The sequence below is a fragment of the Pimephales promelas genome, chromosome 20, assembly GCF_988280905.1.
Source record: "Pimephales promelas chromosome 20, fPimPro1.hap1.1, whole genome shotgun sequence".
NCBI classification, from domain to species: domain Eukaryota; kingdom Metazoa; phylum Chordata; class Actinopteri; order Cypriniformes; family Leuciscidae; genus Pimephales; species Pimephales promelas.
Genome location: NC_142788.1, coordinates 19,097,833 through 19,242,011, shown reverse-complemented (window position 1 = coordinate 19,242,011; position 144,179 = coordinate 19,097,833). Strand labels below are relative to the sequence as shown.

General features: G+C 39.0%; 4 protein-coding genes across 19 annotated transcripts; 2 read left to right on the top strand and 2 right to left on the bottom strand.

Moving 5' to 3' along the window:
- Positions 1–26,553: 26,553 nt before the first annotated feature.
- perm1a (PPARGC1 and ESRR induced regulator, muscle 1a) lies at positions 26,554–59,821 on the top strand. Of its 15 annotated transcripts, none has more exons than XM_089124409.1 (13): positions 45,129–45,480; positions 46,585–46,703; positions 46,811–46,966; positions 47,314–47,376; positions 47,549–47,581; positions 48,457–48,500; positions 48,658–48,713; positions 49,177–49,252; positions 49,356–49,499; positions 53,792–53,928; positions 54,823–58,290; positions 58,987–59,100; positions 59,373–59,821. In XM_089124409.1, exons 11-13 carry the CDS (start codon positions 54,855–54,857, stop codon positions 59,477–59,479), a joined length of 3,657 nt encoding a protein of 1,218 aa, XP_088980535.1. In that variant the 5' UTR covers positions 45,129–45,480; positions 46,585–46,703; positions 46,811–46,966; positions 47,314–47,376; positions 47,549–47,581; positions 48,457–48,500; positions 48,658–48,713; positions 49,177–49,252; positions 49,356–49,499; positions 53,792–53,928; positions 54,823–54,854; the 3' UTR covers positions 59,480–59,821. The 15 variants fall into 15 exon arrangements, with proteins under 15 accessions (XP_039507489.2, XP_088980541.1, XP_088980543.1 ...); XM_089124419.1 differs by having other exon boundaries at positions 49,177–49,264; positions 49,392–49,499; XM_089124408.1 differs by having other exon boundaries at positions 49,177–49,264.
- A 1,622-nt stretch (positions 59,822–61,443) lies between these two features.
- Positions 61,444–75,337, bottom strand: plekhn1 (pleckstrin homology domain containing N1). The gene is made up of 16 exons (XM_039651398.2): positions 75,085–75,337; positions 73,345–73,435; positions 72,368–72,529; positions 71,386–71,466; positions 70,061–70,151; positions 68,726–68,859; positions 68,247–68,399; positions 67,286–67,366; positions 67,096–67,171; positions 66,831–66,976; positions 66,590–66,736; positions 64,657–64,905; positions 64,372–64,533; positions 63,806–64,027; positions 63,163–63,223; positions 61,444–62,229 (listed from the first exon to the last, which is right to left on the bottom strand). Exons 1-16 carry the CDS (start codon positions 75,156–75,158, stop codon positions 62,048–62,050), a joined length of 2,112 nt encoding a protein of 703 aa, XP_039507332.2. The 5' UTR covers positions 75,159–75,337; the 3' UTR covers positions 61,444–62,047.
- A 6,307-nt stretch (positions 75,338–81,644) lies between these two features.
- klhl17 (kelch-like family member 17) lies at positions 81,645–101,407 on the bottom strand. Of its 2 annotated transcripts, none has more exons than XM_039652710.2 (12): positions 101,213–101,407; positions 96,895–97,156; positions 93,708–93,829; positions 92,989–93,210; positions 88,606–88,722; positions 88,214–88,427; positions 87,990–88,134; positions 87,137–87,304; positions 85,677–85,765; positions 84,797–84,870; positions 84,518–84,699; positions 81,645–83,942 (listed from the first exon to the last, which is right to left on the bottom strand). In XM_039652710.2, exons 2-12 carry the CDS (start codon positions 97,106–97,108, stop codon positions 83,714–83,716), a joined length of 1,776 nt encoding a protein of 591 aa, XP_039508644.1. In that variant the 5' UTR covers positions 97,109–97,156; positions 101,213–101,407; the 3' UTR covers positions 81,645–83,713. The 2 variants fall into 2 exon arrangements, with proteins under 2 accessions (XP_039508644.1, XP_039508645.1); XM_039652711.2 differs by lacking the exon at positions 101,213–101,407 and adding an exon at positions 100,058–100,210.
- Positions 101,408–101,781: 374 nt separating this feature from the next.
- On the top strand, positions 101,782–130,573 carry noc2l (NOC2-like nucleolar associated transcriptional repressor). The gene is made up of 19 exons (XM_089124295.1): positions 101,782–101,863; positions 102,914–103,042; positions 103,861–104,062; positions 104,189–104,308; positions 105,406–105,520; positions 105,611–105,704; positions 105,793–105,871; positions 105,967–106,077; positions 106,201–106,314; positions 106,790–106,978; positions 107,243–107,382; positions 108,199–108,310; positions 112,098–112,211; positions 114,643–114,744; positions 115,332–115,475; positions 122,321–122,434; positions 123,351–123,480; positions 128,192–128,287; positions 128,430–130,573. The coding sequence occupies exons 1-19, from the start codon at positions 101,844–101,846 to the stop codon at positions 128,558–128,560; spliced, it is 2,256 nt and encodes a 751-aa protein (XP_088980421.1). The 5' UTR covers positions 101,782–101,843; the 3' UTR covers positions 128,561–130,573.
- The last annotated feature ends 13,606 nt before the right edge of the window (positions 130,574–144,179 follow it).

Below are 144,179 nucleotides of genomic sequence, written 5' to 3'. Positions count from 1 at the left end.
AAAAACAAAAACAAAACAAAAAACTCATTGTAATCAAACAAACCATTAAATAATTGTTGCAACTTTATACATTGCACAAGCAAAATCTGTTCCTCATTTGTGATCCAGAAAATGCCTTGCTCAAATATCGGCCACTCCATTTAATCAGGTCATATCTGACAGTCCGCTGTGTGCAAACTACCTTCCTGTGCGTCTGGAGAAATGCTTTGAAACGCTCCTCATTTGGGATTGTGTAGATGCGACCCTAAGGGGAAGCGGAGCACAGCTGTATTACAAAGCTGCTGCAATTAGGGAAAAACTTTGGGTCAATGAAAGCACTGGTTTTGTTTGGCTTGTTCCTTACATTCAATGGCATCTATAGAAGCATCAAAGAAAAGAGCCCAATTACTGCACTGAGCGTTTTGATTTTGCTTTTCATTCGCTGTAATTAGGAGGCAGCTTTAAAATATTTAACCTACTAGATTAATTTTCTTGTTTAATGTATCATTAGGCCAAATGGAATGGTCTACCCATGAGCTCTATGGCTTAGTATAATAGACGAGATTGTTTAAAGCGGAACTGTCTGTTGCTCAGCGTTTGTTATGTATAGTTAGTGTGTTTTGCTTTGTTATATATTTTCCAAAGAAGTGGAAATAATTTAGGGACCAGACCTTCCATTCTGTAATTCCTGGTATGTGCAAGAGACCTTACCAAAAACACATGCCCTTTAGTTTGGCATGGTCTCTTATATTTACAACGTTGTTTTTTTGTTTTGTTTTTTCAGTCTTCATATTCAGTCTGTTCATCTGAATCAAAGAACATCCACATATGATCAAATAGAATCACCTGAAGGTTTGATTCAGCACTGTATATTTTTATGCCTAAACATCTGAATGTTTCTTCAACTATGGGTATTTTTGGACCTTTAGACTTCTAGAAAACACACATAAAGCATCATTTTCACACTCTTATAGCTGAATTTCTCTGTAATGTCCCACAATGGTCATACATGCACCACATGAGAATGTCTGTCATCATATCACAAGTTATAAAATTAAGAATTTTGTGTTGAAAAGGACATTTTTTTTTTTACAAGAGTGAGAGATTTTCAGAGAGTGGTTTGAAGCTTGTTGATGCAAAGGTTGTTGATGCTGCTTGAGAATGAGAAATTTATAGTTAAGTTAATGCTAGTTCCACTATTTTGCTCTTCCTTGCCTTTAAAGTATTAAAGCTTTAAATATTGCACTTGCCAGTATTAAAGTTGTTTTGGAATGACCTTTAATGGATGCCTGGTGTGATTCTCCTTGTGACGCTTATAAATGAAAGAAAAACCTTTTGTCACCTGCTGAGACAAAAGTGCCCAGAATCCAGGAAACACCCAACTGCACAGAAATATCCCAAGACACAGACTTCTATCTTCATAGTAAATCCCGCTTGTTGACACTTTCTGTTATCTGTCTATAAAGTCCCTGGTGGAGTTTGAGATGCAAAGCAGTTGCTGAGGGTGCTTCTGATATTGGCGAAGGGTAGATTCGTGGGAAGGATCTGTGTGTGAAATGTTAACATCTCACAAGTGGCCGATCCTGGTGGTCACCACATTAATAATATGCTACTACACTGCTGGCATCCGACCCAAGGATACATTCCTGCTGTAATGGGCAGCAGCTGGACCGGGGTTTCCGGGAGGACAGCTGGGCACTGGCAGACACAGAGGGACACCCCGACCTTCCCGACCTCTCTACTGACTGTGTGTCTCATCCAAGATTTGCAGCTATTGCAATACTCTGCACTTTGTCTCATACCCATTCCACCCTGTCTTATAATTGCATGCTATTACATTCACTATTATACATAATTGTAGATATGAAAGCATATTTTCTTGGCTTATGAACTGCCTTCTTCCGGAAGCCGTGTTTTAACTCTTTTGTCAAGTCCCAAAGTAGCAACATATGGTGCTATTACAGAGCACTGAACACACATTTCAACGTGCTGCTTTGCTGCTTAACAGCTCTCTGGGGACACAAAAGGTCATTCAGCTAAAGTCCTGCGATTACACTCTAATGAGTAAACTCTCAATGGGGACGGCTTATTAGGACATTTCGGAAAGCTGTCGGCATGCAGCTAAAGAGGAGGGTTGTTTGTATTACTTAAATAGTCCTTTTTGCTACTATAAACATGTAGCCTACAAGTATTAGAAGTGAAGTTTGGAACGAGACCGTTATTGTTAGCAGTGTTTGCTAATTTTTATTTGCAAACTATTATTGTTTCTTATTATTCTTGTTTTTCTTCAACCAAAAACTTTTGAAACATTGAGCTATCCATATGAATGGAAAATCAAATAATAGCACAATCTTAAATTTTATGATAACCAGACGCGATGCCATAATACAACGAGCAATAAAAGTAATTACGTCATTGGATATGTTGGGGTTTTTTGTTCATTCAAAGATACAGCAATATTCTTTAACTACTTCTAAATGAAAAAATATAGAATATTATATTATTATTAGGCCAATATCCGATTCCAGTGTGAACAGATCATGGTCGTTCACGGTCTACCTTTCACAACTTTCTTGATAACTTTGGGTATGTAAAATCTTGGAAGTGACTCCCATGGGCGCAGAATCTACAGTGTCAATGTTAATGTCGATCTACGGTGACATAAAATTTAAATGAATTCCGATATCATATTTCCGATACTGTTCAGACTGCATTCGCATTGCAAAAGATCTGACCTGGGGTGCGTTTCCCCAAAGCATCGTTAGCCAACTATGGTCGCAAGTTCCGTCGTTACCAATAGAGTTCAATGGAAATTGCGACCATAGTTGGCTAACGATGCTTTCGGGAAACGCACCCCTGTATTGGATTTAGGACCACATTTGGAAGGCTACATTCAGACTGTCACTCCAAATTCGTTGCTGCAGCCATGTAATTACACCCTAGCAACACCCTAGCAACCCCACATAGCACCCTAGCAAAACCACAACAAAAGCCAAAGCCACCAGAACATTGTGAAAACATTGACTTTTTACAAACTCCATCCTCCTGGTGATGATTTTGCGCGGTCTGTTTTACATCTAGTTTTACATGGACTTCTACACATACAGTACAAGCATGTCTCTTTAAAAGCACCTCAGCAAGCTGCGGTTTTGCGAAGTGACCTTGACATGGCATCACATTTAACTTCCACTAGACGGGAAGGGACTATATTTTGAAAAAGCACCTTCATTCTGACACATGGACCTCAGTCTTGGCCGATGACCAGCGACCGAGCAGCATTGGCAGAGGGACCGTGAGAAACAGGGGGGCGACACCCAAATGTCAGCACAGCTGCAGAACTGCTGAGCATAAAAGCCTAATTACAGAAATATGCAGCCGGAGGCCTCTCGACAGTGAAAACAGAGCGGCGTTTGACTGGACGCTGCCAGAGAGTGGTAGTGTAACGTGTCGTCCGATCAGTGACGTGAGATTTACTGTGCGCAAGAAGCTCCAGGATTCCACAGCTGCCGTATGACATCAACCCGCTCGTGCGTGGGTGTGTTTGTGCCGTTAGGGTTCTTTTCTCCCAAAGTTCAACCTGAGAAGAAAAAAATTCAATAATTATAGGCATAATTAAAGCTAAAAAAACTAGCTAGTCCCGAGTGACAGTGGCAACATTTGCAGCCAGGATACTCAATTGTTCAAGGGATGATATTACTTTAGTCTAACTTTAGTAATGTTGCTGTTTGAGCATAAACAACATCTGGAAAGTTACAACGTTCAAAGTTCAAAGCAAAGGAAGATATTGGCTTTTAAAGAAAGCCTCAAATTTACATAAACCCCGCCCCCGCTGTCCATGTTGAGAGGAGAAAGAGTTGTTGTAATAGAGCACATTTGTGAGACTGCTCAAGCTATCAGATCATCTTTTCACATGATAGTCATGTCACTTCTTCTTGAGTCTCTCCATCATTTTCCAACTCTAGTGTAAACAAAAAAGGCAGAACAGTTTCTGACATTGTAGTGCTTGTGTGCGTGAGGTACAGTAATCAACGCACTACAACTGAAGAAAACACATGCAAATAGCATAACACCTGCGAATTAAGAAAAATTCTTTATCAGTTTCACACGGCTCTGCTCCAAATACTCACAACACAACCAAATACAGAAACGTGCTGCAAACGTTCACAACACAACCAAATACAGAAACGCGCTGCAGATAGCACAGACCACAACGGAAATGTTTCCAGGGGACCCCAATAAGTGACGAACCCGGCTGGGACATGCTTGCATAGATATAGATATCTATGCATGCTTGCAGTTTCGTAGGGCAGACGGCATAGCCCTTGATGTGGGGTCTTAACGAGAGACAACTTCATTTCCTCATTATTTTCACCTGGGGTGTTCCCATGACAATGCAGCAGGGTGTCCATCAGCTGTTCTTACAACAGAAATTTTGTATTATTGCGGTCAAAATTAATGTTGCAAATAAATATAGCCTACATTTTAAACAAAAACGCTTTTAAAATGCGTTATATCTGTGTGTGACTAAAATGTGCCTTCTCATCTTTGGACCCTGCATTACCTAACATTATTGTGAAACTTATTTAAACATAGCATGACAAAATTTGTACAATGTAACTGATGTATTAAAACCCTCACGTTCTTTTTCTTTTATTTATTCAAAACAATTATTTATTCAGCCATAGACTGTAAAAAAATATGGACGTAGTGTCCGTGACGTCACCTGTAGTTTTCTGAAGAATGTTTTTGAAGCCTAAAGTGGGCGGGGCCGGCCGTCGCCATCTTGGCACCTCTCCTCACTACCGGATAAAATAAAATGGGCAAAGAGCAGAGGCGGGACGTGTGTGGAGCTGAGGTGCTAATGCTATATGCTACTGGCCTTGCGCTAAAGTGACCCTACCCACCCCCCACCCCTTCACAAGCAAAAAAAGAACAAGCCCAAACCATGAATAAATAGTTCTCAGTTATCAGCTGCTTTTCCTGTTAGCCCATATAACCAATTTCACGCCCGCTCCTATCAAACTTGCTTAGTTGTGTTTTTGGCTACCCGCCAACTTCTGACTTACAAATGATCAGATTGTCATACTCAGTGCTTTGCATTTTCCCCATAGGGGTCTGACTTTGAATTGCACACATTATGCTTAGGTCATGCCATCTTCAGATTTCTTCTTATTTATGTACTTTTTAACCAGAGAGTTGTTAGTTGTGACTGAAAACAAAACCTGAATTGAACAAACAAAAAAACAGCAGGTTGATGCTGAATAATAGCCATCAAAATTATACAAATATACCAGGTTAATAGCTTTTTTTTTACTTGTTGCTAATGTTGTTTTAAGGCATATAGGGTTGGTGAATAGGGTTAATGAAAAATTAGCTAATAGATTTCATATCACTATACTTCTTCAGTTGATTGACTACATTAAGAATTGAAAAAATTTGTTGTATTACACGTTTACTGAAACTTCATATTTAAATATGCAAATTAGACATTATCCAATTAAATATTTGAGTCATATTAGAGTTTTTACAGTTGGCATTTTTGATATCTCTTTTTATATAAATCTGAAAATACTGTCAACAGCCTGAAAAATGTTACCAATGAAATGTTTTATAAAATCAGGCTAATGATGAACAAACAGAATATAAATTAACCTTGAGCACATCTCTAGCCGGAGCTGGCCCGCTTTGGCCCAAGGTATTCGACGGGCCAGAAATCCTGGCCATTGGCCCTGAGTAAGCCCTGATCAAGCCCCAGAAGTGACAGTGGAAACGCGACTGGCCCTGGCACGCACTAGCACGGCTCGGCCCTGGCTCGGCCCAGTGGAAACGCGGCTAATTACCTTACCTTTCTGGGCCTTGAAAGTGGTAGTTGCGTAGACTGTCAATAGAGGTACAGAACGCTCTCAGATTTCATGAAAAAGATTTTTTTGTGTGTTTGTTCTAAAGACAAAAGTCTGATGGGGTTGGAACGACAAGAGGGCGAGTAAATGACTTTTGAGTAAACTAACCCTTTAAAGAATTTACGGCTGCATTCTTTTTTTACTTTTGTCTACTTTTTTTTAGTATCTTATTTCATATAAGGATGATTTAAAGTTCATTTTGGGGTGAAAAAGCACTTCAAAATGTGCAAACAGATAGTGTGTTGGTGTATGTGAGAGAAATAGGAAGGCAGTCTGCAGCATGCTTACGTGCACCCGAATTCTGGATTCGTGTTTGCACGTCATATCTTTGACAGACAAGTTTAAAGAGAGGCAGGAGGCAGCGTCTGTGGTCAGGAGGTGGGCAGAGGAGAGTTAAACAGTAAGCGAGGGAGAGGAGGGAGAGATGGAGCGTGTGAGACAGAATAAGAAAAGGGAAAAAGAGCCTGTACTTGAGCCTTTCAAGGTGTGTTATTTGTTCAAGGCTGTCCAAACATTTACAGAGTGCTGGCAGCCTAGGAATGCAGAGGCAGGGCCGAGGCGGGCGAGCTTCAGCCGTGGGAAACCGCTGCTCTCCTCAACCTCTGCCGGCTCCTTCCCCCTCGGGCAGAGTGTCAACATACCCGGTGCCAGAGATTTGTGAGACTGATAGTGACAAGTCCCGTCAGCAGCCTTACGCATACACACACACACCCATAAGCACACGCACACACGCTTCCAGCGGCACACAGGCGAGCTTTCCGCCTTGCTCTCGCGCTGACACACTTTAACAGTCAGATGAGGAAGCCTCAGGCACCCACAGACGAACACACACACTTAAAAACACGCAGCCCACACTCAAATACAAAGACCCAGTGTTTTTTTCCTCTCTCTCATCCTTCAAAGATAGTCATGTTGACACATTTTTACAATGCACTTTTCCGTAACCATCTGGATTGGTTAACAATTCACATACAATACATGCAAATCGTATGATCAAGGGCAAACTCGAGGGTTTGAGATTTCGGCTATTTTTCATCCACTCCAGCTCATGTCATGGCGAGGTCATATTAAGGAGATATTATTATAGGATTGAATGCTGCGCATCCATTGCTCTCTGTCATTTAGTTAATGGCCCAGCACATTGTGTTTTGTGTGAGGTATATAGTGGGATGGGTGTGGTTGGGACACAGCAGCTGACAGTGAATGGTGATAAAGCTCTTCAGACTGCAGTAAACACTCTCACATGCTGCCTGAGCAGGAGTGTCCACTATGCATCTCATGAGTGTTTGTATTGTATGATACTATGTGTGATTGTGAACAAAAAAAACATTTTAAACCAGATATCTCTGTAATGGATGGATGGATTACCCAATTGGTGAATAGATTTTTTTTTAAGCATAAAGCTCATTGAGAATTTCAATAAGAAATAAAAACTTTAATAAAACTGCAATTTTACTACTCGAATAAATGTCTTGTTGTCAGCATTTGGTTGCAAACAGGCGAGGAAACAGATCTAAATGCCGCAGTATCATATTTACTAATAAAAACTCATAAAAAATCATGATGACATAAACTGACGATGAACTGAAAGAAAAGCAGAGCTTAAATACACAAAACAAACTAATAAACGAAAATGAATCACAGGTGCGCAAAGTAGTCAAACAATGAAAAACCATAGAAGCTAACTGAAAACTAGGACGCAAAACTAAAACACATGACAAATTCACCCAAAACAGAAACAAACCCAAGATAATCCCTTACAATTGCTTAAGAAGTTTTCCTTTTTCTTTTTTGTATGGCTTGATGGTGGAAACAACTGATAGAATTAGATGGTTTCCTCATAACCCCCATTTTACCATACATACGTCAATGTTACCACATCTGAGGGCTTCAGATGGTCACCACCTCAGATCAAAGTCCATAACTTGCAAAGATAGCCACAATCAGTAGAGTCAAAGTATTGCAGTTCAAAGGAGTCTTCAAATGGTTAAATATTTGTCTACTTCATGTCATCAAGTTAAATGAGTGGCAGCAATTCCATACGTGCAACTTTTTGTTAAGCATGAGAAACATGTCTGATCGAAACCCAAAGCAGGAAGCTTGTGGTGTCTGATGGCTCGGGACAGGGTGAATGTCACGCTGCCGGCTGGAGCAAAGGTGACTGAAGACTATAAAATCGGTTTCAAATTCAACATCATATTATTAATTTAATCAGATGACTGGCCAAATCACTATATAAAAGGAGGTCATTACTGAAGATTTGAAGAACACATACTAACAAAGTTATTGTGTTACCATTATAGTATTGTTGTGCTTAGTTGCATTATATCCAGTATTTCCTGGGTTATGTAGTGTTTGTTGTAGAGTGACAGAAGGAACAATATGAGGTGAAACTTGTTTTAACTTTCCCACCTCACAGTCTATACATGTACGTTGCTCCTCTTGTCTCCGGGCTGCAGACACCTGCCTACATTGCTGGGGAGGTCAGGTTACAACGATGAGGCAAGATCTAGCCAATCGGCTCCTGTGAGAACGCCGAGCGAAGGTGGTGGGAACTCTCCTCCCTTCTTTCTCTTTCTCTCGCTCTCTTCCTCTATCTTCGCTGTGACGGCTTTCCACGGCCTTACCTGGGAAACTCACACAAGTTAAGGGAGGGGCCAGCAACCCAATGAATACAAAACCAAACCTTTTACCAACAGGTGAGTTACAGAAGTCAAGTGTGTTCAATTTACTCCTTTTTTTTTCCTTCCCCTTATTTCATTCATGGCATTGGGCTTTACATCAGCCCATCTTGGCACTATTCAGAAAAGAAAGAAAAGAGAGAAACAAAATAGAGCCAAAGTGTGGGAACTTTTCCTCCTTCCTTTATTCCAGTCTGAGTGGTTTCATTGTTGTTAACCCTGTAAATGCTGGTTGGAGTGCACCTGTGGCATCAGCACAACAACATTGTGGCATAGGCTATTCTCATGTGAACATATATGTAAATATCTGAGTCCAGGCTTTCTTAAAAAAAATATTTCTTGCTTTCTTAAGGAGTCAATACTGATTAAAAAGATTCCAGCATGAGAATTGAGGTTATGAGTATGACATCACTAAAAATATTCATTAATCAGGCCATTAAACGTTAAATATTTTTTCAGATGAATAGTACTCTTTGTTATTTGCAAAATGTTGATTTCTCAAGGCATCACAGAATGGTTAGAGCTTCATTCATGCACTGCAAGAACTGATTTAGATCACTGGGGTAGATCCAACACTGCCACCCTTAGGTCATAGAAAGTATCATGATATATGGTAATGTTTGATCCTCTTAGACCAAAAAAAAAAAACATTACATTTTCATCTGTTTGCTGGGTGTGTCCTAAGTGGCCTCTGCAATGTCTCAAAGCTAATTGTTACTGATACACATGACAAACATAATTAATAGACCCGGTAGCATGTATAGTAAAAACAGACATTGCACATAATATGAGAACTAAATCATGCCATCATGTGTACGTGTCTGGTGTGCATGCAGTTTGAAACGTATGTGTATGTGTAAGTGTGTGCACGCTGGCTTGGGTTGAGAATGAATGGAAAAGGCAAGCAAATAGGCTATACATGACACCTTAGTGTGAAGATCCCTCCTCATTGACTATAGATTTTACAACACTTCTCTTTCTCTCTATTGCCCACGTGTATCTCGCTGCCTATAAATGTGGATAGGCCGGACATTGTAGCCTACTACTTTTAAATTGTCTGCACTAAAGCAGGGCTTTGTTCGAGGAGCCTTTCTCTTGGTCTTAAAATTCAGTAATTTTGTCAAGTAGCTCAGCTATTTCAGTTCATTACTTTGCCCTACCAGTTAGTCTTTTTTTTTTTTTTTTTTTTTACTTTTGCTTTTTTGGCTTAAAATGTTTTTAACTTTTGATACTTTTCTAACAAACTTCATCATGCTTCCTGACTACAGTATGATCTGTGAATGCATCGTTGCATCATATAGTCACTGAAGAATTGTTAGGAATGTGTGTTGTGCTGGCAGTTAAAGAAGAGCATTAAGGCTGGAGGGGGTGTGGACCAAAGTGCTGTTGAGAGACTCAGTGAAACATCGAGAGCGTTTACATGCAAAACAATGCACTGATAACCATCAAAAAACAGTTAATAAAAGAACTGACAATGCAGTTCTCTCTAGAAGAGGTAACGAGTATTGCGTACGTTAGCTTATGCTACGGGAAAGATTCATCTTTTCGTGATATTGAAGCCAAAAATGTATCCTAATTTTTGTATTCATTGTCAGACTTAGAGCAGGCTTTCTACCGTGCTCCTAGGTTTCCCAGCGGGAACTGCAGCAGCCTGCCACTGAGACCGACATGACGTCACGTCCAATGAAGGGCGCTCGCGCCTTCACAGCGTCATAGGCTGTCAGTATGGGTGTGGCTTAGCGTATATATGCAGGGCTCGGAGGCTGTTTCCCTGGTTTTCATCGACTGAAGCGAAAGTCGCTCAGGTTACACTAGAGAGAACCGAGGTTACGTTAGGTAACCGATACGTTCTCTTACGAGAGGTTCTCTCGTATTGCTTAAGTTAGCTTACGTTACGGGAACCCTTTTGTCAATGCCATGCACGCCAAGCATCCACTCCCCGAGTCGGGGATCAAGATAAGTGGAAAATTGGGGGCCACCATAGCGGGCCGACACATGTAAACTCACCTAAAGGATTATTAGGAACACCAAACTGATACTGTGTTTGACGCCCTTTCGCCTTCAGAACTGCCTTAATTCTATGTGGCATTGATTCAACAAGGTGCTGAAAGAAATATTGGCCCATATTGATAGGATAGCATCTTGCAGTTGATGGAGATTTGTGGGATGCACATCCAGGGCACAAAGCTCCCGTTCCACCACATCCCAAAGATGCTCTATTGAGTTGAGATCTGATGATTATGGGGTCAATTTTTGTGCAATGAACTCATTGTCATGTTCAAGAAACCAATTTGAAATGATTCAAGCTTTGTGACGTGGTGCATTATCCTGCTGAAAGTAGCCATCAGAGGATGGGTAGTGGCCATAAAGGGATGGACATGGTCAGAAACAATGCTCAGGTAGGCCGTGGCATTTAAACGATTCCCAATTGGCACTAAGGGGCCTAAAGTGTGCCAAGAAAACATCTCCCACACCATTATACCACCACCACCAGCCTGCACAGTGGTGACAAGGCATGATGGATCCATGTTCTCATTCTGTTTACACCAAATTCCGACTCTACCATCTGAATGTCTCTAACAGAAATCGAGACTCATCAGACCAGGCAAGATTTGTCCAGTCTTCAACTGTCCAATTCTGGTGAGCTCTTCCAAATTGTAGCCTCTTTTTCCTATTTGTAGTGGAGATGAGTGGTACCCGGTGGGGTCTTCTGCTGTTGGAGCCCATCCACCTCAAGGTTGTGTGTGTTGCTGCACACCTCGGTTGTAACAAGTGGTAATTTCAGTCAAAGTCGCTCTTCTCATCGCCCATTCTCCTCTGAACTCTAGCATCAACAAGGCATTTTCTCCCACAGGACTGCCACATACTGGATGTTTTTCCCTTTTCACAACATTCTTTGTAAACCCTAGAAATGGTTGTGCGTGAAAATCCCAGTAACTGAGCAGATTGTGAAATACTCAGACCGGCCCGTCTGGTACCAACAACCATGCCACGCTCAAAAATGCTTAAATATTAAATATTGCGCAAAAAATAAATAAATAATGCAGTGCTTGCAAACTCTATGCTTGAAATCCATTCAGCACAATCCTCTTGTCTTGTTCGTTAATATTGTCAGGCTCTGTCAAGAGGCGTGACCTTTCCTGAACACACGCTATGCGCTGCCAATCACAACATACTGGACATTTTTTTAACAATCAATATTCTAGTACACCCCAAAAGCAAAACCAAGACTTTTTTAAAAGAGTATACTCGTACCCCTTTAAGCAGGCTACAGCACAACCATTTTTAACATTGATAATAATAAGAAATGTTTCTTGAGCACCAAATCAGCATATTAGAGTGATTTCTGAAGGATAGTGTGACAATGAAGACTGGAGTAATGATGCTGAAAAGAGAGAGATGCAAAAACCTGCTATGTGTCGATTATTACTGGGCATGTAAACATATTGTGCAGTTGACTGACAAGCTCAAATCTTTGTGTGGTTGCTGTAAGAACACCCAGACACTTGCCAAACTGGATTTGGCTGATGTCACTTGTAAGTCTCTCTTAAAAAGCACTACCTACACAAAGGTGTGTCCACCTTTGACAGACATGCTAATGATAAAAATTACAGTGATGTAATCTTAGGACTATAGTTCAAAGACACTAACTGATTTATATTTCTGCGTCGGACCTACGCCGGAGCCTCTAAGATATAGACTACACTTTGGTTTTCATTTATACTTGTGCATCGTTGTCCACATTGACGCGCAATTACATGTGCAGAGGGAGCTTAGCAGGCCAATCACAGCGCTTACGGGATTGTTGTTACATTTTTGGAGAGGTGCATGTCAGGGTACGCGCACAGACTACGACGTAGCTATGGCGTGAGTTTGACGGAGAAGTATAAATTAGCCTTTATGCTGGATGAATTCAGTAGCAAAGCAAATTGTCCAATCAGTCACAGTCGTCCACGGAGACAAACCCTCAAGACACGTCATGATTGGGACTTTCTCTTAAATACATGTTAGTTACCAAAATTTGTTGTTTCTGACCAGGGTGGGAAACCAGAGCAGTGCTGCTCAATGAACAGTGTCCAGTCACTGATCCCCGTCCCCCGAGTGCAACGCAGGATCAATTCCACCAATACGGATCTGTTCTCTCCACGCCGCTGGACAGCCCTCTTCGCTCTCCATCCAGACTCATTTACATGTTGTTATTGTCCACCTTCTGCAACGTAATCTGATCGCTTCTACAGCACACACAAAACCAACATGAGACACAGGCCCTGCTTCCCATTGTGAGGCCTTATTTCCCATGAACCATGGACAAAGGTGAGAGAGGAAGGCAAGGAGAGAGCAGAACCGACGTGAGAGAGCAGGTGGTGCCAAACCCGACTCTGTGTCTGAGGTTACTGAACCCAAACCTGTAGCCAGAGCAGCAGAGATCAAAGTAATGTATGCTTTAGTGTTCTGCATGTCTCTGCTTTGCAATACAATGTTTGATGTCTTTGTAGTTAGAACTTAAGGCTCCAAATAAGGATCAGGGTCCAAAAGACAGACAGACAACAGGTGATCAACTGTTTCGATACATTTATAAAACCAGTATACACGTCAAGACAGTTAGTCTTATAGACCTCTTTTGTACTGACGTCACAATTACGTCACGGTGTTGTTGGAGGCAAAACCAAGAGAAAACTTGATGCAGCCAATACAAACCAGCACTGATTCAGCTACATAATAAGGAGCTTAGAATATTATTATTATAATTCAATGTCATCTTGTTGTTTTGTTGAGTACAAGATTCGACAGAGGACAGGCTCCAATTTGAAATTTGATCACCTAATGTTTTCTAAACAATTTGCAGTGTCTGGAATTTTTTTTCTAGAAAATATTCACATCATTACAATTGCACTGTAATGTCACTCTTTACATGGTCGTCTTCTTGACTAGGCAGAGCTTCGGATCGTACCCCAGTCTTGTACGTGACCATTCAGCTTATAGGCATCTAAGATTTATATGCCCTCAGTTTCTCTTTATGCTTGGTTTCTCTATCAGGTTGGTGTAGATATCAGGTCACTCAACCGAGGCAGTTAACGTTAATCTTGTCAGATTGTCCATCCATTGAGTGAGCGTGTACGGGTCGGCCAATCTGGTTCCGTCTGTCAAAATTAACTTTTGCAAATAACAATTGTGGTCCTGGTATGGAGAGTGAGTGATCTTATGCATTAAAATAAAATCAGATTTTCTCCACTCATTGTTAAAAACCTATCAAAAAGCAGCGATGGGAATCGTTCTGCCACCACCGAAGCTCCGCCCACAAAAGTTTTCTTGATTTACCGTGAGAATCCGAAAAATCTTTATTTGTTGTAACAGTAACTCAGCAATTTCTCCTCAATACAACATATTTTAAATTTAACTGCATGCAATTTAGTAACACAAATCATCATAGCAACCACAGAGCGAACACACAGAGTAATGTTAACATCATTCAACTCACTCAAATGTATTTATGATTTTTTTGACCAAGTAAAACAGCGCTGCATTAACCCACAATCTTAATTCATCAAATCAAGTGACCTGTGTGAGTTGTAATTCAGCATTACACATAAAATAATATGAATTTAAGTGATCAAATCTAACTATAAAATTTTACTTTTAAAATTTCAGCTTTAATTGAAATAGAGACAAACAACATAACAAAAGAAGCAGCAGCAGGCCACTACGGTATAACCATAATAAAAACCGTAATGTAAAATGTCCCAAGACTGGTTCTCTGTTACCCTTTATTGCAATCATTCCTTCCTATATCCTTCCGGAGCTCCTCCGTGGGACTCGAGGCCAGTGTGTTGCGCAGGTTTCTCTCATTGGCATTCACTCCAATGGCCTTGTTCCGTTCTCGACCCTGCAATGCTTTATACCACAGTAATGTTAATAAAACTTGAAAACATTATCTTATCTATGAAATTGATTTGAGGTGAAGACGACAACTCCCATGATTCCACATTCATTCATGGTGTCAAGTTACACATTTGTTGTAGTTTTAAACAAGCAATCCTTTAGCAGCAAAACATACTGTGCCTTTAAATTATATATATTAATTTATTTTATATGTGATCTTTATATATATATATATATATATATATATATATATATATACTGTACACATAGCCTACATATTATACACAGACCACTGAAAGGAGAGTATGTATGGTTAAGATGACCTCAGTGCACCAGCTGCCCATGTAAATGTTATTTGTTTGTGGAGGCCAGTGTGAGTAAATATTGTAATGGTGATATGGTGCAGTTTATACAGAGGTCCTTGCCCAACACCTGAAGTGTGAGAGACCTAATTGCACACAGCCATTAATAACAACAACATGTGAACAGAGTCTGAGATGTTTCCCTTTAAGGTGCGAGGGTCCTCAATTATCCCATTAGCAGCTAATGTTGTATCTGGTTAAGTTAATGTCTGTCTACAACCTGCTAATAGATCATTGTAAAACAACTGTTTCCAATGGAAGACGGTAAGATGGTAGTGTACTTCAAAATACTGACAAAATCTACTTTTAGCAGATATTTTAAATAAAATTGAACACTTCATTTATTGAGATGTAACAAATGATCTTATACTGTAAGTTAGAACTGTAAGATCTATTTTACGGAATATTAAAACTCCAGATATTTCAATTTTAAATGTTTGATCTTTCCCTTACAGAAAAATGAAACCAAAACATTGATGCACTTCCCTCCTGGAACCACTTGCAACAAATTAGCAAATCATGGCTGTTTGTCACAGACTGTTTTATAGGAAATACATGAACAGACACACAAAAAGGAAAACCGTGTTTGTCATGAAAATGAATTTGGTCTCAATAAATTTGAGGATGAAAATTATTGAAGTACAAAAAGAACAAGAGTTCTTTGTATCGAGATCTAAAAGGGGAAAAACACTTAGTTATCAGTGTTTTTTTCAATCTCAATTCTCATCAAAATTAAACTATTTTCTTCCTCTCTTCAAGAAAAAGTCTTCTAGATGTGACAAAGGCTACCTATGCCATAAAAGAGCAGAGCAGACAAATAAAAGAGCAGAATGTGGTGAAAGCAAATAAAGGAGGAGGTGGAGCGGGAACAGTTTTACTGCTGCGTGTTTAATTGAAGTCATTGATGGGAGAGTGGCACGTTCCCTCGGGGTCGTGAGGAGAAAGGGCAGCTCAAAGCGAGAGGAAGGGGCTGGACTGCTGTAAAACAGCTGCTTTTTCACAATGTCATCCATTTCCAGTAGAAAGTTATATTGTAGAGTCAGATTTTCGTGGTAATAAAGGGGTCTGCTGGGCATTTTGCAGCCATGATGTCCACGTAAACACTAGTTGATTTCAAAACACAAGCAGACACACACCACAAATGGTTAAAATCAACAGGAGCTCTAGATTTTCTTTAAAACAATTTTTTATTTCAAATGGACCCTGGAAGGTTTTTTTTTACCAAATCATGGAAAACGAAGGATCATTCTGCCAATCCAACACTTATCATGATTGAAGATGTTGAAATAAGTCAACATAGGCTATACCTCTTTTGAAGAAGAGGAATAAATGAGTGAAATAATGTGATAAATGGAAACTCCGGCAAGTTTGTAAGTTGTTGTTTATGTTGGATTTTTGTAGTCAAACATGTCATTTGGATTGAATGGAAGTAAAAACATGGCTGTCACTTTGAAGAAATGCTCTGTTTGGTCATTTGTCCATTCAGTATGTGGGAAGAGTATCAGAATATAATGAAGCACTGCACCTTAAATAACATTGTCTATGCAACATTGTGGTTTGCATTTAAAGTATCTGTAATGTCTTAACCATAACCTGCCTGATCATTAATCTGCAGTCTTGTGAATCTTAGTCCATTGACTTTCGCTGTCAAGAAATGTGACATTAGTAATTCAACTGCTTGGCCTTCACATCAAGATTTAAAAGAACTTCAGACTGTTGTGTCTGGAATCTCTTCTGTCCACTGAATGACTTTTCCCATAGAAACCTACATGGGTACATCGGTCTTGGAAATTTTTTATTTTTTTTAAAAAATTTAGATTTAGACCTAGACTTTCAATCTTAAAATATGAAAATCCATTATAAAAATCTTTTAAAAAATCATTGTAAATTACATCCACCTATTTATGAATGACAATTAAGAGAATGTATAGAAGAAGAAGAAATTAGCAAGGTAAACATCAGTGTCAACTTATATGCAAAATATGTGAAAATATTTTTTTTGTGTGTGTATTTGGGATAAATAAAATGCTAGCTATGAATCTTTAGTAAGACAAAAGAGTTGGGAATGTTTTTCACATATTATTATTAATAATTATTTTTTTATTAATTATTAAAGCTGTTTAAAATGTAATTTATATCACTGTAATGAGCACCACTCAGTGTGGTTAAACAACGTGAAATCCAAAATACTTCATTTGAAATACGGGGTGTAAATATTTATATAAAACATTAATAAATAAAACAAATACATTTATTAAAAAATAAAATATTTATTTAAAAAATACCTTAATATTTACACCACATGTCAAATATACATATAGAGACAATTCTTCACTGTTGGACATTTTTAGTGGACAAATGAAATAAACCTGTGAGAGCATCAAAATTGCATTTTTAGAGGGTTCTTTTCCCCTCGGGTTCAAAAGTGCCAACATACCAACACACCGTTTGTTGCTAATGTGTTAAATGTAAATTTATCCTACATTTCAAACAAAGCTCTTTTTCAGAAAAAAAGCTCCATTTTCAGACCCTAATGTTGTCCGACCTCAGACAGGGAGAGTGATTCTAAAGATGCATTCTCCTGACAGCAGGATGATTACAGTTTGTTTTCTTTATCTTACCTTTTTTGTCATTTTAAAGTCTCTGTACGTCCTGCTGTTTCGCCATTTTAAGGCCAAACTTTAATCTCTATATCTATGTTTTGTTCTGTCCCCTCCTGCTGGAGACTGAGCTGAGACAAAGCGTTATTTACACTAATGGCCCAATGGGCCTTTCACTGCAGAAACAAACAGCGCTGGGGAAAGTGAATGGAACTTAACATTTTGACATTTTTCCACATGCTCTCAAAACCAATATTGACCTAGCTCCCCTGCAAGGTGGGCTTTAGTCCAAGGACTTGGCATTAAAATCAAACCTATGAATCTCAAGCAGCAGGCAGCAAGTCAAGGGGAGAGCCCAACAATGTCCTGCCCAGGATGGGGTTCTCCTGCTGGGAAGGCAGAGTGGACACTGTCCTGGGCTCAAGCTGATACACAGAAACAGCCACAATGAAAGGCTTCGTGCCACCCCCCCAGTTTAATGATTCCGTCTGCGAAGGCCGATTGTAGCCGAACCGCAGACCCCGCTGGTGCCCGATGCAGACAACAGGAAAGGGACAGCGGGGGAACCCGTAAGTGTAGTACCACCCCGTAGCAGGCAGTGCTTCTCAAAGGCCACATTACAATCAATTAGGGCCCTAATGAGCAGGATTTGGACTTGTAACCTGTGGCTTAGAGTCAGTATTTAACAGAATCTCAGCGGCACAGCTGGATAGCGCATCCATACGCTCAGAAATAGCTTCGACTAGAAGAGTAACGCAGTGGGGAAGTGCGACGTGTGTGGAGGTGTCTGCTTCTGCTCAGGAAAACACACAAACACGTAGACTCTCTCCTCTAAATGGAGAATACACTAATGGCAAGGAGAACAAAAGGAGCAAATCTCACTCGATAAGATACATTCGACACAGCTCTTGGTGAATGTACTAGATGTCAGGCATCGAGGTGACACATGGGTAATGTGAAGAGAGCAAGCAGAGAGCCTCGAGGCCACAAGTTTACAACATTTACATACATAGCCAACAGCCGTTTCAACAGGTTTGAGCTCACAGGGGGTCCGACAGAGAGAGTGTTGTGTATTTAGGGGTAACGTGGCCCCAGGGCCTCCACAGTAGGACTGCACGGGAGGGCTCTCAAATCGCAAGGTCCTCCGCATCTGAGGGGGGGGGGACATCTCCCCCTGTTGTCGGCAGGGGGCAGAGGGCAAAAGGAGGACGATAAATTGAATCGTGTTATTGTTGGCCTTTTACCAGCTTTTAATTAATGCATTTACATTTACCTCACACAGTCAGATTATGCTTAACCCAACATTACAGCGAAAGGTTATACACATTTAAAAAAATGCTGGCTCAACACATCTTTGGGTCAAATATGGATAAACTCAATCTAGCTTTTAGAGAGCATGCTTATAGATCATTTTGATAAGACAACTTGTACTGCTATTCTGACAACTTATTCAGTGTGTGCATTCATGTTCATATTTTGACATCAAAACTGGAAAAAAAGATCAAAATTGCAACTGAAATATATTTTCGTTTTCTTGCATTGTCAGGTTATTATGAGCTGATAGTTATCAGGTTTTTGTTGTACATGTAAACACACTCGCTGATAAGATAGTAAAGAGAGGGCTGGAAATTGAGTGGGATTGGGTTCAGGAAAGACTCAAACTCATATTGCCTGCATGATGTATGCAAAAGATCTGCTAGAACCAACACAACAGAGTGCACTCGGGGGGCTCCCGCAATATATAAATATCTTAAATTAACGTATTTTATATGTTTAGGCTACAGAACGTTTGAGCAACAAACAAAATGGTTAACAGGCGCAGGGTTGGATATTCCCAATGTTTTTATTTGGCTGCAAGGGAAAGCACCTTCATTTTTGGCTTCAGCGACAAATGCAACGAGATGTGGTCTGATAAGTCTGATAATGTCATATGGCACTGGAACAAAACAAAATCTTACAGAAGAGGCACTAAAAATCTGTGTAGTCCTCTACCAGCGGGCTTTTTTCGTATTCTTGGCTGAAATGGGACTATCTTGAGCAGACCTCTACTGCATGAGTGCCAGAACTCATAGAGGACATCAGTGAACAATTGACCATATTTAAAGCAGTATTTTGATTATATAGAACATTTTCTATATTGACTGACCTCTAAAAGAAAGAACATCTTGTAACAATAAGATGTTTAAAGTTCGCACAACACGTTGATCTCAATAATGGAGGTGATCAATAAACCATGATAAATGTAAAAAGATCTTGAGATAAGAGACCACCACACAACAAAACGACAGCAGTATATGTACACTACAACCACAGGTGTATCTCATTTCTTCCTCATCATCAACAAAAAACTGTTCATGGACACCAGACAGGAGCAGCTGAAGTGTTGCCTGACTCCTGAGAGTAATCAAAGTATAGCACATGAAGGGGTTTTTTAATCAAATGGAGTGCACCAACCCCCCCTCTAAGTGTTCACCTCAGCAACCCCACCCCAACAGTCAGAATTAAAGTATTTAATGTGATTTCGCTGTGTGAACCTCATAATGCATTAAAGGCCTAAATGTCTTGAAGTCCTGCTCCTGCCTCTCTTATCATATTGGCCTCAGTGGGAGCTTGGAGAGGGAGTGTAGGAGCCGAGGTTTATTTTGAGTTTCCCATTGTTTAGGCAGGCCCGTGTTGTTCTTGGTGGCTAAGAGTGAAACTTCATTCCCAGCATGCAGCTCACCCTGTTTGATTAAAACTGAGACTATCATGGAAAGCTAACAGCTTGTGTTTTCAACCGACTGTCGCTCTCATCTCTTTGAAGCTTAAGCAAAGTCATATTTTGCACGTTTTATCTCAGCGCATGACTTTTTTTGACCACGCTGCCACTGAAAAGATCAAAATTAACAGTCAGAAAGTCCAAGATTGTCCGGACGATGAAAAGTAGGTTTGTACCTCTACAAAAATCATTATTGGCACTTCTAATCCTTCAGACGTAAAAAACGACAGTCCGAAGAGAACTTCTGAGAGCTACGGATAGCCGTTGGACGTTTTGCACAAAGGTCACTTTGCTCTAAATGCGCCTGCCAATCACAGAGCAGAGGCTGAGAACTTGCAGTGTTTGCAATGTGACTGCGATGACATCATGGGGATCGCTGTTGAGGAGCTGTGGACCTTGGGAGCTGTTTGCTGTCTGGCAGGTGTTTCTTTCTCTTTATTTTACCTCTTTTTTATTTTTTTCTTCTCATGCGATGAATGAGAGTGTAAATATCACTTCAAAGAGCAGGGCAGCTCCACATTGAGCTGTGGGAGAGAGGGGCAGGGAGCTCCTGCGGAGAGGTATAAAAAAGTTCTTGTCTCTTGTTGGCAAGGTACACCATAGATTAGCGGCTCGGAGGGCTGTGTCGGCTTTTATTCGCCATCATAAGTCTGGAACACCCCAGTGTGATAACCTTGAGAAGTTTCGAGACATGTATTGAAGTATATTTAAGTCTCTTTCGATCAGTGTGATGTTAGTCGCCTTTAAAGGGCTAAAAAAAATGCGTAAAGCCCTGTCTGACCTTTGACCTATCCCCTTTCCCCGTGCCTCATTAAACAAGGCAACACATCGGTTGCAACTACTTTTTATCCTACTGTTATGGCAACATTCAAGCAAATAAGCTCCAACCTCTTGCCTCAGACCGTGTCGTCATACATAAGGGCTATTACCCTTCAGAGAGCAGCACTTCTCCAGAAAGGGGTCCCGTCAGCAGCACTTGCTTGGAATCCACCTTACCTTATTGTTCAGAGAATAGGGCTGCCGGACAAAAATTCTTCTATGCTCTTAATGAGAAAGAATGAACTGACTCATTGGTTATGTTAATGTAGTTGTTTTCACCTCCAAATCTTATCTACAGCCTCGCTGGTCTCATTTAGCCCTGAGTAATTTGACAGCACTGGTGAAGAATGTTGCCATTCAACAAGTGAACTAAGCTTCAGGACTCTTCAAAAACTTCATTTACACTTACAAACAAACTCACAATTGAAACAAATTACAGCTAATAGAACATGTAAAGTGTAAGGAGGGTATTTAGAAAATAGTTACATGCAAGAATATCAGGGTCTCTAAAAGTCGTGAAAAAGTCTAAAAATATTCTTGGAATATTGTAGTATTTATAAATATTTTAGATAAATTACTGGGCTAACAACTAAATCGTGCATGGTTATGTCTGAATTCGAAATGATGTACTTAAACTATGTCCTTAAAGACACACAATCACAACAGAATATTCTTTTTTCATTTATATTTTACAAAACCGTTGGTTATTTTTTAGCATAGTGAGGTCAGATTGGATAGCCAGTGATATCTTTCTAAACAGGTACATTTATTAACAATAATGTGATGTCTATGTGGCACAATGCAGTCAGATTTGCTAAAGTGAGAACATCAAATAAGAACTAATTTATACAACTAGAAAGTGCATATGACATACATTACTGTAAACATCCCTTCACCAAAACAAATTGGTCTAAATTGACTTTTTTAGCCAATTTGTCAATTTTTCCAAGACCATGTTATAGCCTAAAATACTCTTTTGCTCAACAATTGTCATATCTGTGTCTTTTTTAAATGATTTTTCCTAAGCAATTTAAAGGAAAACATAAGACAAAGTCAATAATGAACTCAATAAAACCATTCACTGGGTTAGGCGGATGTCACCAGTGAGTAATTAGTGATGTTACCTAAATGAGAGAGAATTGCTGATCCAAATCAGGAGGACACAATCAGACTCCTCTTGAGAAGGAAACGTTTGTAAACTTTGGGGCCATTTACTTGACAAATAAGATAAGATTTAGCCCTAACTCCTCCGAGACACTGCACTCCTGTAGGTCCCATTCTAAGGACTGGAGTGGGGAGGGTGAGTGCTGGTAATTCAGCCATTTAATTGGATGTTAAACACTCAACCTTCTGTAATGATCCCGTCATAGCAATTACAAGTTTGGAAAGTTCTACCCTCTAACTTGTCCCTTTGGTCAGGCTCCAGCAAAGGCATTTTTCAAACAGCATCGGCCGCCAAAAATATTTCAAACTATATAAATGATAAAAGGCGTGTCTACTATGATTTATTGGAAGCCCACAAGAACAAACACCATCTCAGTTGCTATTCAGGCCCCAGCCTGAAGCCTGGCATACTGAAGGGGGAAGTCCAGGGAAAACACCAGACCTCACTCCTCTCAGCAGCAAGCTATTACTCTGTCTGTCCAGCCAATCCGTGAGCCACATAGTAAGGGAGTGTATACCGAGAGAGGGAATAGGAGTGAGTCCAGACGTGTCCTCCCCAGGCCGAGCTAGGTGTGTTTGCGGTGAGAGAGCGGATGCCCTGTGATTTACTGTCTGATCCTGACTGCAGTCCAGCCTTGACGTCATCCCCTCTCAACTCCTGCAGAGCCGAGCACACAGGGGCACGAAACACTCCCTAAAGCAGTAATGTCTCAACATTCTGCTCGCCTGGATGCTCTGCCAGGACTCTACTGTACACGCTCAGTGGGCTGGAGAGAACAGAAGAGGCAGTGTACGAGCCATGGAGCGTGGGCCGAAGACACACCCAGATGAGTCTAAGAATGGGATTTAAGTGTGTGTGTGGAGGTATGTAACAGATGATGTCATTCAAAGCATTATGGCTTATAACTGCGAAAGCACAATAAGAGCACTACTTCTAAAAATTTCATCTCAACAACAGGGAAACACATCAGTGATTTTGAATGCACATCAATCCGCAAAGCTGTGTCGCAGAGTTCTGAGAAAAATTTAATGACTTAAAGGATTAGTTCACTTTTCAAAAAACTTTTGCTGATAATTTACTCATCCCCATGTCATCCAAGATGTCCAAGTCTTTCTTTCTTCAGTCGAAAAGAAATTAAGGTTTTTAATGAAAACGTTCCAGGATTTTTCTCCACATAATGGACTTCAGTGGGAACCAGACGGTTCAAGTTCCAAAAGAAACTTTCAGTACAAACTGCAAACTTGTTCAAAGGGCTTTAACCGATTCCAGACGATAAATAAGGGTCTTATCAAGTGAAACGATCGCTCATTTTTTTTTAAAATAACAAATTTAAAGTTTTATAAGATCAAACGCTCGCCTTGCTCTGTTCTGTGGTGCATGTTCGTGACCCGTCCTGTTCAAACTCGTTCAACAAAATGAACAAATCTTTTTCCGAATCAATTTGTTCGTTTCTTTCGCCGAATGAACCAAATGACTCGGGAAAAGATTTGTTCATTTTGATGAATGAATTTTGACATCTAAGAGGTCATCATATTAAGAATATCCTGTAAGTTTCAGAACTGAAAACGTCCTTGTTAGTCCAATAAAAGCTTTTATTGACACCAGGCTCAGCAAACGACTCGTTTTTCAAAGTGGGGAACTATGACGTCAAAGAGGATAAAACACCACCCTCGCAGAAGAAGATCAACGCCTACTTCAAATACGGCCGGTTTAGCCCCGCCCACCGATTCGCGCATTACACGCATAGCTAAATAACATAGGCCTACCTCGTGATGACAAACCGGATCGACATTGTCCGTCTGTTCGCTTCATTTCACTGAGGATTGTTTTGTAAACAAGACTGGATTTGCAGACCGATTAAGAGTAAAGAACGGTCCTGTGCCGTCTACGTATATTGGATCTGACAGGAATTGTGCAACACACAGACTCTGGGTCGAACATGTATGGGCGAATCATTCCGGTTGCCATTTTACAACATTGGACGTTTTCAAAACAATTTTCCCCACGTGCACCGACGAGTAAGTTGAAACTCATTATAATATGCAAAACTGTTATCCACTCACAGCAGTGGGCGTTTACTTCCAAGTCTTCAGTGCGAGACGCCCATAAAAAAAGCGTTTTTCAGCTAGGCTCAAAAATAGGGTAGAAAATAGCTTATTCATTTTGATGTTTTTGAATGCAAAAACCAAGCGAATGTCATAAGTTGACCTCAGACAACAATATAATAAAATTGAAAAAGCCAGTTCATGACCCATTTAATTCTTCATGGCACAAATTTAACAATGTGCTGGAAACATTCCTCGGAGATTTTGGTCCATATTGGCATGATGGCATCATTGAGTTTCTGTAGATTTGCTGGTTGCACATCATTCTCCCATTCCACTCTCTATTGGATTGAGATCTGGTGACTGTGGAGACCATTTGAGTATAGTGAAGTCAATGTAATGTTTAAGAAACCAGTTTGAGATAATTTGCATTATCCTACTGTAAGTAGCCATCAGAGATCACACAATGGGTACATGTGGTCATAAAGAGATGGACATGATCAACAACAATACTGGGATAGGCTGTGGCATTTGAATGACACTCAATCAAGGGGCCCAAAGTGTGGCAAGAAAATCCCCCGCACACATTACACCACCAGCAGCAGCCTGAACCAGTGATACAAGGCAGGATGGATCTGAATTTCTGTCATGTCTTTTCCATAACTTGTGATGAACGAACTATTTGGACCAGAAAACTCAAGAGGTGAACTAATCATTTCTGTTTCTGCAAAACAATGGCACAAAAAAAAAACTGCATCTGCAAAATCTGGGCCTAATAATAAGTACATCCTTTACCAATCTTGAATTTCTATCTGCTATTTGTATACCAAGCAATATCTTTCATCAGTGCTATTCAACACTCACAGAGGTCATTGTTTCTCTGTCCAGGGCTGATTGGGTTGTGAGGAGTAATAGCTACAGACCTGAGAGGTCAGAGGGCAACCCAGTCCATTCACAGCGTGGCTAAATGAATGAGTAGTGACAGCCTTGCTCTTGTTATCAGCCATGATGAGTGACGGGGTGAGTGAAGAGGGCTGTGTGTCCAGCGCTGGTTTGTATAGGTCTGTAGGCATGCAGCATGTCAATGCTAGGGCTGGCTAGAGCCTTGCCCCGCCGGTTCCTATTGTTTAGTGGGCACTGATAACCCAGGCGACCTCAGAGAAGCAGGTTGAGCCATCAGTCTGTGTGTGGTAGAAGGGCCTGTCAGACCTTTGTCATCAGATCACTCATTAACAAACACTTCCACCAGCGGAGAATGGATCTGTGATCAGTCCTGGTATGTTTAACTTAGAGCAAACACCCAGGCCGTGCAGGAGGTTGAGAGGATGCAGAGCGTCAGTGTGGAAGGATTTTAATCACATTTCCTGTCAGACCTGACATCTTGTGACAAATGGAGATGATCTTTCAGTCAGACATAATTTAAGATTAATTGACACTGTTATCCTAACTGCTGAGTAATTTTCCTATGTACTTTATCCAAAATAATGATTTGCACCAAAAGCTGCAGTCCTTAATATGAATGAAGGGGATATTACACACACAGTCATCCAAAATCTTTGTAACAGGATCGGACAATGGAGGAGGGTTATTAAACTAAAAATAAGACTCATCCTATTCCTGCCTGTATGACCTTTAATGCTTCAGAAATTACTCATCTTCAAGAGGAAGGCTGTGGTCTGAGACCCTTCCTTGAAGCCTCCCTCAGGCCTGGAAGAGGGGGGCACATGCCTGCCCTCTGCTGAGTGAGATAGGCCTACTGCTCATTGTGGATCACAGCCAGACTTATGAGTCAGAGAAAATCTGTATTTATCTTTTGTATTCTGTACTTAATGTAAAGACATAGCGCTTTGTGTAAAAACATTACTGATAACTATATGATTATGTGTCTTGCAGAATGTTGCCTTGAAAGAAGGAAACATTAAACTGTCATTAATCAAGGCCTACCGGAGTGATAATAAAATATAAAATTAGTTTATTTGATGTAAAAATAAATAAATAATGCAATTCAGTGTAATTGAAATAAAAGTTAATAAACTAAATGGCATAGATTCCTACATAAAATGCATAGGCTACCTGGTGATAATAACAAGAAATTAAGTTAGATAAAATGTGTAACGTTGCCTACATGGTGGTATTATTTACACGCATTACAAAAGATACAGGAAAAATGTGAAATATAGTGAACATTTAACGATCGTCTTTATCCTCTGATGTAAGATTATTCTCGGCTGCCACCTTGTGGCCAACAGTGAACATTAGGCCAAGGCCTATTTACCGGGGAATAGATTATCAAGTAATGTTGATGTTTATCAAGTAAAGTTTTATGTTGAGTGAGTTACGTGTGCGCTTAGTCGGAACCTGACACTCGTGTCGCAAATCTAGTCAATCAACAAGTGAACCTATTACTGAGAAGCTTAAATGAGCAGTTTCGATCCTTTAAGGGCATTCAACCTTCTGTAAATAATGGGATTGAGTAAAGCACGGCTGAGGTAGTCTTCAGTGTGCCTGGTGACCGCTATCACAGCGAGCTCAGGTGCTTCACGAGACAATGCGCATTTGTTGTCATCTGCTCCCGCGTGCATGGATGAGTTCCGAGCACCGGCCCGTCAAATTCCCTCATTGTCTACAGTCAGTAAATACTTTCTAGTGCCCCCGGCTCACAGGTAAAGATAACGACAGGACAAAGTGGGGCACGTTCTCACAATACAGTACCTATGTTGACAGAATCTGTCGACATGTACGCTAACGTTTTTAGGTCAGCTAACAGGGAATGACGAGCATGCCTGAGGTAATTTCTTATTTCTTCTAGATAGAAGATTGTGTTCGTTGATTGTGTAAAATAATATTTACTCGCACAAACAATTGTATTTGAAGACATGAATTATGCAGGCAAGTAGCCATTTGTACATTACTTTTGGTTTTGGCAAGCAAGTTGTTTGCTGCTTGGTGACTTTAATAGCCCACATGGAAAGAAACTATATGAGGATATGCACATATATGAAACCTATATGCAGTTTATATGCACATATATGCTGCATATATACAGCATATATGCACATATATGATAATATACAGTGCCCTCCACAATTATTGGCACCCCTGTTTAAGATGTGGTCGAGGACTTTTAAAAATTCTCCCTTTTTTTTAAACAACATAGAACCCAAATGCAAAAAAAGAGAAAAACCCAACCTTTTATTTAAGTACATTACTTTGGTGGTAAAAAAAAAATGTAAAAATTTAGAAAAATAAAAACTTCAAATCATGTGTCCCACAATTATTGGCACCCCTAACAATTCCGCTGAAAAATGTAATTGATTTTTAAAAAATATATATTTTCTGTAGTTGCTAATGTTGGTCAGGATATCTAGGAACTTTTAATTAGTAATTCATGACTTCCTATTTCCCTGGGGTATAAATATGACATGACACAGAGGCCTAATTCTCTTACCCATTTGTCAACATGGCAAAGACAAGAGAACACACCATTCAAGTAAGGCAGATGTGTGTTGACCTTTATAAGTCAGGCAATGGCTACAAGAAAATAGCCACTCACCTTATCTTGCCCGTATCTAAAGTTAGAGGAATCATTAAGAAGTTTAAAACAACTGGAACAGTGACAAACAAGGCTGAAAGAGGTCCCAAGTTTATCTTACCACAATGCACTGTGAGGAGGATGCTAAGAAAAGTAAAAAAAAGTCCTAAGCTCACTGTCACAGAATTGCATCAAATAGTGGCATCTTGGGGTCACAAAATCTCCAAAACAACCATCAGACGCTCTCTACATGCCAACAAGATGTTTGGGAGGCATGCTAGGAAAAAGCCTTTTCTCACTAACACTGACAAACGTAAACGTCTGGAGTTTGCCAAGCGGCACTGGGACTTCATCTGGGATCGTGTGCTTTGGTCGGATGAGACTAAGATTGAGCTTTTTGGCAACAAACACTCTAAGTGGATCTGGTGTAAAACAAAAGATGTGTATGCCGAAAAGTACCTCATGCCCACCGTGAAGTATGGTGGAGGATCTGTGATGCTGTGGGCCTGTTTCTCTTCCAAAGGCCCTGGGAACCTTGTTAGGGTGCATGGCATTATGAACGCTTTGAAATACTAGGACATTTTAAATAAAAACCTGATGGCCTCTGCCAGAAAGCTGAAGATGGGTCGTCATTGGGTCTTTCAGCAGGATAATGATCCAAAACGTGTAGCAAAATCTACACAAAAATGGTTCAGTCACAAACTCAAGGTCCTCCCATGGCCATCTCAGTCCCCAGACCTCAATCCAATCGAAAACCTGTGGGGTGAGCTAAAGAGGAGAGTGCACAAGAGAGGGCCCAGGATTCTGGATGATCTAGAAAGATTTTTCAAAGAAGAATGGTCAAAGATCCCTCTCTCTGTGTTCTCCAATCTTGTGAGATGTTATAGGAGGAGATTAAGTGCTGTCTTGTTGGCAAAAGGGGGTTGTACAAACTATTAACATCAGGGGTGCCAATAATTGTGGGACACATGATTTGAAGTTTTTATTTTTTTAAATTTTACATTTTTTTTTTTTACCACCAAAGTAATGTACTTAAATAAAAGGTTGGATTTTTATCTTTTTTTGCATTTGGATTCTATGTTGTTTAAAAAAAAGGGAGAATTTTTAAAAGTCCTCGACCACATCTTAAACAGGGGTGCCAATAATTGTGGAGGGCACTGTATATGCTGCATATGTGTGTACATATGACACATATAGGCAATTTTAGGTGCATATATGCACATATATGATAAGATATATGCTGCATATGAATGTATATATGGCACATATAGGCAATTTTAGGTGCATATATGTGCATATACAGGCCATAGGTCTCCTGCATTGCTTCTTTATATCCACATATAAGTGCTATATAGACCATTTCACAAGATGTAAACAACACTGGTCCAGAAGCACTTCCTGTTTCAGTTTGTAACTGTTTTCTTTATTTCACATGTAAAGAAAACATCTTAAAGATCTTTGTTTAACTTTTTGATTCAGTTTTAAATGTTCTGTTGGTTGTATTTTATCCCAGCTTTTATGTAGTGTTAAAAAACTGAAACAGGAAGTGCTTCTGGACCAGTGTTGTTTACATCTTGTGAAATGGTCTATACAAGAGTATCCTATACTGTAGCTCATGGCAGGATCTGGTCATTTGTAGCTCATCCACTCTAAACAATGCTGGGTTGTTTGAACCCAAATTTGTGTGAAATATGGACGAACCCAAATGTTTGGTTAAAAATGTAATTTCAAATTTTAACCCAAATTCAACTTTCACTTTCACTTTTTCAACTGTAAATTTTTTTAATTGCATTTTTAACCCAACATTTGGGTTTGTCCATGTTTGACCCAAAGCATTTTTAGAGTGTATATGTCACTATATTGCTAAAATAAATAAATACATATTTATATACATATCAGAATGATATATAATTTCAACTGGACTGTTATGCAATTTTTTTCTATGTGACAGTTGCCAAAGTGATCTCACTTTGGCAACTGTCATTTATGATGCCTATAGCTCATATTTTCTATTATCAAGGCAATACCTAAGAACTACTAAAAAATTAAATTATGCAAGAACGTATGTGTGCAAACACGTGAAATTGTTATCATATGTAATTGGCATTTTATGGAATTTAACTATGGCAATTAAGTGAGAGGAGATGGAAAGCTATGATGTATTATTACAAGGTCAATTCTTTCTTGTATGACTTAGTGGAAAAGAAGGAAATGTATAACAAAAGGGTTTGTTGTTTTTTCATTTTACCAAAAAGCCCTTTTTCCAATTTCAAGTCACTTTCCCATACACATACACACATTCACAGATACATCCACCAAATGCAATGCAAATTGCAATGATTTCTGTATTGTCTGAATGCAGTTTTTTTTTTCTGGCTGAAAGGTACAGTCAAAATGTAGCAAAAAAAAAAAAAAAAGTGAATAGAACGTACATTCAAATAATCATCATCATCCCACCATCTATCCCACCATCCCATCATCTATCTGAGCAATTCACAGTGGTTAATAAATTCGAATGCTGCTGCACTGCCGATTGGCCACTACAGCGCCCCGTAGTTGATGACGTCAGTCGCCTAACGCTTGACGTTATCCGTATCCGATGAGATGAAGTCAAGTTTGTTGTATGTATATTATGTGGCTATATGCATATGTGCTGTATTGTTTTCATTATTTCTCCTATGTGCGATTTGTATATTGTTGTAATTTAATTGTATTTTTGATACCTTGGCATTAATAAAAAAAATAAAAAAAAAAAGTTTCGCGCCGGAAGATAGCGGCTGGGAGTAAAGCCTTGTTTATACTCGACGCGTCCGCAAGAGCGCGAAGGGCGCGAGCCAAAAATGACGTCATTGCGGTGTGGCCGGTCGTGCGCGTGGGGTCCGCGAGACCCCATTGCGCCTGGCGGTGTGCACGGCATTTTTTGTAACTTTGCGCGCGGCGCCGCATCCGAAGATGGACGACTACGAGCCGAATCTGGCCGAACTGGTATTATCTGTACCAGCATGTTTATGATCCTTCTATACACAGAGACATTTGCATTGATGGGCGACCATACCATCTCATTTTGTGAACAGGAACACATTTGCATTAAGCACCTAGTTTGCACTTGTCTAAAGTAATTGGTTACATCTACAAAATAAGCCTACAATAGCAGAATTAAGCCCTGCTGGTAAATTAAGGTTTAAACACTCTCCAATAAGGCTTCAGTTGTTTAATTAGTTTACATGCAGTGAAAGTAGGCTACAATAAACCTACTGCATTTACTCTTTTATGAATTAGCAATTGGCTTTATGTCCAGCTGCACTACTTCCTGAACTTCAGCCAGCTCCTTGTTTCCTGTCTGCCATAATTGGCCAAATTGATTAATTCAGGTGTGTCTGATTATTGTTGCCATGACTACTGAGGTCAAGCACACCTGAATTAATCAATTTGACCAATAATGGCAAACAGGAAACAAGGAGCTGGCTGAAGTTCAGGAAGTAGTGCAGCTGGGCATAAAGCCCATTAATACTACTAATAAACAGCAAACTACTTCTTCACTGCTGATTCCTGGTGGTATAGAGGAGAATTACTCCGAGTTCGCCCCCTGTCGATTCACAGAATAGCACAACGGCGAGCGCGTCAAGTATAAATGGCTCGTCCGTTTGGAGAGGTGCGCGCGCAGGCAGCGGAGACTCGCGCTCTTGCGGACGCGTCGAGTATAAACAAGGCTTAAAAATCAGTAGGGTTCAATCTTCAACTGGCTGGCAGGAGCCGCCACTGGCAGGTCATGTGACCTGTCAGTGGCTGGCTGGCGGCTGCCAGTGGCTGGCTGGCATGTTACGTGACCTGTCTGTGACTGCTAGTTGTCTGTCAGTCTGCCTTTGGCAAGTTTCAGAAACCATTGATTTTTGACAGTTTTTTGTGTTCCTCCCTTTATAGCTCATTTATTATGAATCTGTTGATATGAATAATGTTCTTTATTTATGATTGCTATTTTGTGGACTGTTATTCCAATTTAACCAGTCAATTGGCCATGATCAGACTGGCAGCTTACAGACGCTCATCATCACGTCATCCAGTCAGCCGCGGCTGAGACTGCGAGTCTAACGTTATATTCGCTGATCAGCGCGGCTGACTGGATGAGCGTCTGTAAGCTGGCAGTCAGATCACGGCCATTTGACTGGCTTAATCGGGACAACAGTACCCAAAACACCAATCATACACAAGAATAAAAGCATGACATTATATTCATAATAAGAAAACAATTTATTTACTTTTAGTGAGAGTGTCAGGCAACGCGTTAGACTGTCTAAGCCTCGGCTGACTGGATGAGCGTCTGCAAGCTGCCAGTCTGATCACGGCCATTTGACTGGTTTAATCGGGATAACAGTACCCAAAACACCAATCATACACAATAATAAAGGCATGACATTATATTCATAATAAGAAAACAATTTATTTCCTTTTAGCGAGAGTGTCAGGCAACGCGTTATATTCGCTGATCACCCGCGGCTGACTGGATGAGCGTCCAGCAAGCGTCTGCGCTGCCAGTCGGATCGCGGCCATTTGACTGGTTTAATCGGTACAACAGTACCCAAAACACCAATCATACATAAGAATAAATGCATGACATTATATTCATAATAAGAAAACAATGTATTTTCTTGTAGAAAACAATGTATTTCCTTGTAGCGAGAGTGTCAGGCGACGCGTTAGACTCGCAGTCTCAGCCGTGGCTGACTGGATGAGCGTCTGTAAGCTGCCAGTCTGATCATGGCCATTTGACTGGTTTAATCGGGACAACAGTACCCAAAACACCAATCATACACAAGAATAAAAGCATGTACAGTGAGGACGGGTATCTCATGAAACCCCTGTAAACACACACACAGGTATCTGATGCACATGTACAGTTAGGACGGGTATCTCATGAAACCCCTGTAAACACAAACACAGGTATCTGATGCACATGTACAGTTAGGACGGATATCACATGAAACCCCTGTAAACACACACACAGGTATCTGATGCACATGTACAGTTAGGACGGATATCGCATGAAACCCCTGTAAACACACACACAGGTATCTGATGCACATGTACAGTTAGGACGGATATCGCATGAAACCCCTGTAAACACACACACAGGTATCTGATGCACATGTACAGTTAGGACGGATATCACATGAAACCCCTGTAAACACACACACAGGTATCTGATGCACATGTACAGTTAGGACGGATATCACATGAAACCCCTGTAAACACACACACAGGTATCTGATGCACATGTACAGTTAGGACGGATATCGCATGAAACCCCTGTAAACACACACACAGGTATCTGATGCACATGTACAGTTAGGACGGATATCACATGAAACCCCTGTAAACACACACACAGGTATCTGATGCACATGTACAGTTAGGACGGATATCACATGAAACCCCTGTAAACACACACACAGGTATCTGATGCACATGTACAGTTAGGACGGATATCACATGAAACCCCTGTAAACACACACACAGGTATCTGATGCACATGTACAGTTAGGACGGATATCACATGAAACCCCTGTAAACACACACACAGGTATCTGATGCACATGTACAGTTAGGACGGATATCACATGAAACCCCTGTAAACACACACAGGTATCTGATGCACATGTACAGTTAGGACGGATATCGCATGAAACCCCTGTAAACACACACACAGGTATCTGATGCACATGTACAGTTAGGACAGGTATCGCATGAAACACCTGTAAACACACACACAGGTATCTGATGCACATGTACAGTGAGGACAGGTATCTCATGAAACCCCTGTAAACACACACACACAGGTATCTGATGCACATGTACAGTTAGGACGGATATCGCATGAAACCCCTGTAAACACAAACACAGGTATCTGATGCACATGTACAGTTAGGACGGGTATCTCATGAAATGAAGTTTTATTAACTAAGTTCGGGAGGAGCACGTTCAGATAATTGACACGAGTGGACAGCAATCAGCAATCAATGATAAGAGGGTACAAATAGACTCAGCAGTCTTACCTCGATCCATTGACAGTTTGCAGCATCCCTCCTCCACCCCTTCTCCACACTCCTAGTTCTCCACACTCCTCTTTCTAAAAATCACTTACATACGGGGGGAGTACTCTGGGTTCGGGCAGAATTCCGAGCTCGGAGCCCTCCTTCCGGACAGCACGCCAAATATGCATTGAATCTTACTCACTCAAAATTATATGCAAGTGTGAACTCGTGAAACCCCTGTAAACACACACACAGGTATCTGATGCACATGTACAGTTAGGACAGGTATCTCATGAAACCCCTGTAAACACACACACAGGTATCTGATGCACATGTACAGTTAGGACAGGTATCTCATGAAACCCCTGTAAACACACACACAGGTATCTGATGCACATGTACAGTTAGGACGGGTATCTCACGAAACCCCTGTAAACACACACACAGGTATCTGATGCAGATCTAAAGTTAGGATGGGTATCTCATGAAACCCCTGTAAACACACACACAGGTATCTGATGCACATGTACAGTTAGGACAGGTATCTCATGAAACCCCTGTAAACACACACACAGGTATCTGATGCACATGTACAGTTAGGACAGGTATCTCAAGAAACCCCTGTAAACACACACACAGGTATCTGATGCACATGTACAGTTAGGACGGGTATCGCATGAAGCCCCTGTAAACACACACACAGGTATCTGATGCACATGTACAGTTAGGACGGGTATCTCATGAAACCCCTGTAAACACACACACAGGTATCTGATGCACATGTAAAGTTAGGACGGGTATCTCATGAAACCCCTGTAAACACACACACAGGTATCTGATGCACATGTACAGTTAGGACGGGTATCTCATGAAACCCCTGTAAACACACACACAGGTATCTGATGCACATGTACAGTTAGGACGGGTATCTCATGAAACCCCTGTAAACACACACACAGGTATCTGATGCAGATGTAAAGTTAGGACGGGTATCTCATGAAACCCCTGTAAACACACACACAGGTATCTGATGCAGATCTAAAGTTAGGACGGGTATCGCATGAAGCCCCTGTAAACACACACAGGTATCTGATGCACATGTACAGTGAGGACAGGTATCTCATGAAGCCCCTGTAAACACACACACAGGTATCTGATGCACATGTAAAGTTAGGACGGGTATCTCATGAAACCCCTGTAAACACACACACAGGTATCTGATGCAGATCTAAAGTTAGGACGGGTATCTCATGAAGCCCCAGTAAACACAAACACAGGTATCTGATGCACATGTACAGTTAGGACGGGTATCTCATGAAATGAAGTTTTATTAACTAAGTTCGGGAGGAGCACGTTCAGATAATTGACACGAGTGGACAGCAATCAGCAATCAATGATAAGAGGGTACAAATAGACTCAGCAGTCTTACCTCGATCCATTGACAGTTTGCAGCATCCCTCCTCCACCCCTTCTCCACACTCCTAGTTCTCCACACTCCTCTTTCTAAAAATCACTTACATACGGGGGGAGTACTCTGGGTTCGGGCAGAATTCCGAGCTCGGAGCCCTCCTTCCGGACAGCACGCCAAATATGCATTGAATCTTACTCACTCAAAATTATATGTAAGTGTGAACTCGTGAAACCCCTGTAAACACACACACAGGTATCTGATGCACATGTACAGTGAGGACGGGTATCTCATGAAACCCCTGTAAACACACACACAGGTATCTGATGCACATGTACAGTTAGGACGGGTATCTCACGAAACCCCTGTAAACACACACACAGGTATCTGATGCACATGTACAGTTAGGACGGGTATCTCACGAAACCCCTGTAAACACACACACAGGTATCTGATGCAGATCTAAAGTTAGGACGGGTATCTCATGAAACCCCTGTAAACACACACACAGGTATCTGATGCACATGTACAGTGAGGACAGGTATCGCATGAAGCCCCTGTAAACACACACACAGGTATCTGATGCACATGTAAAGTTAGGACGGGTATCTCATGAAACCCCTGTAAACACACACACAGGTATCTGATGCACATGTACAGTTAGGACAGGTATCTCATGAAGGCCCTGTAAACACACACACAGGTATCTGATGCACATGTACAGTCAGGACGGGTATCTCATGAAACCCCTGTAAACACACACACAGGTATCTGATGCACATGTACAGTTAGGACAGGTATCTCATGAAGGCCCTGTAAACACACACACAGGTATCTGATGCAGATGTACAGTTAGGACAGGTATCTCATGAAACCCCTGTAAACACACACACAGGTATCTGATGCACATGTACAGTTAGGACGGGTATCTCATGAAACCCCTGTAAACACACACACAGGTATCTGATGCAGATCTAAAGTTAGGACGGGTATCTCATGAAACCCCTGTAAACACACACACAGGTATCTGATGCACATGTACAGTTAGGACGGGTATCTCACGAAACCCCTGTAAACACACACACAGGTATCTGATGCAGATCTAAAGTTAGGACGGGTATCTCATGAAACCCCTGTAAACACACACACAGGTATCTGATGCACATGTACAGTGAGGACAGGTATCGCATGAAGCCCCTGTAAACACACACACAGGTATCTGATGCACATGTAAAGTTAGGACGGGTATCTCATGAAACCCCTGTAAACACACACACAGGTATCTGATGCACATGTACAGTTAGGACAGGTATCTCATGAAGGCCCTGTAAACACACACACAGGTATCTGATGCAGATGTACAGTTAGGACAGGTATCTCATGAAACCCCTGTAAACACACACACAGGTATCTGATGCACATGTACAGTTAGGACGGGTATCTCATGAAACCCCTGTAAACACACACACAGGTATCTGATGCACATGTACAGTTAGGACAGGTATCTCATGAAGGCCCTGTAAACACACACACAGGTATCTGATGCAGATGTACAGTTAGGACAGGTATCTCATGAAACCCCTGTAAACACACACACAGGTATCTGATGCACATGTACAGTTAGGACGGGTATCTCATGAAACCCCTGTAAACACACACACAGGTATCTGATGCAGATGTACAGTTAGGACGGATATCACATGAAACCCCTGTAAACACACACACAGGTATCTGATGCAGATGTACAGTTAGGACGGGTATCTCATGAAACCCCTGTAAACACACACACAGGTATCTGATGCACATGTACAGTTAGGACGGGTATCTCATGAAACCCCTGTAAACACACACACAGGTATCTGATGCAGATGTACAGTTAGGACGGGTATCTCATGAAACCCCTGTAAACACACACACAGGTATCTGATGCACATGTACAGTGAGGACAGGTATCGCATGAAGCCCCTGTAAACACACACACAGGTATCTGATGCACATGTAAAGTTAGGACGGGTATCTCATGAAACCCCTGTAAACACACACACAGGTATCTGATGCACATGTACAGTTAGGACAGGTATCTCATGAAGGCCCTGTAAACACACACACAGGTATCTGATGCACATGTACAGTCAGGACGGGTATCTCATGAAACCCCTGTAAACACACACACAGGTATCTGATGCACATGTACAGTTAGGACAGGTATCTCATGAAGGCCCTGTAAACACACACACAGGTATCTGATGCAGATGTACAGTTAGGACAGGTATCTCATGAAACCCCTGTAAACACACACACAGGTATCTGATGCACATGTACAGTTAGGACGGGTATCTCATGAAACCCCTGTAAACACACACACAGGTATCTGATGCACATGTACAGTTAGGACAGGTATCTCATGAAGGCCCTGTAAACACACACACAGGTATCTGATGCACATGTACAGTTAGGACAGGTATCTCATGAAGGCCCTGTAAACACACACACAGGTATCTGATGCAGATGTACAGTTAGGACAGGTATCTCATGAAACCCCTGTAAACACACACACAGGTATCTGATGCACATGTACAGTTAGGACGGGTATCTCATGAAGCCCCTGTAAACACACACACAGGTATCTGATGCAGATCTAAAGTTAGGACGGGTATCTCATGAAGCCCCAGTAAACACAAACACAGGTATCTGATGCACATGTACAGTTAGGACGGGTATCTCATGAAATGAAGTTTTATTAACTAAGTTCGGGAGGAGCACGTTCAGATAATTGACACGAGTGGACAGCAATCAGCAATCAATGATAAGAGGGTACAAATAGACTCAGCAGTCTTACCTCGATCCATTGACAGTTTGCAGCATCCCTCCTCCACCCCTTCTCCACACTCCTAGTTCTCCACACTCCTCTTTCTAAAAATCACTTACATACGGGGGGAGTACTCTGGGTTCGGGCAGAATTCCGAGCTCGGAGCCCTCCTTCCGGACAGCACGCCAAATATGCATTGAATCTTACTCACTCAAAATTATATGTAAGTGTGAACTCGTGAAACCCCTGTAAACACACACACAGGTATCTGATGCACATGTACAGTTAGGACGGGTATCTCATGAAACCCCTGTAAACACACACACAGGTATCTGATGCACATGTACAGTGAGGACGGGTATCTCATGAAACCCCTGTAAACACACACACAGGTATCTGATGGACATGTACAGTTAGGACGGGTATCTCATGAAACCCCTGTAAACACACACACAGGTATCTGATGCACATGTACAGTGAGGACGGGTATCTCATGAAACCCCTGTAAACACACACACAGGTATCTGATGCACATGTACAGTTAGGACAGGTATCTCAAGAAACCCCTGTAAACACACACAGGTATCTGATGCACATGTACAGTGAGGACAGGTATCTCATGAAACCCCTGTAAACACACACACAGGTATCTGATGCACATGTACAGTTAGGACAGGTATCTCATGAAACCCCTGTAAACACACACACAGGTATCTGATGCAGATGTAAAGTTAGGACGGGTATTTACACACACACAGGTATCTGATGCACATGTACAGTTAGGACGGGTATCTCATGAAACCCCTGTAAACACACACACAGGTATCTGATGCAGATGTACAGTTAGGACAGGTATCTCGTGAAACCCCTGTAAACACACACACAGGTATCTGATGCACATGTACAGTTAGGACGGGTATCTCGTGAAACCCCTGTAAACACACACACAGGTATCTGATGCAGATGTACAGTTAGGACAGGTATCTCATGAAACCCCTGTAAACACACACACAGGTATCTGATGCAGATGTAAAGTTATGACGGGTATCGCATGAAGCCCCTGTAAACACACACACAGGTATCTGATGCACATGTACAGTTAGGACGGGTATCTCATGAAGCCCCTGTAAACACACACACAGGTATCTGATGCAGATGTAAAGTTAGGACGGGTATCTCATGAAACCCCTGTAAACACAAACACAGGTATCTGATGCACATGTACAGTTAGGACGGGTATCTCATGAAACCCCTGTAAACACACACACAGGTATCTGATGCACATGTACAGTTAGGACGGGTATCTCATGAAATGAAGTTTTATTAACTAAGTTCGGGAGGAGCACGTTCAGATAATTGACACGAGTGGACAGCAATCAGCAATCAATGATAAGAGGGTACAAATAGACTCAGCAGTCTTACCTCGATCCATTGACAGTTTGCAGCATCCCTCCTCCACCCCTTCTCCACACTCCTAGTTCTCCACACTCCTCTTTCTAAAAATCACTTACATACGGGGGGAGTACTCTGGGTTCGGGCAGAATTCCGAGCTCGGAGCCCTCCTTCCGGACAGCACGCCAAATATGCATTGAATCTTACTCACTCAAAATTATATGTAAGTGTGAACTCGTGAAACCCCTGTAAACACACACACAGGTATCTGATGCACATGTACAGTTAGGACAGGTATCACATGAAACCCCTGTAAACACACACACACAGGTGTCTGATGCACATGTACAGTTAGGATAGGTATCACATGAAACCCCTGTAAACACACACAGGTATCTGATGCACATGTACAGTTAGGACAGGTATCTCATGAAACCCCTGTAAACACACACACAGGTATCTGATGCAGATGTAAAGTTATGACGGGTATCGTATGAAGCCCCTGTAAACACACACACAGGTATCTGATGCACATGTACAGTTATAGGACAGGTATCGCATGAAGCCCCTGTAAACACACACACAGGTATCTGATGCACATGTACAGTTAGGACGGGTATCTCATGAAATGAAGTTTTATTAACTAAGTTCGGGAGGAGCACGTTCAGATAATTGACACGAGTGGACAGCAATCAGCAATCAATGATAAGAGGGTACAAATAGACTCAGCAGTCTTACCTCGATCCATTGACAGTTTGCAGCATCCCTCCTCCACCCCTTCTCCACACTCCTAGTTCTCCACACTCCTCTTTCTAAAAATCACTTACATACGGGGGGAGTACTCTGGGTTCGGGCAGAATTCCGAGCTCGGAGCCCTCCTTCCGGACAGCACGCCAAATATGCATTGAATCTTACTCACTCAAAATTATATGTAAGTGTGAACTCGTGAAACCCCTGTAAACACACACACAGGTATCTGATGCACATGTACAGTTAGGACGGGTATCTCATGAAACCCCTGTAAACACACACACAGGTATCTGATGCACATGTACAGTGAGGACGGGTATCTCATGAAACCCCTGTAAACACACACACAGGTATCTGATGGACATGTACAGTTAGGACGGGTATCTCATGAAACCCCTGTAAACACACACACAGGTATCTGATGCACATGTACAGTGAGGACGGGTATCTCATGAAACCCCTGTAAACACACACACAGGTATCTGATGCACATGTACAGTTAGGACAGGTATCTCAAGAAACCCCTGTAAACACACACAGGTATCTGATGCACATGTACAGTGAGGACAGGTATCTCATGAAACCCCTGTAAACACACACACAGGTATCTGATGCACATGTACAGTTAGGACAGGTATCTCATGAAACCCCTGTAAACACACACACAGGTATCTGATGCAGATGTAAAGTTAGGACGGGTATTTACACACACACAGGTATCTGATGCACATGTACAGTTAGGACGGGTATCTCATGAAACCCCTGTAAACACACACACAGGTATCTGATGCAGATGTACAGTTAGGACAGGTATCTCGTGAAACCCCTGTAAACACACACACAGGTATCTGATGCACATGTACAGTTAGGACGGGTATCTCGTGAAACCCCTGTAAACACACACACAGGTATCTGATGCAGATGTACAGTTAGGACAGGTATCTCATGAAACCCCTGTAAACACACACACAGGTATCTGATGCAGATGTAAAGTTATGACGGGTATCGCATGAAGCCCCTGTAAACACACACACAGGTATCTGATGCACATGTACAGTTAGGACGGGTATCTCATGAAGCCCCTGTAAACACACACACAGGTATCTGATGCAGATGTAAAGTTAGGACGGGTATCTCATGAAACCCCTGTAAACACAAACACAGGTATCTGATGCACATGTACAGTTAGGACGGGTATCTCATGAAATGAAGTTTTATTAACTAAGTTCGGGAGGAGCACGTTCAGATAATTGACACGAGTGGACAGCAATCAGCAATCAATGATAAGAGGGTACAAATAGACTCAGCAGTCTTACCTCGATCCATTGACAGTTTGCAGCATCCCTCCTCCACCCCTTCTCCACACTCCTAGTTCTCCACACTCCTCTTTCTAAAAATCACTTACATACGGGGGGAGTACTCTGGGTTCGGGCAGAATTCCGAGCTCGGAGCCCTCCTTCCGGACAGCACGCCAAATATGCATTGAATCTTACTCACTCAAAATTATATGTAAGTGTGAACTCGTGAAACCCCTGTAAACACACACACAGGTATCTGATGCACATGTACAGTGAGGACGGGAATCGCATGAAACCCCTGTAAACACACACACAGGTATCTGATGCACATGTACAGTTAGGACGGGTATCGCATGAAGCCCCTGTAAACACACACACAGGTATCTGATGCACATGTACAGTTAGGACAGGTATCACATGAAACCCCTGTAAACACACACAGGTATCTGATGCAGATTTCAGTTAGGACAGGAATCTCGTGAAACCCCTGTAAACACACACACAGGTATCTGATGCAGATTTCAGTTAGGACAGGAATCTCGTGAAACCCCTGTAAACACACACACAGGTATCTGATGCAGATTTCAGTTAGGACAGGAATCTCGTGAAGCCCCTGTAAACACAAACACGGGTATCTGATGCAGATTACAGTTAGGACAGGTATCACATGCACATATGCCATTTTTATAACTGACAGTACATTTCACCAATTACCTGTCTTTGAATCATGGAATTAGTGAAAACAAGTGCAGGACTTTTATTCATATTGTATTACATTCTGGGTTGACAAATGATTCTGGTCAATAGAGAAAGGTTAATGTCATCCACTTTTAACTTCAATATAGCTACAACACAGTTTATTTTATTCGTTTCTTTTTATAATTTTGTTAAATGTGTGCCAGGGATCATGGCGTATTCCAATATTTCTGGTTGTTTAAAAGCGAGATTGTGTAATATTAGCGTGTGACTTTGAAATAATTAACTTTGACATGACATAAAAAATAAATTTTAACCGGATTGTTTCTTAGCGACAAAAACGAAAACCATTGGTGTAATGTTATCCTCAATACACTTAGCGCGGGGAAAAAAAAGAAGAAAAAAAAACACTTAGCGTGCATGTCCGGTGACCTATGGAAATTTGTATTTAGGAGAACGCCTACTCTACAACGTCACGCTTTTTACGCTGTACTGAAACCCCTGGAAATAAGTGACTTCCCGTCGGCATGAGCAAGAGCAGCAGCATGAGTGTGAGCATGAGCAGTGTGAGCATGAGCAGTGTGAGCATGAGCAGTGTGAGCATGAGCAGTGGGAGTATGAGCAGTGTGAGTATGAGCAGTGTGAGCATGAGCAGTGTGAGCATGAGCAGTGGGAGTATGAGCAGTGTGAGTATGAGCAGTGTGAGCATGAGCAGTGGGAGTATGAGCAGTGTGAGTATGAGCAGTGTGAGCATGAGCAGTGGGAGTATGAGCAGTGTGAGTATGAGCAGTGTGAGCATGAGCAGTGTGAGCATGAGTGTGAGTATGAGCAGTGTGAGCATGAGCAGTGTGAGCATGAGCAGTGTGAGCATGAGCAGTGTGAGCATGAGCAGTGTGCGTCAGCTGTAGCATGAGTGCAGTGCGAGGCATGAGTGCAGTGCGAGGCATGAACTTCGTCATGAGCGTCAGCGTTAGCATCAGCGTGGCTGCATGAGCAAATGAGCATGAGCAGCATGTGCAGCATAAGCAGCATGAGCAGCATAAGCAAGTGCAACATGAGCGGTATGAGGAGCGGCATCAGCGTCAGCGTCACGATCAGCAGGAGCGCCAGCATGTGCGTCAGCGTCAGCCGTAGAATTAGCGTCAGCATGAGCAGCATGAGCCGATGAGCATGAGCAGCATGTGCACCATAAACATTCAGCAGCATGTGCATGAGCGTCAGCTTGTCATGTGAGCGTCAGCAACATCGTCCGCAACATCGTCAGCGCCATCGTCAGCACCATCGTCAGCACCATCGTCAGCGTCATCGTCAGCGTCATCGTCAGCGTCATCGTCAGCATCATCGTCGGCATCATCATCGGCATCAGCGCGGCGTGAGCGTCCGCGTGAGCTTCGGCGTGAGCTTCGGAATGACCTTCGACATGACCTTCGGAATGACCTTCGGAATGAGCTTCGGAATGACCTTCGGAATGACCTTCGGAATGACCTTCGGAATGAGCTTCGGAATGAGCTTCGGAATGAGCTTCAGAATTAGCTTCGTCATGAGCTTCAGCATCACATCACTAGAGTTCTGTATCTAAGTGATCCCACGGCAGAACTAACCCAGCCACAGACATTGAAGCTCTTTTAACTACCCGGACCAAACCATTTTGATAATTACAGGGGTAATCACAAGACTTCTCATTCTATTACAGCAAACATAAAAGGGGAAAATATATACAGCAATACACGGACACGAATGAACATAAGAATAACATTTATTCATAAAGCAACAAAGAAAATACACTTAGACATTCATACATAAAACACCTCCTTTAAACACATGTGAATTAACACACAACCTCAACTTATATTGTCCTGAAAACTACATTTCCCATAGTTCTCCACGAGATATAAAGGACACCAGGAAAAGGCCGCACCCTTTTTTATTCCAGACTGTTGCTGCAGTCATGCATCCCAGCTAAACCAAAGGTAAGATATATATAACAAACTTAAATAAAACTCCTGCCGATCGACTGTCCTGCACAGTTCATCTCCAACCCAAATCAAACACAGCTGCCTTTAATTTTCAAATGATCCTGAAGACCTTAAATGGTTTCTTTAGGTGTGTTTGATTAGGTTTGAGATAAACTGCAGGACAGTAGATCGGCAGGAGCAGACACACTTGGACTACGTTTACACGGAAACGATACTGAAGAGAAAACGCAAAAGTGGCGTTGTGTCATCACTTTTTATTCAGCGTTAAGACGAGCGTTTTGTGTAGGAAATCCGCGTGCAAACGGTGACGCAAAGTGTGTGAAATTCAATGTAGTATGCACTTCAGGCGGCTAGGAGTGCATACTACAACAACACCAAGTCCACGCGCCTGCGTACAAACTTCACAGTCAAGCAGACTTTTGCGTTTTTACCGTTACTCGGGAACGCGGCGGTGGAGAGTTTTTGAGGCTATGTTTACACGGAAACGATTCTAAAGAGAAAACGCAAAAGTGGCGTTGCGTCATCACTTTTTATTCTGCGTTTAGACGAGCGTTTTGTGTGTGAAATCCACGTGCAAATGGTGACGCAAAACTGTGTGAAATTCAATGTGGTATGCACTTCAGGTGGCTAGCAGGCGGCTAGCGGTCGGCTAGCAAGACCACGCGCCGGGGCGTACAACTTTCACTGTCAAGCAGACTTTTGCGTTTTTACCGTTTACACGGTAAAATTGTCAATTTTATTTCGAGACGGCTGCCGAGTGAGCGAGTGCTGCGAGATCTCTGCTGGCTCAATCCTTTTGCCTACTAAGCGTATTAAGATTTCCACTTATCTTTCCAAGTATTTGGTGCCATTTGTCATTGTTATATACGTGGTGAATCAAGAAAGCGATCTCACTCTTCGTTTTGTGCGAGTGGAAAAGCTGCCTTCACAATGGGTGAACCAACGGGTGAGCTAACTTACTCTTCAAATTATTTTCAACATGATGCAGCAAATGAAGCACAACATGATCTCGCACATTGACTCCAAAATAGACTCACTTCAGAAAATATACGAGATGGTCCTCACTGCGGAACATGAAATCCATGGGGAGGAGTCGGATCCAGATCCAACTCCTCCCACCTTCCATACACCTAAACCTAACCAACTCCGCCCCCTGATCCCTAAACCCACCCCTAATCCCTAAACCCAACCCTAATCCTAACCATCTCCACCCCTTGGATCGTGATCCGACTCCTCCCCGTGGATCTCATGTTCTGCATTGAGGTGCTACTGAAATATACCCCCAAACCGTGAGTTTTTTTTCCTTTAAATTGCGTATGCGTAGGCCCGCGGTTTCTTATTGAGTGAGTGTGGGCGACGCTGGATCCTCTCTCTGGCTGCCATCGAACAGCAGAAGTGAAGGTAAGCTATTTACATAGGAGTGCATATATATATTTTTAATTATGAGACATTACACTTCGCTTTAATTGGGCTTTCGTTTGTTTAACATGTCATTATTACTTGAAATTAAAGTTTGAATCTGTCGATGGCGTCACCATGGCGGAACACATCAAGCCGACGGTAGGCCGTTGGGCACAGATTTCAAAGTTACTATCAGATTTAATGTAATTACCTTGACAAATTATACATTATTAAACATATATAAGACTCAGGTTTCAGTATTTGACCACTGTTTCTGAGAAACTTATAGTGACGGTTATGTATTAATTAATTAAAGGAGTTATGCAATAAAAAACAGTCGATGGCGCTTTTAATATGAATTATGTGCGTCATTCATCCGCTCCCATTCAATACCTCTGTCGTCGTCATGACAGAGCTCGACCAAACAAGTGCTTTAGCTTAAAAATATGCAGATTCTGAGAAATATTTATGGATTATCATAGGTTTCTGTCAGGAATTATATTTATTGAATACACCCAAAATGGGCGGATGTAATCATAGCGCTGGATACTCCTCGGATGTAGTGTGTTTTCAATACACACTGGCAGCCGGCGGGCGGCCTGTCGTGTGCACATAATTTATAACGTTACTACATAATATATCACGAAGAAGAGCCACATGACCTGTGACACCTGAAACCACAACAAAGTTTCCAAAGATCGCAGAATACTTGCAGATAACATGATTGCAACGATATATGACGTATTATTTGTGTTCTTCAAGCCATGCAGATAACTTCATAATATATTACATTTATAATGTAAGTTAATGTTAATCGATATAATCTAGTCCAGAATACTATAAAATACAATATTTTATGTCCGTTTTTTTATCCGAAGCCAAATCAGATCACAGAAGGTTATTTAAAGCATTCGACATGCATTATAAAGTAATTTTGGAGCAAAAACATGGTTTTATAATCTCAAAAATTGTAGTGTACTATTGATGTGTGCTAAGCTAACATGCTACCTAACCCTCAGAATGCACCTGCCATCTATAGCTGATATTTTTATGGGTTTTTTTTAATAGGATGTTTACTGAAATGTTTCTTTTTTTAATTTACAGTTGATAGCCTACAGTGTCAACAGAAGTGAAAACGGATAAAAGAAATTGAAGTGGTCAGCCTCAGCCCCTCTGTGGGTGTGTTTATAGAAAGGTGGCCAGCATTATTCACTGAAGCTCAGGTGAGAATTTCTTGTAATTTTTACTTACCACTAGTATACATTCATGTGAATACTATGAGAGCTGGTCTTTAATTTAAAATGTAAATTTTGGTCATTTAACTTCCTAGATCAAGGAGGAGTTTAGACGCATCACAACATATTCTTTGGAGGAGACATTCACACGGAAGCTTGATGAGTACTCACGAGGTCTTTTGCGGCTAATGCGCGCCAAAGGAGAAGTAGCTGGTTGCAAGATGTGTCCTCTGCTGGGCACTTTAAATGACGTATGTGATTTTATTTTTTCACAAATATGTGATTATTGATATGAGTGAATTAAAACTAAATTAATTTGTAAACAATTGATTTGTTGTGCGCAAAGTTGAGCTCCTTACCAACTTAAACCTTTTAACATCAATGTGTGAATTCGGTCTTATCCATCTATTTTCTTTACTGCTTTGTCCGTTCGGGTCTCAAGATTTTTGAGCCAACCCAGCATTTATCAGGTGAAGGGGCAGTGTTCATTCTGGACCGGTCGCCAGTCTGTTCCAGGGCCGTAATTCGGTCTTAGTATATGTAAATCACTCCCCACTTCGCTAACATTCTAACATCACTAAATTGTATCTCCCTACAGACACAGAACATTGAGAAAAAAAAGAGATGCTGCCATTACTACCAGGGATGTATGTCATACCAGGTATGTCAGATTTTTGATTAACTCAAAGGATCCTCCTCTCTTCTTGTATCCACCTTCTCCTTTTGCCTTCCACTCCCCCTCTGCTCTCCTTTTAGATAAACTGAAATATATTGAAACAGCATCTTACATAAAATAAAAATGTGCATGCTTTTTGTTTGTTTTTTACATGCAGGAATGTGAGGACTACACAGACAAAAATATGAAGGTGATTGTAAAGCACAATGTCATGGCTGAGGAGGATCCATCAGATTTGTCTATTGTGATCGTGGGAAACCAAGTAATGGAATCAAAAAGTTTAGATACAACAAAATCTTAATGTGATTGCCTTGGACATACTGCTCTCATCTCCTCGCTTAGTTTCATTTTCTACTCTCTCCTCCTCTTTTTCCACTCTGACCTGGATGTCCTAAAACAGCGATGTTTTATTATCCAACATTATTAAAACAACATTTGATAGACCAGTGAGTTAACATGTTCATTACTTGAAATGTTGTGTAAAGTTGTTGTGCTGCACTGTATTTTGAGTGTTTCATATGAATTTTTGGATTAAAAACATTGATCTGATGAACCATGGAAATTGCGGTGGCAGAGAAGTATAAACTTAGCATTTATTTTTTGCCAAACACACCTGTTACAGCCCATACACTTTCTATGTTGTTAGCTGGTGAGGTAACGTAACGTTACTGTGGGTGCTAATATAACTTAGCCGTTGATAAGATTCAATTTATAATTAACGTGTATTTATTTGTTTCTTTCTGGAGGAATTCGTAGAGGGTTAACAAAAGTCATGGCCTGGAGAACATAACGTCATGAGAATAAATGATACTTCTCTGCCAACGGCTCAAGAGGGCAATCGGCTCCAGAAAAAAAAAAAATACCTGTGGAGTTTGATTTTGGTCGAAATTGGTGAAAGAAAATTGCATTCACAACCAGGTTTCCTCTCCAGAGCCGTATCAATGGGCTTGCCTTCACAGTTGCAGGAAATGTCTTTCAAATAGTAAACATTAACGTTGGGGCATTACTATTTTGATTAAGTGATTGTAATTGTTTTTTTTTTTTCTTTATACAACCTCTTTCTAGAATTACCTCAAATGAAAAGTTACCTCGCCATTATTGCTCAAAAGGTAAGTTCCTCTGATTTTGCTTTTTAAAATTGTTTCTCTAGCAGAGCTGTAGAGACTTGTGATGTTGGGCTGATTGATAGTGTTAATTATTTGATTTAAGTTATTTGCACTTTAATTTATTGAAGAGAATAACTTTTATTTTTCTTCTATGAACAAGACTGGAAGGAGTCCTGTGGAGGATTTAGATTCCTCCTCTTTTGAGAAGTGCAACCGGTGAGTAACCCCCTTGAATTTTTATTTATTTATTAATAAATACAACCCCCCCCCACCCCCACCCTGTCCTCCTCCTCCTCTCCTTTAAGAACATTTAGGGCAATTATTAATTTGTTTCATATCATTATCATTAATCTGCATTTATACATAAAAACATATAAACTGTTGTTACATGTATCCATTTATATTGATATTTTAAACTATCCTGATATGTAAATGTGACCTGTCTTATCTAGAGTAAGTTGTTCCTGTTGCTCTTGGTCAGGTGATATGTGCAGATGAGCACCTGTGACTTTAGGTCATGTGACTACATGTAGATATATAGCTTGCAGTCTACTGACTGCCATTTTGAATTTGCCCTGAAGAAGGCCAATGAGGCCGAAACATGTTGGCATATGTTTTTAATGGATAGCCAAGTTTAAATAAAGGCTTTTTATATTTATTTACCTTTTGAGTGCCTCAGAATTACTGTTTATCTGGGAACAACTTTGGATCTCCAAACTGAAGAGCACCAAAGGAACACACCTCGTAACACCCAAGTAGCACTCCTAGTAATTCATTTGTAAACATATAAACTATTGGAAAGCTAAGCATAAGAATCAATATGAAACAATGGCAATAAATGAATAAATTATTTTTCAGATTGAAGTTATAAAGGGCTCTGGGGTGTTTTGCCAGGCAGAAGTGTGGAAAGCAGCCCTCCTTGCCACCTCTGCTACTGCCATGGTGTGGAATCTGCTGCTGGGCACATTTGATCTGGAGACTTTGCTGAAAACAACCTGAATGGTACAAAACATGCTCCTAATCTCTTAAAAAACAATTAATATTCTGTGGAATAAATTATGTTTGTGTGCGGGCGAACCATCGCTTTTTTACGTTTTTTTTTTTCTATCCAGTTTTTTTGTCTTATTTTTGTTTTTGTACTATTTGATCTTAAGTAAATAAATAATCTAAATGCATACATTTTGGACTATTATTTATGTTGCCTAGTAGCTATGGATTTTAATAATTATTCTAATATAGGTAAACATGTTGGTGCATGTATAGGTGAACATATATGTTCATATATACATGCATACATGTACTTGTATAGGTACATATATGCATGTATATATGCACCTATATGTGTACATATATGTGTGCATACATGTACCTATATAGGTGCGTATATATGTGTACATATATGTGCATATAATATAGGAAAACGGCCAATTTTATATATATATATCACATATATTAAAAACATATGAAGAGCTCTTTTCCAAAACGCGTTAAACGACATTTTTAAAAAAAATGAGTTTGTCGTGTCATTCTGCTGCGGACAGAACCCTTTCACTGCTCTATCAACGTTTCATGCCGAATCGCTATATTTCCGTGTTTAAAATGTACTGCAAGATACAGTTTCTTCCCAAGCCGCGATAAGCACCAGCCCTGTTTTTAGCCTAAACACGATAAATCCTCAAATTCAATGAGCGCTCTACACAATCCAGCACGGCGGCACTCTGAACAGAGGTTTATTATGTTCATTCATTCCTCAAAATGAGTCCTAGTTTTCTAGTCGACTAGTAGTAGATCATTTAAGCCATTTGTATTATCAGTAATCACATTTATTGATTTAATTAAATGGGAGAGAAACCATATGAGCGTTTTTAATTGCATATTCCGCATCTCAACGTATGCATAAAGCTTGCCACAAAGAACCGGCAATATAATGATTATGCATGAAACATTTGAATTGTTTATTAATAAACTAGTGTTTTCTGTCAGTGTCAGCAACAAAGATAAAGTTGATGATGCTTACTCGCCATCTTCGCAGTGAACGCGCATAGAAAAACGCATACTTCGAATTAGCCTACATACGCAGAGAGTTGCCAATTTATTTTAGTTTTTAATTGTTTTGTTTAAAAGTAGATATTTAAAGCTTTCTGTAGCTTAGTTCTCAGGCCTGTCTGAGGCAAGCATCGCGGTGTTTCGGTTCATATTATGAGACGCGCTCCGGTTCACCTGCGCGCCTCTGTGTCCTGATTATATTGTCTGATATTTACTTCTAATGTATTAATCCAGTCAATTTGTCGATGAAAACATTTATTAAAATGAAGATACAATTTAAATGAAACGAAATTTACAAGCTTTCTACAAAACAAAACTTAATAAGTGGTCAAAATCATGTCTGACGCACTCCAAATATTTTCCGATATTGGGCAGCTTTTGAATTTTGATCCTATCTTACTCATCTCATGCGGTTCCCTTTTCATAGCCTACTCAACATAGATGAAATAATAAAAATAAGTAATGTAATATTATTAAAAACAAATGTGAAATGTTTATTTATTTTTTTTTTTTAACTTATATTTAAGCGTCATGCTGCTCCGCTTTGCTCACATGTTATGTAGCCTGTGTGTGTGTGTGCATGTGCTGGAGGGGTGCCCATCCCTTTTTTGAATATCGTTATCATATATTGATCATTTTTAATAATTCGTTTTTTCATGCATATGTTGAAATTGGTATTAATAATTTGTTTTTTTTCATGCATATGTTGAAATTGGTACTATTTGTTTGAGGTTTATTTCGATTTATAGCGTTTTGGAAAAAAATAAAATTAACTTTTAAATTATCATTAACAATATTGTTGTTTGATTTAATAATTATTGTTCAAAATGTTCAGACTGAACCAATAAAACATTTAAACAGGATAATTTGAATATTCACAAAATGTGTGGGTCTAGGTAAAAAATGTAGTTTTCCTGAAAACTATTGAAATGGATTTATAGCGTTTTGGAAAAGAGCTCTTCATATATCAAAACCTATATTAAAACATGTTTATATAGGTTTTTTCCATGTGGGAGGAACTGCAACATTTTTGTAATAGCTAACTGGAGGAAGTGCAGCACAACCCAACGGCTGCCATCTTTACTTATGTGGTTGCTTAGTTCCTGGAATATTTGTCATGTGACTAGTATCTCTTAAATGCAGCAAATAAAGTAAGAGAGGAAGCTGTTTCCACGGTATTTTTGTCAACCGTTCACAAGTGGTTAGCCTAGACTTTAGGCTACACAGTATTATACATCACACGTTTCAGATGCTTCTTCTGTGACCGCTTGCAGATTTTGTGGAGACACTCGCGTTTTTTGTGTCACACCACCACTTTTGGCTCACAAACACTATTGAAAGAACGAACCCGTGTTAGGCGGCTTATCCGAATTAATATAATTGTTTAAAAAATAAATTCAATTCAGTGGCATTTCTATTGTCACTGAGACAAAAGTTATGTTTCTTTCAAATTATTAATAGACTCCTATGATTGGTAGCTATCTAATGATTACAGTTCTATCGCTTTTGGCGTGTGGGACAAAAGGTTCATTTTAATTGGTAAAAACCCCATGGTTTTAGACCACAATCATTTATTCGTATGGTGAAGGGCCTCCTTTTCCTGCTAATACGGTTTCAGTTTTTCTTGCTAAATCCCAGACGAAGATATGTAGTTGTTCAGTAAACTAGTTAGCCTATCAGAGACACAGACCAAGTTCCCCAAAAGCTACTTAAGTTAAACTCAAGATACTTGCATATGTAGCAACTATGACACAACTGACAAAGCTTCCAGAATTCCATGAATTCAATTTATTTTCTTTTTTCTTCATTTTTTCGAAGAAATACCATTATACTGTCTTTTGTCACATGCGTAACTGAAGAAGAGGTGCTTTGTTGATAAACTGTCACTTGACCTGGAGGTTTCTATTTACAAGGGATTGAAAAGTCATGCGATGAATAGTTGCAGCTGAAACAGCAGAACAATTAGAGAAGAAACACCACTGTATTAGCCACCGCTAAGTAGTCCAAACAGATCCCGATCTTAATCCCAGAAACGGATTTATTGGGCTTAATCCTGTTGATGAAAACAGAATCCCACCCGCGTTCAGACAGCCCACCGCCCCAGGTGCAGTAAACTCACAAGACAAGGCTTTTGGCCCTCTGTCTCAGTAAAGCTCTGATGAATTGATAGTGTTAGACCTCACTGGGCAGCGTGCCCGGTCTGTGGTTGGTTAATTGGTGGGGGGAATGTTTTCCCACAGAAGCCAGAATCAAATGTATAAAGGTCATGAATAATTAAAAGAGTGAATGAAAAGTGGGTTTTGTTGGTCTGAATGTCAAGCAAACTTCTCACTTCAGAAAGACTCAAATAACATTCCTTCTGTGAAAGATAAGGGGCTTCACCGACTTGTTATTTGATGCGGAGTCTTTGGTTCTCACGTTTAATTTTTGCAATATAACAAGTAAAATGATAAAACTGTGCTACAATTCGTCCTCATTCTCTATGGAGTTTGTGCAGACCTTTGTGAATGAAGGAAGAGCAGAAGGCATGAGACACCAATTAGATCTGTGTAGATAATGGCATGTGTTATCTTAATATCATAATGACTTAATAATGACTTCGCAAATTGGGCAGATTAGTTCATCCTACTGTCTACATTTATAATCTTGATTTCTCTAATCATGACCTCAGACCCCATTTGTTATTTACTCAAATAGAAATCATTGTGAAATGTTACTTCTTGCTGGATTTGTTTCAAAAGCATGATCTGGTTTCCTAGTGTCTTTTTCTGTACTGTCCTTGCAGAATATGCAGCACACATTTTAAGCATTGGTTTGAAGTCAGACCATCACGGCTGGGTCAAATGATCAAAATGTGAATGTGTTTTGACTTTGACATTAATACCTTGAGTGCCATTTGCCATGGCTTGTTTCTAAGCAGTGGGAAAGAAGATACTGCATACATGGTTGCTATCACAGCAGAAAGCTGGCTACAGACACAATCATATGACATCCAGTTTGAGAGTCCTCCATACACAGTCAGCTGATCAGTCAGCTAACAGTCGGTTTTCCCCATGTGTAAAATGTGTTTTATTCTAATGATGTTAGATATTATGAGATGACATATTGTGTTATACTGATGCTTAAATAATATACAATACATAAAAAACTATGTAAAACTATGTATGTAAGAGAGAGAGAGAGAGAGAGAGAGAGTACTGCGTGTATTACGTGATGTGTAATACTGTTCTATTTATAACAAATCATAGGGCCTGTGGTGTACCGGTCTTACTCTGACGTCTGCATTTGATTTACATTTGGTAAGGACACTCAAAGGGCATTCACTATGCCTACTACTGAAGTGCTAGTGGTACTGGGACTTCTGCACTTTGACACCATTGAACAGGTACTGTACTCATTTCTGCATTGAGTTTAGTATTAGATTGATAATAGTGTGCACACCGTAGAAAAATCTCAAATGTTAAGGAATGCAGTGGACTTAATTCACCAACCATGCATTTGTAACAATAATGTAAAGCTTTTTTTTCCAAAAGAATTGTGATCGATTGTGCATAATTAATTGTCATTCACTTACCACATATAGTTTCTAATTTTTTCCTTTGTTTGAAATTGTATTTTCCAATACAACGTTACTGATTCTGATATCATCTGAGGCCAGATAACAGATTGAATTGCCTTTAATTTAAACTATAATGATATGGCGATTTTTTTTTTTTTTTTTTTTTTTTTTTTTTTTTACCTGATACAAATCATTTTAATGCACCTTTAATGCATTTATGCAACTTGAAAATGTATTACTAGATTGTATTAATATAAAAAAAATGGTAATAGAGTAAAAAATCGTAATGAAATTGTAACTAATTTACCTTTTAAATGTATGCTAATTATTGAAAGTGGGATTCATATTCACATTATTTATGTGAATATGACAGTATATTTGTTTTGTTTATTTAATACACAAAATATATACATTTAAAGCTACAATTAATGCTATTATTTAAAGTTTGTATTGTGTTTTTGACAAGTGCAACTTGTTTCTGGAAAATTGATTTAAAAGATGTTGTATCATGTGTGGTTGCAGCATATAGCCCTAGTTTATAAAAAGAGTAGCATAGATGTTTAGATTAATTACCTTTCGGTTGATACTAGTTGTGCCATTCCCATGATGCCAAAAAAAACATTTACTTTTTGCATTTTCAAATATGTCCCTATTTTTGTGCAATTGCTTTGCCACACTATTTATTCATGTCACTGACTGATTAATTTATTTAAATTGTAGATTCAGAACCGTCTGTGTATCATTCATTCACGATGGATGACTTTGAATACAGCGTGCACATCTCCGACCAAGACTGGAACTGTTTTTTTCAGGAGTGCGAGGACTGTGACCTGCTCTCTCCAGAGCTTGCCAGTCGAGAGGACTCTGGAATGAGTGACATTGATGAGATGGGCTGCCACTTTTTAAACAGGACCCCGGTTGTGGACACAGAGCCTGATCCAGACCTTCAGATGGATGGCCCGCCAGTCTGTGAGGGCTCGCCTGTGTACAATTACCTTAGTAAGTACGGAATAAGTAGTCCAGAGCAGGTTCTCTCTGGCAGCGAGGAAGACTTGCACCTTCAGACTGTCAATCTGTTCTTTGAGCAGTTAAAACGAGTCACAGAAAATGAACAGCCCTTGGAACAAAGCCATGTTGTTAATTGGGGAAGTGAGGAGACAAGCCATCTGGAGGGTTTGATTGAAAAGCAGGATAATCTGTCTATAGATACTGGTCCATCTGGGAGAAATGAGGCCAGTCTTAAAGGTGAAATCACTAAGCAGGGTGTGGTTAATACCTGGGGTGATATAGCTGCACCCGCTTATAGAGACGAATATGGATCAAAGTCTAACACTGAGCTACTCATTGGAGGAAAGTCATTGTCAACTCCCCTAATTACAGTAAGAATGAAACAGGAGCAACAGGTAAAATGTGGTGATCTTAGCGAAGACTTAGAGCTGAAACTTGAAACAGAGCCACCTAACAAAGAGAACGCAGTAATGGTAAATAGGAAAGATATGACAGAACAAATCGCAGCAAGACAAAATATTGCTCAGCTGGATGCCTCAAACAGATCGGACTCAAAAGATTGTGCAGTCAATCAGATCCCAGTGTCACCTTCCTATCTCAGGAGAAAAAGGAAGAAGAAGAAGAGAATGAGTGTTGAGCAAGTACCAGGATATGAGGCTCAGATCCACATCCATCAAAGTGAATCAGAGAAAGAGAGATTCATTCAAAGAGAAGAGATAAACAGCCTTCCTGCAAAAGTCTGGAAGACAGAGGACATATCATTTAAAAGAAATAAAACAACACAAAATACTTATCTTTTAAAGCCTAGAGACATATTTGACTTGGAGGCTTCAGCTGATTTGAAGTCTTCAAAAAGCTTGCCAGCATCTTTTATCAATAATTTAGGCACTGTATCTTCAAAGCCTGAAGTTGTACACTCAAGCTTTAATACTATTTCCAAAAGCATGCCTGACGTGTCTCTTGTAAACAATGGGCAATTGAAAGCAGATATTCCTCCATTACCCCAGATAAATAAAGTTCTGGATTTACAAGAAGGTGGATTAAATATGCTTAAATTTGATGCCGCTGTAAACTTGGAGAGATGGACCGGAATTAGAGAGACCATATCAGCACCTCTAACTGATAATTCTGGTGCAGGATGTCAGAGGAAATCCTTATTATCTTCTAACATTTCCAATGCTGCTTATTCAACAAAGCCTCCTACCTCCATAGCCTCTTTAAAATTGACTGAGGACAAAGATTTATCCTGTTTAGGAAATGATACCGACTGTTCAGTATTTAAAAATGAACAAACCATGTCAAGCAAAAGGAATATGGTAGAAATTTCAGACAAAGAAAGCTTGTTGTCTTTAACTGACAACAGCGATGGAGTAGAATCTTGTTCAGATGGAAATGGTGCAGAAACATTTACTTGTTCACAGGATACTCTTCAAAAACAGAAAACAAGCATTCAAGTTAACATTTCAGAATATCAAAGCCATTTGGACTCTCAAACCATCGAAATAAACGTGAATATACCTGTAAGTGAGACAGATGCAAAGACTGATGACATTGATCATAGAGCTGATGAAAGTCAGATCCAAAGCAGAACTAAGACAAGTAAGGCATTACATGTGAATGCCTCACCCATAAAACCAGAGAATTCAGATGAAGCAGACATTAAGAGAGACATCAGTGCTAATGAGGTTGCTGTTTCGGCCAGTGATGAACAACTATTTTGTGGCAAGTCTACCAGATCTAGTGAACACATAAGTGGTCCAACACAAGATGTTTCAGAGTTGCCTCATAACACACTAGCTGAAATGAAGTACACTTCCTCAGAGTCGAAAAGTGGAGCCAAAGATCTAGAGAGTGTTTCTCTTAATGCTGCAGACCATCTTCCGTCGCCTGTGTTTGCTATCTCATCCTTCTGGAATGAAATGGAGAAGCTAACCATCAATGACATATTGCGGATACGGCAAATGGGTAACACCCAGCACACAAGTATTTTAACCCAGCCAGAGGATGGTAGCATTGCGGACACTACAGATGCTGGAGACTCTGGTTACTTTACACTACCTAACGACTCTAAGCCGGACCGCTTAAGTGGAGACATGTCCTACATATCTGATCTAGACGAAGACCTTGCACAGCTTCAAACCACATTTTCTTCCAAGCAAGAGGACGAGCCGTGTGAGTTCCCTAGCTCTTGTGGTGTGATGTGGGAGAATGATCCAGATCCAGTGGTTGTGGGTGAAGAAATGGTGTTCATAAATTCGGAAACCACTCTTCCTGAACATGTCTACGCGGCTAATGCTCAACAGTGTTTCAGGAGAATTTACAAGAACATTAGCGTGCAGAACCTGCAAGCTCTAGATGCTCAACCAATCAGGCAAATACTGAGAAATGCCTCTATGCATTCGATCCACTCAGAGGATGATTTTATAGATCCTTTTTACCACGTGAATACTTCAGGCTCAAAGAGCTTGTCTGATGATGAAGAGGAAGTAGAAACCAGTGGAATCACATTTTCTGAAATAATCCAGTATCTCTTCGGTGAGGATGAACCAGAGCGTTGTGCGTCTCGTGCAGACAGCATAGCTGCTTCGTACGTTGATGTAACAGGCACTTCTGTGCCTGAGATGTATGACCATTTCTTCTCAGAGTTTGATGCTGGAAGCTTTGTTTGTCCAATTGTAGAAGAGTCAGGTGGAGATAAAATGGTTCCCATTTTCTCCTGCTCCCGCTCGGCTAACAGAAACCTTCAGTTTCCAGAGGCATATGACTATTTCTTCCCAGATTCCCCAGGGAATTCGGACGAAGATGATGAGAATGAGAACACGGTTATCAAGGTAGTGACAGAGAATGACCATAAATCTCCCAACCATGATCCTGTTGACATGTATGAGCACTTCTATTCTGAAGATCAGATTCAGAGCGACTCCCTCTGGACGAACCCTCTTTCATTTAGAAGAGATCGACGCACAGGTTTTACCGTCCCTGAAGAGAAGACATGTTCTGGGGAACTCGTCCCTGTAAAGGCATTTCCCAAAGGAATTATTCAACCAATTAATGCTTTGGGCCCTGATGGGAGCCCTTTCCCAGATTCCTTGCTCCTCAACCTGGAGAACTGCATCTTCCAGCATCTGGCTGAGCGACAGAAGAAGTGTAAGGAGATGCAGACAGTTGTTGCTGATCCAAGTAAGAACTTCTACCACACGTTATTCTGCACACACTGAAACTCAAAGGGTTTATTTGTTCCCTTTAATAAACTTTATCAGACATACGAGACACTAAAATGAGAGCATACATAGAACATTTTCTGGAAATAATTTCTGTTAGTCATATGTTAATCAACTCTCATCCCTTTTAAGTAAATATCTGCTGACTGAGAGTATCTAGTCACATGTCGAGCCTTGCCCGAGCCGTAAGAATGTTTGTACGTGCGAATCGGTCTACGCTCATGCTGGGCAGCTTCTCAAATCTGCAGTGTGCCAGAATTTATGAACATGTTTCACTTTGAAAGTAAAAATAGAGAAAACTCCAGGAACACCAGGCCACTTATATGCAAAAGAATACTTAGCAAGGATACATTAAATTAATCAAAAGTTGAACTTTTACATTGATTTCTATTTCAAAATAAATACAAAGAGAACTTGCAAAAAATTCTCAAAAGAATATTCACAAAATTTCCACAAAAAATATCCAACTATGACTGTTCTTAACAATCTTACCAAACTTATAATAGCAAACAATAGCGTATAACTCACAGTGAATTAGTTTTACTCATAATTAAACCAATTTATAAAAATTGTGTAGATTCAATTATTTATTGATTTTGGTTGATTATTAAGTGATTCTGCACTGATATTCTGGATTTTAATGCCTCTTTTCTAGGGTTGGATGCCCCATTCTTGCTTCTTAAACAGGCAGACATGTGCTTGGTTTGTATTGCTTTTGCCTCGTGGGTGCTGAAATCGACAGGCTCTGGAGCAGACACCTGGAAAGCTGGTATTTATATTTGTTTATGAATATACTTATTGCTTTGCCATAAATTGCTTCAATCCTCATAGTCTTTACTGTGGTTTTGTGAGTGTTTCAAGTGAGCCATTACTTTAGTCGTTCAGGCGTGTTTTGAATTTTTTTTTTGCTTTTACAAAGGAAAAGTTAAGCCTCTTGCCCTGGTATAAAGCTCTGCATCACAACAAAATAAGAAGGAATTAAGGAGTGCGATTCATAATAATTCACAATGACGCATGTCTGCTTCTTTTTTTATTGTTCAGCTCTTCTTGCGAATGTCAGTGCACTCTCTGCCATACGATACCTGCGCAGACACAAGAGGGAGGAGGTCTCTGGAAAAACTCCTTTGCGTCAGTTAGAGCCAGCATAACTCCATAGCTGATGGTCTCCAGATCTGATTTCAGTCACATCACCCTTTTCCCTTGTAATCCAAAAGGGTGTTGATGAATGTCAAATGTGCATGCAGGGCATTTTCCATCATTCTCAGTACATATTATTAATATGATGCACACTCTCGTGTGCTTTTAATGCTGATGAACTCAGTTGATAAGCTTACACAGATGACTGTGACTTCAGACCAGTGGCAGTAGGGTTTATAATATGTATATTTAGAGTATGAACATATCAGTAATCTGCATATCCAATATTTTTTTTTAAAAAAGTTATAAATAGTAATGTTGATTGTTAAAGGAGTAGTTCACTTAAAAAAAGAAAACTTTTGGTGATAATTTACTCACCCCCATGTCATCCAAGATATCCATGTCTTTCTTTCTTCAGTTGAAAAGAAATGCAGGTTTTTGATGAAAACATTCCAGGATTTTTCTCCATATAATGCACTTTACTGGGAACCAAACGGTTCAAGGTTCAAAAGACAGTTTCAGTGCAAACTGTTCAAAGGGCTTTAAATGATAAATAAGGGTCTTATCAAGCGAAACGATCGCTCATTTAAAAAAAAATTACAAAGTTTAAGTTTTATAATTTTAAATGGTCGCCTTGCTCTGTTCTGTGATGCGCGTTCGTGACGGTCCTGTTCTTTTCCAGAGTCAATTCGTTCATTTTGTTTGATGAATGAACCAAATGATATGAAAAAAGATTTGTTCATTTTGATGAACGAGTTCGAACAGGAGAGTCACGAACGCGCATCACAGAACAGAGCAAGGCGACCATTTGAGCTTATAAAACTATTATATTATATTAACTATTATATTATATATTCATGATCTGGAATCGTTTAAAGCCCTTTGAACAGTTTGCACTGAAACTGTCTTTTGGACCTTGAACCATTTGGTTACCAGTAAAGTGCACTAAAAGGAGAAAAATCCTGGAATGTTTTCATCAAAAACCTTAATTTCTTTTCGACTGAAGAAAGAATGACATGGACATCTTGGATGACATGGGGGTGAGTAAATTATCAGCAAAAGTTTTTTTTAAAAGTGAACTTCTCTTTTAATGAGCCCTTTTTTTCAGAGATATTGTGGATTCACTGTTTGCAGTGATGAGAGCAGCGGTATTTATTGATTAATATTGATATTGAGATGCTTATGGAAGTGTTGAAGATGGACGTGTGTGTATCAGTGGAGAGTTTTCAATGGAAGAGCAAATGTCTGTGGACAATCAGTTAATATAGTTTGATACTACTGACTGAGATACTGGGAATTTTTATGTGCCAAATTATTTTTGGTGTATTTATAGACCATATAAAAATTAAATCCCATGCCAATGTGAGGACATCACTTCAGATCTGAAAAGTTTGATTTGTTCAAATGTCATTTCTATAGTGCTCCCCATTTAAATGTAATGTAGGAAATTTTTTTCTGTCAGTTGTACCCCAAATAAATATGTTTATTTGAGAGCATTGTCAGCAGGGTTGTATTACTAGTAATACTTATTTTGGCCACAAGAGGGGGGTGACAAAACAATTGTACTATGATTGTGCCAGAAAACCTGATAAATATAAAATTTGTTATAACTGAGGGGAATTAACATGCGTTATGGTCTTTTTGCAATAGAAACCAAGATGTGTTCAAACAGTTCTGGAGAAAGTTAAGGAAATATGCAAGATTGAGACATTTAGGTAGTACTTCTAGATGTTACCAGCAGATGGCTCCAGAACCCTGAGGTACCTATAGTCTTTGAGGTCACAATATAGGCCATGCTAACAGACCTATTCATAATTCCCAACACACTGTCACTGTTTAGCCATACTAAGTTAAATGTACTACACAACATGACAGAGTAAATGAGTTCAGAGAACTAGTTTTATTTTAAAACATTTAAATCACTCAAAAATGTAAAAATAAAGATAAACCACACATTTAAAGTGGACAGCTAAAGCAGTGTTACAGCTGTTTATTTGTCATAAACAATGAAAAAGTACAAACGTTTTCTTTAAATGAATAACTTTGACCTCCACACAACAAATACATATTTTGAACAGATAGTAGAAAGCCATAAAAAAGAAGTATAAATAGAATAATGATAATCAATAATAATAAAAACTTAAATTTACTTAAATATAAAAAGGAATATATTTACATTTGGTATTTAAAAAATATCCACATACCAACAATTGCCTGTAGTTTGTAAGGATACAAACTAAACTAAATGGAAAAACTCACAAATGCTACCTATATTCATATATACATAAACACTAACTTTGAAAAAATGTAGTATTTTTTTTTTCTTATATTAATATATACATAAACGCATCGCACTTGTTCGTACCGAATGCATACAGCAGTGTGAAACCATCACCACAGAATTAAAGGATATTACATGTGCAAAAAATATGTCATTCAGCCATTGAATAAACAAACTGTGAATATCCTGATACTCGGGCATGCCGGCCCCTGGTAAAGACATGCCCATTGTGCATGTGTGGCTTTGATTAGTCTGCTATGTGTGCAAGTCTGGACGGGCATAAGCCCATTGTTCTCTTTTATGACCATCTCTGCTGTGTTGTCATAGCGCCCAGGCCTTGAGCTCCAAAGTAAGCCAGTGTCCGGTGTGGTGAAGTTTCAGGCAGCGCCTGAATCATCCTATTATCCCGGTCAAACTCCCATATGTTATCATAGTCCATTTCCTGGTCATCTGGCTCCATTGGCTGAAGGTAAGAGTCATCTGTGACAAGACAAAAAATATGATTATTATTTATTTTATTTTTTCAAATCTTAATTATTAAAATAAATATTTTAATGAATATGAGTTCCCACAATTTTGAATAATAGATTAGAAACGGAAATATTTCATTAGCGTACCAAGAAAAGCATATTCACTATAGGAATATCAATGAATTTTCATATGTAAAAATATGTAAAGAAGGTTGTATTTAAATCAAAATCACATGCCAAGGTTTAGAAGTCAGTAAACTGAGCCATCTAAATACTCAATGCCCTAATTTAAGATCTAACGAGTCGTTTGTTGTGTTCTTTTCACAGAGAGGCTCTGAGATGTCTTGAAGGATCTCCCACTTGTGAGCTTTAAATCACTCTCGGTTGTAATTCTGTCCTTTCGCTGGTCTTTCCTTCATCTGCCACCTGCAGTGCTGTCATTTAAAATACCCTGAGCCATGTTACACACACACACACACACACACACACACACCCCTTCATCTGCAGTCTTTCCACTGCCATGTCCTGCCTGGACCACCACACCCCATCAAACGGTGTGTGTGTGTGTGCTGGAAAAGGTCATTCTAAAACCATCCTATTAGCTGTGCCGTGAGAGTCTGGTATACTGTATGCACGACTTGCACGTGTCACCATGGATTATTTTCTCCCTATGGTGTGTTTAATCCTGACAAGCAAGAGTGTATATGGTGTAACCTCATGAAACGATTAAGCAAAATTCATTTGGATTATTTTAACCAGCCCATAAAAATACTCATGATCTAGGTCAAAATTTCACACGCTAAACAAAACTTGTCACAAAACTGGTGATGCAAATTGCTGTGCGCATATCTTGCATATCTAGTTCCGTATGTACGTCCGTGAAACATGCACTATTGTGGAACTGTAACTGCCTCCTAAGTTTTGCATTCCAAAAAATTCTTACCTGGTGAGAAACAGTAAGATATCTTCTGTGCTTCCATGACAGTGTGACCTGAGAAACCTCTCTGTAAAAAAAAAAACAAAGAATAGAAGATCAGTTTCATTACCATTTTGAGGCTACATAAATTTACAAAAATATTTGGTAACACTTTATTTCGATAGCCCACTTCAGACATTCTACTTACTATAAGTAACTTTTCAACTACATGTCAACTAACTGTCATTAGAGAATTAGTAGACTGTCAGCTTAATATTTGCTAACACTTTATTTTGTTGGTCCCCCAACATACATTCAACTGACTATAAGTAACTTGGCGACTACAAGTAAACATATTCTCCTAACCCAAAGCCTAACACCTAACAGTCTAATGAGAGTTAGTTGACATGTAGTTGAAAAGTTACTTATAATTAGTAGAACGTCTGAAGTGATTATCGAAATAAAGAGTAACCAAATATTTCTACATTTTTTTTAGGTCAGTATAATTTTTGGGGGAAAGAAATGAATACTTTTTATTCAGCAAGGACACAACATTGACAGAAAGTGATACTAAAGACATTTACAATGTTTTTCTATTTCTATTGAAAAACGATTTCTATTTCTGAAAAGAATGGAAGTCTTGAAAGGAAAACAACTACTGTCCCATTACCTGAGAGATGTGGTTGTGTTGTGGCTGTCGGTTTGGAGCGGGCAGCATCTTCAGTCTGGAAACGGCCTGGGCTCGCAGCTCATCCGACCTCTGGCTGCAGACCACCTCCGGCTCCTGGGCCTGGCCGTGTCGGTTTTTCCGCCCAAGAGGAGGGGTGCACAACCGGAAGGAGGAAGGGAGGGGAGGAGGGTACGACTGCTCAACAGAGCCCCGAGAAGAGTGCTGTATAGCAGAAAAACACGTACTTTATGAGATTTAGAAGATAGCTTAGTGAATTAAACTGATTAAAGGATTTAGACCTAAATCTGTGTTGAAAGAAACCCGACAAGTGTAAACCTGTATTCTGTGTAGAAATATTGTCTCAAACATGCATCTTTCTCAGGATAACACTTTGTCTTGTTCGCAGAGCAGCCTTTTCCATTATGCATCTGAATGGATTAATTAGTAATGTAGGCTATGGGGACTTTCCATGGCTTTAGCTCGTCAAATCAACGACTCTGGGTGTTTGGTCACCGAAGGCAGCGGTGTCAAGTGAGAGAGCGGATCTGATAACCTGACCCACTTACCGACGGTTGTGCAGAGCTCTCCTCCAGAGGGTACATACTGGGGGTGCTGGGGTCGTCATAAAGGGGTGAGAGAGGCTTGCGGTGGGAGACCAAGTCCGAGTGGCGATGAGGAACAAAGAGCTGGTGTTTGACGTTCGTCTGTGGCGTGCTCCAGCTGTTTGACTGAACAAAGACAGATGCAAAAGTTACGCATGTTCTTATTTATTCCTTTTCTGAAATTGTAAGCAAATAATTAAAATAGAACGAAACATTAGGCTGGGCATCTGGTGAGGGATATTCTGTTACCTTGACTAGTGGTGCCTTCTCGATTCGTTGAACAGGGCCGTTGCGGTGCACAGAACTGTAGGGCATGTTGTAAACCGGTGACATGGGTCCTTCAGAGGCGAGATAGGATGACTGTGGCGGGGAGGAGTAGTGGAGAGAAATGGGGTGGTGGTCGGGGACGGGTCTGACACGAGAGGAGAAGCTGCTGCTCCGGCTGCCCAGGTGAGCTGAGTACTGAGTGTCTGAGGAGGTCGGCCTGCTGGAAATGAACTGTACCAACACACACGACACACAAACTGATTAACTGGACTGTAGGCTACTCACATTCATCTACCAGATTACAACTAACTTTATGATTACGAATGATAAACAAATGATAAAATATAGAAATGTTGCTTTGACAACTAACTGAAATCAATTTAAATTAAACATAAGAAATAAAGTAAATATAAGAAATATACGAAAAAGGCACACAATTTAATGACTCAAAAGTAAATCAAAAATAAATACTGAAAATATGCAAATAAAAATCCAAAACCAAAAAAAAATGGTTAGCATAATCATATTTATAAAAAAATGTCATACTGTGACTTGGTCTTTATCTAAAACTATTTTCCTTTCCTGAGGCCATGTAAGCTTTTGGAGAACGTTAACCAACCAAATGTTGATCATCAAATTTGCATATAGTCTGCCTCTGTTCTGATATACCACAATCCAATCAATTCTTGTGCATAAAATCTTTGTCCTACATTTTGTCTTGAATATCCAAGTGTGTTTCAATCACATGTTGCATTACAGAAGTAAAATGTCTTGTGAATGGCAATTTGTTGATTAAAATTAATTAGATTGTCATATTATGACCATGTAGGATTAAATCTCAAACATGAACATATTAAGAGTTGAACATTTGAGCTAAAAGAATTAAAGGGATAGTTAATAGCCGTCGAACTGATCTAAATCAGATGTCCAACTAAACCTAACGGAACTGTCTCCAACGTTACAACTTTGTCGCGTCGCTGAACACGCCCCACCGGTCGCCAACGGTCGCCGCCGGAAGTCGCCCGCTCACCATTGAAATGAATGGTATCGCGTCGCTTGGTAGCGTGTAGTGTGAACGGGGCTTTAGACCACAGACAATAAAAGAAAGCTTTAGACGCGCGCGAGAGATCACTTCCGGCGTAAGTTAACGTTGGACGGTTCAGTTCGGTTCAGTTGGACAACATGTGATTCAGATCACTTTGACGGACGACGGCTGTTAACAAGAGGTAAAAACTATTCGTTCGTTTTCTCACATAAACCGCTCGTTTCATGTCTCAGGCCATCACTACGAGTCATTAAATCATGTTTAATTTGGACTTCTCTGTGCATTCTCTTTTAGGAGATCCCCATAGAACTGCATATGACTGACAGACAAGAACGGTTTGACCAAAAAATGTCAAAATTGAAAATACTGTGGAAACAAAGACACCTACATCTTGGATGCCCCTGAGGTAAGCTTAAACATATCAAAAATTAATTTCAAAGTGAACTATCCCTTTAAGAATGTAATACTTTTTGACTGGATTCTTTGTAAATTAGTATTCAGCATAATCCACTAGTGAAACACAACAGAAATTGATTGCACACAACACAACAGAAATCGATTGCACACAAGTTAATTATTAACAGATCAACTGAAACACTGCTGATCTTTTTTCACAACCATGTGCTGCTCCTCCAAAGTAAACATGCAAGTCATCCTAAAGAACAATGCCCCATATTTTAGATCTCTAGATAACCGCCAGCCTAACCCAAATTTCACACCAGATATGAAATCAAACTATGTAAAAATCTAAGAGCAGTTCACCTAGGAAGACTTACCTATAACACATTAAAGCTGGACAAATATCATGTTCACAACTTGATGTTAATGGGTTTGGGCTGTTAGGGTTAGGATGTTTGGATAGACACTTACGCAGAGAGGCTCAGCATAACCGGGGGACAGAGGGTTGTCATCAACACTAGGCAGCTGGAGCTCATGGGATCTGCGTTTGTCCTGAGACTGCCTTAATGGGTCAGTAACGCTGTGGTTGCTGCCGCTCCACCTGTCAAAATCCAGAGCCTGAGAATAACAGGGAAAGTGAATATCTCACAGCATTTTCAGGCCAATATCTAAGATATTCAACACCATGTTCAAGATAGAAGCAATCGCTCACCTGTTTCTGTGTTGGAGTGTAAATGATGTCATACACAGGGGGGGGAGGGCTGAGGATGGGGACGTCAGCACTTTTGAAAAACTGGATCCAGTCATGGAACTCACTCTTGTCCAGACAGGACACGATGATGGGGTTTATCAACTTCCCTAACAACGAAACCCACAAGAGTTAGAGTCAGATATGCATCAGATTCTGTGCAGAAACAGGGGACAAAGTAGATCTGTGCCATGCTCGATAACATCCGGCAATTAAAGTTATAACTCACCCTCAATCATTAACGTGTTAGGTTTGATGTCCTGGCAGGGAGTTGTAACCGTGATCATGTTGAGAGGAAGTTTGCCCTGCAATTGCAAAAGAAAAAGTGAAAGATTATTTCCAGTGCATCACTAAATTCACTAAATTATTTAGGCAGAGTTACTGCTGTATTCATTTGTGCAAATGAAATTTTGAGTTACCTTGTAAAAGAGGCCATCACTCTCTTCCGACAGAATTATGAGATAGTTGGGGTACAACACCAGCACACGGTCATACTGCTCCTGTGAGCCGAACAGAGACATTTACTATTATTTATTTTACAGACAAGAAGCTAATATTGATTGATTAACTTATTTTAGACACATTGCAAATACTGTTCTATTTTTGTTCCACCAACAAAAAATATTTCCAAAGCCCGTTGTGCGCCTATGGTTGTGCGTCTCCGTAATGAATCATAGTTTTTAAACGAAATTAATATGAACTTGATCACTTGAACATAAGTGAATCGGTGTGTTTGAACGAATCGATTGGGCGAATGATTGTTGTGTGATAACAATTTTTGACCATCACTTTGCACAGCAGGGTGCATAGCACTGGATACGTCTTGCAGCAACCACTAGTGTGTGTTTTAGCTCAGCTCCTCGGGGTGTGTTCAAAGACAGCTGTTGGGTGAGTCAAGTGAAGTGCGTGAGGCAAGCAACTGGTTTACACACCCTTTTCACAAGCAAACCCTTTCCACTCTCACAGTACACTTAAGAAGGACTATCAATTGCTCACCCTCCCTCGCTGTCCGGAAAAAAGGTTCAGATAATTGGTCACACGTATACCGGATATTTGGTTACACACACTACAGTCCCATAATATGAACTAGTGTCCCTGTGTGTTTGTATGCTGCTGTCTGTTCAAACAGACCTGCTGATACCAGGCAGACGTTGACTAATGAGGGTGGTGTGAAAGTGACCATGAGTGTAAACTGAGCTTGCTTTGCTCCTCTCAAGAAAACATGGAAGTGAATTTCGACCCTCCTCATACTAAGACAAAACAATTCATTCAATGGCTCATTCAGAGTAAACATATATATATATTCAGAGTAAACATATATATATATATATATATATATATATATATATATATGGTATAATTATCCTTTAGAGCTCTTACCTGACATGGCATATGTTGCAGCTTGACTTTTGTGACGTAAGTGATGGGCCCTAGACTCTCTCGTTGCGAGCCCTCCCACTCATAGATGGGCTCTTTACTGATGGAGTTCCTCAACTCCTCCTTTCCCACTGGGGTCTCTTCTGAGCACTGTACCTTTGGAGGAAATATTGGCTTTAAATCAATGTTCAAAAGAAACAACAGGCATGAATAGAGAGATAGAGTGTCACCACCAGTATGGGGAATTTCAGAGAAATCCATAGCTCTGCTAATTATTGGATGCAGATGTGTTGCTCAATGACTTAACTTGCCAAAATAGCATGTGTCAGAACAGAAAAGTCTTTTTCAAGTGCGATCAACGTGACCACAAAAGAAACCACTCCTTGATGAAATCCCAGAGGATAATGACCGTCACTCTGACCTGAATTAACACCTTTTTTACGTTCATTACAGAAATATGCTTTTAATATTTGATACCATACCTTCATTCTCGTGTACGTCTCCGGTTCGATTGCTTTGCCGCCATTAGCCTCGATTTGTTCTTTCAAAAGCCCAAACCAATTGTTCATCTCCTCCTCTGTCGAGCAGTACACGATGATAGGGTTCAGGCTGACCCCTACAAAGGTCAAAGACAAGGGTCAGAGGTCAGGTCAGATGACCATCTGGATCTCTTTAAGAGCCGGCAACAGGTTGCTGAATATTTCGGTAAATCACATGTTTTTAAGTATAGATGCATTTGTCTAGATACCGTTGCTCTGTTTCATGTCAAAATGTCAATGTTGACACTTCTGACCTGAGAGCAAACAATCTGTTTCAAGAGCTCTTGTCATTACAACATGCCATGCATTAGCAGTAAACCAGTTGTCCCTTCAGCTATTCTCAAAGAAAGCATCAAACCTGGAATCTCCATTTTATCAGACCCGCATTCCAGCCTTTATCAGTGCAGATATCAGCAACTCTGACCTGCCCTGTACAGTCATTTCCAGTCAAGTGTGATGTTTTTTTTAGCAAAGGCATGTGTTCATGTGTAAGACTTATATTTTTTCCCTGAATACATAGAGGTCTAGTCAGGACTGGAAATTCTGTGATGTGCCTCATAGATTCCCAAATCTCACTCCCAGCAATCTAAGACATCATCTTTCCTAAAACAGTGAGTCCCATCTGATATGATGTTGTGGCAAATAAGGAGATTTATTCAGTAATTTGGAGAATGGGACTTAACGGCACGTAACGGTTAAGCTTTAATTCTTTTTCACTCAATCACGGCCACATTGACTCAATATTCCGAGAACATTAAGCACAGATAAAAGCAATAAAGTTAATGTTTTCATATGTGGTAAATTCTCATAAACATTTTATAGGCAAACTTGTGTGTTCAGGTCCAGCGCTCTGGAATGTGGAGAACTTTAACTGTGAAGGAGAGGTGAAGAGGGAAGGCCTTCGTAGCTCCGCAGCTGAGCGAGTTCAGGCGCACCTGTCGTATAACAAGGGGGGCCTTGAAGGACAATTTATCTCTCTTCTTACTAGTGGCAAACGGAGGAGGGTTCAGTTAGTCTTAGTGCTTTTGAACCTCTGGAATGTCCGAACATGGGAAGTGGTTTTGGGCCTACATAGTGTGGCTTTACGACGAAGACCTCAACAATCATTTGTTTTCCGGTTAGTTGAGAGTCACAAATTCCATCCTCAAATAACACCGAGAAAAAAATGGATTGTAAAAATCTTTATATCTATGTAACTGTCTCTTCCTTTTGTTTTATCTCGTGTTTCTTGTCTACTTTTTCCTGTTTGTTCAACCCTGGATTATCAAGAACACTCACCGTTTATCTGGAATGCAAATTCCTGCAGATCACCAAAGCTGTTCCTGTTCTGCACCTTGCAAATCGTGAGCTCTTTGAGAGGAAGTGTTCCCTGAATAACAAAAATACATGGGAAAAAAACGTTAGTAGTCTTCCTTTATAGTGATTTAAATGGACATTTTTCTATACAGAGCTATTAAAAAATCGGTAACACTTTACAATAAGGTTCATTAGTTAACATTAGTAAATGCATTAACATGAACTAACGATGAGCACTGCATTAGTTACAGTGTTTATTAATCTTTGTTAATGTTAGTTAATACAAATAAAGTTCACTGTGCGTTCATGTTAGTTCACAGTGCATTAACTAATGTTAACTAATACAACCTTTGATTTGAATTACGTATTAGTAAATGTTGGAATTAATATTAACTAAGATTAATAAATGCTGAAGAAGTATTGTTCATTTTTAGTACATGTTAACTAATGTAGTTAACTAATATTACACTCTAAAAAATGCTGGGTTGTTTTAACCCAATTTTGGGTAAAATATGGACAAACCCAGCCATTGGGTTACATTTTTTTCATGCCATTTTTAACCCAATGGCTGGGTTTGTCCATATTTGACCCAAAATTGGGTTAAAACAACCCAGCATTTCTTAGAGTGTGTAATGAACCTTGTTGGAAAGTGTTACCAAAAAATCTACATTGAAAAACTGGGATTCAAAATTATTGTATGTGTATTTATTTATTATTTAAACAACAAAAATATTTCATAACTAATAAATAATTAAACAAAAAAAAAATACAAAATAACATACAAAAATTCAAAATGGAAAATACAAAATAACTGTATATAGCATATTTTTTAAATAAAATACAATATCTTAAAATATCTCTTTAAAATAAAATAAAATAAAAACAAAGAAATGTTATTATGTTGTTATATATGAATTAATACAATTTTAGATGTCCGTCACTGACACATTCAGTATTGCACAATGTTGTTCATGGCTAACAAACATTTATTACCAGGCTGCCTCCCAGTGACTCAGGTTAATGAATAGAGACACAATAAAACCAGATTAACGCAGGTGACAATAGATGAGACACAGATTTTATGATTAATTACACATCTTAGTGTGGCATTTTTGGTATGGAGAGGTGACACACTTTACATCATCACAAAGCCCATAAATCTTGTCATTTCCGTCTTCGTTACCATATGACTCAAATGACGGTTAGTGTCTAAGGCAATGACAGAAACATGGCCATATATGGAGCTGCTTTTCATTTCGACTTATGGTATGCATTGTATAAAAAACATGAATAGGTGCATCTTTTACCTGGTATGTGAGTCCAGTTGTGTTGTTGGAGACAAAATGGAGATGGGTTTGGAACAGGTCCAGGTAGCAGTCATGCACATCCTGAAAAACAGACACTTCATCAGCTTAGGATCAACACAATCAGAGGGATCGTTCTGGGTAACGCTGCTTTAAAGGCTTGAATTCAACAACATTGGTGGATTAAATGATTTTAGCCTGACTACTCACTCAAAACAACATCTTTCACCCAGACACAACATTAATGAGCTAAGTTCAGTGTAGCAATCGTATTCACAATCCCTAGTATAAATACTCCTGTGTAAATCAAGTGAGAGGTGTTTGTTTGCTCTTAGAGACTGACATTGATCTATCAGGGACAGCTCATTTCCTTTCATCTGATGTAGGCCTGTACTTTACCACGTTACAGAATATGCCATTATCAGAAATACTGTTAGGTAACATTTCCTTTCAATTGTAAAATCACCACTGTACAGTATGTCCTCCTTTAAGCTCATCCTGTGTTGGGTTGTTATTTCTTTTCCTTCACCTTCACACTCATTTCTTTTCTCAGTATTACATGTTATCAAATCAAAGCAATTCCCACGCTTTTGAACCAATGTGAGATATATCAGTGGTTTGATCAGTGCGCTCTGCCCTAGGTAATCTCTGCAACACTGCAGCGTTTCACAACACTTCACATCCATGCGTGTTCCGACATGGCCTAAACTCCTCAAACCGACTAGCATCAATTAATCAGCAAAAGCATGTACGTCATTCCCACTGCGCTTTAAACAACCACTGTGACATCTTGTATCTTCCACCTGTTTGTTGTGTGTTAGATCATTGAGAGTGAGTAAGACGCGTGTGTCATGTGTGCGCTTAGACCACCTTATTCATCTTATGAAAGTCTGTATTGAGTGGTTTATTGAATGATTATTCTTGGCAACTGTTTTTGCGTGTCGTTTGTTTGGATCTGTTTTGAATGCGAGTCGGTGTGTCTTACCTGGCAGTGCAGGAAGCGGAAGCGCACTTTGGAGCTGTTGATCATTCTGCCATAGTTCTTCACATTAATGCTGCTTTTCTTCCATCCGCTAACTGGGTCGTAGGGGAACGGAGGGTCCCATTTGATGTTCTCAATCGTCTGGAGATCTTTGTGTGACATTTCCTATGTCAACACAGTGATAAAAGTTAGTCATTTTTCTCAATAATATCAGATATATGCACTCCTTTTATGTGAAAGCCCTACTAGGGAATGTGCTCACAACTATAGTGGCTAATGTTCTGCAAATGTTACAAACAAAACGTTCTTGCTGTAATGTTAATACAATGTTATTACAGCTTGAAAAACATTAGCAAAATATGATTTATACACATTTACATTCTAAGAATGTTGCCCTAAGTTATGAGTTATAAGTTATTTACAAAAGTTGTGAACATTCAAAGCTTCCCATTTTGAATGAAACGTGTCATTTGGTTGATTCAACGAACGAAGTAAACGAATTGACTCGGAAAAAGATTCGTTCATTTTTGATGAACGTGTTCGAACAGGAAGATCACGAACGCGCATCACAGAACAGAGCAAGGCGACCATTTGAGAGTATAAAACTTAAACTTTATTAGTTTTTAGTTTTTTAAACGAGCGATCGTTTCGCTTGATAAGACCCTTATTCATTGTCTGGAATCGTTTAAAGCCCTTTGAACAGTTTTTTTTTTAACACAAAATCTTTTCAAGATTAGTAATCACAACATTTTTTCCTTTGTCAAATCAACTTAAATAATTTATTTAGTTCAGATAACATCATATTTTGAGTTTCTGATGATTAAATAATTCTCCTTCATTGTATTAACTCACTTTTTCCATTTCAATGAACTCAAAATTTTAAGGCAACCAGGTTTTAAGTTAAACCAACTATATTTTTTTTTACTGCTAGCATTTTTAAAACTCTAGGATGACCAAAGAAAACCAAAGACGTTCCTCACCTTTCTTGGGGTGACTGTGCAGAGAATGTTGATGATGCTGTTGGACTTCTCCTGTCCCTCTTGTGGATACTTTTTCCGGAACAAACGGCTGCTGCTCAGAAAACAAGAGATAGTTAGACATGTATGGGATTGTGGGATAAGAAAAGATGGACGTGACCCCACATAGACCCCACATCTTGACTCAGGATGATCAGTTAATCACACTGAGTCTGAGTCAAGCTCTCTGTAAAGTTTCAGTGCTCAGTGTCCCACACAAAAGATTACATCACCATTACACGTCCATTCTTCCTTCGCGTTCAACATCTCAGTCTGCACCATTTAAAGAGAAAAAACAATAAAGCTTATGTTACAAGCTCATGAAATGCCTTTTGTTACCCATGACCTCCATTTATAATCATTAGTGTCAGATCTGTATAATGAACTTCTTCCTGCCCAACGATACGCTGAGGAAGTCCGTGTCAGCGAGGAAGTCATCCTCAGTGAGAAAGACGTCCTCAGAGACTCCCGTGTTTTTCTTTTCTCTCTTTGTCAATCTGTCTACGCTTTGAATGCAATTAGCATAACAACACTGGGCTTATTCACCCAGACAATAATGGGAAGTATCGGTGATTTACCAGGGCTCAGTGATGGATGTGTTTGGCATCCGGAGAATTCATTCCATTGAAGAATGCAGGTTGTAGGCAGTTTGTAACACAGAACATGCTTGTAAAAGTGAGGAAAGTTTGACAGGGACAACTTAAGAGGCATTACCTTTTCATCTATTGTTTTCATTAAAAATACCATCATTCATTGCACTTATTTTAAATCCGATAGGGGTCCTGGGTTTAAAAGTGGCCGCGTCCCGCTACACTGAACTCTGATCTGATATGTTCGCAGTAATACAAAGGCTTTTTTATGATCTAGGACTCTGAACCTTAACTGAACCCACCAATATACATTCAGAGCACATGCAAACCAGACAAAACGGACAAACACTCTGTCTATTTTACAGGCTGTTAGTCAGAAAAGGTGTCCAAATTTGACAGCAGTAAATTATTCGGATGTCACTAGCTGTGCAAGCACAATAGTATTACTTTCTGTGCAGGATAAACCCAATTCTCTGAAAAACCCACGAAACCTGAGAACTCAGAACTCTGCCCTGAAGGCTACTCTGGAAACAGAAATAGATCTAACTTCATTACACTGGTGATTTCTATTAGCAGATGAGTGTATCAGTCAGTGTGAAGCGAGATCCTGTCACTGAGCAAATGAGGTTTGCAGACAGCATCATTACACCGCTTAATTCAAACTGCCAATCCGTGTTCATCTGAAGCACTACAGTAGGTCATTACAGTATTTTGTCTTAAATATTAATAAATATTTTATTTAAGAAGTAAAATGGCAAAGGATGACAAGCCATTATTATATTATATTATATTATATTCATACACAACTTAGTTCAGTAGAAAATGTTCGTCAATGGGGTGAGATAAACTTAATTCTAAATATATTCTCTGAAAACTAATCACATTCATTTCTCATACACAATATTTACATTTTTTCGCTTTTCAAGTGAATGTTTCTTGTTTTTAAAGACATTTTAACTTATTTTTGCAGTGTTTGAACAGTAATATTGTTATTTTCCAGACTCCTGGCATATCAATTCAACATTAAACATCAGAACATTTACATGACTTCCCTCTAGTTTGCATGACACCCAAAACATCATATAGTTTTAAGGTAGTTTCTCATGGTTCTTACCTGTTCCTGCGTATGAAACTCTTGCTGGAGAACCTGAAGTTGTGTTGGGGAACGCATGACATACTACTCCCCATGTTGATACTGGATATCTCCTCGATGAAAGATTGTTGGTGTATCTGTCGGCTGGACTAATAATTCAGTGATCCCTGTTGTAATCCAGCCTCTCTGGAGTGAGTGAGAGAGTGAGTGAGTGTCTGTTCACCAGAGAGACGAGACTGATACTGAAGCAGCAGACAGGAGAGAGGAGAATGTATGAGAGAGGGAGTGTGTCAGTGGGTGGAGATAAAGTGAGGTGTGTGTGTGTGTGTGTGAGCAAAGAAGAGGAGGGAGGGTGGGAGGGAGATGAGGACAGGGGACCAGAGCAATGAAGTTCACACCTTCAGCGTGAGATCCCCTCACTAAGTAAAGCCTAAATGACAAAGGGGAACGTGTAATTTTTCACACCTTATAGTGGGCAAATGGCGCTGATTTGAATGTTTGAACACTATGATGAAAGAGCATTAAAGTCTGAATGGAGCCTGCTGGTGTCCCTTAAGAGGTCAAGCCAAACATGTCTGGACATAGACGTGCTCTGAATACTACTGGCTGATTATATTATTCACTCACTTAAGTAATTAATACACTTAGGATGTCTGTAAATGAATGTCTTTGTAATTAAAAAGTTCTATAACAGAAAAAAAAGACAATCGCAAACGTGGTGTTTTTATAATAATGATAATAACAATACTAGCGTATCAACGTTTTGTGAGGTAAAGAAAAAACCTTTGTTATTAAACCTTGTATGATATTAATTATATAATCCATTTTTATAATAAAACAGAATATTGCATGCTGTTATTTACTTTTCCAGTTATGTTAGGCATGGGCTGATGAAGAATTTAAAAATTGTTGTTTATCTTTTTATATCAGCATCAATATCTAAAAATACTAAAATAATGATAATAAAAGTAATACTAGTACAGTTAAAGAACATTACAAAATCTTCCATAAAAATGTGAACATAAATAATATGTAAAGAGCATAAGGTATTTCTGAGCATTACACTCATCTGTATTTGCTGTGAACCTGTCACGTGTGACTGTATGGTTTGCTAAGGTGTGTGTGAGATATGATCTAATCAAATTAAAAGAGCAACACTCCCTGAATGTAATCAAGCACAAGTGAAAGTAATCTCGTTTTGTATTCGGTTTGTATCCCTGATGTCAGACATGCAGATTGCCTCAAGAATATTACATTATAACAAATGCAATTACAAGTTCTATAGCCTGCCTCTTTGTATGTCTTTATGATGATTAGCTATTGCATGAGGAATTCTGTGTTTGAATACATTCTCTGAATGGTTCTTCAGGTCTAATGATGTGTGAATGTATGGGTATGTAAACTCCATGCATTTCAGCTCTTACTATTTATAGTTTCATTCCCACAGCATATTTTTCTCAAACAGACCCTCAGAAATTGGATTTCAGAGGTTATTGTTCTAGTATGGGCGGCTGCTGATTCAAACCAGTAGAACCAGGAAATGTAATGGAGGCCATGCCGGAGGCAACAAACTGTCACATTCCAACTCACACATTCTTAAATATACTGAATTGCTACAACACCTTTATACACTTATCAAGAATTTTACCAGCTAAGAATTTCCTTGGTTCAGACTAATAGCTTAAGTTGGAAGTCTATAAAAATCTGAAGAAGCATTGCCAAAACATGAGGATAGCATACCTGTTTTATTAACTCTTATAGGTCCTCTATCTATTTAATTTTTTTAATAATATGGGAAAGGCAGTTGGTGATAAAAGAATTATATTCTGCTCTTTTATTGTATCAGCATATCTGTCATGGAAAAACAGAGATGATTTATCATTGCTCCATTCTCACTCAGAGCGCAGAAGACTCAGAACGCATGAGTCATAAGCTGTTCACTGTGTATCAAGCTCTGAGCCTCCGTATACAGTGGGGGGAAAAGCAGGGAAACATCTGACATAGTCTGGGAAAATCTCACTTCCAGTCATTTGGGTTTCTGTCTACACCTGATGCAAAGTTTCGATTACTTTGGAATTACTTTGGAATACTGAACAGATCATCCCTCACATATGCAGGTGTATGGGAAGGGTATGAGATCAAGGATTTTCCATCTTTACAAACACTGTGTTTGTAATCCCCTCTATTCAGACTTTTTGCCCAAGCTAGAGACCCCCAATATGTACAAAATAAGATTTGATCCATTATATATATATATATATATATATATATATATATAGTGTATAATGTCATTTATAATATAATATTTAATGTGTAATATATATATATATATATATATATATAGGATTGATAAAGGACTAGATGTTGCAATCCCTAATGTTGCACCAATATATATATATATATATATATATATATATATATATATATATATATATATATATATAATAAAAAATAGAATGTTGTTGTGAGTGTGAGTGTATTTGAAGGATAAGATTTGAAGCAAGCAGTAAGATAAGCACGTTTTGTTTTCTGTCAGGGTCAGACAACTTGTATTTACACCATCTTTCTTTCTGACCCCAAACTTATGACAAAATAAACTTCTTTAATAGGTTTTACTTTGTCACCACAAAAATATATAAGCAGCACCATGGTTTTCAACATTGATAATAAGTTTCTTAAACGGCAAATCATCATTAAATGATTTCTGAAGGATTGTGATACAGATACATACACATACTGTATATATATGTGGTTTTTACATTGTTTTAACTCTTCAAAATAAGTTTAATGTAATTTCAACTGACAAACATCCAAGATGATTGTCCTTAAAATTTAAGGCAGCAACTTCTTTTTACAGTAGTTCTTTTAAAATGTAAATATCCAATATTAATGTTTTACTGCATTTCTGATTATATAAATGACTTCTTTCAAAAACATTAAAATAAAATCTTTACTGGCACCATATTTATGACTAAATAAACCCCGGTACACACAAGATTTATCAAGGGTTATTTTTTTCTGGTATTATAAGTTTAAATAGTCATTGAAATTCATTGATGTTGTAGAATAATTCTTGTCTAATAACAACAACAACAGTACCGGTATTCTGTTGTAATAAAATGTGTATATTAGGCCATAGAAATGGTTCTATGTTGTCACAAAGGAGAAGGAAAGGATACGGAAGGAAGTGGAAAATAAAGCCAAACACAACAGTGTATCTGACTGCCCACACAATTTTATGTGAGCAGCTCTTCTTACTCAAAACAATGACTGGCTTCCACATGTGAAAAAGATTGTTTGGTTTGGATCCAATGTGGCTAAATTCTTAACCTGTGAATGGACTATTCCAATAAACAAATGGAGGAAAAATATGTATTTCTCAGTTACCATTCACTCATGATTCATATCCCTAATAGTCATTTTGACCAGTGCCTTGGACACCTAATCTACTATGACAATATCTATTACATTAATTCAAGTAGGACCGCTATTTGAAATAAAGATGTAAAAGAAGTGTACATGGCAAGTTCAAAAGATCTCAAGCATTATAAGACAAATCAGATTTTAGTTCCCAATGTTCTTTCAGAGTCACTCAGAATTTCACACACGTATCAGAGCTGTGGATTGAGCAAGGCTATCGGCACGGCCCTGTCTGGGAAGTCCCTCTGCAATGTTTTTTCAGACTCGCCGGGTGCGTTAGGGGTGCTAACTTCACACCTCTGGATGTTTTCAATGGACCACGTGTGCAAGAGAGAACCACGGGTGTCAGAGCTCTCACAGAACAAAAAAAACATGGTGTAAGAGGTGGAATAAACACGGCTTTGAAGGGTTACATCAAACAGGTGACATTTTTGTTTTGTAGAATGCCTTCTTCAGCCATTTCCGTTGAACGAGTTGGGAAAAAAAATTCCAGAGATGAAGATAAGGATGGTGTAAATGTCAAATGATGTTTTTGGTGATGGACAAAGTAGAACAGCAAGAAACCAAATCATTTCTTGTTCCCAGGAACACAAGCAGATGCGGAATAATCCACCTCTAAACGATTGTGCAAACTTCCGATTTCTATCTTATTCGATGTATTAGAATTCTAGAGAAGACAATTTAGGACACTACCATTCAAAAGTTTGGGGTATGTAAGTTTTTCAACACTTATGTATTAAATTGTTCAAAAGTGATAGTAAAAAAAACATTAATGTTCTTTTAAACTTTATATTCATCAAAAGATTTTTTTAAAAAAAATCAGTTTCAACAAAAGCATTCCATTAAGTGCTGCTTAATATTTTCGAGAAAACCGTGATACATTTTTTTTAGGATTATTTTAAGTATGCCATTTAAAAAAAGAAGCATTTATTTAAAAATAGAAATCCTTTGTAACATCATACATGTCTGTACTGTTACTTTTGAACTATGTAATGCATCCTTGCTAAATAACAGTATTAATTTCTTGGTAACACTTTACAATATGGGTGCACTAATAAGCATTAATTCTTGCTTAACTAATGCACAGATAATACTGAATTAATGTGTAACTAATGATTATCTAAGCTATTCATTAATGATTACAACATTAGGAACTAATTAAGAGTCTGTAAGGTTGATGTTTTAGTTCATACGTGAATTGTTATTAATTAAATATTTAATTGTGGATTAATTTCTTAATAACTATTTTTTTTAACTAATATTGTTAAATAACATGTTAATTACCAGAATGGGCCAAGGCCTTGTATTTCAACTTCCAGATAAAATGACAGGTAGACTAATATGCATTATTACATGATTAATTACTTCATTGTTATAGTGCAAATTGATGTGCAAATTACTACAATTACTAAATGACTAGTTAATAATGATGTGCCCCAACAAGTAAAGTCATTTCATAATGATACCTTTGCAAATCATTATTAAAGCAGACAACTGGAAGTTGAAGTGCATAGCTTTGACTAATTGTGGTAATTAACCCATTTACACTATTAGTTGTTATGTTATTAATGAATTAATACACAATGACACACTGAATTAATAGCAATTTATGTATTACTTAATCTATTAATCATATAGACTCTTTATTAGTTCCTGATGCAGTAATCATTAATTAGTGGTTTAGTTCTTCATGAGTTACATATTAACTCACGATTATCTGTGCATTAGTTAAGCATGAATTAATGCATATTAGTGCACCCGTATTGTAAAGTGTAATCAATTTCTTCAACCCCCTGAGAACACCCAAACTGACCCCAAACTAAGTAAACAGTCATTCTATCTAGCTAATACAATCCAAAACTGCAAAAGCATATTTATGAGCTTGTATTTATGTAGACAGCTCAGGTGAATAAAGGTGAGGTTTGTTTATGGCCACAGGGTATCCATTCTGGACAGAGACGGGCCGGGTGTGAGTGTCTCCTCTCTGCTGTACAGTTACGCCTGCAGCTGCCTTTCCAGACCGTAAACTCATCAGAGGCCCTCATATCAGTACGCCACAGGGCTGGAGACATGCGCAGTGGAATGTGACAGAGCCCCCCAGCCCCCTCCCCTCATTAAAAGAGCTGCCTAACGACAGACGGCTATTACGCGAACACACCGATGCTAAAATAACAGAGGACAATACTGCATAGTGCCGAAATGAGTCTTCTCCTTAAAGCAAACGCTAACATACTCGTATCAGATGTACTGCCCAAATGTGTCTGTACGTGTGCGTAAGCGCACAGCACAGGTGTTCGTGTCGTGAAGCTGAGGTCATGGTGGGTAAAGCGAGAGTGCTCAGCTGTCTGCTTACATCAGTCAGAGAGCAACACATCTAATGATGATCCTTCTAATGGGCTGAGCTTTGAAGGTCGCTCCATTAATCCAAAAAATCATTTGATTTATTTAAGGGATAGATCGACTAAAAATTCAATTCTGTGTTTATGTACTCACCCACACGTCGTTCTAAACATGATGTTGAAGCTCAAAAGAGGAAAAAATGAGTAAAGTGTCCAATCTGCTTTTTTTTTTTCTATACAGTGTAAGTGGATGATAACCAGAGGCAGTCAAGGCAATAAGCAACATAAAGCATAATTAAACTAGTCCATACAACTGAAATGCACTGTTTTCTGAAGAGATTTCAGATAAAATCTCGCTTGACAGCTTTGGTCACCATTCACTTTCACTGTACAGCGGCTTATTCATTCTGCTATGAATCCATGCATGTTCTTCTGAAGAAAGACTCTTTTTTTTAACTCTCTTGTGCCATTATACTTGAAGTATTTTAACTTGTATTTTGCACAAATGCTAAATTATAAACCCAGTAACAGTTTTGTCCACATATTAAAAGGATAAGATACCCCTAAAAATGAAGACTGTCGTCATTAACTCACTCTGATGATGTTCCAAACTGTATGACTTTTTTCATCTGTGGAACATGAAAGATGGTCTTTGAGAGTTTCTTTATTTTATTGTCCATACAGTGGAAGTCAATGGGCACAAGGTTCCGGAGAAGAAAGCAAGTCATACAGGTTTGAAACAGGTTGTGAGTAAAAGACAGATTTTACATCAGATTAAACATAAAGTGTCAGTCTATTTGTTCAAATGAGATTAAACTCTCGTTCCACCTGAAAACAGCTTTATATCATTTACAGTAGTGTTTTTTTTTTAAATTTTATACAGCAGTATATTGCTCCATTTTACATTAGTGCAAAAAATTCATGTTTGTTCTTAAATATAGCAAAACATAACCGGCACAATATAACACATTCAACAACATTACAATAAAAAAAGACAAAAGAAAAGACAGCCAGTTACGTTGACATTGCACAAAGTTTCAGGATATTTGGTTATATACATACTGTAATTCCTTTCTGTGGGCTCGTGGTCCTGTGGTGTATTGTCAAAGTGAAGGATGAACACACACACACAGCACTCTAATCTCCCTGGACACAAATATATACTGACCTTAAACATGTTTTTCAGAATTAAAGTCCTTAAAAAAGGAAATAAAATCCTAACTTCTCAGAAGTTTTGAAATCATATAATACTACACTACATTTTAGAGAGAGCAGAATTTACTTAAAGGATAGTTCACACAAAAATGTTAATATTTACTCACCCTCATGTCGTTCCAAACTGTTTGCGTTTCTTTCTTCTGTGGAACATAAAAGAAAATATTTAGCAGAATGTCCGAGCTGCTCTTTTTCCATACGACTGTCCCTTTCCACATTTACTTTTATTGTACAGACAAAAAACAGCTTAGACATTCTACTAAATATCTCCTTTTTGTGTGTTATACGTAGCAAACAACGTCATACAGGTTTGGAACAACATTTTGGTGAATACATCTGGGGTGATCTGTGCTCTCATCAGTTCATCTAATCACAAAACCCACTGTTCACTCATCTGCCAATCTGAGGTAAGATGCATTGGTAGTGGCTGTTACCAATGACATCACAGCACAACACACACATACTGTCTAGATCCGATCGAGCTGCCGAAGCGACAACCCTAAGCAAAATGTAGAAAATGCAGTATACAATGACATGGTTCAATGTTATCAACTAAAGACTTATGACAAAAATATTAAGAAATGTGACATACAACATATAGAGCTTATAATAGCCGAGTTACTCACATTGAAGGGCTTGATATTGAAGTGTCAGTATTACCGATTACCCGTTAGTTAATCAGAATTAGTTCTGAGCACCGATCACCCTTTCGAAAAACACGAGAAAGTGCAGCTTTAATGTCACAGCTAGATTTTAGGTATGGCTATAGTCTTTATCAGAAAGACATTTCTCCTGGTTTGTGATATAAACGTGTCATATTAGAAGAGTTTGTAGAGCTTGTAATGCATGACTCTAGAAATCAAACCAAACATGTCCGCTGGATAAAACACAAAATAACTTTTCTCCATAACACTCACATTTCATACCAAACACCAGCGCTTCTCTGATATGCAATAAGTACGATAAAATTATATCTCCCCTCCTAAGTCATAGGTGGTCCTTCAAACATCTCTGAAATAGTGTCATATGTTTATATTACATTTGATAAATAAATGGGAAAATACATAAAACGTATATTATGTTATCAACATGATCTGAGCAGACTCAGCTGTATGTAGTGTAGAGTCCAGCCCCCGCTTTGTGAGAATTTCCTGCTTGTAAATGTCCATGCGCTTCTGTGGTGAGACAGGGCAGCATTGCACATTACTACCACCTAGTGTGGCACAGCAGCACTACATTATTGTGTTCTGCCAAGACGAAATTTCTGTAAACATGCGTGGCAGAACCTGTCAAGAGCTACATTCCTAAAGTTGTTCATACTTTTTTTTTCTCGGTTTAATATATTATTTCTTAATATTCCAAAAAAGAATCGTAAACATAAATTAAATATACATTTAGATATACATCATACACAAAGTGACCGCAAAATGGCAGAGCGACATTATTTTGCACTTTCAAGCACTGGGGTTTATAGGGTGAGAGTTGTGAGAGTGTGGGATTTTTCTTTTCATCCTTTTTTACCCTTGTGATCTGTTGGAATGCTGCAGTATTCCTCCAGGCAGAGGGAGGCCGCTGTTGCCCACGAAACGCTCCTCGTCCGGTGCTCAAACCGAGCAGTTGCGCCTCTTTGCCACGCAGGGCAGGCCGCTGGAGCTAAGCCGGGTTTTTACCCTTTGTCAAAGACTTGTGGAGGAGACGGAAAGAGTGGGAGATGACGGGGGAGGAAAGTTGAGGAGCTCCAGGACAGCGACTCCAACGCTGCTACGGCGCGTGAACATGCATGACGCCGCCACCCACTTGTTGCTACGAGGGTTGTATTTTTCTATAGAGTTGAGACTAGAGCTGCCATCATTGCCTCCAACCGCGTATAACCAGCCATCCATGGCGACCAGGTCATGGGTGCTCCTGAAGAACAAGAAAATGTCCATTAGGAACTTACAGGTTTGGACTGAAAAAAAAAAACCGAAGCATTTTGAATAATGTTTCAGCTGTTTTGTTAATACAATAGCTATGTGACCTCACGTAACTTTGCCTGTGGATGTGATTGGACAACTGGACTAATCAGCAGACCTATTTCATTGCACAGCATCTCAAATGTTGGATTGATCATCTGAAATGCCTGAGCCAAAGCCTGTCATCAGGATGATTTGGTTTAATTCCCTCCCAGAAGCATCTCACATGATTGTGTTTCCAAACACCACGCATTTATGATTTACGATTTTGCTCTCTTGAACACACGAAACAGTGCTTTATTTACAAGTGTTTTATGCAATATTTTATTCCAATTTTGTGCATGTTAAATTCACAATTTTGGATGGAAACATACAGTAGCTAATGAAAGTCAATGGGGTCCAAAAAAAGCCCAATGGACCCCAATGACTTTCATTGCAAAAACAAACAAAAAAAAAAAATTTTAAAGGAGAGAGGCTTGGATAACATGATTGTGAGTAAACGATGCCAGTCGAATGCCACTTTCAAACCTGCGAATGTTCATAGGGGCCACTCCCTCCCAGGTGTTGGTTTTTGGATTGTACCGTTCCACTGAATTTAGGCAGCTGGTACCGTCATTGCCCCCTGCAACATAAAGCATGCCCTCCAGTACAGCCACCCCTGCACTGCTCCTCCTGCTCAGCATGTTGGCAATGGCAGTCCAGACATTACTCTGAAAAATATAATACCATCTTTAGTCATTTATTTATCCATGGAGAGAAAACAACTGGAGACATTTTCAACATATCAGAGAGAAATGCGTCACATACCTGAGGGTCGTATTTTTCAACTGTGGCTAAGTGTGAGGAACTGTCGTACCCACCGACAGCGTACAAACTGCCATCTAACAGAAGAATTTAGAGCAAACACAGAGGAAATTAACCATTTCAAGAGGCAAAGAGATAGGTAAATATTACAGCTCTACTGTCACTCCCACTAGCCACTTTGGCAGGTTGAATTTTATATAAATATATACATTTTTCAATTGTAGACTTTTAAAAAAGGGCATCTGAAATAATAAAATAAGAGCAATGTAGTGTTATCAAAAATATAGATTTTTCGATACGCATAGATACTGAAATATCTGAAACACTTCATATGCTAATTTTCCACAGAATATACTGTAACATCTGCGCTTTCTCACACTCTCATCTCTCTGACAGTGAGTTGACATACAAATCCGCCTCCCCTCACTCACTCGTTTCATTTGCTTCGGATGAATATGGTTGGTGTTACAGAGCTTGAATTTCGGTGTGGGATTGCGCATCATTTTACTCATTCCCAAAGTACACGCATAAAACCATCTCATTAAACTAAGTTTGTTTTTGGTGCTTACTGCCCTTAAACAGTCAAATACACATAAGATAATGTCAAAATGCTGATCTTGACAAGCATTCTTGTAAGCACAGTCAGCTATGAACGTAAACAGTTGAGAAAGAAAACGTATGTGTAACAGTATGATCCGTGCGTCAGGTCTTAAAGGTGACAGGAGCCTAATATACCTGCTGTCAAATTATGAGATAATAATAAAAATATCTATATGGCAGATTTTCCCCATGGTATCAATGGCAAAATTGTGGCCAATGAAAATACTGATTGGCTAGTAACTTTGGAAAACCACTGGCCACAGTGGCTGGTGAGCTTTTTTACCTAATGTGGCCACTCTAACATATCTCCTTCTGGTGCTCATGGCAGCAATGGAGGTCCAGGTACTGGTCAAAGGGTCATACCTCTCCGCACTAAAGACAAAATCAAAGAGAGAGAGAGAAATGTCATAATATTTGACAATTATGTAATATAGAAGATATATTTTCCTTGCATATTGTTTGTAATATTACTTTTTAAATTTTATAGATAATTTCACATAGAGCTTTTACTGATCTTAGATTAACAGTATACGTTTCTTCATTATCATTATTTTTAGGCTTTTCACAATTATTTGACTGAATCCACCTTTTTCTGCGCCCGTTCTATTTCCCATGATTCATAGCGGGTTCAAATGACTAACCGGTTTTCTACTTCCGGTTAAAGTATTTGTTTACATAGAATTCTAGCACTCTAGTCCAGACATTAGAAAAATATCAATCTACATAAGCAAAATACACTTAACACAACAAAACTTTAACTTTTAGATGGCAAAATATTTTTTAGTAATTCTATGAATTACACTGTGCAAAACAAAAGTAATAGCCAAGTAACCGGATGAAGAAGGGTCGGTCTCCACAGAACATATATAATAAATATGATATTTATTAAAAAATAATAAATAAAATATAATAAATATATACATAAATATATACATAAATAAATAAATATTTATAATTATTTTATAAATAAAATATAATAATTTTTTTTTCCTCATAAATGCGAAGACGAAAAATAAAACAATGTTACGGACGTGACAGTTCTCCATTACGGACATGACGGATCTGAAAGCGACTTTAAAACTTTCACAAAGATCTTAAACACAAAACACAAAGCCTTTCTTTAAAGGGAATTTTGTTTTTTTTATTAATTGTATCTTAATTTCAGTCAATGTTTCATCAACCAATTGCCTGGTTTTAATAAATAAGAAGTAAATATAGTAGAAAATAGATCATCATAATGGGAGGCGCCGGCGCACAAACTGGACTCTGGTCTCAAAAATGAACCGAAACTCGGCATATAATGTAGCCTACTTGCCTCACACGCCTGAGGAATATATAGACTATGCATCTTTGAAAGCAGAGGTAGACAGGAATCAAAAGGCTAACCAGCCTAAGCTTATTTCTTGGGTTATTCTGCATCAGTCGGGGGTGATAGAAACTGTCCGATGTTCATGCATTGCTGGATTAGACAGATCGTGCTGTCATGCATCAGCTATCCTTTGGAAGTTATAAAGAAAAGAAAAAAGTTCATTTTGTTTTTGTTAGTGATTTAATAAAAATAACGTGATTAGATCACATTTGATGAATTTTTTTTTTTTCGATTTAGTTTAGCAATGTGGGGATGACACAATCTGAAACACATAGCAAAAAACGTTTAGACCAGCTTCGAACCAGAAATTGGCAACTGGAGTCGTCGTCATGTCAGCGTGCATTGTTTAGAGTAGAATAAGGTGGATAGCATACCTGTTAAGACAGGAAGCACCATCATATCCTCCCGCTGCATACAACAACCCATGCAGGACCGCCACACCTAAACAGCTCCTCCTTGTTCCCATAGACACTTCAGGTTGCCACACATTTGTTACTGGGTCATACGACTCTACAGTAGCCAAATCAGAGGTGCCATCATACCTGTTTTGGGAAAAGACAGAGGAACAATAGATCTTTCATGCGTCTTTGAATAAATTGCATCTTTATCAAGCAAGTAAAGACAAGACCGTAATCATTCATAGAATTTCATTAGTCAACACCTGACACATTTCCTAACTAACCTTAAGTAACTTCTTGATTGCCTCAGCAGGGAAATATGAAGGAAATAACATAGCTTTCTGCACATTCTGTTCCCTTTGTAATGTAATATGAAAATTATGAAAAATAGCACTGATTTGATTTAACTATGTTGGTTGAAGTCACACTTGCTGTTTTTTCAGCATCTCGTTTCATGGGCGCCGTATTTTTAATATGCTCCATTGAATCCATTTAAGACTGTTCAACTTTCAAACCTGTCAGGATGTTTTTGAGTTTATTGGCTAGTAAAAAAAAACAAGATATTAAGATATAATTATATAGCATAAAAATGATGACATAAAATTCAAAAGTGAGATAAAATGTCAATGGGCTTCCCTAGATTTCCAATTATTCCAGGGGTTTAAAATTAAAATAAAATGTTTATTCTAAAGCAGCTCACACTGATGCCACAAAACTCAGAATTTTCGATATGTGCACAAAACACAAGGGATTACTTAAGATTGGCGTTATTAATGGAAAAAGCAGTTGATTCTCTGAAAAAGATAAGGCTTCTGCGGGATCTGCGTACCCGCCCACAGCATAGAGCTTGTTTCCGATAGCAGCCACTCCGACTCGTGCCCGCCGTGTTGACATAGACGCAACCATGTGCCAGCGGTCGGTCCTGGTGTCATAGGCCTCACAGTCTCCATGAATAGCAAAAAGACTGCCCCCACCTGAAAGACACGCATTTTAATCAATCCAACAACATACAGACATTTGTGCATGTGTGTTTTTGCTTGCTCGTTTACAGACCTACGGCGAAGAGGACCGGACTGGCTCCCTCGCACCGACGCGGTCGGGTACGGCTGTTACTGAGGACGCCCCTCTGCTCGGGCATCAGGTGATACTTCAGCGCCTCGATCAGCAGGTCTTTGCACTCGGAGTGGTGACGCACCAGCAGCTCTGTATCCACATTACTCATCAGGAAGTCTCGTGTCAGCAAGGGCAGACGCACACACTTCATCAGCTAAACAGAGAAATGGACGGAGAGTGAGAGGTAAGACGTGTGTGTGTAAAAAGGATCAGAGAATACAAAGGAAGGGAATAGAGAAACAAGTATCGAGCTGCAGAGACTTAATCCTTTATTAAGCATTAATCCTGTGATGTTGCTAAAAACGCAGTTTGACGGGAGGAATCACACCCACCCGGGGCACATGTTGCCTCCGCCCATCAATGTCATGCTTGACCCAGCTCAGCACAGCCCTGTACACCTCCTCCTCTGATGGGACATTCAGGTTATCACTGGAGATCAGATCCAGTACCTGCAGAAATCACAAGAAAGGGTTCATACCTGATCTTAAAACTAAAGGATTATGGTTCCAGTCAGACTTAATCTTTAACATTTTGGAAGACAAATTTGTGTTTTAGTGTGAATGAAGCACACTTGTTGAGAGACTGACACAGATGGTCAGATGTGCTCAGTATGACACTTTATAATAATGTAAAGTTCGTTTGAAAGTCAATATTACGTTAATCAACAGTCTAATTACTGTATAATTACAACTGGGGGTCGGTAAGAATTTTTTTTTTTTTCAAATGATTTTAAAAGTAGTCTCTAATGCTCACCAAAGCTGTATTTATTTGATCAAAAATACAGTCAAAACAATATTTGTGACATTAAATATTATTGTGTTATATATTACTTCCGTTTTCGGTGTTACATGATCCTTCAAAAATCATTCTAATATGCTGATTTGGAGCTCACCATTTAACATTTCCTAAATTATTAATGTAGAAAACAATTTTGACATTTAATATTTTTGTGGAAACCAAGGAATTTTTCTTTTTTTTTTATTCTTTGATGAATCCTTGCTGAATAAAAGTTTTATTTTCTTTAAAAGAAATCTTACTGACTGGTAATATGAAAATAAAAAAATTGATTTAATAATATAATTGAATTTTACTTGATAATAATATACATTCCAATTATGTTCCTCACATTATTAGTTGTCTTTTGGCAATTTTTTTGGTGACCCAAAATAGTATACTAATCCATTTAACACATCTTCCCTTAAATCCATTTCTGCAGTTGTTGTTTGTTTGTTTTTTCAAATCTGCAAAAAAAATAAAATAAATAAAAACCATAGTTATAATTGACTTACTTTCAAAACATTGCTTTGTTTGCCAACTTCATGTTAACCTGTCAATTTCTGGGTCAACCAATAGTGCTGAGTGAGTTTCAGATTGAACAATAGCAGAAGGGGAGGTAGGGGTGGTAAGTGATAAGTGTTTGGGAAACCATACCATTATTTTTCTGCTGTTAGTGATGAAGAAATTGCAAAAGTTACTTTATAATTATTATTATTTTTGGAATATGGATTTAAGAGACTTTCGCCAATGCCCGAGACCAGCTCATGGGCATGGACAGAGGTTTTAAGGATTACAAACCAAATGACCAGCATTACAGCTGCTCGGGACAAATGTAATATCACCATCATCTAATCTACATACTCAGAAGCACTACAACAGCCTTTGCAGAATTCCTGTCACAGACTGTTTGTTCATTTGGGGCAAAGGGCACAGTTAACATGACTACAAGCATTTCCTAGGTCTTGTGGGTTAAACATGGGACCAGTGGAAGCCTCTAGCCTGCAACAGCTGTTGGGAGAGAGAAAGAATCACAGAGAGAGAGAGAGGGAACAGCAGTCTATGTCATTAGCCCTAATGGTCCTCTGTAATCAGTGTGTGAACAGCAGGGGGATTTCATGGAATCATGTAACTTTTCAAACACAGGGACACTAATACAAGCAGCACTCCGATTATTCAAAAGAATGCTCTTCAACGAAGAGAGCGGATTAGAGCCGATGAAATTAGTGTTGTATGAGAGCAGGGGCTGCTTTCTGCTGATTAGCTGTCTCAGCTTCTCATTGACGTGCAGTTGTCACACCACATATTCGAGCAGGATGATTGACAGTGTATTGAAGTGCTGATGCAGAGAGCACTTATATCAGTGTCACTGCAGTGTAATGCATGCTGACATTTTCGCTTTGGTGAGTCGAAGAAGAGTTCAAAGTTTGGCTGATTGGTATGGTCCAGTTAGCTTTAACTATATTATCTAGGGCCAGACAGAACAAACAGCTCTCTCAGTTCACAGCCATTTAAACGTTCCTGTGTATTTCTGACGGAGTACATTTTCCCAACAAATATATAAAATACAAAATTGCAATTAAACTTTTGGTGATCTTATATATATATATATATATATATATATATATATATATATAGATAGACACACACATTATTATTGTTATATAATAATGTATAAAATATATTAAGTACACTACACTGTCATTCAAATGTTTTAAATTTAATTTACTTTGAAAGAAGTCTTGTATGCTTGCAAATGAATTTATCTGACACAATACAGTAAAAACAGTAATAATACGAAATATTATTACAATTTAAAACAAGTTTTCTATTTTAGTATATTTTAAAATGCTATGCATTCTAGTGATGGCAAAGTAGAATTTTCAGCAGCCATTACTCCTGTCTTCTGTGTCATGTTTCAACAGAAATCATTTAATATGCTGATTGATTCAAGACAATGCCTACCTCGTGATGACAAACCGGATCGAGCTACCGAGCGAGCAATACAAAATATTGTGCAGTGCCTGGTTGTGGAAGAAGACAGTGGCTGCATATACTTCCTCTGGATTCCAATAGGACTGCATGGATAAACGTTATTTTTAATGACGTTCCACTCCAGCTGATGAGGTAAAACATTGTCCGTCTGTTCGCTTCATTTCACTGAGGATTGTTTTGTAAAGAAGACTGGATTTGCAGACCGATTAAGATTAAAGAACGATGCTGTGCCGTCTATATTGGATCTGACAGGAATTGTGCAACATACGGACTCTGGGTCGAACATGTATGGGCGAATCATTCCGGTTGCCATTTTACAACATTGGACGTTTTCAAAACAATTTCCCCCAAGTGCATCGACGGGTGAGTTAAACTCATTATAATATGCAAAACTGTTCTCCACTCACAGCAGTAGGCGTTTACTTCCAAGTCTTCAGTGCGAGACGCCCATAAAAACCCAGCGTTTTTCAGGTAGGCTCAAAACTAGGATACAAAATAGCCTAATATTTATTCATTTTGATGTTTTTGAATGCAAAAACCAAGCGAACTTCATAAGTTGACCTCAGACAACAATATAATAAAATTTAAAAAGCCAGTTCATGACCCCTTTAAAGGAAATGCTAATAGACAGCTATCTCCAGGCCTTGGGAGAGTTTTCTTTGAGTAGTATGAGGGGGCGTATTAAAAGCCAGGATGTGACCAGAATTCCTGCAGTGAAGGTCGAAATGGAGCAGTTATTTAATTTTTTCTCGGACAAAGTGAAAAGAATCAAGACTTCCCAGACGACAGAGAAGAGGAGAGGCCGGATCAAGTGAAGGGATTGTGTTTTTAAAAAGCTCAAGGCCAATGTGACAGGAAGTGGTGTCGGTGACAAATATATATAATTAGACATCCGTGGCCAAAACCATTTTTCCCCTCAAGGATTGTTATGGCTCAACTCCCCAGCACTCCCCATGCATCATTTAACGGGTACACTTTACACGCTTCTTTTTACATCTATTCTTAAAACCACTCTTGCATCAGAGTTTCTTACAGTTTGAATTTTTTATGACCCTGAGCGATTCAATCTGTTCCTCACACAAAGCTATCATATGTACTTTTATGGTGTCGTTTTGGTGCTTAACAATCCTAGTCCTCATTCACATTTATGTTTACCTAAAAAAATGAATGTAGGTTTCACAGAAGAAAGTAGAGAGAAATGTTGCTGTGGCAACTAACTGAAATAAATAAGTTTAAGAACTAAAGCACTAAACTACTACAAATAAAATAAATTATTATTAATGACAAAACACTACAATAATGCTGCTGAAAATGATGAAGAATATTTGGGTGACCTATATCCTTTAACTACTGTGACAGCACGAGAGGTTCAGGATCTTTAGTGTATGCAAATTCCCACTAAACACCACTTCAATAGTCTCTTCAGTATGTAGGTGTGTTTTATCATCAAACACTAGTCGAACCACGAACGCCATTCATACAGTTCAGAAGTTCACTGAACTTCATACAGTTCAGCTCACTTGGCACGTGGTTCGACTAGTCAAGACGTGGACTGTCTTTATAAAATATCTTCTTATTAAACTGTCTGTACACAAAGTTCTCAATGCTTCGTTTTGCATGTAGGGACCCTCATTATGTTACTGTGTAAGTGTGGGGCTATTTTGAGCGTAGTTAGTGCTATTAACTAGCGATTTCTCTTTACTTATTATATGCCCCCATATACTAGCATATACGCTAAACAGTTTTTAGAGATAAAATTCTTTACATTCGATTATCATGAAAACAAATCTCAGAGGACGGTCGACTAGGTACCAATGTGTTATTAGACCAAAGGTTCATTTTGCGCCGGAGTTTGCTCCAGCCATCTGAGGGCAATGTATCTGCCCTCTAGAACACGATGTCACAACTAGTATTCTTCTACATTAACTACAAAGGAGATCCCTCACCTGTTTGAGAGGTAGCAGCATAAACTCCTCAGTCTTCGAGACCTCTACGAAGTGCTGCAGGACGTACTTATGGGCTGACTTGAGAAGGTCGCTGCAGGAGTGAGTGTCTGCAAAGCCACGGATGCCCAGGCAGTTTGAGGGGTCCAGCTGGCTGAGAAGGAATTTACAGCAGGCATCTCTCACTCCGTTGAGCTGCAGGAGACTAGCCGCTGGTAACAAGGTCTGCTCGAGTAAAACAGTAGAAGTGAGAATTAAGAAGTAGTCATTTTCAGAAATTAATCTTTAAAATCATCTCAAGGTGCGGTTACATTTACTGGATTTTGATGAAGTTTCGCATTAGGCCAAAAATGTCCCCCAAGCAGACCTTACTCATGTTCAACTTTGATACAATAACCAAGAGAAAGCTGCTTGGTTTGAAAGTGACTTCTATGTAAGCCTACAGAGACAATGGACCTTTTTGTGCAGGCAAAATTTTGCTGGAAACGCACTAAAGTTTCACTGATGTGATTGCACCTTTAGTCTAATCATGAGACAAATTCTTGTAAATTAGCAGCCACGTATGCATTTGTTCTTTTGAAACAGCACAAATAGAAGGCCTGCATTTGCAAAGATGCAAATTGTAAGTTTGCACACACCATCTGAACACACCACCTTACATCCTGGTGATTGTGAGCATTAAAATACAGTATGCTCCTCAAAAGACACTAAAGTCGACGTACCTGCACATTTCCTTCTCCGACTACGATTTCTGCAGTGTAGGCGTACTGCACCAGCTGCTCCAGAGCCTGAGGGTCAATGTCATGCAGGGTCACGTGGGTCTGACGGCTCTCTGACATCTCATCTGCACAGTCACAACATACACAGCTGTGCAATAGAGGCTTTTGAAGAACACTGGTAGATTTAGGTAGTTTCCCAAGGGTTTGACGATACTGATGTCCCATTCACACATACAGAGAGCTCTTGGTGGTTGCACTGTTTGGCGAAGTGGATGTTCCCATTAGAATGGTTTTGGTGCTGCTCCCTTGGCAATAGCTTTTGAAAATCTGTTTAGAAATGGGTTGATCATCTGCATTCACACTGAGTTCACAGTGTATCTGTGCTGTTGGATGCTAGCAGACGTTCCTACTTGACTGCTATATTTCACTGTATCAGACAGTGGTTCACTGTCTGTACTATATTTGCATGAAATCTGCATAAAATTTCCAAAGTCTGTTTGATTTTGTTGCATTGCCAATGTTCAGTGACATTCATGAAACCGGAAATCACTTTATGAGTGAACGACCCTTGAGACTAGTGTTGTTATTCTCAAGTAAAACTATTAAAAATGCTGCCTTGGCTACTAATTAAAAAAAATAAATAAATAAATAAATCTAATTTTAAAAAAGTAATAAAATTGAAATAAAAAATAAATTAAAGAAATAAATAAATATAAAAATAATTGTAAAACCAAGAAAATTACCAAACCAAAAACTAAAAATATAAAAAATAAAAGCAAACTCAAAATAATAATAAATAGTATAATAGTATTTATACAAAATATAATTCAAAATATATTCATAATAATAATACATTAATAATAATAATTAAAAAAAACATTAATAATAATAATAATAATAATAATAATCAGACATATGACAACACTGAACAGTTAAATAAACATTCCACACACAATATGAACTGCTGGATCATTTAAATAAAATTTTCTAACTTTGTAGACAATTGTAGCTACTTTTTGCATAATGTCATTTTATGAAAGGAAAGAGAATATCTTCTTTTGTGTTTTTACATCTATATAATCGTAACCACTGGTTTATATTCTGATATTATTTGTCGTCATCATACTGTTAGCAGATATATAGGCCTGGTTTCACAGATTAAGCCTTTGCTTCGTTCAATTAGGACATTTAAGCAGCTTTTATAAAAGTGCCTTAAAAAACATTACTGGTGGGCATCTTGAGACTAAACAATGTCACTGACATATTTTAAGATATCTCAGTGCGAGTTGCTTTTACTTAAACAGCTCAAACATGCATTTTAGTCCAGGACTAGCTTAAACCTTAAATATGAAAAATAATCTTGTTAGAAATTAGAATTACCTATAAGAGAAATGCAGCACACTCACTGTTAGTGCAAATTAGTCCAGACTCAAGAAGATTATTTGTTGTAAGTTAAGCAAGTTTCGATATGTATAATCAGTGCATTGTTAGTAGATCTAGTGTATGGTAAGTTCAGAATAGTCATGGCTTTGAAGAGCCCACATTGTCCTGACTCATACCATCACACTCTAGTCTGAGGTGCAGCGGGACTGTTGAGCAATAGGAAAAACCAGGCACCTGCTGATCTGAGACCAAGACAGGGAAGAGAATAAAGCATGGAAAAACATTAGGAGATGACAAAAGGCAGGAAGGTAGGAAGGAAGGAAAGGCTTGAAACAGAAGCTGAGGTAATGTACATAGGAAATAAACACTACACAATACACAATACATGTTCACCTTTAAGACTACTGTATGTGAAGTAAAAATTGTTTTTTCACTTTTTAGTTCATGTGTTTGCTATGGAACTATCTATATGATAGCGTACACCTGGTTTCACAAAAAACAAGTCAAGTTCACATGCAGATGTAAGTCGTAATATTAATTTTATTAGTAGCCTATATATCTGATTAATCTCATATAGGATGCGTTTGGTTGAGTTGGTTGAGTTCAGTTGAGTTGGTTGAGGCAACAGTTCAAATGGCAATGCCCAACATTATTGTCTATGATTGGGTTATTTGTGACAGTCAAATAATCCAGCAGTGTTATTTTTTCTAGTCATATTTTTTTCAACAGTAGGTGTATGTTCTAATTAAAATTGTTTCTCGACATAGCTTTGAAAACATGCAGGGATGTCTGGAATTACTTGGCAGCAGCAGGTGAAAATACAGTTAGGAGGATGTTGTGCAGCGCCATAACATTATAATGAGAACACTAGACTGTTGTGAACTCTTTGTGCTTTAGTAGCCCATGTTTTAGCACGCTGTTATGAGGAAGAGCGTATCCACAACAGGAGTAACACTTTCTGCCTAGCACATAACTTAGTTCAAGTTCACTTGCATTTGCATCTTTTTGTGCAGATACAAGTTGTAATGTTACAGCTATGTTGTGTATCTAGGATTTCTGATTAATCTCATGTAGGATGTGTTATTTAAAACAGGCTTACTGGTGCTCCTTCACTCTATGCAGCTATTCCTTTATGATGTTTCTTTTTTTCAAAAACATTGTGCATTATTGATAATCAAGCAGTTATTTTCATATTTGAATTTTTATAGAAATATGCTCATGTGATATTTTTATTTGTCAACATTTATTTTTGTAACTGTGTTTTAATTCAAATATTTCCATCACCACCATGATGGACAAGCCCCACCCCCAAATACTTGATTACTCATTTTTCGACTCGATTAATCAATTCTCGAAATAAAGTAAAAAACTGACAAAAATGTCTTTGAAAAAGTTTGAAAAGGCAGAAGTTCTCTTTGAGACTAGACTAGAGGTGTCACGATATAGCAATTGACGATAACTGTGATATTTAAAAAATTTAAATATTGTTCTTTTTAATAAGGGGTGTCAGAATATTCTGGTATATTTGCGATAACGGTATTATTTCAAATGAATAGGACACGTATAATAATGTGGCATGTAAATAATCCAGCGGCAGTATCTGGTTGACATTCCAAAGTACAGTAGGTGGCGGTATTGCACCTGATTGCCAAAACTTATGGATTATCATATGTTTACTTCAAATATCTTTACAGAGCAGTATTTTTTTATATTATGGAGTGCTAAAAAAAACAAAAACATCTGATACCAAGACATATTGGCCAGAACCATTTTCATTTCTAAAATAGCAATGTAGAATAGGACCTACTTGTAAACATGGCGTGGAAGTATGGACTGCAGGAGGCCAGCACCACCTTGTGTGCCTTGATCTCCTTGTTGGCCACATGAAGCACAATGTCGCAGAGCAGGCCACGCTGCCGCATGCGGTTCATGGACACGAAGGAGTCGTGGTAGTGGCGTTTGGAGTTGTGCGAGATGCTGTGGCCATCCCGGTTCAGCAGCTGCATACCCCCCTCCATCATGCCGGTGCTCTCCAAGGCCTGCTGGAGCCTGGGCCTCACTCTAGGACACTACAGGAAGAGAGAAGCACACCATACGTTTTTATTTTTTTTGTTGTTTTTTAGTTCATGTCAAAATACCATTTAGCTAACAGATATATACTCTTCAAATCTACACTGTTCATTTTCAGAAAAAAGTCCCAAAGTATTGATGACTCATCCTGCACTACAGATTTTTGTCCAATCAAATGCTGTCTAAAACAAGAATGTCACTCATAAATATATAAGTATTTAAAAAAAACTGACAAAGGTAGAAGAATGTACTTAACTTCCTTTAATCTCATGAAGGATTGTGAATGGCATACAATTGTTGTCAGAATTATTGGCACCCTGGTAAATATGATCAAAGAAGGCTGTAAAAAATAAATCTGCATTGTCTATCCCTTTGATTTTTCAACTTTCATAGAAGGATAAAAAAGTAGAAGGTAGATCACATTATGAAATAAATGTTTTTCCTTCAAAACACATTGGCAACACTTATTGGCACCCATTTTCTGAGTAAAATATCACTAAAGTATATTCTCATTAATATTTTAGCACACCAGGATGACTAGGAACATGCAATTGTCTAGCAATGTCTTCTTGTTTCACATGAGTATAAATACAGTATGAGGAATCACAAAGGCTAAATTGTCTTAATCATCCATAACAATGACTAAAAACCAAATAATATAGTTCTGATGTGGAAATGGACAGGCTTCTATGGTCAGATCAGATGAAATAAAAAAAGAGCTTTTGGCAGCAAACCCACAAGATGGGTTTGGTGAAAATAGGGATAAAAAGTATCCCATGCCCGAGTTTACATATACCGCTGGATCTTTAATGTTGTGGGCCTGTTTTGTTTGCTGGAGGTCCTTGTTCAAATACATGGCATCATGGATTCTAGCAAATTCTAATAGATTTGCTAGACGGCCTGACGGCCTCTCCTCATATTTACCAGGGGTGCCAATAATTCTGACCACAAATAAAAATAAAACCAATAAATATAAAACAATTGTGGTAAATAGACTATAGACTATGATGAAGTTTATTTCCTATTTAAATAGGAACTAAGTGAAGACAAGGAAAAAAAAATTATTTCATGAGGGTCTTTAAGAACTCTCATTCAAGCTAATGCTAATTAATAATTAATGTCATGTTTAACATTTAACATCTGTACATTACCTCTAACAATCTATTAGTTATCTGCCAGACAGTAAATCCATTACAGTTTGTGCCTTCTTGGTTAACATTTCGTTTCCATACAGCATAATGGTTGCTTCAAGGCATTTTGAACAATGAGTACAGAATCATAATGGGAGAAGCGAGCCAGACCGAAGCGCTCAAGCCTTAAATATCATGAAAATTATCACTTCACAATACAAATTCCCTCTCATTTTATAGCTTATAGCTACATATGGTTTGCTCCTCAATACTCAGTGGCCTTTTCTCACTGGCCTGAGGCCTCAAAAGCTATTTAAATTTAGTCTCTCACACACATAAAGACTCACACTCGCTGCATAAATAAACCGGCTGGTTGATTTTAATAATGAAACCGTGTTCCAGATAAAAGAACGTTATGGAACGGTTGAACCGACACGTCGTGACGAGTTGGCTAGCCAGCTGCACACATTCAATTCTCCAAAAGTATCAAACCACTGTGCTGTGCCCACGGTAACATGTGCTGGTATCTGTCATACTCTTCACTTTGAGTGGGAAGATTGGATGGAGCAGTGAGAGACAATTTAAAGGAGGATGATAAATAGCAATCCAGTTGACGGCACCTCTTCTATAAGATGTTGAGGTGTGGTGTGTTTTAAATCAAATAAACTAAAGCCTTAAGCAATGGGATGTTTTGTTGTTTACAATACGGCTCCAACTATAAAGCATTACTCGTGTTACTCCAAATAACAGACGACAGGTGAAAGAGCATGAAAAGAGTCATAGGCTCAGTATTACAGCCAGCAGTGGTGTGGCTGCCCACAAAATGGCTATGGGGTTTCAGATGTATAAATCCTTTAGTTATACAAAGCAAACCATGTGGTCTGAAACCTGAGGTCACTAACTGTTTAAAAATGCAGAATAGATTAGTTATTTGTAGTTTGGTAGGCACTCAGGATAGAGTTTCTGTAGATGCCTGCCTCAAGACAAATTGAGAAAGCATTACTGCTTTTTCAGGCAATGACGTCTTCACAAACTTCATTAGTGAACACATCTCCCTTGTATTTGTTGTATCTGGTTAAATATTGCCTTTAAGGTTTTGCTGCTTACAATTTCACCCCTTCATATTTGTCCGGTTTCTTCTCACATACACTCCTACTCGTACTCTTATCTTCTTCTGCACTCACTCTTGTTCTGTCTCATATCCGCAAAACTTCCATGGGTTCGTTTTAGACAGGCTTTAATGTGATTGTATATTATTTAAGTACCCTTCTTACTGTATGTTGTGTTTTTTTAGGCCATACTGAGGGCCTTTATTTTTTAGATTTTATGTTGATATGTGCTTTTTGATGCTTGTAAGGTGTCCTTGCGTGTCATGAATGGTGCCTATTATACAATATATTATAGTAACTTGCTCAAATAAAATCAATAATAAAAATAATATATATATTAATCTGATAAAAAGTTTCTAAAAGCTTCTTGTGGTGTTGGGAACCATTTTTTTTTCTTTCTTTTTAGGCTGTAATATTTAGCAGGAATGTAAGGACCGGATTAATCAGTAGCCTATAAAAATTGAATTTTTCCTCTTGCATACTAGACAGGCTGATTCAGAGTTACAGCTGAAGACAATCCCTACAAAAACCCCCAGTTTCATTAAATCTGACTCAGCACACCGTGTCCCATCCAGACAGAGCATCTCTCACGGTCTCACCCCTCCTCCTCTGACCCATTCAAGTCATCCAGCAGAATAATACTGAGTATAACCAGCACTACCTGAACTGATGACGCCTTTTCCTTTTGTTTCGCTTGTATGCTTTATGGAGAATGTTTTGGATTTAATCCTAGAGTGCAGCGGCTGAGCATCATCACAGTCCTTATGAAAAATGAATAAAGCATCAGTTTGGGAGCTTGTGTGTTGTTGACGTAAATGAAAGCCGCATGAGTGCTGGTCGCTGACGTCACATGTTAAGGTCGCGCCGGATGTTTGCTCTACAATATTGGTTTAGTTCTTAATCGAGGCTCCGATGAAACTGCTTACATCCATACACCATCAACAACAAGTTATCGTGCAGCAATTTGATAACGCTCCATCTACACTGTTTAAAAGCTACATCCCAATTCTCAAATTACACCTCCTTAACATCAGTTCGCTAGTGATGGAAAGTCCGACTCATTTATCCGGAATCGGTTCCTTCGAACAGTTCGTTTACAAAACATGTCAGAAATTATTTGACGTCATGAAATACACTCCAACGTGTTCCATGTGTTTCCATATCGAATGTTATTATCAGCTCAATCATCGGTTGAATCCAATATGTCCGAAAGAGAGGATTCCCAGTGAAACGATACAGTTGGATTCAAATCATTCATTCATTGAATATCGATTCATTGAAAAGATCCGACTCATACGGACGATTCGTTCAAGAATTGAAAATAGAAAAGCTCATTGTAGATGTTTGGGGAAATAATTTTCTGTTTCGTGTGCCATGTACACACCATAACAACAAATGAAACCATACAACAGAATAATACTTTGCCTTATTTAACAGTTTTCGCTTGGTGGCCGATCTCGTATTGCCTTTGTTCAGATGGGATTTTACAGTACAGGCAGTAGCACTGATAGCTAAAAGACGATAAACATCATTCAGCCCTCATACCATATTACAAACGCTTTAAACGACAGCATCAGATACAAAGAAATGCTCAATGCACACACTTTAACCTAGACCAATGACAACTGTCTGACTCTGAACAAAGCACATCAATGCGATAAAGCTATTTCATAACACTGCAGCTCTGCGATGGTGATGAGCATGCGTTTGCACACCCTGTCTTTTTGTATAAACAAAAAATGAAGTAAGAAGTAAATAAATGTTGCTTTCATTGTCGGATGAGGTGCTGTCTGGATGAGATCGAATCTAAGCTCACCTGTCGTCTGTCTGATTGACAAGACTCGTTCTTTTTGTGTAGCGCTCTCTCCAGTTTTGTCCGTGTGTTATTATTAAGTCGGATGCATGTGGTGATTTATTTAGCCGTGCGTCTGCGTGGTGAGTGAGTTGACATGCTACATCACATGTCGCTTCAAAACAGACGTCTGTCTCTCAGCTCCTGATCTGCATTACAAAAAATAAAATAATATTGTGTTGAACATGTCACGCCCACCACACATTTGACTGTCCTGTTTTGTTTTAATAACTGTCCCAAATAGGGGTTTGTGCAATTGTGCTTTGTCTAACAGCCTCTGCGGTTGGAGACATGTATCGGTTGATTTCAGATTTTTGGTTCTTTTATTTAATAAATAAATAAAAAGTACTATTAAAATCGTGCCTGGAAACATTCTCCATTTGGGCAAAAATAAACCCCACAAATTATGTAGAGGTGACAGATTAAATAACACAAACAAAACACAAGCAAGCAGAAATGAAGACTGTGAGGTTTCATTTTTATTTTGCATTTAACGCAACGTTAAACTAAAGATCAACTCAGCTGAGCTGAGCTCCAGCTCCTGAAAGCGGTGCATTGTGGGTATTTGCGTCCCTGGGCACGTTTCTTATCCAGCATGGCAGGGAAAAACAAGAGGTATGTCCCATTCTTAGCTATTTATCCTCGTATATATAATCACATATTCTTGCTTTGGTTCGAGTACAGTCAACTAAACTGTAGATTGTGTTGTCAGAGCTCAATTCACTTCATAAGACACTTATCTGATGATATTTGACGATAGCTAGCTAGTATTAGCCACAGATGATGTACTAAAACGCATCAGTCTATGCATAGAGTAAGTTAGATCAGCAATAATGTAGAGAACATGATTGTGCTCATTAAATATACAATAATTAATTCTGAATTGTTTCACAAAATTCCATATGATTAGCTAAAAATCGTCATTTTCTAGTGTATTAAGGCTACATGTGCTTGCTAAACGTTGGTTGAATGTTGTTAATTTTTAAAATAATTTAATCCTTTTCATAAGAATTACTGTAAAAATTACAGGTGCAAAAAAAATAAGAAAATAAATAACTTAAGTATACACCAATTTTCTGATAACTTCCTGCACTTTATTCACTTTTTTGACGTTTTCACATTTCAGGAATGTATTATTAGGTATTTAACGTTAGTCTAAACATACTTCATTTTTTATAAAAATGCTTTACGCATTAAGAAATGAACAGCTCTTTTGAGGAATATTAAAGCCAGGTTTATGTCTCTGGACATGTCAGTCTTGTTGTAAATCAGAGGTTTTCAATCTTTTGGATACCATCTATAGACATAAATATTATCATCCTTGTGGGAAGCCCATCCTAAAAACCCCACATTAATACATTGAAAAATTAATATTATAACAATATAATTTGGGAAATACTTTATATTTCGTCACATAATTACAATTTTTTTAACTCACTACAGTATTGTGATTTCAAAATTAATTTATTTTAATAAATTCATTGAATGTAATGTATTTTTTATTGTTTATTTTACTGTAAAAAAACTGTTTATTTAACTGAATTTATGTTAATCGAATTTGATTTAAATGAAATTGTTTTTATTATTATATTATCAACTAGCTAAACATACTGCAAACAAAAACTTACTGAATGCGTTTGTAATGTTCCATCTAAATTTATGCAGGAAGTTGGAGGATCTCAGTGTGGATGAGTTCATGTTATCTGGGTTTGATTCTGACGAGGAAGATGATTGTGAGGATGAGGAATCAACACAACAGAAAGGAGAAAAGAATAAACCTACACCTCAGAAGATGTAAGTGTGGTCTTCACATTTTAGTGATAATTCTAGTGTCTCGGTTTTGTTTGTTTTTTTGTTTTTTTTATTGACGTTGCAAGACATAAATACACATTTGGTCATATTATACAACATCTTTGTCTTTGTCCTACATCATCATTTTTCTTCAAAACAAACAAAAAAGATAAATAAAAAAACAAAGTTAATAATAAAACAAACAAAAAATGGTAGCAAGAACTTGGGAGTGCCTCAGGTATTATGTTTCAGGCAAAGTCTGATCTTATTGTTCGAACAAATTTCAAGAATCCATTCCACAACCTCTTGAATTTATCCATTTCAAATCTACAAGTGAAAGTCAGTTTCTCCATAATGTATATATCATGCTGATTTTCCTTTCTTGGCGCTTCCACCTTTAGCCATTTCCTAGTAATTCCCTTTTTTTCCTGCTAGTAACATGATTTTAAACATTTTCCAATTCAGAGTCTTTTTACCCTGCATTTTAAGTCTTCCCAAATGAATTGTGTCAAAAGTGAAAGGTAGATTAATCTGTAGAATCTTGTCCATGCATTGTTTAAGTTCCATCCAATAATTCACCATCGAAGGACAACTCCAAAAAATATGAACATGATTTGCACTCTTTTCCCCACTTCCCCGCCAACAGGTTATATCCTGATATTTTGTCTGAGCTGGAGTTCTAAAGTGTCTCGGTTTTTACATCCATTTTCTGTTACATGCTAGAAATGTTTGCAGAGGATGCACACTATTGTCAGAACAGGAGGTACCTAGTTAGATAACAAGCTGTTTCAGTGCTCTAACTCCGATCAATGATGCCACAGGTCTGTCAACAAGAAGGGCAAGGCATCTGAGCACAAGGACCAGCTATCAGCCCTCAAGAGCAAAGACCCAGAATTCTATAAGTACTTAGAAGAAAATGACCAGGAGCTCCTGAATTTTGATGATTCTGATAGTCTTGAGGATGAGGACGAAGAGGAGGATGAAGAGGAAAGGATGTACCACAAACTCCCTTCTCAACTGGAGGTCAGCCAACACATTATTAATACGTTTTTTGTTTTTTTCACAATTTGCTGTGAATTGTGTGTATGTGTATATATATTATTCTTTTATACTTAAAGTGTGTTTTCCACAATTTTTATGTGACACTAGGAGGATGATGATGAGGAGGCGGAGGCATCAGAAAAAAAGGTTGCGAAACCATCAAAATCTTCTAAAGAATCTACCAAAGTCACAGAAGCAATGATTGAGAAATGGAGAACTGGACTAAGGGTAACATTTTTTTATCTTATCCTTTATACATTATGTTTTCTTTTAGGAGCATCATATAATTCTGTAAGAGCTCTCATTCATTGTCAAAAGAGGATGCTCAACTGTATGACCAGTGTGTTTTTTTTGTTTTTTGTTTTTTCCATTGCTCAAATTTGATAAATGGAAAATATTTTTGTTTATAGCAAATGAAACATCTGAGAGTTCCTGATTTGAATTGCATAAAAAGCCATTGAAATGGCTAGCTGTAGATTTTGGAACTCACACAAGGGGGAGCAATTGTTATTTCTGTTGAATCCAATCAGTGAAATGAAAGTAGGGGCAGAGCTGAGACCCCATCACAAGCATTCAAAAGTGTTCTTTTAAAGAGCCCCTATTATGCTATTTTAAAGTTTCCTAATGTTCTTGTGGAGTCTCCTACAACATGTTTACATGCATCAAAGATTAGCTGTTTAATTTTTTTCATAATATACATTTGCACATCATCACGTTTTCAGTGATTCTCAAAACGACTCGTCAATCTCTAAATCCCTCCTTTCCGCAAGCTACACTGCTCTGATTGGCCAGACAGCTCAGTCTGTTGTGATTGGCCTACCATGTACAGCGCGCTTGTCGAAAACAAAAACGCCCATTGCTATAACAACATCAGCTCTGCATGTCCTGAGGCTTCCTACACTGTAAACTAAACATAGTAATGAACAATGATGTCGATTTAATCATATTAATGCGAGTGATTGACACTGGAAGAGTTATTCAACCGGAACCTGCATCGCTAGGACGACTTCAGCATGACGTTTCTCAGTGATACACTACTCAGTCAGTTTGAGGTAGCCTACATTATAAGATGTTATATTATTATAAGTGTACTGACTCTTTGCATCACAGGAATAAATTAAATTTTAGTTTAATAAATTAAAATTAAGTTATTTTAAATTGTAATAATATTTCACAATACATTATTTTGTTTGTTCAAATAAATGTAGCCTTGATGAGCTCATAAACCTCATAGACTTTTTTTTTTGTTTCAAATCAGAGTCTGTAATGTTGTTCATCCGTGAGCTTGTTTGATTCATGGCTTTTTGTTGTTTTTTTGTTTCCAGAAAGAGCCCACACCGAATTTGATTAGGGACATCACACAAGCCTTCAAAGCTGCTGTGGCTACAACGAAGGGTGACACTGAGGAGTTGTGTCGATATACCATCTCAGATAGCACGGGTAACTAACCGGCTTATATAGAGTACTTCCTTACAGAACGAATATGTTTAAAGTGCTCACTGACAGCCTTTTTCTGTTTCCCATTTACAGTGTTCAATTCCCTCGTCCTGTTCTGTATAAAGGACATGTATGCGGCTCTGCACAAAATGCTGAAGCTCAAAGCTCCAGAGAAAGACCAGAAGAAGTAACAGCCCTGTTCCTCCTGCTGTATTGATGGACATTTGAATTTGTCAGATTTCTTTAGAAAACATTGTGTTCATCTGTATTTTCAGATTAATACTCCCATCCTCAAGTCCCAGGTGGCAGAAAAATCAGACTGATATTAAGATGTATGTCGCTGGTGTTGTTCAGGTAGATTTCTTTTTCCGTTTTCACCCACAAAATGACAGTGCTTGAATCTCAGTGCTAACGTGAAGTGATGTGTGGTGGTTTTCCCCTCTCCTCAGCTTCTCTCCAGTTTAACCCAGGCCACAGTCATAGCTGCAGTTCTCCGTCACGCCAACCAGATGGTGCCGTACTACCTGAGTCTGCCAAAACAGTGCAGGCTCTTTCTCAAAGTAAGCGCTACAAATAGATGACTCTAACTTAAATACCAAAATCGTGCTCAGTGCATTGTGATGGATGATTTTAACCAAACAATATAATTCAGCATCTTTGGTGTTTTTCATTTGTGACACTAGAGCCTGATCAAACTTTGGAGCACAGGAGAGGAGACTGTGAGGGTCCTGGCCTTTCTAGCTCTCAACAAAATCTGCCGGCACAAACAGGAACTCTTCCTAGACTCAGTTCTTAAGGTCAGTTTTACAGCACAGTGTAAGTTTATTTCACAAGTTTTCTTATGAACTTCCACGATCATGATGTGCAGATTACACTGGTGCTGTTCTCTTTTTTTTTTTTCCTCAAAAAACCTATTTAAAATAATGACATTAGAACTATTGACCAATGTCTTAAATGACAAACTGATAAATGGGTTGACCTGAGCTGTCATCATCGACCACGAATAACTGACTAAATTGCATTCACAACTGTTCAAAAGTTTGGAGACGGTAACAGTTTTAAAAGGAAGAGTTTTGTGCTCACCAAGGCTGCATTTAAAAATACTGGAAAAACAGTAATTTAGTAAAACATTTTTACAATTTTAAAGGAACTGTTTACCTTTTTAATAAGTTAAAAAAAATTAATTATCAATTTATACATTGGTAAATTCGTAATAACGAAATACTTGAAGAAGCCATGGTTCATTATTAACGGTGAGGTTTCTGTTTGCAGCAAATGTACATCGCCTACGTAAAGAACTGCAAGTTCACGTCACCCAACACACTTCCCATGATTAGTTTCATGCAGCGGACTCTCTCTGAGATGTACTCACTGGACACACAGGTGTCCTACCAGCACGCCTTTATTTACATCCGTCAGCTGGCCATCCACCTCAGGAACGCCATGAATCTGAAGAAGAAGGTAAAGTCTTGAAATCTTTTCTTCTGTGTGGAAAAAAAAAGAATATTTAAGTTAACAATGTCAATTAAAATCTCAGTCTTGATTGAGTAATTCATCATGCAGGTTATTCCAAAAAACATTTCCTTTTCTGCTGACACTTAAGTTAGTTTTGTTAGGTGTTGTTCTAGAAAACTGTCATTCACTCACTTTTCACAATTAAATCACTTTCTAAATTTGCAGCTTTTATATTGATCGGTATTTTTCTGTTTTGTGTGTTTTCTTCAGGAGACATTTCAGTCTGTGTATAACTGGCAGTATGTGCACTGTCTGTATCTGTGGAGTCGTGTGTTAAGCACCATTTACCCCAGTGAGGTTTTGGAGCCATTGATCTACCCACTGTGTCAAGTCATCATCGGCTGCATCAAGTATGGTTGATTGTTTTCCTTTTATTTAGTTTTCTTCACAGAGCTTTTTCGCCCACAAATGAAAAGGTGAATATGGACATATTCTGCCAAGCTCCAAAAATGAGACAAAAATAGTCAAAGTGCCCCTGAGTATTGACCCATAAAAATTTGATCTGATCCGCACATAAAGCTTTCATTTTACTTCAGAAAACTTTGAATAAAGTAAGCAGCCAAGTATATTACTTAAAGCAGCTCAGGGCTGCTGGACAGTGCTTTTTAATGGACGCTCACGCTTGGGTTATTATTAAGTTAGTATGCTTACATTGTGGATTTATTTTACCATAACTGGTCTTCATTTCAAGTAAGCACGAGTCCAACAAACAGCAGTCAAATTAACCAATTTTATGGTGCTTATTTGTCATTTTTGGAGCTTGGAAGTCTCAGGAAGAAATTAATTCATTCATATGTGGAACGATTTGATGGCGAGTAAAAGATGACTGTACATTTTTGGGTGAACCCTGAGTCCTGAGTCCTTTAAATGACTTTGAGCCCTGACTTTGAGCCCTTTGAGCCCCTCAGCCCTGAGTCTTTGTTAGTTACAAACTTTACCAGCAGGTGGCGGCATTTACCATATTTAAGTTAACAGCTTTGAGTATCTCAACTTGAGCACAGAACTTCAGCTTTGAAATACTACATTACTTTTTAGCCTGCAAAATGTGAAGATTTGATAAAAGATAGAATTGTATATATATATAAAAAAATCCACATTACTTGTTTACATACAGAAATTCAGTTCAACTCTATCAGGTCAATAATGGCTCTATGATGTGTTTGTAGGCTTGTGCCCATCTCCCGGTATTACCCTCTGCGACTGCATTGCGTCAGAGCGATCATCCTGCTGTCAGGCAACACCGAGACATTTGTGCCCGCCATGCCCTTCCTGCTGGAGGTGAGACTGGCATATCACACCATCATCACAGTCACTATTCCGATATCTCCCTAGGATCTCCCAGGCTGCCTTGAATAAACAGGTTCCTGTGTGGGTGGATGTGGTTTGGCCATGAGAACTGTACCCACTGCGTTTGTCATCACGGTTTTCCTGCTTTTCTGAACAGTTAACTAAAACTTAGCCATACTCTGACCTTTTATCACATCTGAATAACAAGAATTCCTCATATGAAGAAACTGCCAACTAAACAGTCAATTAGTGAGGTCAACTAGTTTTGTTTTTGTTTTGTTTTTAACTTGTAACCTGGTTGCTTTTAAAGCAGATTAATTAATTAAGAGATGAAATGTTTCAGAGAGGGTTTTACCTGATGCTAACAATGTGATGCGGTTTAGCTTGCTGAGCGCTGAAAATTGTCTAAATTCATCCCTTTCACTGCCATCAAAGTCGTTTTTTTTTTTTTTTATCAAATCCATCATGTTCAGCAATGCAAGACAATCCACTGATATTATATAACACTATTAAATAACATTAACCAATAGCAACATTTAGAAGTTTAGCTTCAGTAAGATTTTTTTAAAAAGGAATTACTTTTATTCAACAAGGACTTCATTGATCAAGTCACAGAAAAGAACGAATGTTATACTTTATTTATTATACATTTATAGTCTTACAAGATTTCTATTTCAAAAAAGTTCTATTCTTTTGAACTTTCTGTTCATCATAGAATCCTGAAGAAAAAAAATCCAGATTTCCAAAGAAATATTAAGCAGCACAGCTGTTTTCACATTGGTGAGACTGGCATATCTGGCATACATGAAGACATGTCACAAGAAGTAACAAGAAGACATGTTTATTGAGCAGAAAATCAACATTGATTTTTGATTGATTTCTGAAGGATCATGTGACACTGAAGACTGGAGTAATGATGCAGAAATTTAGCTTTGTTAATTTCTTTTGCTTTTCAATAATATTTCACTATAATACTGTTTTATTGTATTTTTAACCAAATAAATGCAACCTTGGTGAGCATTAAAAAAAATGGTACTGTAGCTGTTTATAACCATTCCTGATGTCCGGCCTCAAACTTCTAACTCTGTCAAATTACAGAACTGTAGTGGGTTGTTAACAGAAAATGAAATTTATCTGATTTTTAAACACATACCTGTGAAATATGGTAACCCCCTAATATTGCATCTGGTTGGACCTAATTATTCAAAAGACCCACCGACTAGTCGCTATTGAAAAAGCAAGTAGGAAGACAAGCAACCTAAACGGTCGACAACTTTTAAATTAAAGACTAAAAGACAAGACAGCAGAGATCAGAGTGTGCGGTCTGCATGAACGCGCATCCTAATGTGTGCGAACACTGCACGTCTTCGTTTTTGGGAGAAGTAGAGGTCACAAACTGTCAACATTTTCCACAGTGTGAGGCGGGTGACAAAACATGTGTGTTTGTGTGTGGCTGGCGTGGGCCCCTGCGGTGACAGCTGTTGTGAGAATAGAAGCGTGGAGGCGACAGCAGCCGAGACCAACGGAAGGGGGGGGATGGGGGATGGGGGGGTGGTCACTGCTTGGCTGCGATGTCCCACCAGTCCTGACCATACTGCGATAAAGCCTGGGGGGAAGAGAGTACGTACGTGTGTGTGTGTGTGTGTCTCTGCATGAGGGAGGTCTGTGGTTCTCACTCAGCTCTCAAATGTGTTGCGCAGACCACATCCTCTGTCAGTGTGGCGACTCCCACCGACCCCCTTCTTGCTCCCTGTGTTTATTTGTGATGCAGTCCACTTCCTGTTTTCGCACTCATTTTAAAAGTAGGCTTACAGTGATGTAGAGTAGAGCATCTCTCTTTATTTTTCTCTTTTCCCGCTCTTTCTGTCTCTCATTTTATCAGAGCTCTATGATTTTGAGCTTCCTGTTGCAGTAGCCCCTGACTGTATCAGGTTGGGACCATGCGCCACCACTTCCTCCTGTGTCCCGCAGCGACACCACATCCGTTGTTTGTCCATGAGCACATACACACACCTAGCTGGTTCTAGATGACCTCGTCGAGCACTTTCAACTGCTCTCAAATGCGGAAGCAACGCAGATAGTCATGCGAGAAGTCACAACCATGTACCAAACTCACTGCTTTTGCAGGCGTAACAGCATGTTTCAGTCATTATTTGTGGAAAAAGTATGGTGAAAAGTTCTTCTAGTTTGTTGTTTGCAAATGAATATTGGAAATAATCTTATAATAATTAAAAAACCAACAAGTTACTTTTACTAAATAGCAGGTTTGGGTAACTTTATTTTGCAAGGGCAAGTTAATTTAGTATTCATAAAATTGGTAAATCGAATACTTTTTAATGAATTAGTTCATTCAAAGTGTTCATGTACACTACTGTTCAAAATCAAAAGTTTTTTTATAATTAAGTATATACAATAATAAGTCTCTTATGTTCACCAAGTCTGCATTTTTTTTTTTAAATACAGTAAAACAGTAATACTGTGAAATATATATATATATATATATATATATATATATATATATGAATTGTTTTCTATAGGAGCATATATTTATCTCAGAACACTCTAGTCTTCAGTGTCGTATAATAAAAAGAAAATCGTTCTAATCCTCTGATTTCCTGCTCAAGATGTATTTATTATTATTATTATTATTATTATTATCAATGTTGAAAACCGTTGTGATGCTTAAAATGTTTGGGAAAACAGTGATAATGTTAGAAAAGTCTTTACTGTGACTTTTGATCATTTTAATACATCTTTGCTTAATAGAAGTATTTATTTATTTCATAAAAAATGTAAATAGTACAAACTTTTGAATGGTGGTGTGTAAATTTACAAATGATTGAGTCGTTGCAGTTCTCACAGGGTGCACTTAGTTTTATTCAGTGGAAATTCAGTATTTAGCATTAACTTATCTGTTAACATTGTTACCCTGTTTGATATCTTTTACCCTATTTGTTTAAGTATTGTCTCATAAATCGTGCTCCTCTGCTCATTATTTTATTTAATAAAATAAACATTGGCCTGAAATCGCTTCTTATATACTGATGTATACAGTACTGTGCAAAGTCTTGGACACATTTGAATTTTTACCAAAATAAATGGTTTGAAGCCAGTTATTTATATATTTTGCTGTAGTGTGTCAGTAGGAAATATCAGTTTAATTGTAATAATCCAGTGTTTTATTGTTAATTTAAATAATCCAGAATAATTTTTTTATAAGCACAAGGAGTCTGACAACAGCCAGTGCTCCACACGGAGATCTGGTCTTACCATCATCGACTTTGTAAATAGTATACACATACGTATATATGTGTATATATATTTGTGCGTGTGTGTGTGTGTGTGTATGTGTGTGTGTGTGTGCACCTTAGGTTTATCTATATATTGCATCTTTTATTTCTTGTAAAATATATTTAATTCATATATTTTTACTTCTGATCTACTCCTGTAGATTATGAAGAAGTAGGCCATCTGTATGTATTAGTTGGTAGTTAGCGTAAGTGTAATTGGCAAGGGTTGCAAAAGGGGTTTAATTACTTTGAGTAACTTGTTGCTTGCCTTTGGATGCTGCAGTTTGTATCAGAGTAGCTTCTCCAACACTTGTCTGTACACCTGAGTTAGATTATTTACTTTAAATTACTATAAGGCCTTAAGTAATTCTCTAGTTTGTTTGTTTGAATAATCAGTGGGTTTCTGCTGTAGTGTTGTTTGTGTTTCTGTGCACATGTGTCTGTGATGGAGTGCTCTGATGTATCTGTTTGTTCACTCTTCCCCTCAGATCCTCCAGCAGGAAGACTTCAATAAGAAACCAGGCCGCATGAGTATAAAGCCCATCAATTTTGCAGTGATCCTCAAACTCAGCAAGACCAATCTCCAAGAAAAGGCTTATAAGGTGACACATCCTGTACATATTTGAGTTTCAGACATCCATAGTGAACATTTTCACTGTATAACTTAAAAATAAGTACATTTTTGTCCCCATCAAATTTTGGAATTTTTTTTTTTTATTATTTCATTTTAAATCATTACATTTATATATTACTTTTTCACACAAGTGACTCAACTGACGCTGGATGGTCACATGACAGTATCTACAACATGGTGTATGTAGTACATCCGAATTTCATTCATACCAACTATAATCATACAACATAGAGTAGACTGGGATTGGATCAGACTGGGACTGGCTTTAGATGGCAACATGCCCAGTGCATTATAAGTGTTTTTCTACCTATTTGGCAAAAGGGAAGATGCCAGTTTTTTTCCTGTTTTCTTTCCCTTTTTGCCTTTCTACTGTAAATGTATATTTATATTATATGTTTGGTTATATTTTTGTGGAAACAGTGATGCATTTTTTTCAGGATTCTTCGATTAAAAGTAAAATTTACAATATCTTTTGTAACATTGTAAATGTCTTTTACTGTCACTTTTGATCAATTTACTGCATTCTCGCTGAATTAAAATTTAAATATTAATTTCTTTTGTTTTTTTTACATCGGTACCTAGCCCTAACAGTACGATAAATCCAAATAATAAAACCATGAAACTGAAAATCAACAACATCAATGCATCAGATAAAGATGGCCCCTCCTCCTGGGCCGAGAGCCTGTCATGTGTTCATGCTGACTGGCTGTAACTGGATTGAGGTTAGGAGATGAAAGCCCGAACACGCTGCTACACAGGCTAAAGCGCCGCGCTTCGTGTCGCTGCCAAGAGGATTGCCACACAAGCTGCAGGGATTATCCTGCTCTCCTGGTTAGCACGGGCAAGCTTTCCAGTGCATACACCCAGGCCAAGACACCGCAGCCACAGGCCCCTGAGACGCCGCTCCACCCTTGCTGTCTGGGATGTCTGTCTGACTTACTAAATCTTAAATATTTCCCAACTAGTAAGGGCAGTTACGAGCAGGGCTTTCCCTTTTCCATTGCGGAGGAATGTGTCTGTGAGGGTTGCGGCTGTAAATTTTAGGTAGGGCAAGGGATTTATGTTCAATCCCTGCCCTAAACCGGGTGAGGATTAGTGTGAATGCTTTTATGCCAGGTGTTGAGTAGAGGTGTGAATACTTTGTGGGGGGCAGCCATTTTTGTGTATAGAAAACTGATTGACTTATAGAAATGTTTGTTTCACACTAGGCTACTGCTACTATGACTGTATTTAATTATTATTTTTTCCTCATTTTGACTGACATATCACATTTTTAAGTTATCCATTAAAATAGTTTTTACACTACCTTTCAAAAGTTTGGGGACAGTAAGATTTTTTTTGTTTTACGAAATACTTTTATCCAGCAAGGACTTCCAGAGTAAAGACTTTTATCCAGAGTAAAGACATTTATAATGACAAAAAAAGATTTCTATGCAGGAATGCTGTTACTTTGAACTTTCTATTCATCAAAGAATCCAAAAAAGTGTTTCACTGTTTCCACTAAAATATTAAGCAGCACAACTGCCTGCAACATCAACATGCTCTGCGATCATGTTTCTTGCCTGTGTACCTAATCCAACTATAAATAATGAGCAAAACAGAAGGCCTAAAACACTCCAGTTATGTGAACGCAGACAGTCCTTGCTACCCAAATTTGATATTGTGCAAGTATGAATTATATTGTAAAAATTGCCGCAAGAGAGGCTAATGAGGACAAGTGTAAACTCTTTTCTTTTAAACGTTTTTCTTTTTCACTTGTAAGTGCACAGCCATCAGTGCTTGTTTGCATTTAAAAAAAAAAGCAAGGTCTTGAGACACGTTGTTTTAAAAGGTAAACTTATAACTTGATCGCTGTGTTTTTAGTACACCATGTCATGGCTGAGAAGCTACAAAAGATGTGAATTGTCAAACATGTCCATACAACAGAATGCAAAAACACATTCTGTATGAACAGCCCTTAGCAGACAGTCTTGCTAAGAAAGTTAGCAAAAGTCAAAGATGTCAGTAGCAACCTGTTGGGCGGTAACCTTGTATCTCCAAAAACTCTACTTTTCACAAGATGGGGGGGGGGACTATTAAAAAAATTAAATTAAGTTTTTAATGTTGTTTTTATGTCTAAGTGGTGTTTAACATGCGCTAAGACAAACCATGTACAAATTCATCACTAAACACCATTTTCTCCCTAAAACTGCTGTGTACCAAAGATAGTCTCAAAAACGCATTTGTTCCCTACCATCACAGATATGTAACTAATCCACTCGACAGTGACGATATCTGGTTTTGTTTTATGGTGTAGACATTTAAAGGTAACTCACTTTCTGTTAGCGTGGTAGGTTTCTGGCCTGAGAATGCATCTCATGTGCTGAGTTTTGAATGTCTATGTCTTTTCACTGTTCCAGGATGGTCTAATGGATCAGTTGTACGACCTCATTTTGGAGTACTTCCACACTCAGGCCTGCGCCATTGGCTTTCCTGAGCTGGCTCTGCCTGCCATCGTTCAGGTACTGTTCCTGGACAAATGCTTTCACAATTTCACTTTTCATTCTAACAGTTACCACATCAGCAACAAGTCATAATAAGTAAAAGTTATAGAGCTTGTACACCAGTTGTGTATAATGGTTCTCATTCTCACAGATCACGCATTCAAACTTATTTACTGTCAGCTTCTTCAGTCCTCACACCCCTACATACACATCCCAATACTTGCACTATCAACACAGCATACACTTACTTTGCAGTGTATCTCTCTCTCTCTCTCACACACACACTCTGGCCACATCCTCTGCTCTGGCCAAAAGCGAGCTCTCCTCACTGCTGTTTTGAGGATATACTCTTTTTTTGACCCAGTCGGGTTTATTTATGATATTCACTCCCGGTTCTTCCGTGCTTTTCATTAGCAGAATTTGAATTCTAGAATTAAGCTAAACATTGAACAATTGAATCTATACAGAGAGTTATTAGAACTATATGAATTATTTAAGGATAGGTAGAAATTTTATCTACATGTGGCTCCATATTCACATAATTTGTATGATGTCTCATGTGTTTGCTCTTCCTCCGTCTGTCTCTCTTTTGTTGGTCTCCTCAGCTGAAAGCGTTCTTGAAGGAATGCAAAGTGGCCAATTACTGCAAGCCGATGCGCCAGCTGCTGGAGAAGATACAGGAGAACTGCAGCTACATCACAGGACGAAGGCAGAAAGCTGCGTTTGGCGTGGCTGATGTCACAGCTGTGGTGAGTACAGGAGATGGCGTATAACATTTCATACCAGGAACATTGAGATCAACATAAATTCATAATGGTTTAATTTACTTTCTTATTACATGTACCTCATGCAAGATAAAACTATGATTTAATCTACAACTATCATATACACTCACCTAAAGGATTATTAGGAACACCATACTAATACTGTGTTTGACCCCCTTTCGCCTTAAGAACTGCCTTAACTCTATGTGGCATTTATTCAACAAGGTGCTGAAAGCATTCTTTAGAAATGTTGGCCCATATTAATGGGATAGCATCTTGGAGTTAATGGAGATTGTGGGATGCACATCAAGGGCACGATGCTCCCGTTCCACCACATCCCAAAGATGCTCTATTGGGTTGAGATCTGGTGACTGTGGGGCCATTTTAGTACAGTGAACTCAATGTCATGTTCAAGAAACCAATTTGAAATGATTCGAGCTTTGTGACATGGTGCATTATCCTGCTGGAAGTAACCATCAGAGGATGGGTACATGGTGGCCATAAAGGGATGGACATGGTCAGAAACAATGCTCAGTTAGGCACTAAGGGCCTAAAGTGTGCCAAGAAAACATCCCCCACACAATTACACCACCACCAAGAGTGGTAGCAATTTTTCCTATTTGTAGTTGAGATGAGTGGTACCTGGTGGGGTTTTCTGCTGTTGTAGCCCATCCGCCTCAAGGTTGTGTGTTGTGGCTTGACAAATTCTTTGCTGCATACCTCAGTTGTAACGAGTGGTTATTTCAGTCAAAGTTGCTCTTTCTATCAGCTTGAATCAATCGGCCCATTCTCCTCTGACCTCTAGCATCAACAAGGCATTTTTGCCCACAGGACTGCCCCATACTGGATGTTTTTCCCTTTTCACACCATTCTTTGTAAACCCTAGAAATGGTTGTGCGTGAAAATCCCAGTATTTGAACAGGTGTTCCTAATAATCATTTAGGTGAGTGTATTCCATTAGAATGTAGGCCTTTTATCAGAAATACCATACAGATGGGGGAAAAATAATATTAACCATTTTTATAAATGTTGAACAATCAGAGATAAGTAAAAACATCCATAAGCAAATGAAAGTCGCTTCCCGAAGCTGGCCATTCTAGCGAGACGTTATCTCTGTATTCCCGGGACATCTGTGCCATCAAAGAGAACTTAGTCTGGAGGGAAAAAATGTTACCTTTTTTCAATGCATCAAACGAATTCATTGATGTCTTTTTGTCATCTTAATTTATACATTTTTAAAAATAATTTAGTGTAGGCCAATATTATGTTTTTTTTTATTTATATTATTTTATTCAGTTTTTCTCTGTCACTGTCAAGTGTGCGATACGGGTTCTGTTGATCTGTTCCGCTGTTTGTACGTTAAAAAACTTTTTATTTTATTACAATTTTATTTTTATTTAATTCAATAGGCTATTATAATCTTGTGAGTTAACGGCTAATACTCGGATAACGAGTGGCGGTTGTGTCTGTTGGGAAAATTAACTGAAATGAGCATCCCTAATCGGTGTGGGTTGTTTTTCCCTCTTTTGCTCCTCGCTTTTAAATCGCTAATAAGAGCGAGCGTTTTTAATTAATGAACTGAACTGAAAACGCTCCGCGCCGTTGGACACGCACTGTTATGAATGTTGTGAGCATTTACTTTCACTTTTGAATTAGCAGCAATTCGGGGGTTGCAATTGCTTGATTGATGGGTTCATTATTTTTCTTCATGAAAAACACAATCAAAAGGCAGGTTGCCTGTTTAGCATTGGTTTTAAATCCAAAATATTGCTAAATTGGTGCTTTTACATTGTGCTTTGTAACCAAATCTTCCGCCATCATCTTGTCCGCCAGCTCCTCACTCTCGTGATAAATGAAATCGGACTCCTGCTGTTGATCTGTGTTGCGACACTCGTTTGGCTCTCGCTGCATTGAGCAGATACGTTCAGTTTTTTAAGCGTAGTGTCTGTTCTCTAACTGAACTAAATTATTTTTATTACTATAAAAATGGTGGAAGGCGGTGCAGCGGTGGGCAAATGATGTAAGGGATAGTTCACCCACAAATTATAATTCTGTTATCATTTAGTTGTTTCAAACTTGTATGTTTTTCTTTCTTATGAACACAGAAGATATTTTGAAGAATGTTGACGTAGCCATTGACTTAGTCTTAGTATTTTTTTTCTGTACAATGGAACTAGTTTGCTACTGTCAACTGTTAAGTTACCCAGATTCTTCAAAATATCTTCTGTGTTGAGCAAAACATTGGAAAAACTGGAGGGTGAATAAACAATGACAGAATTTTCATTTTTGGTTGAACTATCCCTTTAACTACTTTAGCACTCGTTTTTATCCATTTGTTTTGACAAATTCCTTCAAGCCAATGAAGTTTTCGAATTACATGGTGACCGTAACAGCTCTTCTAGTCAGACATTTGTGAGCTTTGGGACCAGACATGGCAGTCAGATGTTTATTTTAGTTGTAAAAGCAGACTGTTATCCCTGCAGTTCCTCCTCTTTCCACCCACCTCAAACACCACCCCGCCTTCCATCCCCTCGCAGGTGACTGCTGGTCACCCACAGTCTTCGTCTGTGTTTGCGTGTCCAGAGCCCTGCAGGTTTACGTGTGAACACATCTGAGCGTGCGTGTTGCTGTGACCAGTTGAAAACAGCATATGGCGGTTGGCCTGAGGCCTAGTTGACCACACCACCTGCAGGTCAGGAAGTGCAGTCACAGGTCCTCAGACAGACACACGCGGCCACCGTGGCACAGAGTATTACGACCGTAGCCTGATGCTGGGTCGGTGGTGGATCTGAGAGCAGATGAAAGTAATGGAGCGTAAAGCTTTCTAATGCCGTTTCTCTCAGCGAGAGACTCTGAGGAGGACGTGCAGACATTAAGTGCTTTGTTTGTGAGCGTCTGGTAATGCCAATCCAGTAGCAGATTGGGGCAGACTATGTGCTTGCTGTTTAGGATTATTGTAGTTTTGAGAGTGTCACTATTTAGTATTAATTTTTTTTCTTCAATTTTAGCTTTTAGTTAGTTTTCATTGTGCATAAATCATATTTTTTATTTTAAATTAATTTTAGTTTCAGATATTAATGGGCTAGTTGAATATGACTGCCATGGTGTAATTCTGATCTAGCGAGTGTGTGCTTAGACACTTCTAGTTTCACCTGACGCCAAAGCAGAGAGTTGGAGAATAAGAAGTCAGTTAATGACTTATAAGGGTCCTATTATGCCCTTTTACAAAGTCTTGATTTTGTTTTTGGGGTGTGCTAGAATGTTTTCATGCTTGATTGTTAAAAAAAAAACACATTATTTTTCTCATATTTTGCATTATTGAAGCACCTTTCCCTGGCTCGAACATGATGATTTCGATGAAGCCCCTCTTTCCGAAATATGAAATGTGCTGTGATTAGGATGGTGTCAATTTCAAGCCTAATTCAGACCCTGACAATGTTAACGAATAAGAGGAGAACGAGATGTGCAGAACGCATATCATGCGCATTCTTTGCAACCACAGATTTCATAGGACTTTTCAGAGTGTCATTTTCATATGCATTATAGATACAATGTTATCCTTCTGGCACCTACAGGTAGACTGTTGTTCCACGCAGAAAGAGAAGTCAGATTAGAGCCATTTATTCCCACAGCAGTCAGAACAAAATCAGGACATGTATATTATACACTTCAGGGTTTTGAACTGAACTGCAGAATCAACAGGAGGAAGATTGAGATTAACTTCGTGATGAGGTAATCTATAAGAATCTAAATAAAAGAATCTGATAGACAGACAACCATCGGTAACACTTTACTTGAAGGGGTGTGCATAAGACTGACATGACACTTTCATAATTATGACATGACACATGTCATGAAAATGAAGGAGGGTTGCATTTAATTATGACAGTTTTAATGCAAATATGACATTGTTTGAGATGTCTTTGACAACTTGACATAAACCATAACATCATAACCTGCCAGTATCTTGGAAATGACAACTTGACATAAACCAATAATACATCATAACCTGTCAGTGTTCTTGTCATGACAACTTGACGTTATTAAGACAACACAACCTGTCATAAACATGTCATAAACATGACATAGTAGATTAAATATCAAACTTAAGAAACCGCTTAGCTTTATGGGTTAGAATTACATTAAACTGTCAGGTGGTTGGTTTTGACATTGGCTGTCTTGAGGCCATTATAACAATTCTATATGTACCACTGTAGTCAAGGTCAAGAATAATATTTATGACACAGTCATAACAGCCTCATGACAGCCAATGTCAAAACCAACCACATGACAGTTTATTGTAATGCTAACCCATAAAGCTAAGTGGTTTCTTGTTTGATATTTAATCTGCTGTCATGTTTATGACATATTTATGACAATTTATAATGATATAAAGACAAATTTATCCCAAACAATGTCATATTTGCATTAAAATGTAATAATTGAGCGAATAACACTTAATGACAGTTGTCATAAACATGCATGATTATGAAAGTGTCATGTCAAGTAAAGTGTTACCCAACCATGTTCTCTTTATTAAACAATATTTTATTATTATACCTAACCAAGTTTAATTTATAAGTTTCTCTTTACAGTAAATGCGAACGTCGCCAAGACCAGAAGAGTATGAGCGAAATTAAATGTGCGTGTACACGCATCGCTGAAGCTCGCAGGCACCATCTTGTTCACATAGCCCTTGCACCTAAATTATTTTCTAATTTATTAGTAATTCTATAAACATGTAATTCAAATTTAATAAATAATATGCATGAGTTTGATTAACGTATATCACTGTAATCCATTTCAGATTTCAGTCACTAAACATCGCATACAGAAAATGAACTAGTTTGTTTGTTATATATATGTCAATCAGATGCCCCCCTTCCTGTTTGATTTTGCATATATTTTTGGCACAGTAAACTAGATCAGACCGTCTGACATAGATTTGGAATTAAAAATATAAATTAAATTGCCAATTTAGGTTTTCTCCATATTGTAGTGAACTTTTTTTTCATTTTTCTTTTATTATTGTTTTTTTTTTTTATTTTGTCTTCATAACCGTTTCAGTTAACGATAAAAACCCTGGTACTGACTGGGATGATAATGACAAAGTTGGTGGGGAGAAAAAAAAATGAGGGGACTGCAGGGGTGAAGGTTGTGAGAGAAGGTGAGAAGTTGCTTCCTCGCTGGGGCGAGATCTCTGCTCCATTCATCTCCATCTCCTGCTCTCATTTGTCACCCCTGCCGAAGCACAGCCCGTTCATCTCTCCTCCCCGCCCCTCGCTGTCTCTGGAACGACTCATGCTTCTGATAAATATTTAAGGCCATTTAAGACTGAAATGAAGGAGGGGTGGTGGAAGGGTCTTTCTCTCCTCTGTGTAACGTTGAGCTGTAGGGGGAGACGCAGTAGGGCAGAGCATGCAGACAGCATGGCACCATGCCGGGGTGCGTCTGTCGCCGGGCTCTGGCCAGCAGGAAAGATGTCCTTTAATAACGAGGGTGGCATGGCAAACTTCTCACCCGGCACTGCCGCCAGCACAGCTGCATTAAGCCGCTTGCCCCACGGATCAGTCCAACAAGCAAATATCTGTCTCTGTGGGTCGTGCCAGTGCCTTCAACGGCTCTAATACTACCACACTATGACACACTTCACACAAAGGTTAAATATCTACCTAACTATATTATACCAATATAATACCTACCCACCTTCCTAATGTTATGTTAGTATAATTTATATTCAATATATTTATGTATTGCTGCTAATAGTTTTTTTATTAATATTTTAAATTAGCTTTCATTTTTATATTTTTAATTTGGTTTTTAGAGATTTTCTAAAGTGTTTTTGTCTTTTTTTACATTAATTTCTAAATAGTTTTAATTTATATCTATTTCCATTTTTAAAACTAAGATTTTTACATTTTTAAAGTTAATATTGAGCCACAGTGATGCTATATGGCCAGCTATTTTATTTATTATTAGTATTATTATGCGTGTGTGACATATCAACACTATTAAACTTGAAATTTTGTGTCACCCACTTGAATGGCAAGGTTTAATGCATTCTAACCGATGCAATGGCTAAAACAATGCATCGTGATTTCTTGCGGTTCTTTTTAGCCTCAGTACCGTGGTGCGCCAAGTGATCGCATCAGGATTTCTTTCCAGAATGTGCACAGCAGTTATTGAACAGATGCTTCAAAGGATGAAGCCCCCAGTTTGCCAGAGAGCTTAGCTTCACTGGTCATGTACACATCTGTTCGCTTTGTTAGGGTCTGTTGTGTCAAGAAAGGAGCATATTGTGCCTTTTTATAGCTTTGATCATTTACACTATTCTACAAACTGCTGCAAATTGTTATAAATAAGTTTAGCTAACTGTAGACTGAAGTTGAGATTTATGACGGTCTATTGGATTTGGAGGTCAACCAATCGCATTTTACCTGATCAATATCATCCACAAAGACCTCTTATATCCCTGCCCCTTTATCCTTCTGCGACCCACTTATTTTTACTTTTTGAGAGCGTGGTCCACTTGAGTTTTTGAAAATAGCTACGATTGGCTTGATTCTTTATTAATATTAATTTAGGGTGTAGTGATAGACCCTACAAACTTTACATTTTCTTAGACGATACATGCCTGCTCTGTTTTTTAGGGGGTTATTGATCCACAATAACAGAAGAGGCCTGTGTGTACTCGTCATGTGTTTTGTAGTCTTTGAGTAACTGTATGGCTTTTTGTTTTGAATGTTTATCCAGATCCCTTTTGTATAGCTCTCCTATGGGTGAACATGCAATAACATTTGTTGTGTGTTTTTATTTTGGTGTGTTTACAGGCAGCCTGGGAGAAGCAAGTAGCAGAGGAAGGCACTCCCATCACTAAATATTACAGCCAGTGGAAGAAACTTCGTGAAAAGGAGATTCAGCTGGAGATCTCTGGGAAAGAAAGGGTAAAAATGCCAAATCCACAGCAAATATTACCATTAGACCAAAATAATCCAATCCACACCTGGGCTGTACACTCATTTTTCACCAGTGGGAGCCACAGTACAATGCTTTAGTTTGATCCTCGAAAAGAATTGAATCATTTTGATTTTATATATATATATATATATGAACATCTCAAGACGGCTTAGTCTTATATTAAACGCACAGTTGTGATCATCTTTGTGAAAACTGTAGTGCTGGTTCTGTGAAAGCACCTACTGTGTGTGTTGTATGTGTGTGGAGCTGGAGCATGTCCATAGGGAGATAATGGAGATGACACCAGGCGGAGTGTTGGCGTCTAGGAAGCGGCAGATTGGCGGAGGAGGCGGCAGGGCTAGTGCTACAGGAAGAGTATTATAGCGCTCAGGGCTGCGTCCCAGGCTTTGATCCACAGAGTCCCCACGCTCAGATCTGATTACCTCTCCCTCCTGCCTCTACTGCCTCTGCCACTTCCTCCATCAATACACACACACACATACTTGTATCCTAGGAGAAAATATACATTTATTACCGTTTTGTTTAAAAGTGACTGATTTTTCTCGCTACTATTATGTTATATTATAATTATATACATTTAAATCCTTGACATTAGTAAGATATCTATAGATAAAAGAAGCACAATTTTATGTTGCTCATTTTGTGACATCTGATGCTAATGAGATGGAAGGAAACTCATTGCACAACTATAAGAAAAAAAAAAACTTAGATGTCTCAATCAGATTTGATCTTAAACTAAATGGCAAACAAACCCCCCAACAAACAGAAGCATTATGTTCTCATTAACTTCATATCTGCAGCTTTTGTTCACATTTTTGCCAGTTTTGATTAATGATAGTATTTAAAGATATTTTTTTTCTCTCTCATCGCTTTTTAATTTAGATGGAGGATTTGAATCTCCCGGAAATCAAGCGCAAGAAGGCTGATGAGAAAAAGGCTGACAAAAAGGAGTTCAAGGGTCTTTTTGATTCAGATGACGATGATGATGATGGCGACCTGTTCAAATCCAAAGGTAAGTCTTCATGTTAATTTACTACTCTGTTCCCACATTGCAACTAATGTATAAACTTTACCAAGATGTGCAATGGGAAAGACTTTTGCTTCCCTGTAATGCCTTTTTTTGTCACCGGGAGGCTGTTGTCCATTGCACTGCGCTGTCAGAAGATTCTCTTATCAGAGATGAGAAATACAAAATGTATTCAATTGAGTGGTAGTCAATTTTACCCAACAGATCTATTGAACTTTATTTGAACTCTGATTAAATATTCTTCTCAACCCATTATACTTCTCTATAGCAGCACTTCTTCATGAAACGGGATATTTAGCAGGATGGGCCTTGATTTTCTTTAATTTTCTTCATGAATCGTGGTCTCTATAAGACAGGATTAGAAGGGAAGCTGTCAGCTGAAGGGGAAAGTTGTTTTAGAGGTAGACCAAGCTTTAACATTGATTTGTATATCAAGATTGTAAAGATAAATATTCTTTCTATATTTTAATATGTGAAGATGAACCATGCAAAAAAAATCTAAGGAATGTATATTAAGAAATCAAACTTTTGATTTCATTTTCGCTTTGAAAAGGTGATTTATTAATCTTTTTCATAATATATATATATATATATACACACACACACACACACACACACACACACACACACACACACACACACACAAATACATACATGTTCTATTTCAGTTGTATGAGCCCAGGATCTCTCGCTTGTGTGTGTGTGTGTGTGTGAATGGATCTCAGTGGAGGGCAGGTCAGCTGTCAGGCGTGCACTTGCCTCTCCTCTTTAACTCTATATCTGGAGCTGTGTGCTGGGTCATGTGTCGGACACATGCCACACTCTCCCACTCCTCCCGCCCATGAGCCGACAGCCGCAGAAAAAGTCCCATGGAGGTGGGAGGCAAGAGGAAGTTTTTGTTTTTTTCTTTTCTTTTTTTTCATACATCTGGTGCTCATTGTGTGGAGTCCTTACAAATCTCTCTCTCCCATTCTGTCGGTCTCTCGCTCTCTTACTCTGTTCTCTCTTACAGGAAGCTTTTTTTTTGCATACTTGGATCCCAGTGGGGGTTTGTAATTCAAAACATTCGCTTGGAAAGATGTTAGTGGCCGCTCCTTCACCACACGGCTTAACCGGCCCCATACCTCCAGCGCTTAGACTCAGAGAACAGTGTCACATGACCTCTAATATATTAATTTGTGGTCTCGGTTGCATATTGTCAAACAAAAAGCCCTTTTTTGTTGTTCTGTTCTACTCTTTTACCAAACCAACAAATATATTTCACTTTTTCACACTTTTGATTAAAGGGGGGTTGACTGCGATTTCACTTTTTTCATTTTAAATAGTGTGTAATGTTGCTGTTGGTGCATGAACAGTATCTGCAAAGTTGCAGCGCTGAAAGTTCAGTGTAAGCCGAGATATCGTCTTTTAAAAATCAGGAATTATATTGCCTACAAAAACGACTCGATTGGGACTACAGCTGGGTTTAAGACGTCACTAACCCGCACATTTGCATCAACCCTCCCTCCGGAATATGCAGAAAAGGGCATGTGCATATTTCTGTGGCTCGTCGAGTGTGTTGTTCACCCAGCTGTCAGGTCTTCTGTATTCTAACTTCCCACAGACGCTGTACTTCGTCAACAATGGATACAGTTTATGTTCGATTATGTTCCTGAAAATGACGATCGTAATTTAGCTCTCTGTGCTGCGCATTTTACGGAAGACAGCTTCCAGAATTTCCACGAATTCAACAACAGATTCAACAAGAAACTGTTACTAAAACATGAAGCAGTTCCAACTTTAAAACCAGAGGCAGCAGTTGTTGGGCCACAACCTGTAAGTAGGCTAAGACTTGATCATTTTAAATGTATTTGCATGTATAATTCCAGACGTAGCCTTGTGTTTTATTTTTTTTCAAATGCCAGCGCTGGCTCTATAGCTACTAGCTATGCTATTTTGTGTCTACGACAAACACGTACAAACATTATAGACCTGAATTTTCTACAAGTATGTTGTAAATGTATTTTTCATGTATGTATGTTTTATGACGTTATTTTCGATTTGATCAAGAACGTAAACTTGCCAGCGCTGTTTGAGTATAACATTAGTAGCCAGTCAGTTACTATTGTTGCCAGTCAAATGCTATTGTGTAAAACAAACGTGTATAAAGTTAAAAAAAATGTAGCAAATTATCATTCAGAAACGTTTAGTAAGAGCAGTGTGTGGTGAGGTTCTGTTTGATTCTCTTCATCGCGGCTTTCTCGGTCTGATTCTGCCTCAAACTGATACTGCAGTTCGACACATTTACATCTGGACCGGAGCTCGTGACATGCACGTTACACCCGTAAATTTAATGGGCGTTAACCTTCCGGACAACATGAGCGACAGTTTAGCCAATCACCACACACCGGCCCAAACTAACCAATCTGAGCCCACTCCCTGTTTCTGAGGGAGTGGTTTCATAGACTCAGGAAGTCGACCGGACAGAGGAGAGCGCTGCTGACAATAAAGGTGAAGTTTATGAAAAATAAGACTTTAATAAAAAAAGAAAAACCATGAATACATGTTATATTGCACCCCATAAACACAATCATGCAAAGAAAAAAAGCAGTCAACCCCCCCTTTAAGACATTTTCCCTTCTGCAGTGTGTTTTATGGCAGTCACATGGCAGAGTTTCAGTGTAAGTGGCTGTAGAAGTAGAAGAGGGCTGGAAAAGACAAGAGTGGAGGTTGAGGGGAGAAGAGACTATTTATAATGTAACGTTTTTTTTTTATTATTTGTATGGCATACCAATATTTACGTGTCTATACCCCGGATGCTAGGCTAATACAACTGACTAGGAGTTGAAGACGGGACTAGTTTTGCTAGAACTTGTTTTGAAGCAGGTTACCTTAACATCAATCAGATGCTGATGGATAATATAATACCATTATAAATAAAAATATACTGACAGGTTGCTTAATGTGTACAATATTTACTTTAAAACATGAAAACAGAATGTCCATTATAATTTAGGTGGGGTCCCCATTAGTAGTGATTATTAGATTATTATTAGATTTTGATATACTGCAGGTTAGTTTTATAACCCCACCCCATGCACATTGTATTTAATTTATTTAATAAAAACAATTCTAGAGATTTATGAATCATGCATATTTTAAAGAAAGTCCTCACATTAAAATGATCAAAGGTGACCGTAATTGCATTTATTTTAAACTGTTCTTTTTTATCAATTATTTATTTTCCACAAATATTTTAAGCAGTTCAACTTTTCAACACAAGAAATGTTTCACCAATCAGCGTATTAGACTGATTTCTGAAGGATCATGTGACACTGAGGGAGGGCTAGATTAATGATGCTAAAAATTTAGATTTACCATCGCAAGAATAAATTACATTTTTAAATATATTACAATTGTAACAGTTTTTTTAAATTGTAATAATATTACTTTTTGTTTTTTGCCTATGAAGTTTTGATATGCTTCAAAAGCACTTTCCAGGTTTCTCTACTTTCACCCTGTTAATGTTCTTAAGTTGTGTTAGTTTGTCATTTTGATGTCGCTGCAGTGTGCCAGGCCATTTAATGCTGTCGACTCCTCTCAAAGACTTGGCTTGAGGTTCTTCCATCTTAATGTGCGTTTGCTCATTTTGTAAACACTCTGATCTTCAGTGTTCCTGTGTCGAGGCTGTTTACGGTGCTGAGAGAGCAACATGTAGATTGTGTCTTTGATTTGTTTCGCCCTCCTACATCATCACTGTATTGATCAGCCCCACAGCCAGTCTTTAAAGTGTTTGCCTAGTGCTCCTGGTGGACTTTCTGCACCCTCTCTGAACTCAACGGTCAGCCGTCCACCGGTTATATTAAGATGCGTGAGCCCGCTCTCAGCAGCGAGGTATGCGCATGGTGTTGAGCTTGACTCCCTCCTGGCTGGCTCCAGTGTGTTCTGGGTAATTAGGGTGGAGGGTGTCTATGCTGCCATTCACCTCCCAGGCAGCATCGTATCAAATCCCACTTCAAAGCTCAGGGATTTCAACCTTGCGTCTTCAGAGAGCACGAGACACTCCCACACACACCTCTGGATTAGCTAGGCTAAATTGCCGTCGGAACTAAGCTAGCCTTTATTATTGTCATGTAAATGTTAACTTGTGTGTGAGCAGCATGGGTAGGTCAGTGGTGTAGTCTTGTCTCACACTAAAATTATACAAGCTCCGTTGAGTGTTTAATGGGAATCCACATGCGCAGAAGTTTCTTGAAAATGTTAAATATTGTTATATTACAACCAAATTATTATCATTATTTTTTTGTTCAGTTTTTTATAGAAACACCGAAACGGAAGTTAGTTTAAATGTAACCGTGAACCAAAACTGAAAATAATATTTATTTTATGAATTAATCAAATAACAAATGTAAAAAATAGCAAAATGTTTAACAATTTTATACATATAAAAATTTTGTTGAATATTTTCAGTCTACAGCGTTCCAGTGCATCACTACTACTATTGAAGTAATGAATATTTCTTTTAAACCTTTTTTTTTTAAGTGACATGCACCAAACAATCAGGAACGGTCTGCTTTGATTTGATTTTAACTTAAAATGCTAATTTAATCAGCCTGTTCATTTGACATTTTTAGCGTCGTGAAGTCCATTTGGATTGGAAATTGTACTGAATGAATGAATAAATGATTCTGAAGATATTTTCAAATTTTCTTTGCAGATGAACAGGGTGACTCTGATGAGGTTGATGAAGGCCTAGAGGACCTTTCAGACCTGAGCGATGAGGAGGATGTAGATGACTTGGAGGATGACTCTGGTGATTATATGTTTCTGTAATACGCAACGGTTGGCTCTGTTTAGGGCTACATTTTCAATATATTAACTTCAGGATCCCCCTCTTATTTTTCAACCATCTTAACTTTATGTATCATTCCATTTATCTGTTCTCTATTCTCCAGATGGTGACCAGAAAAAGCCCTCGTCTTCTAAAGGCAAAGCACCTAAGATGATGTTGAGCACAGAGTTAAAGGAGGTCGCTGAGGGAGAGGAAGATAAGGTTGAGGACCTAGAGCTCTCTGATCAGGACTAAATTTACAGTGGTGCATCAGAGGAACATTTCCTTTTCACATCCAAACATGATTGATACAATTATGTTATTAAATGAAAAGCTCACCAAGACCTGAATCATTTAGGGGTGAACTGTTCCTTTAAGTACCATGTATAGTACCATGTTGTTCTTTTTTGCTCCATTGTATTTTTATAAAGTGTACAACAAATGGATTTCTTTTTTATCGAACACTTCATAATGTTGTCAAAATAAAGATGGTCAGAACTTTGTTTTAAAACCACATAAAGGTGACTTTTCGTTCTTTCTTCAGTGTACTTCAGATATGTAGCATTGTTTTGCCAAGGACACTGCTTGGTTAGGGGTGGTGAATGGGTAAACCAGAGGCGGAGGTGGAGGCATGGGGTCAGCCCTGAGCACCAGGCTGCCAAACGCTTGTATCATCCACTGCCAGGCTGTGCTGCCCAGGTGGGGAGAGAGGAAGAGAAGAAAACAGAGAGCAGCCTGTTCTCTCGCCAAAACATCTCTCCCCTCGGTGCTTTCACATCACTTTCTGAAAACACTTGGCTTTTTCTAAATGTTTTAAAGCAGCGTTTAGGCAGCCAGAACTCCACGCAGCTCTAGTAGTGCTGTAGGAAATTGGTTAAAAGAAAAGATAACTACTAGAATTCTAGTTTTAAACCTAACACGTGATGAAAAATGTTGTCGATATGACGTGCTATACTCCTAAGTCTTCTATGGTGAATTTGCATACTTAGTCCACATTCAGAGTAGTTCGATGGAAAGTGTCCAGCGAATTCTCTTTTGTGTGTCGTCGAAAGTCATATAGGATTTATAGTTTTAAAACAATAACATTTCATTCCTTTAACTTTTTCAAATCGTCTGTTATGCTCACAACTGGGTGTTGTGAGCATGTTGTGACCGCTGTTGTGGCTGAAGCATCTTTCTTTTTGCATAATGAAAGTTTGCGCACATTTTTGTTCTGTTCTTTTCATCTCTCCCAGCTTGAAGGGATGGTTGATTATGATTTCAGTAGAGAACATTTGTGAGTCTGCTCAAGCTGTCGCATCTGTCTTTTCACATTTATTGCAGTACAGTAAGTTACACAAATGCAATAGCATGTCTAGGCATCTTGCAACAGTTCCCACACACAGTTCCGACTTGTAGATAATCATGAAAGAATATGCTAGTCAATGATTTGAATGTAGTTAATTCCATATCAGCTACTTAAATTCATCAACAAACCATCCTATTGCATTCTACATTGTCACTAGCAGCTCATTTGCATTTAAAGGGACCCAAAAACGAAACATTTTTGCTCACCCTATTTTAACATACTATAAAAAAAAAATCATCTGTGGGATATTTTGAGCAAAAACTTCATATACATACTTGGACTCAAACTGGGGACATCAGAGACTTATTTTACATCTTGTAAAAAGGGGTATTATACCACCTACATTAACCCCTGTTCAGAATGTCAGGCAACATTAAATTCAGGCCACCATGACTAAACTTCAGCTGGGCTTCATTCAGTTTTCACTAGAGCAGCAGTGCTCATGTTTGCGTGAATCTGGATAAAACAGGTTTACTCTATCACTCGAAGCGCAGTATCACAAGCAGCACCTGGTGCTGACAGTCACGGTTGCAGTAAAAAGATTTTTTAACCCCCTCAGACCTGAATTATGTTTCAAGTTTCTGAAAAATATAAAAGTACATTTTCCCAGCTCATGAGGTTTTTATAAATGAAAACAAATATTTTTATATATATATAATTGCTTTCATTGTGATTTTTTTTGTCCATTCCAATGGACATCAGGTCTAAACAGGTGTACTTCCCAAAAATGTACCAACATTAAATAAATTAATAAACATAAAATTTGGTAGTCTATACTTTAATACTTTTTCTCAAGGTCAAAAAAAATTCAGCAGTATACCATTTCAACTATAATTTTGAGGTTTTTGTTTTACAGATTGCACATTGTTTGTAACAAACTAAATATCTTCGAATCAATCAATCTGGTCATATTAGAGTCATTTTCAAGTCATTTTGCATCTTTCTTTTTTTAGAATAAAAACTTGAACATTATAACATTACAACTTTAATCGTAAGGTTTTTCCTTTATATATTGCACATTTGTTTATTTGTAACAAAATAAACCTTGGAATCAATCAATGGATTCATGTTAGAGTCATTTCCTGTGTGCATCCTGTGTTTTCTTGTATTTTTACAGTACTGGCAGGACGGTTGCCAGCAAGTCACTGTATTGCGATTCATAGGCAAACGGACGTGGGTTGGCGGACGAGTGTGCCAGCCCCCCGAAATTTTTGGGGGACCGCCCAACGGCGCCCCAGGGCCTCACCGAAAGGAAAAATGGAGGCTCTAGACTCTTCCAGACCTGAGGTATTGTGCTACCACGTAGCATTTATGCCATATGGCCCTTTATCAGAATCCAGAGTTTCAAGAAGATCAGAGAAACTCAAAATTTCGACCCAAAAAAAAACAACGACAGTGTGCACCTGTCGTTTTTTTTTTGGTGCGAAAAAATACAGTTCTCCAATCTTCTTGAAACTCTGGATTATGATAGAGGACCATGCGACTTAGACCTGAGTGCAAAAATGGAGGCTCTAGACCCTTCCAGAGCTGAGATATCGAAACTCAAAATTTCGACCGAAAAAAAAAAAACGAATGTGGTACCCCTTTCGGGTTTTTTTTCGGGCGAAAAATTAAGTTTCCCAAATCTTCTCAAAACTCTGGATTCTGATAGAGGGCCATGAGATTTAAACCTGAGTGCAAAAATGGAGGCTCTAGACCCTTCCAGAGCTGAGATATCGAAACTCAAAATTTCGACCCGAAAAAAAAACGACAGTGGTACCCCTTACGTTTTTTTTTTTTAGGCGAAAAATTAAGTTTCTCCAATCTTCCCAAAACTCTGGATTCTGATAGAGGGCCATGAGACTTAGACCTGAGTGCAAAAATGGAGGCTCTAGCCCCTTCCAGAGCTGAGATATCGAAACTCAAAAATTCAGCCCGAAAAAAAAAAACGACAGTGGTACCCCTTATGTTTTTTTTTTTTGGGCGAAAAATTAAGTTTCTCCAATCTTCCCAAAACTCTGGATTCTGATAGAGGGCCATGAGACTTAGACCTGAGTGCAAAAATGGAGGCTCTAGCCCCTTCCAGAGCTGAGATATCGAAACTCAAAAATTCAGCCCGAAAAAAAAACGACAGTGGTACCCCTTACGTTTTTTTTTTTTTGGGCGAAAAATTAAGTTTCTCCAATCTTCCCAAAACTCTGGATTCTGATAGAGGGCCATGAGACTTAGACCTGAGTGCAAAAATGGAGGCTCTTGCCCCTTCCAGAGCTGAGATATCGAAACTCAAACATTCGGCCCGAAAAAAAAAACCGACAGTGGTACCCCTTACGTTTTTTTTTTTTTGGGCGAAAAATTAAGTTTCTCCAATCTTCCCAAAACTCTGGATTCTGATAGAGGGCCATGAGACTTAGACCTGAGTGCAAAAATGGAGGCTCTAGCCCCTTCAAGAGCTGAGATATCGAAACTCAAACATTCGGCCCGAAAAAAAAACGACAGTGGTACCCCTTACGTTTTTTTTTTTGGGCGAAAAATTAAGTTTCTCCAATCTTCCCAAAACTCTGGATTCTGATAGAGGGCCATGAGACTTAGACCTGAGTGCAAAAATGGAGGCTCTAGACCCTTCCAGAGCTGAGATATCGAAACTCAAAAATTCATCCCGAAAAAAAAACGACAGTGGTACCCCTTACGTTTTGTTTTTTTGGGCGAAAAATTAAGTTTCTCCAATCTTCCCAAAACTCTGGATTCTGATAGAGGGCCATGAGACTTAGACCTGAGTGCAAAAATGGAGGCTCTAGCCCCTTCCAGAGCTGAGATATCGAAACTCAAAAATTCATCCCGAAAAAAAAACGACAGTGGTACCCCTTACGTTTTTTTTGGGGGGCGAAAAATTAAGTTTCTCCAATCTTCCCAAAACTCTGGATTCTGATAGACCATGAGACTTAGACCTGAGTGCAAAAATGGAGGCTCTAGACCCTTCCAGAGCTGAGATATCGAAACTCAAAATTTCGACCCGAAAAAAAAACGACAGTGGTACCCCTTACGTTTTGTTTTTTTTTGGGGTGAAAATTTAAGTTTCCCCAATCTTCTCAAAACTCTGGATTCTGATAGAGGACCATGAGACTTAGACCTGAGTGCAAAAATGGAGGCTGTAGACCCTTCCAGAGCTGAGAGATCGAAACTCAAAATTTCGACCCTAAAAAAAAACGACAGTGGTACCCCTTACGTTTTTTTTTTTGGGGTGAAAAATTAAGTATCCCCAATCTTCACAAAACTCTGGATTCTGATAGAGGGCCCTGAGACTTAGACCTGAGTGCAAAAATGGAGGCTCTAGACCCTTCCAGAGCTGACATATCGAAACTCAAAATTTCGACCCGAAAAAAAAAACGACAGTGGTACCCCTTACGTTTTTTTTTTGGGGTGAAAATTTAAGTTTCCCCAATCTTCTTAAAACTCTGGATTCTGATAGAGGGCCATGAGATTTAAACCTGAGTGCAAAAATGGAGGCTCTAGACCCTTCCAGAGCTGAGATATCGAAACTCAAAATTTCGACCCGAAAAAAAAACGACAGTGGTACCCCTTACGTTTTTTTTTTTTGGGTGAAAAATTAAGTATCCCAATCTTCACAAAACTCTGGATTCTGATAGAGGGCCCTGAGACTTAGACCTGAGTGCAAAATGGAGGCTCTAGACCCTTCCAGAGCTGACATATCGAAACTCAAAATTTCGACCCGAAAAAAAAAACGACAGTGGTACCCCTTACGTTTTTTTTTTTGGGGTGAAAATTTAAGTTTCCCCAATCTTCTTAAAACTCTGGATTCTGATAGAGGGCCATGAGATTTAAACCTGAGTGCAAAAATGGAGGCTCTAGACCCTTTCAGAGCTGAGATATCGAAACTCAAAATTTCGACCCGAAAAAAAAACGACAGTGGTACCCCTTACGTTTTTTTTTTTTTGGGCGAAAAATTAAGTTTCTCCAATCTTCACAAAACTCTGGATTCTGATAGAGGGCCCTGAGACTTAGACCTGAGTGCAAAAATGGAGGCTCTAGACCCTTCCAGAGCTGAGATATCGAAACTGAAAAATTCAGCCCGAAAAAAAAACGACAGTGGTACCCCTTACGTTTTTTTTTTTTGGGCGAAAAATTAAGTTTCTCCAATCTTCCCAAAACTCTGGATTCTGATAGAGGGCCATGAGACTTAGACCTGAGTGCAAAAATGGAGGCTCTAGCCCCTTCCAGAGCTGAGATCTCGAAACTCAAAAATTCAGCCCGAAAAAAAACGACAGTGGTACCCCTTATGTTTTTTTTTTTGGGGCGAAAAATTAAGTTTCTCCAATCTTCCCAAAACTCTGGATTCTGATAGAGGACCATGAGACTTAGACCTGAGTGCAAAAATGGAGGCTCTAGCCCCTTCCAGAGCTGAGATATCGAAACTCAAAAATTCGGCCCGAAAAAAAAACGACAGTGGTACCCCTTACGTTTTTTTTTTTTTGGGCGAAAAATTAAGTTTCTCCAATCTTCCCAAAACTCTGGATTCTGATAGAGGGCCATGAGACTTAGACCTGAGTGCAAAAATTGAGGCTCTTGCCCCTTCCAGAGCTGAGATATCGAAACTCAAACATTCGGCCCGAAAAAAAAACGACAGTGGTACCCCTTACGTTTTTTTTTTTTGGGCGAAAAATTAAGTTTCTCCAATCTTCCCAAAACTCTGGATTCTGATAGAGGGCCATGAGACTTAGACCTGAGTGCAAAAATGGAGGCTCTAGCCCCTTCCAGAGCTGAGATATCGAAACTCAAACATTCGGCCCGAAAAAAAAACGACAGTGGTACCCCTTACGTTTTTTTTTTTTGGGCGAAAAATTAAGTTTCTCCAATCTTCCCAAAACTCTGGATTCTGATAGAGGGCCATGAGACTTAGACCTGAGTGCAAAAATGGAGGCTCTAGACCCTTCCAGAGCTGAGATATCGAAACTCAAAAATTCATCCCGAAAAAAAACGACAGTGGTACCCCTTACGTTTTTTTTTTTTGGGCGAAAAATTAAGTTTCTCCAATCTTCCCAAAACTCTGGATTCTGATAGAGGGCCATGAGACTTAGACCTGAGTGCAAAAATGGAGGCTCTAGCCCCTTCCAGAGCTGAGATATCGAAACTCAAAAATTCATCCCGAAAAAAAAACGACAGTGGTACCCCTTACGTTTTTTTTTGGGGGGGCGAAAATTTAAGTTTCTCCAATCTTCCCAAAACTCTGGATTCTGATAGACCATGAGACTTAGACCTGAGTGCAAAAATGGAGGCTCTAGACCCTTCCAGAGCTGAGATATCGAAACTCAAAATTTCGACCCGAAAAAAAAAACGACAGTGGTACCCCTTACGTTTTGTTTTTTTTTGGGTGAAAATTAAGTTTCCCCAATCTTCTCAAAACTCTGGATTCTGATAGAGGACCATGAGACTTAGACCTGAGTGCAAAAATGGAGGCTGTAGACCCTTCCAGAGCTGAGAGATCGAAACTCAAAATTTCGACCCTAAAAAAAAAACGACAGTGGTACCCCTTACGTTTTTTTTTTTGGGTGAAAAATTAAGTATCCCAATCTTCACAAAACTCTGGATTCTGATAGAGGGCCCTGAGACTTAGACCTGAGTGCAAAAATGGAGGCTCTAGACCCTTCCAGAGCTGAGATATCGAAACTCAAAAATTCGGCCCAAAAAAAAAAACGACAGTGGTACCCCTTACGTTTTTTTTTTTTTCGGGCGAAAAATTAAGTTTCTCCAATCTTCCCAAAACTCTGGATTCTGATAGAGGGCCATGAGACTTAGACCTGAGTGCAAAAATGGAGGCTCGAGCCCCTTCCAGAGCTGAGATATCGAAACTCAAAAATTCAGCCCGAAAAAAAAACGACAGTGGTACCCCTTACGTTTTTTTTTTTTGGGTGAAAAATTAAGTATCCCAATCTTCACAAAACTCTGGATTCTGATAGAGGGCCCTGAGACTTAGACCTGAGTGCAAAAATGGAGGCTCTAGACCCTTCCAGAGCTGACATATCGAAACTCAAAATTTCGACCCGAAAAAAAAAAAAACGACAGTGGTACCCCTTACGTTTTTTTTGGGGGGTGAAAATTTAAGTTTCCCCAATCTTCTTAAAACTCTGGATTCTGATAGAGGGCCATGAGATTTAAACCTGAGTGCAAAAATGGAGGCTCTAGACCCTTCTAGAGCTGAGATATCGAAACTCAAAATTTCGACCCGAAAAAAAAACGACAGTGGTACCCCTTATGTTTTTTTTTTTGGGCGAAAAATTAAGTTTCTCCAATCTTCCCAAAACTCTGGATTCTGATAGAGGGCCATGAGACTTGGACCTGAGTGCAAAAATGGAGGCTCTAGCCCCTTCCAGAGCTGAGATATCGAAACTCAAAAATTCAGCCCGAAAAAAAAACGACAGTGGTACCCCTTACGTTTTTTTGTTTTTTTTGGGCGAAAAATTAAGTTTCTCCAATCTTCCCAAAACTCTGGATTCTGATAGAGGGCCATGAGACTTAGACCTGAGTGCAAAAATGGAGGCTCTAGCCCCTTCCAGAGCTGAGATATCGAAACTCAAAAATTCATCCCGGAAAAAAAACGACAGTGGTACCCCTTACGTTTTTTTTTTTTGGGCGAAAAATTAAGTATCTCCAATCTTCCCAAAACTCTGGATTCTGATAGAGGGCCATGAGACTTAGACCTGAGTGCAAAAATGGAGGCTCTAGCCCCTTCCAGAGCTGAGATATCGAAACTCAAAAATTCATCCCGAAAAAAAAACGACAGTGGTACCCCTTACGTTTTTTTTTTTGGGCGAAAAATTAAGTTCCTCCAATCTTCCCAAAACTCTGGATTCTGATAGAGGGCCATGAGACTTAGACCTGAGTGCAAAAATGGAGGCTCTAGCCCCTTCCAGAGCTGAGATATCGAAACTCAAAAATTCAGCCCGAAAAAAAACGACAGTGGTACCCCTTACGTTTTTTTTTTTTTTTTGGGCGAAAAATTAAGTTTCTCCAATCTTCCCAAAACTCTGGATTCTGATAGAGGGCCATGAGACTTAGACCTGAGTGCAAAAATGGAGGCTCTAGCCCCTTCCAGAGCTGAGATATCGAAACTCAAAAATTCATCCCGAAAAAAAAAACGACAGTGGTACCCCTTACGTTTTTTTTTTGGGGCGAAAAATTAAGTTTCTCCAATCTTCCCAAAACTCTGGATTCTGATAGAGGGCCATGAGACTTAGACCTGAGTGCAAAAATGGAGGCTCTAGCCCCTTCCAGAGCTGAGATATCGAAACTCAAAAATTCAGCCCGAAAAAAAAACGACAGTGGTACCCCTTACATTTTTTTTTTTTGGGCGAAAAATTAAGTTTCTCCAATCTTCCCAAAACTCCGGATTCTGATAGAGGGCCATGAGACTTAGACCTGAGTGCAAAAATGGAGGCTCTAGCCCCTTCCAGAGCTGAGATATTGAAACTCAAAAATTCGGCCCGAAAAAAAAAACGACAGTGGTACCCCTTACGTTTTTTTTTTCGGGCGAAAAATTAAGTTTCTCCAATCTTCCCAAAACTCTGGATTCTGATAGAGGGCCATGAGACTTAGACCTGAGTGCAAAAATGGAGGCTCGAGCCCCTTCCAGAGCTGAGATATCGAAACTCAAAAATTCATCCCGAAAAAAAAACGACAGTGGTACCCCTTACGTTTTTTTTTTTCGGGCGAAAAATTAAGTTTCTCCAATCTTCCCAAAACTCTGGATTCTGATAGAGGGCCATGAGACTTAGACCTGAGTGCAAAAATGGAGGCTCTAGTCCCTTCCAGAGCTGAGATATCGAAACTCAAAAATTCATCCCGAAAAAAAAACGACAGTGGTACCCCTTACGTTTTTTTTTTTTGGGCGAAAAATTAAGTTTCTCCAATCTTCCCAAAACTCTGGATTCTGATAGAGGGCCATGAGACTTAGACCTGAGTGCAAAAATGGAGGCTCTAGCCCGTTCCAGAGCTGAGATATCGAAACTCAAAAATTCAGCCCGAAAAAAAAACGACAGTGGTACCCCTTACGTTTTTTTTTTTGGGCGAAAAATTAAGTTTCTCCAATCTTCCCAAAACTCTGGATTCTGATAGAGGGCCATGAGACTTAGACCTGAGTGCAAAAATGGAGGCTCGAGCCCCTTCCAGAGCTGAGATATCGAAACTCAAAAATTCATCCTGAAAAAAAAACGACAGTGGTACGCCTTACGTTTTTTTTTTTTCGGGCGAAAAATTAAGTTTCTCCAATCTTCCCAAAACTCTGGATTCTGATAGAGGGCCATGAGACTTAGACCTGAGTGCAAAAATGGAGGCTCTAGCCCCTTCCAGAGCTGAGATATCGAAACTCAAAAATTCAGCCCGAAAAAAAAAACGACAGTGGTACCCCTTACGTTTTTTTTTTTGGGCGAAAAATTAAGTTTCTCCAATCTTCCCAAAACTCTGGATTCTGATAGAGGGCCATGAGACTTAGACCTGAGTGCAAAAATGGAGGCTCTAGCCCCTTCCAGAGCTGAGATATTGAAACTCAAAAATTCAGCCCGAAAAAAAAACGACAGTGGTACCCCTTACGTTTTTTTTTTTTGGGCGAAAAATTAAGTTTCTCCAATCTTCCCAAAACTCTGGATTCTGATAGAGGGCCATGAGACTTAGACCTGAGTGCAAAAATGGAGGCTCTAGCCTCTTCCAGAGCTGAAATATCGAAACTCAAACATTCGGCCCGAAAAAAAAACGACAGTGGTACCCCTTACGTTTTTTTTTTTTTGGGCGAAAATTAAGTTTCTCCAATCTTCCCAAAACTCTGGATTCTGATAGAGGGCCATGAGACTTAGACCTGAGTGCAAAAATGGAGGCTCGAGCCCCTTCCAGAGCTGAGATATCGAAACTCAAAAATTCATCCCGAAAAAAAAACGACAGTGGTACCCCTTACGTTTTTTTTTTTTGGGCGAAAAATTAAGTTTCTCCAATCTTCCCAAAACTCTGGATTCTGATAGAGGGCCATGAGACTTAGACCTGAGTGCAAAAATGGAGGCTCTAGCCCCTTCCAGAGCTGAGATATCGAAACTCAAAAATTCATCCCGAAAAAAAAAACGACAGTGGTACCCCTTACGTTTTTTTTGGGGGGCGAAAAATTAAGTTTCTCCAATCTTCCCAAAACTCTGGATTCTGATAGAGGGCCATGAGACTTAGACCTGAGTGCAAAAATGGAGGCTCTAGCCCCTTCCAGAGCTGAGATATCGAAACTCAAAAATTCATCCCGAAAAAAAAACGACAGTGGTACCCCTTACGTTTTTTTTTTCGGGCGAAAAATTACGTTTCTCCAATCTTCCCAAAACTCTGGATTCTGATAGAGGGCCATGAGACTTAGACCTGAGTGCAAAAATGGAGGCTCGAGCCCCTTCCAGAGCTGAGATATCGAAACTCAAAAATTCAGCCCGAAAAAAAAACGACAGTGGTACCCCTTACGTTTTTTTTTTTGGGCGAAAAATTAAGTTTCTCCAATCTTCCCAAAACTCTGGATTCTGATAGAGGGCCATGAGACTTAGACCTGAGTGCAAAAATGGAGGCTCTAGCCTCTTCCAGAGCTGAAATATCGAAACTCAAACATTCGGCCCGAAAAAAAAACGACAGTGGTACCCCTTACGTTTTTTTTTTTGGGCGAAAAATTAAGTTTCTCCAATCTTCCCAAAACTCTGGATTCTGATAGAGGGCCATGAGACTTAGACCTGAGTGCAAAAATGGAGGCTCGAGCCCCTTCCAGAGCTGAGATATCGAAACTCAAAAATTCAGCCCGAAAAAAAAACGACAGTGGTACCCCTTACGTTTTTTTTTTTGGGCGAAAAATTAAGTTTCTCCAATCTTCCCAAAACTCTGGATTCTGATAGAGGGCCATGAGACTTAGACCTGAGTGCAAAAATGGAGGCTCTAGCCTCTTCCAGAGCTGAAATATCGAAACTCAAACATTCGGCCCGAAAAAAAAACGACAGTGGTACCCCTTACATTTTTTTTTTTGGGCGAAAAATTAAGTTTCTCCAATCTTCCCAAAACTCTGGATTCTGATAGAGGGCCATGAGACTTAGACCTGAGTGCAAAAATGGAGGCTCTAGCCCCTTCCAGAGCTGAGATATCGAAACTCAAAAATTCAGCCCGAAAAAAAAACGACAGTGGTACCCCTTACGTTTTTTTTTTTTTGGCCGAAAAATTAAGTTTCTCCAATCTTCCCAAAACTCTGGATTCTGATAGAGGGCCATGAGACTTAGACCTGAGTGCAAAAATGGAGGCTCTAGCCCCTTCCAGAGCTGAGATATCGAAACTCAAAAATTCATCCCGAAAAAAAAACGACAGTGGTACCCCTTACGTTTTTTTTTTTCGGGCGAAAAATTACGTTTTTCCAATCTTCCCAAAACTCTGGATTCTGATAGAGGGCCATGAGACTTAGACCTGAGTGCAAAAATGGAGGCTCTAGCCCCTTCCAGAGCTGAGATATCGAAACTCAAAAATTCAGCCCAAAAAAAAAAACGACAGTGGTACCCCTTACGTTTTTTTTTTTTGGGCGAAAAATTAAGTTTCTCCAATCTTCCCAAAACTCTGGATTCTGATAGAGGGCCATGAGACTTAGACCTGAGTGCAAAAATGGAGGCTCTAGCCCCTTCCAGAGCTGAGATATCGAAACTCAAAAATTCATCCCGAAAAAAAAACGACAGTGGTACCCCTTACGTTTTTTTTTTCGGGCGAAAAATTACGTTTCTCCAATCTTCCCAAAACTCTGGATTCTGATAGAGGGCCATGAGACTTAGACCTGAGTGCAAAAATGGAGGCTCGAGCCCCTTCCAGAGCTGAGATATCGAAACTCAAAAATTCAGCCCGAAAAAAAAACGACAGTGGTACCCCTTACGTTTTTTTTTTTGGGCGAAAAATTAAGTTTCTCCAATCTTCCCAAAACTCTGGATTCTGATAGAGGGCCATGAGACTTAGACCTGAGTGCAAAAATGGAGGCTCTAGCCTCTTCCAGAGCTGAAATATCGAAACTCAAACATTCGGCCCGAAAAAAAAACGACAGTGGTACCCCTTACGTTTTTTTTTTTTCGGGCGAAAAATTAAGTTTCTCCAATCTTCCCAAAACTCTGGATTCTGATAGAGGGCCATGAGACTTAGACCTGAGTGCAAAAATGGAGGCTCGAGCCCCTTCCAGAGCTGAGATATCGAAACTCAAAAATTTAGCCCGAAAAAAAAACGACAGTGGTACCCCTTACGGTTTTTTTTTTGGGCGAAAAATTAAGTTTCTCCAATCTTCCCAAAACTCTGGATTCTGATAGAGGGCCATGAGACTTAGACCTGAGTGCAAAAATGGAGGCTCTAGCCCCTTCCAGAGCTGAGATATCGAAACTCAAACATTCGGCCCGAAAAAAAAACGACAGTGGTACCCCTTACGTTTTTTTTTTTGGGCGAAAAATTAAGTTTCTCCAATCTTCCCAAAACTCTGGATTCTGATAGAGGGCCATGAGACTTAGACCTGAGTGCAAAAATGGAGGCTCTAGCCCCTTCCAGAGCTGAGATATTGAAACTCAAAAATTCGGCCCGAAAAAAAAAAACGACAGTGGTACCCCTTACGTTTTTTTTTTTTCGGGCGAAAAATTAAGTTTCTCCAATCTTCCCAAAACTCTGGATTCTGATAGAGGGCCATGAGACTTAGACCTGAGTGCAAAAATGGAGGCTCGAGCCCCTTCCAGAGCTGAGATATCGAAACTCAAAAATTCATCCTGAAAAAAAAAACGACAGTGGTACCCCTTACGTTTTTTTTTTTTCGGGCGAAAAATTAAGTTTCTCCAATCTTCCCAAAACTCTGGATTCTGATAGAGGGCCATGAGACTTAGACCTGAGTGCAAACATGGAGGCTCTAGCCCCTTCCAGAGCTGAGATATCGAAACTCAAAAATTCATCCCGAAAAAAAAAACGACAGTGGTACCCCTTACGTTTTTTTTTTTGGGCGAAAAATTAAGTTTCTCCAATCTTCCCAAAACTCTGGATTCTGATAGAGGGCCATGAGACTTAGACCTGAGTGCAAAAATGGAGGCTCTAGCCCCTTCCAGAGCTGAGATATCGAAACTCAAAAATTCAGCCCGAAAAAAAAACGACAGTGGTACCCCTTACGTTTTTTTTTGGGCGAAAAATTAAGTTTCTCCAATCTTCCCAAAACTCTGGATTCTGATAGAGGGCCATGAGACTTAGACCTGAGTGCAAAAATGGAGGCTTTAGCCCCTTCCAGAGCTGAGATATTGAAACTCAAAAATTCGGCCCGGAAAAAAAAACCGACAATGGTACCCCTTACATTTTTTTTTTTTTCGGGCGAAAAATTAAGTTTCTCCAATCTTCCCAAAACTCTGGATTCTGATAGAGGGCCATGAGACTTAGACCTGAGTGCAAAAATGGAGGCTCTAGCCTCTTCCAGAGCTGAAATATCGAAACTCAAACATTCGGCCCGAAAAAAAAACGACAGTGGTACCCCTTACGTTTTTTTTTTTTTTGGGCGAAAAATTAAGTTTCTCCAATCTTCCCAAAACTCTGGATTCTGATAGAGGGCCATGAGACTTAGACCTGAGTGCAAAAATGGAGGCTCGAGCCCCTTCCAGAGCTGAGATATCGAAACTCAAAAATTCAGCCCGAAAAAAAAACGACAGTGGTACCCCTTACGTTTTTTTTTTTGGGCGAAAAATTAAGTTTCTCCAATCTTCCCAAAACTCTGGATTCTGATAGAGGGCCATGAGAATTAGACCTGAGTGCAAAAATGGAGGCTCTAGCCTCTTCCAGAACTGAAATATCGAAACTCAAACATTCGGCCCAAAAAAAAACCGACAGTGGTACCCCTTACGTTTTTTTTTTTTGGGCGAAAAATTAAGTTTCTCCAATCTTCCCAAAACTCTGGATTCTGATAGAGGGCCATGAGACTTAGACCTGAGTGCAAAAATGGAGGCTCTAGCCCCTTCCAGAGCTGAGATATCGAAACTCAAAAATTCAGCCCGAAAAAAAAAACGACAATGGTACCCCTTACGTTTTTTTTTTTTGGCCGAAAAATTAAGTTTCTCCAATCTTCCCAAAACTCTGGATTCTGATAGAGGGCCATGAGACTTAGACCTGAGTGCAAAAATGGAGGCTCGAGCCCCTTCCAGAGCTGAGATATCGAAACTCAAAAATTAATCCCGAAAAAAAAACGACAGTGGTACCCCTTACGTTTTTTTTTTTTTGGGCGAAAAATTAAGTTTCTCCAATCTTCCCAAAACTCTGGATTCTGATAGAGGGCCATGAGACTTAGACCTGAGTGTAAAAATGGAGGCTCTAGCCCCTTCCAGAGCTGAGATATCGAAACTCAAAAATTCATCCCGAAAAAAAAAACGACAGTGGTACCCCTTACGTTTTTTTTGGGGGGCGAAAAATTAAGTTTCTCCAATCTTCCCAAAACTCTGGATTCTGATAGAGGGCCATGAGACTTAGACCTGAGTGCAAAAATGGAGGCTCTAGCCCCTTCCAGAGCTGAGATATCGAAACTCAAAAATTCATCCCGAAAAAAAAACGACAGTGGTACCCCTTACGTTTTTTTTTTTCGGGCGAAAAATTACGTTTCTCCAATCTTCCCAAAACTCTGGATTCTGATAGAGGGCCATGAGACTTAGACCTGAGTGCAAAAATGGAGGCTCGAGCCCCTTCCAGAGCTGAGATATCGAAACTCAAAAATTCAGCCCGAAAAAAAAACGACAGTGGTACCCCTTACGTTTTTTTTTTTGGGCGAAAAATTAAGTTTCTCCAATCTTCCCAAAACTCTGGATTCTGATAGAGGGCCATGAGAGTTAGACCTGAGTGCAAAAATGGAGGCTCTAGCCTCTTCCAGAGCTGAAATATCGAAACTCAAACATTCGGCCCGAAAAAAAAACGACAGTGGTACCCCTTACGTTTTTTTTTTTTGGGTGAAAAATTAAGTTTCTCCAATCTTCCCAAAACTCTGGATTCTGATAGAGGGCCATGAGACTTAGACCTGAGTGCAAAAATGGAGGCTCGAGCCCCTTCCTGAGCTGAGATATCGAAACTCAAAAATTCAGCCCGAAAAAAAACCGACAGTGGTACCCCTTACGTTTTTTTTTTTGGGCGAAAAATTAAGTTTCTCCAATCTTCCCAAAACTCTGGATTCTGATAGAGGGCCATGAGACTTAGACCTGAGTGCAAAAATGGAGGCTCTAGCCTCTTCCAGAGCTGAAATATCGAAACTCAAACATTCGGCCCGAAAAAAAAACGACAGTGGTACCCCTTACATTTTTTTTTTTGGGCGAAAAATTAAGTTTCTCCAATCTTCCCAAAACTCTGGATTCTGATAGAGGGCCATGAGACTTAGACCTGAGTGCAAAAATGGAGGCTCTAGCCCCTTCCAGAGCTGAGATATCGAAACTCAAAAATTCAGCCCGAAAAAAAAACGACAGTGGTACCCCTTACGTTTTTTTTTTTTGGCCGAAAAATTAAGTTTCTCCAATC

Coding starts and splice junctions, on each gene's coding strand:
- noc2l (XM_089124295.1), top strand. CDS start 101,844: ATGGCAGGGAAAAACAAGAG. Junction 104,063..104,188: donor AACTCCCTTCTCAACTGGAG/GTCAGCCAACAC, acceptor ATGTGACACTAG/GAGGATGATGATGAGGAGGC. Junction 114,745..115,331: donor CTCTGCCTGCCATCGTTCAG/GTACTGTTCCTG, acceptor TGGTCTCCTCAG/CTGAAAGCGTTCTTGAAGGA.
- klhl17 (XM_039652710.2), bottom strand. CDS start 97,108: ATGATGGAGGGGGGTATGCAGCTGCTGAACCGGGATGGCCACAGCATC. Junction 88,135..88,213: donor TCCGGTCCTCTTCGCCGTAG/GTCTGTAAACGA, acceptor CGTGTCTTTCAG/GTGGGGGCAGTCTTTTTGCT. Junction 84,871..85,676: donor TGTTAGAGTGGCCACATTAG/GTAAAAAAGCTC, acceptor TTCTTCTGTTAG/ATGGCAGTTTGTACGCTGTC.
- plekhn1 (XM_039651398.2), bottom strand. CDS start 75,158: ATGGGGAGTAGTATGTCATGCGTTCCCCAACACAACTTCAGGTTCTCC. Junction 72,530..73,344: donor GCACAGTCACCCCAAGAAAG/GTGAGGAACGTC, acceptor GTGTTGACATAG/GAAATGTCACACAAAGATCT. Junction 68,860..70,060: donor ATTTGCATTCCAGATAAACG/GTGAGTGTTCTT, acceptor TGACCTTTGTAG/GGGTCAGCCTGAACCCTATC.
- perm1a (XM_039651555.2), top strand. CDS start 54,855: ATGGATGACTTTGAATACAGCGTGCACATCTCCGACCAAGACTGGAAC. Junction 58,291..58,986: donor GACAGTTGTTGCTGATCCAA/GTAAGAACTTCT, acceptor CCTCTTTTCTAG/GGTTGGATGCCCCATTCTTG. Junction 59,101..59,372: donor AGCAGACACCTGGAAAGCTG/GTATTTATATTT, acceptor TTTATTGTTCAG/CTCTTCTTGCGAATGTCAGT.